Raw genomic sequence first — 144,179 nt, 5'->3', positions numbered from 1 at the left:
AAAACGCCATTGCTCCATTGGCTTTTCCTGGAGCAAACACCCACAAAGCACAATGGAGCAGCACAAGGGCAAGGCTGCTCCAAGATTCAATGATGCCTCACTCCAGGTGCTACTGGATGGGGTGAGGAGGAGGAGGGATCTGTTTTACCCGGCAGACAGGAGGAAGTGGCCTGCCTCTGCCACCAAGAAGGCCTGGCTTGAGGTGGCAGAGGAGGAGGTGGCAGTGCAGGAAGTGCTTCAATGACCTAACTAGGTCAGCCAAAGTGAGTACACTTATTGATTCTCCTACATTCCGTCTTCCACATCACCGCACCACCCCCCCAACTCATTCTGCACTGCCAACACTACTCTATCACATCACTCCTCATACTCACTTAAGGCTCATCTTCAACTTACCTGCACTTCCTCAGCACTTCCTCACCTCCCTATTAGTCACCCCACCACTACCACTCAATCCAATCCTTATTCAAAGTCATGGCTCTGTCGCATACTCACCTTCTGATGCACCTCTTTCACGGTCAGCCTCACCCAAACCGATGCATTCATCGGTTGGCCACTTCATCATCACTCACTCACAAGTCTGTTCTTTCTCTCCTTCTATGAGAGAGCGCAAAATGCACGGGAGAGGGTGAGGACCAGAAGGGGGGCTGCAACAAATCATCGTCCTTACAGAGGCGCAGCAGGAGGCGCTGGAGCTCAGCTGAACCCTCGAGTGCCTGACCATTGGGGACACTGAGACTGGCACTCGACAAACGTCTGGTGACACAACTTTAACATTCATCACACACAATATAAATTGATGTTAACATACCTTGCCATCTTTGGCACTTCAGTATGCTCATCGCAATATGACACATCTGTGATGATGCTTAATATCGCCTTCTGTTCTCTTACAGGGCCTTCAGCGACCGCTGTGACGGCAGAGGGCGATTCCTCAGAGAACCTGCCGGCCTCTGAGGGTGCACCGTCACATCTTAGCGAGTCATCCACCAGCACAGATACTCACACCTTGGTGTGTCCTACTACTCAGTTAGTTGGGTTGGCACCAGGTGAGTCACCACACACGTGAGCCCAAGCAGACACTGGTGGCAGGGGCAGCTGCAGAGAGTCCGCGTCGGTGGGAGCACTCCTCTCTTAGCTGGATGCAGATGCGGAATCCTGGAGGCCATCCTTTAAAAGGAGAATGATTTAGGGACAGCAGCACATTTGCGAGATACTGGAACAGATGCTATGCGCACTCTCCACAATAGCGCAGAGGATGGAGAAGTCCAACTCCTGCATGAGTGGAATGGTGGCACAGGTATGGGAGGGAATCTCTGAGATAGTATCACAGGGACTTGAGCAACTCTCTGAGATAGTGTCACAGGTATGTGCAGGAATGTCTGCAATGGAGAGAAGGCTAGCCTCCGTTGAGCTTCAAGCAGGCTCACAAATGAGTCTATTCAGAGCCTGACAAAGGCCGTACGGACTCAGGGTGAGCAACATTCTGCCGCCTTAAACAGGCAGACAGAAACTTTACAACTGGCCTTCCAAGGCATCATACATGTACTCTAAACTGTTCTCCAGCAGAGTGGTAGGAGTGATGTGGGCCTGGTCCAGGAGAGGGATGATGGTGAAAGGGACACGAAAGTGGAGACACCACTCAAAGCACTCCCACGTCTCACCCATTGCCCCCTCTCAACCAATACCCGCAATGCTGCCTCCTCTCCAGGTGGCCGAGTCTGCCCCTGCAGAGGTGTAGGTGGAACAGTCTTTGGAGGGGTCCTCACGGGCTCCAAAACCCAGAGGGCGTAGGCCCAAAGCATCTCAGCAGTCATGGCATGAACATGAGCAACCTGCCATTACCTCTGCTGCAGCCACAGGGGATGCACCACTTAGATGTAGTTGGAAGAGAAAGGCAAATGTTTTGTGAGCACAAAGGGTATGCTCAAGGGTGTTTGACAGACTGTCACGGTTTTCATTTATATTTAGTTTTTGTTAAAATGACATTACATTTTATGATTGTCACCACTGCTGCTACATCTTGCCCATTCTTGACTGGCTTTTGTGATAGGGCCCTTCCATGAGGTTCATCATGAACAGCAACACTTGATGCCACTCATTGGGTCACTTTACAATGGGTGTACGTGTAGTTGCAGGACTGTTTTGTGCAGGGAGGGGTGGGCGGCCTGGTGTGGGCGCTGCTCTTTCCAGGTGGTGTGACAACAGGGCTGTTCACATTTTCTGATGTTAGGAGAACCGTTCACATATCCGTGACTCCCTGGCCTCACGAGCAGCTGGGTGAGCCACTGCTCTGCCCATGGATTCCTCCTCCTTCTCATCCATGTGGGTGGCAGATGTGGATGGGGCCTCCTCAAGCGGCACCCCTCTCTGTTGTTGCCCTCTGAGCTCTTGTGTAGGTGCCTGTGGTGCAGCACTGTGTTGTGGAACTGCAAGTGGTGGAAGCGCATGCTGTGCCTGGCGAAACTGGTGATGTTGCTCGTCCTCGGATGTAGTGGTGAATGCAGCCATGGCGCCCCCATCCTGATGATATGAGTTTGAGGGGGTCCGAAAAGTTGTTAAATATGTGTGAACAGAAGAATTGTGAGTGGAATGTAAGAATTTTCAGTGAAAACACAAAGATCTTGCAGCCAAACGTTTGTGTGAAAGAACTGAGTGCCCTGCAGCAAGAACTCACCTTTTCTCCGCATCTGTCAAACAAGCATTTGAATGTCCCACTGGCTGCTGGCTGAAACACATCTGGCAGAACACGGAGTGTTTCCCACAGCAGGGGAAACACGCTGGGGATGTTTCAAAATTGGACACCTGCCTTAATGTGGAGAAAATTAAATACTTTAAGTACTTTTAAGTATCTAAATAAGTGTCTTAACTATCGTTCCGCTGGCTTTAATTGCCGGTGGGACTTCCGCATTCGGGAGGCGCGCGCGCACCCAGACGCATCAATGGGGAATCCGTAAGTCTGCAAGTTGGAGCCAGGTTCCAAACCCACTTGGGATTTCCGTGATTTTTGGAGCCCAACGCACCCGCTACTTTACTCAAAAATCAAGCTCAAAGATTTGATGCTGAAAATAGCTGTTGCTACAATGAGCTAAATCAGGAAGAAAAAAATGCAAAAATAATGGCAACACTCCATTACACCGAAAGCATATCACTGTGGCAAAAGTTTTAGACAACAGGGAGCATCAGTGTATTAAAGGAAAGAAAACTCACACAATTCAATGCATATAACAATAACTGCAGAAAAACCAGGGATACAATGAATGTCGTTCCATCTGAGAGAATTATATTTAGCACACACCATCCTGACTTGAATATCTATCACTGTTCCTTCATTGTCGCTGGGTCAAAATCCTGGGGATTTCTTACCTAACAGCACTGTGGAAGTAACTTCACCATATGGACTGCAGTAGTTCAAGAAGAAGGCCCACTACCACCTTTTCAAGGGCGACTAGGCATGGACAATAAAATGTCGGCCTTGCCAACAACACCCACATCCCGAAGAATGATTTTAAAAAAACACTACATCAAACTAAGATAAATATCAAACTTTCAGCATTGTAAGAAGAAAAGCTGCCCTAGTGAAAGGCAGAGAGGGCAGAAACAGACAAAGTAAAAATAACTTAGTGCCAATGATTGATGAATCAAAAAAGCAGAGAAAAAATAGTTTATACAGATGTACAGTCATTATAAAGATGTCACTCAAGTAATGGTAGTGCTTGCCGTCACATCAGAGATGACATCAAAATAATTCAAAACTTCAGGTCAGATATTGTTTCAACAAAGCAGAGGTGAGGATAATATACAAAATATGATGAATATTAATTCAGGCCACACTTCCACACTTGGAACAACTTAATTTCAGAGAATTCCTCCCCTTATGCTCCAAAGTTCAGTCGATATGTGGAACAGACTCCTGACAGAAGCAATTAATGTTGTGTTAAGTCATTCAAGAAAAAGAACTGGATAAGTATCTGGCCTGGAAGAGGACTGAAGGTTTTAAGGGTGAGGGTCAATGACCTCCATGGAATGTGATGGTTCCTAAACTAGTGGCATTATGTAAACGTAAATTGGATAATGTAAGTTGTAAAGTTCGATAAACGTTAGAGTTTCATTTGATCACCTTCGGAAGGCTTGAAGAAAATTTGAAGAACCTTTCCTCAGGAGATTAAATAGGTTGAGTAAAATTCAAGAAAAGGAAAATTGTACATGGTTTGTGAAAGCAACTGGTTTGTTGGACCAAGTGGCTTTTTTCTTGCTCCGTGCTTTATGTTCTTATATCAACAGTGCTTAATCACCATGACCAAGTGAAAATTCTTTTGCTTGCCCTGACTATCCAAGCTATGTCTGTTACCTCAGGCATCTACAGATACTCAAATCAGCTTTGATTTATTGCACTAGACTCATGCAGTGTACAATCTACACACATCAAACTGCAGAAGGCTGATGAGGCACTAAACAAATGAGATGTAGCTGTAGTCAATGGCTTAGAAGACAATATCTTTTGTATTAACAAATGCAAGCATCTCCAAACATACTGTAACACTGAGCAATCTTTTTATTTGCCTTGTGCAAAGTTGTTTTTATCACAACCTGCAAACTGGTTAGTATAATGGACGCAGGTGATGACAGTCCTTTCGCCTCAATGACTGCAGTTATTTGTGAATTTAATTTTCGAGGACACGATATCTGTTGAATTTACAATGGTTATAATGTCTTTCTATTGCTGCATCCAACTCAGATCAGGCAATCTGCCAGCAAAATGTGTCCTCAATAACCTGATGGTGCAGAAAATGCCTAAGGAAATTGCTGGACTGAACATGCAAGAGAAAGTAATTATTCTGTCAAGCAAGGAATTTACAATGGTTGATTGGCTAAACGCAATCCAAGATGAAAGAGCGGTAGGGCTGAGTGAAGTATGCTGCACTAGGACACTGATGAAGTATGTCGCTGAGGCATAATTTGCAGCTTTACTCCTGTGATTCTCCACAGGACAAACTGGGGGAATGAGATGGGCTAGATTTTGATCAAAGGCATAGGAAGATGTTACAGTTTGGGCTTTTTCCCAATGCTTGCTATTTTGTTCACTGCTGGGCAGCAGTCTCCATAAACACACCAAATCCTTCATGAACTGGAAGCTGTGTCTTTCTACTGTGAATTGATTGGCCCACCAATATAATTAGAATCAGCCTACAAGTGTTTTTGGAAGGGTGTTTCTTACGGGATCTGATACACAACTGGTCTTTTCACAGAAACACTCAGGTCCATCTCTTTTGTAGGCCGTCATGGTAAGATGTTCTAGCTGGACAATATGAGTTGCAGTTCGCTCACGGACTTCATTGGTCTTCTGCCAAAACTGAAAGCTAGCAGTCAGAGCTCCTCTTTTGTGCCATGAAAGTTCTTTCATATAAAATACATTGGCCCTGAACTTCTGCGGAGCCAGAGGAACACTCCTGGTGTATGTTAGACAGAAGTGCAGCACAGCCTCAAGAGAAATCAGGCAGGACCCAGATAATGCAAGTTTCCAATGGGCCTGGTTGGGTGGAATCTCTGACCATCCCAAAGATGCCATAGGGGGAGGGGATGGCAAATCCTACATCAGGAATTTCCTGTGTCCTGGTCTCTCTAACAACCAGTGATCTGGATGCTGTGATATACCAAGTGTCCAGTTCCTTTGAGCAACAGAAGTAGGAACCACCTGCAGGTCCTGGCCTTGACACATTGTTCTTTTTGGTCCCCTTATAAAGAGGGCCAATAGGGCAGCTGGAAAGAAAATCTTACTGGCTGGTATCACCAGCTGTAGCACTAGCATCATGTGAGTCCCACTTTTCCCACCTGCACTTCCCTGGCGGGCACCCAATATGTGCCCATAGTGGCACGGGCATCTGTTGCTGGAATGTTGTATAGGATTACATGGAAGTGAATGGAACAACTTGCACTTGTATTGCATATTTCATGTCGTCTTTGAAGTGTAGTCACAGCTGTAATGCTGTAATGTGGGCAAACGGAGCAGCCATTTTGTATACAGCAAGGTCCCACAAACAGTGATAAGATAAATGACCAGATAATCTGTTTTAGTGGTGTTGGCTGAGGGTTAAATTTGGCTAGGACACCGGGAGAATTCCTCTGCTCTTCTTTGAATAATGCCATGGGATCTTTTCTGTCCACCATGCAGTTTAATGCATCATCCGAAAGACAAATAATTACAAAACAGAAACAGACCATTCGGCCCATCAGGTCTCTTGTAATTTATCAATCAAACTCATTGATAACAGCGGCTGCAAAGAGGGGTAGATTTCCATCAGTGGAATGAAAATCGGGCAGGTTCTACAACAGGTGGCCAATCCACTCCACCAGATTACTGCCCAGGTGGTGAAGCCGAAAATCTACTGCATAGTGTCATTGCTTTCGGTCCCCTTTACCACCATCCATTGTTGTGGTAAAGTTTAGGCAGCACAATGTTACCAACAGTTGATCTCAAGTTGGTTTTCTGGCTCCACTGTTGACTTCAGAATTTCTACTTTGTCTTCATTTCCCCCAAAGGGCTATTTAATACCTCATTCCCTGGCATTTATCAGTAATTGGGTTATTGGAAACAAACTAGTCCACTGGGAAAGCTACTTGTCTGCTTTTGCCAGATGTTGATTTGAACAATTTTCTGTCATTGTAAGATGCTCTGTTTCTTACAACCTTAATGTTAGCTAACATTTTCGGGGACGTTGAGCATGGGACCATAGGGTTTCATACCTACATGGACAAGTTACTTGCTTGAGTGGAAACTGCAGCCTAAATATTGGAGAGATGTGTTGTGCACTGACTGAATGCTGGTAATACTGTAAATGATGTGACACCATGCTGTAACAAATGTGATACCTTCAGGAGCTGTAATTTCCAAATAATGTCCATTTTATTTGTGGGTCGGTTAGACTGGCATATGTTGCTTGCATCGTGCAGTGCACCGACCAGTGCGCTTTGCCCATTCACTCAGTACTGAGTGTGGTTGGTCTGTTTATAATTTGCTCTGAATTTTAAAACTACTCAGTCTCTGCATAGCTATGATGAATACTGTATCGGTTTTCTTTCCTAGTGTTGCAGACGAATGTCTTACGTAGACATCTGGGTTCCCAGGAAAAGAGCCCTTAAAATTCTGATTTCTACAGAAATACAGAAGACGAAAAGTCCATCAATCTGTCCCTCAGTTTGAATAAATTTTTGCTTCAATTCTCACTTATTCTGCAACATTTATGATTTCTCAATTATCTCTCTTTTAGTGTGGTTTCTATCCACTTACATTTGTTTTAGAAGCATATTTAAATAAGCAATACATTTGCTTTGAAAATAACATTTGTTTTTTGTGTTTGCTAAACCATTATATTATAGCCTGGGACGGGGAGCGTGAGAGAGAGTGAGTGATACCTGCTACTGTAGGGAGAGAAAAGAATGTCCAAAATTGATAATGAAATTTTAGCCATATATTGCTATTAAAAATCAATAACAAGACTTTATAACTTCTTAAAATGGGAAGCAAAATGAAGATTGCTGACCATAAACCTTTACTCTTGTAACTTTGACAGGCTGATAATCTGCTCAGTTTGTTTGCGATGATTTGAGTATTATTGTGCATGATCGATGAGCATGAGAAAACAGGCATGCGGAAAATATGAAGGCACATTTCATCAATCAAACATCTTAAAATCTGACTGTGGTCACTGAGACAGAAAACTCTCACACACAGAAAGTGAAGTCCACGAGGTGTTATGGATTCTGTTCAAATGGATTGAGATGCAAGATAGCTCCAGAACATAACTTTATTAACAGGTTTTCCAGAAGCTTTTTATCTTCCAACTGGGCCTTGAAAACTCTGCATATACACACCACAACACAATTGGATTAGATCTGCTTTTTCTATCTTTAGAGTGACTCAATTCTCTCTCTGCTGGCCCTAATTTGCATTACACATAGACAATGTAATACTTAACTGTACATAAGATTGCTAATAGAGTTCTATGAGCCCATCCTAAGAAATCAGATGGATTAAGGTACTTGAATAACAAATTTAAAGATAACCAGACTTTATTGCTTAATTTTCAGTGTAAACCATAAAAATTGACCTAAAACCCACCCATGGTTGGAGAGAGATTTAATAAGTTGGAAACTTCCTGAAAAGGGATAGTGAGAAAAGAGATAAAGAAAGACTTTATTTATATAGCACCTTAACATATCTGTTAAAAATGTCTCAAAGCACATCATATACAATGAATTACTTTAAAGTGCAGTGTTTGGTGTTAGTTATAAACACATGGCAGTGATTTTGCATATAGTAAGACCCCACAAATAGCCATGAGATGAGTGACATGGGTGGGAATTACCTCCGCCGTCGTAACTTCACCGGAAGTGCGGTGGAAACATTGGCAGAGCGGGAGCAGCTCCAGGGAAATTCCCAGCCATGGTTTTCTTAGTTAACAAAGGAATGTTGGGAAAGACGCTTGTAAAACTGCTCACTTTTCTCGAATAGTGCTATGGCATCTTTAACATTCACCTGGATCACAGAACAGGACAGAGTATCAGTTTAAGCTCTCAGCCAAAGGATGGTGTATTTGACAATATAACACACCCTCAGTACTGCATAGGAATATCAGTCTCTATTATATATTCAAATCCTGGTGTGGGGCTTTAATTCACAAACATTTAATCCAGAGGCGAGAATGGTACAACAAAGCCAAGCTGACATTGGTATAAGTTTGCTTTCTTAAAAAAATTCTCTGCTCTTCTCTTGCTGGGGTGTAGCTCTATAGGGATTGGTTGCCCTCTGGCACCTGATCCATTATTATGCGCTACTCTAGGCAATGAATGTTGCAGGTTATTCAACTTCATAGCCAAGTGTTATCATGTGCATGCATGTGCATTTTTCAGCAAAAGTCACTAGATAGCAACCAGAAATTAAAAATCCTGGCAGTTTCACCTCCCTCTCTTCCCTAGAAACTTAAAAATATAGAAAATCTCCAGGCTGGAAAAGACCACATAATCTGCTTTCCTACTGCCCTAGCAATTGTAACCACTGATGCGTTTCTCCAAGATATGTGTCCAATTTTACCTTCAAGAGATCTAAACTATTTGTCTTTAAAATCTGTCTCAATAAGCTGTTCCAAAAACCAATCACCCTCTTAGTAAAGTGAAGTTTCATTACAATCCATCTGTAACTACCTCTTCTCAGTTTATACTCATATCCTCTCATTCTGCTGTCTTGTACCAATATAAATAACTGCGACTGATCCTCTTACATCCTCAAGCCTTATTGGTTGGAAAACCTCAATTATCTGCCCCTCAGTCTTCTCTTCTCCAAAAAGAGCCCCAGATCCTTAAGTCTATCCTCATATATTTTATTCCCTAGCTCCTTATCTTCTCTGCACTTATCTCAGCTCAACAACATCCTTTCTGCATTGTGGATTTCAGAACAGCATACATTACTCTAGGTGGGACTTGACCAATATAATGGCAGGATAACTTCCTTTGTTCTACATTCCCATTCATCACACCCCTCCACCCAAGTTATTTCTCATTCACACAAAGCCTCTGTGTCCTATCTCCCAGTCAAACTTCAATCCATCTCAGCACTCTGCTGGTAATACCATGTCTGTTAATTTTCTCAACTAATTTTCTGTGCCCTGCCTTAACAAAAGCGTTACTAAAATCCAAGTACTTTTAATCTACTTTTTACCTACATGTTTGTTACTCTATCAAAAATTTTATTAAACTGCTGGACTATCCTTTTGTAAACCCATGCTGCATTACTCTATGTGCTCCACTACCTTGCCTTTAATAGTTGACTGTGGAAGTTTCTCCAGTATGATGTGAGGCGAATTGGGCTATAGTGCCCTTTTTAAATAAGGGCACATTTGCTGTCCTTCTACTATGTACTACCCTCTTTTCTAAACAAACCAATAAATATTTCTGCCAGTTGTTCTGCTAGCAGATCCTTAAGCTCCTTAAGAAGTCTTTGGTGAATCCCGGCCAGGCAGGGTGCTTTATTTACTTGGATCTTATTCAAGTATGCGGCTCTTAACTCAGTGGTAATATTAATTTTATTACATCCATCAAGCTGATTCTCTTCGAACATCCTCTTTTCTTTTCCTTTTATATTGTTCTTTTCTCTTGTAAATGTAGAACTCATTTAATTTTTTTGGCAATGGTCATATGTTCACTCATTCTGACACTTGTTTCTGCAGCACATGGCCTTACACTCTCATGCTTTTTTCCTTTTCCCGCTTCAAATTTTTTTGCCATTTGTCTTAACTTCTTCAGCAATTCTAAATTCATATTGCTTAACTTTTTAATAGTCCTTTTATACAGAGGTTTTTTTCCCTTTACATTGATCCCTATTATCTTCTGTCATAAATAGCTTATAGTATCAGAATGCCTTTGTCCCTAATAGCTTTCATTACCTTCTCTGTCACCCAAGATGGCCTTCTTTGCCCATTATTCTTCCTCCAGCTCTGAGGGAAAGGAAATCAAATATATAATTCTCACCAGGAGGGCTAAAATTAGCCAACTCAACACAGAACAGGTCTGATTTCTTTAATGTCAGCATTTATCCGACTGAGTCATTGTACTATATATAATTTTACTTCAGTAACAGTCAGTAATGGTGATCATGAACCTACCGGATTGTCGTAAAAACCCACCTGGTTCACTAATGTCCTTTAGGGAAGGAAACCTGCCTTCCTTACCCAGTCTGGCCTATATGTGACTCCAGACCCCCAGCAATGTGGTTGATTCTTAACTGCCCTCTGAAATGGCCTAGCAAGCCACTCAGTTGTACAGTCCCGCTACAAAAAGAAATAATAAGAGTAAAACCTGACTGACTACCTGGCATCGGACCATGAGGCACTGGACACGACAAAAGCAAACCAAGCCCAGTCGAACCTGCAAAGTCCTCCTCATGCCAAAACTTGTGGGGACTTGTGCCAAAATTGGGAGAGCTGTCCCATGGACTAGTCAAGCAACAGCCTGACATTGCAATTCTCACAGAATCATACCTTCCAGCCAATGTCCCAGACTCCTCCATCACCATCCATGGGTATGTCCTATCCCACTGGCAGGACAGACCCACCAGAGGTGGCAGCACAGTGGTATACAGTCAGGAGGCAGTGGCCCTGGGTGTCCTCAACATTGACTCCGGACAGACCCCATGATGTCTCATGGCATCAGGTCAAACATGGGCAGGGAAACCTCCTGCTGATTCCCACCTATGCCCTCCCTCAGTACTCCTCCATGTTGAGCACCACTTGGAGGAAGCAAAGGCACAGAATGTACTCTGGGTGAGGGACTTCAATGTTGATCACCAAGAGTGGCTCGGTAGTACCACTACTGACCGAATGGGCCGAGTCCTGAAGGACATAGCTGCCAGACTGGGTCTGCGGCAGGCGGTGATAGAACCAATATGAGAGAAAAACCTACTTGACCTCATTCTCACCAATCTACCTGTCGCAGATGCATCTGTCCATGACAGTATTGGTAGGAGTGACCACCGCACAGTCCTTGTGGAGACGAAGTCCCGTCTTCACACTGAGGACACTGTCCACCGTGTTGTGTGGCATTACCACTGTGTTAAATGGGATAGATTCAGAACAGATCTAGCAGCTCAAAACTGAGCATCAGTGAGGCGCTGTGGGCCATCAGCAGCGGCAGAATTGTATTTCAGCACAATCTGTAACCTCATGGCCCGGCATATCCCTCACTCTACCATTACCAAAAACCAGGGGATCAACCCTGGTTCAACAAGGTGTGTAGAACAGCATGAAAGGAGCAGCACCAGGCGTACCTAAAAATGAGGTGCCAACCTGGTGAAGCTACAACACAGGACTACATGCATGCTAAACAGTGGAAGCAGCATGCTATAGACAGAGCTAAGCGATCCCACAACCAACGGATCAGATCAAAGCTCTGCAGTCCTGCCACATCCAGTCGTGAATGGTGGTGGACAATTAAACAACTAAAGGGAGGAGGAGGCTCTGTGAACATCTCCATTCTCAATGATGGCTGAGCCCAGCACGTGAGTGCAAAAGGCAAGGCTGAAGCGTTTGCAACCATCCTCAGCCAGAAGGGCCAAGTGGATGATCCATCTCGGCCTCCTCCCGAGGTGCCCACCATCACAGAGGCCAGTCTTCAGCCAATTTGATTCACTCCACGTGACATCAAGAAATGGCTGAGTGCACTGGATACAGCAAACAATATGGGCCCTGACAACATCCAGCCTGTAGTGCTGAAAGATTGTGCTCTAGAACTAGCCGCGCCTGTAGCCAAGTTGTTTCAGTACAGATACAACACTGGCATCTACCTGACAATGTGGAAAATTGCCCAGGTATGTCCTGTCCACAAAAAGCAGGACTAATCCAATCCGGCCAATTAACTCCCCATCATTCTACTCTCAATCATCAGCAAAGTGATGGAAGGTGTCGTCGACAGTGCTATCAAGAGGCACTTACTCACCAATAACCTGCTCACCGATGTTCAGTTTGGGTTCCGCCAGGACCACTCAGCTCCAAACCTCATTACAATCTTGGTCCAAACATGGACAAAAGAGCTGAATTCCATAGGTTAGGTGAGAGTGACTGCTCTTGACCTCAAGGCAGCATTTGACCGAGTGTGGCATTAAGGAGCCCTAGTAAAAACTGAAGTCAATGGGAATCAAGGGGAAGACTCTCCAGTGGCTGGAGTCATACCTAGCACAAAGGAAGATGGTAGTGACTGTTGGAGGCTAGTCATCTCAGCCCCAGGGCATCGCTGCAGGAGTTCCTCAGGGCAGTGTCCTAGGCCCAACCATCTTCAGCTGCTTCATCAATGCCTTCCCTCCATCATAAGGTCAGAAGTGGGGATGTTCGCTGATGTTTGCACAGTGTTCCATTCCATTCTCAACCCCTCAGATAATAAAGCAGTCTGTGCCCGCATGCAGCAAGACCTGGACAACATCCAGGCTTGGGCTGATAAGTGGCAAGTAACATTCGCGCCAGACAGGTGCCAGGCAATGACCATCTCCAACAAGAGAGAGTCTAACCATCTCCCCATGACATACAACGGCATTAGCATCGCCGAATCCCCCACCATCAACATCCTGAGTGTCATCATTGACCAGAAACTTAACTGGACCAGCCACATAAATACTGTGGCTACAAGGGCAGGTCAGAGGCTGGGTATTCTGCGGTGAGTGACTCACCTCCTGACTCCCCAAAACCTTTCCACCACCTACAAGGCACAAGTCAGGAGTGTGATGGAATACTCTCCACTTGCCTGGATGAGTGCAGCTCCAACAACACTCAAGAAGCTCGACACCATCCAAGACAAAGCAGCCCGCTTGATTGGCACCCCATCCATCACCCTAAACATTCACTCCCTTCACCACCAGTGCACCGTGGCTGCAGTGTGTACCATCTACAAGATGCACTGCAGTAACTCGCCAAGGCTTCTTCGTCAGCAACTCCCAAACCCGTGACCTCTACCACTTAGAAGGATAAGGGCAGCTGGCACATGGGAACAATACTCCCTGCCCGTTCCCCTCCAAGTCACACACCATCCTGATGTGAAAATATATTGCTGTTGCTTCATCGTCGCTGAGTCAAAATCCTGGAACTCCCTTCCTAACACCACTGTAGGAGAACCTTCACCACACGGACTGCAGAGGTTCAAGAAGTTAGCTCACCACCACCTTCTCAAGGGCAATTAGGGATGGGCAATAAATGCTAGCTTTGCCAATGATGCCCACATCTTATGAATGAATAAAAAAAATTTGCTAATGTGATTCTATAATAAATAAATAAACATGATCATACTCTTTTGTGTGTATTCTTTTTACTCAGATCTCAGATTTGTTTTGAAATCTCGCAAACCATGACTTCTAATCAGCATATAGTTCAATCCCAACAGATCCTTTAGCCATGGGCCTGCAGTGCTTCTCAAGACACCCAGGTGGATGTGTACCTTCCTTGTGGAAAGATACAAACCAATGTCACACTCAAATAATGAGAGCCTGAGCAAGTTTGTACAAATTGAGAAAAGACAATGCAGGGCCAAAATTAAGACATTTTAAACATAACAGATATAAATTATATCTGTTGGATAAGTTATGCACCAGCAAAAATAAAGGCAGTCATAATTGACATCAAATCAGCTATCAATTGTTCACAGAGGGCATATAAAACAATGTCATTTTCTCGAGTGATGGGATATGTGTTTTAGAGTATCAAATTGTTATTTTGAATTGGGGTAATTAATTGTGGGATTTGGCAAAGTGATATATCAAGTTCCCACCCTGCTACAGGGAGATCTTTACTAATATTTTTTTCTAAAACTATTACCTTGCCTTTAATAAGGAGGACACCACAACCATGTTGGGTAGGAGATGGTCCATCTAAGTTACTATTTATACAACTTAAATTATAATGGTAGCAAGTGCCAGGCAATGACCATCTCCAACAAGAGAGAGTCTAACCACCTCCCCTTGATATTCAATGGCATTACCATCACCAAATCCACCACAATCAACATCCTGGGGGTCACCATTGACCAGAAACTTAACTGGACCAGCCACATAAATACTGTGGCTACAAGAGCAGGTCAGAGGCTGGGTATTCTGCAGCGAGTGATTCACCTCCTGACTCCCCAAAGCCTTTCCACCATCTACAAGGCACAAGTCAGGAGTGTGATGGAATACTCTCCACTTGCCTGGATGAGAGCAGCTCCAACAACACTCAAGAAGCTCGACACCATCCAGGACAAAGCAGCCCGCTTGATTGGCACCCCATCCACCACCCTAAACATTCATTCCCTTCACCACCGGCGCACTGTGGCTGCGGTGTGTACCAGCCACAGAATGCACTGAAGCAACTCGTCAAGGCTTCTTCGACAGCACCTCCCAAACCCGCGACCTCTATCACCTAGAAGGCAAGGGCAGCAGGCACATGGGAACAACACCACCTGCACGTTCCCCTCCAAGTCACACACCATCCCGACTTGGAAATATATCGCTGTTCCTTCATCGTTGCTGGGTCAAAATCCTGGAACTCCCTCCCTAACAGCACTGAGGGAGAACTTTCATCACACGGACTGCAGTGGTTCAAGAAGGTGGCTCACCACCACCTTCTCAAGGGCAATTAGGGATGGGCAATAAATGCTGGCCTCGCCAGCGACGCCCACATCCCATGAACGAATAAAAAAAATGTCAATTTACCTTTGTCGGCAAAGAGAGTAAACCTTGATGTCAAGTCTGTACTGTGGTTGCTGGAGATGAACGGGCAATAGGGTTGATTTTCCTCTGACCTGCTCCCAAATAACACTTGGAAAATAGATGCAATGCAGAGAAAACAAAATGCTAACCCTTAGTTCCCATTTTTCTCCCAAAGAATTGCTTTTTCTCTTATGAGGCTTCCACTGTCCTCAGAATATCTGTTTCAAATTTTAATCATTTGCTGAATAATGCCCAATATTGGCATTATATTTTAAAGCGGCATCATGCTCTGCATAGAGGAAGAGGTATCCAGGAGAACTGTTGATCTTTCTGCACTGTAGGAAAATGATACAATAGTTTGTCATTGCATTTTTACAAAATATTAACAAACAATGCCCCTTTATTTCATGTTTACTTTATGAAGGAGACAGTGAGTGTCCTAATGCCAATAACAATTTCTGAAGCATGCATATTGCTGGTATACTTTTAAAACTACACTGGAAACAGTTTTTGCATTCTGCTTTAACTTGCAGCAGATACATATAAACCTTGCATTTTATTTAATAAGGATAAGTTTGAAGTCTGACAATAGAGTGTGGTTGTCATACCAGGACTGGAGAAAGAGGATGAACTAAAGATGTGTGAGCTAATCTTAGCTAGGATGTCAATAGGTACACTATGTGTAACAGTTATCCCAACATAAGTTATCCCTCAACCACCATCACTAAAACAGATTTTCTGGCCTTTATCACATCGCTGTTTGTGGGAGCTTGCTGTTTGCAAATTGGCTGCCGCATTTCCTACGTTACAACAGTGACTACGCTTCCAAATAAGTACTTTGGCTGTAAAGCGCTTCTTCTATAATTGGGCTCAGTGTCCCGAGGTTAGATAGGGGAAAGACAATTCAATCTCACTGTTATCCAGTGGTTCTTGCTGAAAAGTGAGTATGTTGGATTTTAAATGAAGATAAGATTGGGCTCTGCTGTTAAGATACCTGAAGTCAAAAAGCCTGAGTACCATTAGTGTCCAGGCTCACAATTCAGAAATGGCCACTTGAATGAAGTATCAGAGGGTCGTCAGTGCCTGTGAAAGGGGAAAATATTGGTGAGGGGCAAGAGTGCGGCTAGCGAAGAGATCAATGATGTGAAAATCAGGTTGAAAATGCACATGAATGCATGGGAAATGCTGCAGAGAAATCTTGCAGCAAAAGTCACTCTGGTAAGCAGATGGATTTAGAAATCTGACAGCATATTCAACTCAAAGAACACAAGCTGGAGTAATTCAAAAGGAGTTTGACGGTGTCCGTCTGTCAGAAGATGCTCGTGGACTTCATGTTAAATTTTATACGATTCAAAGACATTATATAAATCCCAAAGTCTATTTCCTACCTTCTTTCTGAATGCAGCACAGAGACATAAATCACATGGAATAATTATTTCATAGGTACAGCGGAAGATCAGTGTTAAAAGAATAGTATGAGTTATATAAATGTCTGTTAATGGACTGAAATTCATTTGTTTAATCCGGTAAAGGTAACTTATAGGTGCAGGCCACAGAAACCATGCGGGGCTTTAGAGAGGTAGGAATGTACATATTAAATACCAAACAAAAGAGACCTGAGTGCGTACGTTGCATACAGGATGATGGATATAAGAAGTGTATATTACATGCAGGACAACAGAGCTGGGACAGTTACATGTAGGATGACAGACAGTTAGGAATGTGTGTGTTACACTCAGAACAAGAGAGAACTGTGAGAGTGAGTCATATGCAGGTCGACAGTGAGAAAGCTACAGAGATACCACGTAAAATAAGCATTCATCTATATTTGAAGTAGAAATAATTCTCTGGATATTATTTTTGGCAGCCATTGACCCACAGAATCAGAAATGTAGCATCTAACATAAAAATGGAATATGCATACAATAAACAAGCAAGCAATGTAAAGGTTCTAAGTACATCAGCTGGGGAACAATGTAGAAGAGAGAAAGAAAGGACCTCCGTGCATAATTGTATGATGAAGGAGTGTGTGTTTATACTGAGCTTGTCATTTTAAATCCCATTAACAGCCTGGCCTATGGGCTCTACACAGTGTGGGTAATGAAAGGCAGCATGCAATGATGAAAATGCTGAACTCCAGCAGAGATTTATTGAACCTTTTTGAATGGCTTGCGTCTCGTGGTGTGCAAAAAGAACATGGATTCTCTCTACTTTTCCTCTCTCCAGGTTATAACAGCTAATGACTGTTATAATCAATTCATGCAACAACAAGGTATGAGGCCTTCTGCTCCTGTGTTCCTAGCAGACAGGCTAATAAATAGCTCCGAGATCCTATCTTCAGACACTTATGACCTGTCAGTTGTGGTAACTGTAACATGACAAATATATAGAATACAGAATAGCATCTGTACAAACTGTGAGTACATTCTGTACTTAATATTTTGATATGCATTGAAGGATTCCTCCATGCTAGAGCCTCCAATCAAAGTAAACGGGACTTCCCAAGCATACTTCTCTCTTCCCCTCGTCCTGTTATGTTACTTTCCTCCTTACTGCAATTCTCCACCTCTCCATGGGCAACTGTGCTTGTTGGGGCAGGGACAGCACCTTAAGTAAAGTCAATACTGAGTTTAACAAGGTCTGTCATGGTCATGCTGGAAATGGAACATTTCTCATAAACATTGTTAGCATCAAGCATTGATAACTCAAATATTACATAGGTCACATTCAAAGCAAACCTCCTGCTCCACTGCCAGTCAAGCAGCTCCCACATGTTCGAAACATGGGTTAGATACAGATTACATCGACTTCTACTTTGCCCAACAATGCACTATTGTAGCAGTATATTGGTTACAATATCAGTTTGGCTCAATAGGTTGTGTTCTTGCCTCTGCGTCAGAAGGTTACAGGTTCAACCCCTACACCAGGACTTGAGCACATAATCTAGGCTGACAGTTCAGTGCCATGCTGAAAGCATGCTGCATTGTTGGAGGTGCCATTCTTTGGATGAGACACTAAACTGAGGTTCATCTGTCTTCAGGTGGACGTAAAAGATCCATGACTCAATTAAAGTAAGATCAGGGAGGTCAACATTCCACCCCCGAACAAAACCATCAAAAGCAGATTAACTGGTCATTGATCTTATTTGCGGTTTCAGAGACCATACTGTGAGTAAAATTGGCTGCTACATTTATCTACAAAACAATAATGATTGCACTGAGGACGAGCCTGAGGATATAATCAGGCATTAAATAAATGCAAGTTCTTTGCTTCTTTTGCATGCCAGCCATCCAGCCATCAATCAGAATGAGACAAAACATTTAACTTTTCCCTCCAAGAAACAGAGCCCAATTTGCAATTACTTGGTGTAACGCTGCTGTTGCCTCTCCATCCAAAGAAAGAGGGCAAGAAAAATGTGAAATATGATATAAGCTTAATAAATCTATTTATATAATCATTATGGTACATTTCTTACAAAGTTTAGAATAGATAGGGCTCAAAAACAATACAATTCTTCATTTTCAGTTGCTGCATCTGTGTCAGATGAGGTATCAGCTAATAGATATGAAAAACTTTGCTTGTGAGCAAAATGCAGTCTTTTATCATCACAGGAAAACTATTGAAAGAATAGTCGTGCCAGGTCATCATGGTGGTGCAGTGCCAAAATATGGTGTCATAGAAGGAGGAGACATGGGTTCACAAAACTATGTTGTTAAGTCCTGATCTATACTGGAGAATCATCCCTGAGCTTCTCGTGTGATTCCTCATGGTGGAAGCTGGGAAACAGATTACCTGCCAAGTTTCTTGGGTGGGTTTGGCAGTCAGTACAGCAGACCTAACTGTGGCGGGAAGAAGAGAAAAATGCAATTTTACTCACACACACAAAAAATTAAGTTGGCAAAGAATAAATTGGATATTGGATATAACTATGACTATGATATAGTGGCAATAACAGAGACTTGACTCAAAGAAGGGGAGGATTGGGTACTTAATATTCCTGGCCACAAGGTATTCAGGAAAGATCGGGAAGGAAGGAAAGGAAGCGGCGGGGAGCTGGTGGCAGTATTGATCAAAGAAACTATTATAGCACTGGAAAGGGCTGATGTAGCTGAGGGGTCAAAGACAGAATCTAATTGGTTAGAATTAAGGAACAATAGAGGAGCTGTTATGCTACTGGGTGTAGACTATAGGCCACCAAATAGTGGGAAGGAGATGGAGGAGCACATTTGCAGGCAAATTACAGCAAGATGAAAAAAATATAGAGTAGTGATAATGGGGGACTTCAAATATCCCAATATAGACTGAGACAGTGACAGTGTAAAAGGCAAAGAGGGGGAGGAATTTCTGAAATATGTACAAGAGAACTTTCTGGAACAGTGTGTTTCCAGCCCAACCAGGAAGGAAACAATGCTGGATCTAGTTCTAGGGAATGAAGTGGGACAGGTGGAGCATGTTTGAGTGGGGGAGCATTTGGGGAACGGTATCATAATATCATTAGGTTTGGGTATAGTTATGGAAAAGGACAAGAAACAATCAAACGTGAAAATACTTAACTGGAGGAGGGCTAATTTCAGTGAGTTAAAAAGGGATCTTTCCCAAGTGGATTGGAATCAAAAAGTGGTAGGGAAAACAGTAATTGAACAATGGGAGACCTTCAGGGAGGAATTGGTTCAAGCACAGTGCAGACACATCTCTACGAGGGGGAAAGGAAGGGCATCCAAAAATAGAGCTCCCTGGATGACTAAAGATATAGAGATTAAAATGAAACAGATAAAGGAGGCTTATGACGAATGTAAGGTTCATAATACAGTAGAGAAACAGACTGAATATGGAAAGTACAAAGGAGATCTAAAAAAGGGAATTAGAGGGGCAAAGAGAGAGTATGAGAATAGATTAGTGGCTAACATAAAAGGGAACCCAAAAGTCTTTTATAAACATATAAATAGTAAAAGGGTAGTCAAAGGAAGGGTGGGACTTATTAGGGACAAAAAAGGAGATTATCTTGTGGAGGCAGAGGGCATGGCTGAGATACTAAATGAATACTTTGCATCTGTCTTCACTGGAGAAGAGGATGCTGCAATTGGAGCAGTAAAGGAGGAGGTAGTAGCGATATTGGATAGGATAAAAATAGATAAAGAGGAGGTACTTAAAAGATTGGCAGTACTCAAACACCACGTGGTCCAGATGGGATGCATCTTAGGTTACTGAGGGAAGTAAGGGTGGAAATTGCTGAGGCTCTGGCCATTTTCTTCCAATCCACCTTAGATATGGGGTTGGTGCCAGAGGGCTGGAGGATTGCAAATGTTACACCCGTGTTCAAAAAAGGGGAGAGGGATAAACCTGACGATTATAGGCCAGCCAGCCTAACATCGGTGGTAGGGAAATTTTTAAGAGACAATAATACGGGACAAAATTAATTGGCACTTGGAAAAGAATGGCCTAATAAATAAAAGTCAGCATGGATTTGTTAAAGGAAAATCGTGTTTGACTGACTTGATTGAGTTCTTTGATGAAGTAACAGAGAGGGTTGATGAGGATAGTGCGATTAATGTTGTGTATATGGACTTTCAAAAGGCATTTGATAAAGTAGCAGATAATAGACTTGTTTGCAAAATTAAAGTCCATGGGATTAAAGGGACAGTGGCAGCGTGGATACAAAATTGGCTAAGGGACAGAAAGCAGAGAGTAGTGGTGAACGGTTATTTTTCAGACTGGAGGGAAGTATACAGTGGTGTTCCCCAGGGGTCAGTATTAGGACCACTGCTCTTTTTGATATATATTAATGACCTGGACTTTGAAATTATACCCTATAGAGGGTATAATTTCAAAGTTTGCAGATGACATGAAACTCGGAAATTTGGTAAATAATGTGAAGGATAGTAACAGACTTCAGGAGGACATTGATAGACTGGTGAAATGGGCAGACACATGGCCGATGAAATTTAATGCAGAGAAGTGTGAAGTGATACATTTTGGTAGGAAGAATGAGGAGAGGCAATATAAACCAAATGGTACAATTTTAAAGGGGATGCAGAAACAGAGAGACCTGGGGAAGTACATGTAAAATCTTTGAAGGTGGCAAGATAAGTTGGGAAGGCTGTTAAAAAAGCATATGGGATACTGGGCTTTATTAATAAAGGTATAGAGTACAAAAGCAAGGAAGTTATGCTAAACCTTTATAAAACACTCGTTAGGCTGGAGTATTATATTCAATTCTGGGCACCACACTTTAGGAAAGATGACAAGGCCTTGGAAAGGGTGCAGAAAAGATTTACTAGAATGGTACCAGGGATGAGGGACTTTAGTTATGCAGAGAGACTGGAGAAGCTGGGGTTGTTCTCCTGAGAGCAGAGAAGGTTAAGGGGAGATTTGATAGAGGTGTTCAAAATCTTGAACGGTTTTGATAGAGTAAATAAGGAGAAACTGTTTCCAGTGGCAGAAGGGTCGGTAACCAAAGGACACAGATTTAAGGTGATCGACAAAAGAGCCAGAGGCGACATGAGGAAACTTTTTTTTACTCAGCGAGTTGTAATGATCTGGAATGCACTGCCTGACAGGTTGGTGGAAACAGATTCAATAGTAACTTTCAAAAGGGAATTGGATAAATACTTGAAGGTAAAATAATTTACAGGGCTATGGGGAAAGAGCAGGGGAATAGGACTAATTGGATAGCTCTTTCAAAGAGCCGCCACAGGCATGATGGGCCGAATGACCTCTTCCTGTGCTATACCTACTATGAACCATGATAACAGGGGGAGCCCAAGGGAAACCCCATTGTTTCCTGAGGCCCAGTTTGCAAGATTAATTGTAAAGGCCTTCAACACTACTGCCCCTGTGGTCCACCATAAACAGGCTTCAAATCCTCTTACAATGAAGCATTCTTCTCAGGAGACAGGTCAGTGATGGTAGGTAGGAGAAGGAAATAAGTCTTTGGGCTAAACCCCGCCTTTCCTCTGTTATTTGCATGAGGTGGGCCAGGTAAGCAGCACATGATGCAGAGCATCCCCAGTAAGCGGTGCGGAGGGGGAGCAAAGGAAAACTTTCAGACTGTTTTTTGGGGTGGGGAATCAGCAGTAGGTCTCCCCTTTCTGGTTTCCTCCATTTTTTGCCCTGCAAGTGCCCGAAAATGGGCAAAATTCCAGAGGAAAATCTAGTCCTCCTTGTTTATCATTTTGGTTATATATCCTAGTGTTCTAGTTGCCTTTTTAATTGCTTCACCATATTGTTTATACATTGCAAGTGTTGAATCTACTGTTGCTCTTAGGTCCCTTTCTATGCTTCCCTTTGCCAATTCAATCCCACTCTTTGTAGATGTTTTTCAACCAACGTACAATATGTCACATTTATCATATTAAACTTAATTTGCCATCTGTCAGCCCAATTGCAGAACTGATCCAAATCTTTCTGGTAAATCTCTTGCTACATCCCCTGTTGCTACAGCTCTCCCTGTTTTATGTATAAATTCAAAGCAGAACATGTAGAGGAAGATGAGTGTCTTGCTGACAGATGGTTCCAGATGCGGTTGAGCAGAAAGGCTGTGTTTATTGATAGCTGGGGACTGTCATTGAGTCATGTAATGATATCATCTAAAAACAAATTATTTTCAAGCCATTCAAGCAGGGTTCTTTTAGAGTTCAAATAAAACATTTTCCAGTCTTACTGTTGTCGGGAAAATGCTGGAATCCATTTTTAAGGAAGTGGTTACAGGGCACTTAGAAAATCATAATATGATTAGGCAAAGTCAACATGGTTTTATGAAAGGGAAATCGTGTTTGACAAATTTATTAGATTTTTTTGAGGATGTAACCAGCAGGGTAGATAATGGGGAACCAGTGGAAGTAGTATATTTGGATTTTCAAAAGGCATTTGATAAGGTGCCACATAAAAAGTTGTTATGCAAGATAAGAGCTCATTGTTTTGGGGGTACTATATTAGCATGGATAGAGGATTGGTTAACGGACAGAAAATAGAGAGTAGGAATAACTGGGTCATTTTCAGATTGGCAGGCTGTAACTAGTGGGGTGCCACAAGGATCAGTGCTTGGGCCTCAGCTATTTACAATCTATAATTAATGACTTAGATGAAGGGACCGAGTGTAATGTATCCAAGTTTTCTGACGATACAAAGCTTGGTTTGAAAGTAAGCTGTGAGGAGGACACAAAGAGTCTGCAAAGGGATATAGACAGGTTAAGTGAATGAGCAAGAAGGTGGCAGATGGAGTATAATGTGGGAAAATGTGTGAGTATTCACTTTGGTAGGAAGAATAGAAAAACAGATTATATTTTTTAAATGGTGAGAAACTATTAAATGTTGGCGTTCAGAGAGATTCGGGTGTCCTCGTACAAGAAACACCAGAAAGTTAGCATGCAGGTATAGCAAACAATTAGGAAGGCAAATGGCATGTTGGCCTTTATTGCAAGGGGGTTGGAATATGAGATTAAGGAAGTCTTGCTACAATTGTGCAGGGCTTTGGTGAGATCTCACCAGGAGTACTGTGCACAGTTTTGGTCTCCTTATCTAAGGAAGGATATACTTGCCTTAGAGGCGGTGCAATGAACGTTTACTAGATTGATTCCTGGGATGAGAGAGTTGTCCTATGAGGAGAGATTGAGTAGAATGAGCCTATACTCTCTGGAGTTTAGAAGAATGAGAGGTGATCGCATTGAAACATAAGATTTTGGGGGGGCTGGTAGGGTAGAGGCTGAGAGGTTGTTTCCCCTGGCTGGAGAGTCTAGAACTAGGGGGCATAGTCTCAGGATAAGGGGTCGACCATTTAAGACTGAGATGAGGAGGAATTTCTTCACTCAGAGGGTTGTGAATCTTTGGAATTCTCTACCCCAGACGGCTGTGGATGCTGAGTTGTTGAATATATTCAAGGTTGAGACCGATAGATTCTTGGACTCTAAGGGAATCAAGGGATATGGGGATCGGGCAGGAAAGTGGAATTGAGGTAGAAGATCAGCCATGATCTGATTGAATGGCGGAGCATGCTCAAGCAGTCGTAAAGCCTACTCCTGCTCCTATTTCTTATGTTCTTATGTGTAAAAGTTAGGAAATTAGTTCCAGGGTCACCAATTAAACAGAGGCTTCTAACTCCTTTGGAGACTGTAGTTGCACTTTCCCCCAGTAAAGTAAAACATTAAAACAAGGCCAGATATCATAGCATCATAGTAGGTACAGCATAGGAGGAGGTCATTCGGCCCATCGTGCCTGTGCCAGCTCTTTGAATGAGCTATCCAATTAGTCCCATTCCCCTGCTCTTTCCCCATTGCCCTGTAAATTTTTTCCCTTCAAGTATTTATTCGATTCACTTTTGAAAGTTACTATTGAATCTGCTTCCACCACCCTTTCAGGCAATGTTTTCCAGATTTTTGTTTATTTGTTCATGGGATGTTGGCGTCGCTGGCGAGGCCGGCATTTATTGCCCATCCCTAATTGCCCTTAAGAAGGTGGTGGTGAGCCGCCTTCTTGAACCGCTGCAGTCCGTGTGGTGAAGGTTCTCCCACAGTGCTGTTTGGAAGGGAGTTCCAGGATTTTGACCCAGCGAAGGAACGGCGATATATTTCCAAGTCGGGATGGTGTGTGACTTGGAGGGGAATGTGCAGGTGGTGTTGTTCCCATGTACCTGCTGCTGTTGTACTTCTAGGTGGTAGAGGTCGTGGGTTTGGGAGGTGCTGTCGAAGAAGCCTTGGCGAGTTGCTGCAGTGCATCCTGTGGATGGTACACACTGCAGCCACAGTGCGCCAGTGGCGAAGGGAGTGAATGTTTAGGGTGGTGGATGGGGTGCCAATCAAGCGGGCTGCTTTGTCCTGGATGGTGTCGAGCTTCTTGAGTGTTGATGGAGCTGCACTCATCCAGGCAAGTGGAGAGTATTCCATCACACTCCTGACTTGTGCCTTGTAGATGATGGAAAGGCTTTGGGGAATCAGGAGGTGAGTCACTCGCCGCAGAATACCCAGCCTCTGACCTGCTGTTGTAGCCACAGTATATATATGGCTGGTCCAGTTAAGTTTCTTGTCAATGGTGACCCCCAGGATGTTGATGGTGGGGGATACAGCGATGGTAATGCCGTTGAATGTCAAGGGGAGGTGGTTAGACTCTCTCTTGTTGGAGATGGTCATTGCCTGGCACTTGTCTGGCGCGAATGTTACTTGCCACTTATGAGCCCAAGCCTGGATGTTGTCCAGGTCTTGCTGTATGCGGGCTCGGACTGCTTCATTATTTGAGGGGTTGCGAATGGAACTGAACACTGTGCAATCATCAGCGAACATCCCCATTTCTGACCTTATGATGGAGGGAAGGTCATTGATGAAGCAGCTGAAGATGGTTGGGTCTAGGACACTGCCCTGAGGAACTCCTGCAGCAATGTCCTGGGGCTGAGATGATTGGCCTCCAACAAACACTACCATCTTCCTTTGTGCTAGTTATGACTCCAGCCACTGGAGAATTTTCCCCCTGATTGCCATTGACTTCAATTTTATTAGGGCTCCTTGGTGCCACACTCTGTCAAATGCTGCCTTGATGTCAAGGGCAGTCACTCTCACCTCACCTCTGGAATTCAGCTCTTTTGTCCATGTTTGGACCAAGGCTGTAATGAGGTCTGGAGCCGAGTGGTCCTGGCGGAACCCAAACTGAGCATCGTGAGCAGGTTATTGGTGAGTAACTGCCGCTTGATAGCACTGTCGACGACACCTTCCATTACTTTGCTGATGATTGAGAGTAGACTGATGGGGCAGTAATTGGCCAGATTGGATTCGTCCTACTTTTTGTGGACAGGACATACCTGGGCAATTTTCCACATTACATCTACAAGGCACAAGTCAGGAGTGTGATGGAATACTCTCCACTTGCCTGGATGAGTACAGCTCCAACAACACTCAAGAAGCTTGACACCATCCAGGACAAAGCAGCCCACTTGATTGGCACCCCATCCACTACCCTAAACATTCACTCCCTTCACCACCGGCGCATTGTGGCTGCAGTGTGTACCATCCACAGGATGCACTACAGCAACTCGCCAAGGCTTCTTCGACAGCACCTCCCAAACCCACAATCTCTACCACCTAGAAGGACAAGGGCAACACCACCTGCACGTTCCCCTCCAAGTCACACACCATCCTGACTTGGAAATATATCGCCGTTCCTTCATTGTCGCTGGGTCAAAATCCTGGAACTCCCTTCCTAACAGCAGTGTGGGAGAACCTTCACCACACGGACTTCAGCGGTTCATGGCGGTGGCTCACCACCACCTTCTCAAGGGCAATTAGAGATGGGCAATAAATGCTGGCCTCGCCCACATCCCATGAACGAAAAAAAAATCGGTATAACTTGCTGCGTAAAAAAATGTTTCCTCGTGTCGCCTCTGGCTCTTTCATTGATCATCTTAAATCTATGCCCTCTGGTTACCGACCCTTCTGCTGTTGTTGCTCTTACAACAATATATGTTGTGCCAGCGCATACTAGAACGTGGCCTTAAATCCAAGTTGGCTACATAGTATGCAAAGGAATAGAAACTCATCATCAGTGGGAGGTGCAGAACAGAAGCCAAGCTCTTCTCAACAGGTGGGGACAAAATTGCAAGGGCAATTTACCTCAGGGCTATTCTGGCACAGCAGAAATCAAATGGATCAAAAACACCCTCAAAATAAGCCTTCTTGCACTGTTAGACTCGAGCTGTTTGATGTTCTTTTCTTTTTGTTCTCTCTTCGCATGCAAAAGTAACAGTTCAGCTCATTTGCAGCAGCCTGTTACCAACGTTGAGAAATCATTTTACTGTTTGTGAGCGTTCTTCACTTAAGGCCTAATACAACAGGAGGCATTTACTTTGAATGGACTAATTGCTGATAGGATCGAATCAATCACGAAGACAATAAGCAAGGGCCCCTACATTTGTAGCAAGGACGATTCAACACTTGGTGGGAGGATAAGAGAGGGAAGAGGGAGGTCTGTGGACTGAAAATTAACATAAAATGATGACAACTTATAGTTGAGAGAAGTGCGATTCTGAGTTGTGGAAAGCTTCCAGTGATCCAATGGACATGTATACCGATTATGTAACGTCCCCTGAACATGCACATCCAGAAGTAATAGGAGGAAGTGAGAGTCTGTTTACAACAGCAGTGAAGTCAGGAAATAATAATGAATCATCACATATTTTTATTACAAACATCTAGCATTTCTCCTTTAACTCACAGCAATATCTCAGAATAATGTCCCCCAACTATCATGTTGTCGTATGTTGCTGTGGCTTGTTACATGTAGATTTCAAAAATCGGAGCAATATTCAGTACTTTGAGAGAGTTGAGATCAAAGCAATCAACCCATTCACAGATTACCTAATGCTGTTACTTGTTGATTTAAAGGGGCAGAATATTTTTTACCATCATATTATTGTTCATTTCAGGTCTGTTTCAGACTCATTCAGCTAAGCAGTGCTTTCTGATGGAGCTTGGTCATTTACAGTAGCCCCATCAGTGAATCTACTACTAGGAAGAATAATAAAAGAAGAGAATTTTTAACCAATCCTTGCCCACTTGCACCACTCTTCTACCTTCAGGCTGAATGGCAGATTTATTAAGGCAAGGGGTAAAGATTGTCTTTGGAGCAGATATGAGATGGCTAGGATTGAGTAGAGAAGAATATTAGACTTGAAAGTGGTGGCATTACCATCTCTATTGCAATTCTTCTGAAGTGGAAGGCAGTACATCCCAAGCATCTGAAATGAGAAGCTTGGTAGAATACCGTGGAGTCTCATCACACCCATGTTGGGTGCATCAAGGTATCAGCCAATTCTGGGACTCCAAGACATTGTCATCTAATCATAAAACCAAACCTTATCACACAAGGTTACCAGACAACCTTAAAGTATTTTTATCTGAACTGATCACAAGGAAATAATTCTAAGTTCTATAATTATCTTATCTTCTATCTTATAATTCAAACTTTTTTGCCTTAAATTCTTACTTCCCTATGTTACTTACAACATTGCTTAATATAAATTATGGCATGATTCAATTTTGTAACACAAATTTTTTTTTGAATTATCAGGAGTATTCATATCTGTACCATTATGATACTCAAAAATGTCTATATAATTTAATCACTCAATGAGAGAGGTAGTTAGAGCATTGTACTTGTTGTTGATTTGTTCAATTTGGTACACAGCAGCCGGCTGTGGGAAATGAAGACCACCCTCTGTAGTATGTGGAGTAGTTGCTGCACTGGCTGTGCCAACAGTGCACCGCCTGCCAGCACCGGTCCATGGGTGTGCATTGATCTCCTTTAAGCTATGCATGACATTTGTGTAAAGAGCAATTTGCCCGCACAGTAGCAGTGTGGTGGCTCATCAGAAAAGTGAATTACCCACTGGGCTGTGTTCCTGTAGTAAGAAACTGCTTCGGTTATTGCAACTGTCTTCTGGAGTCCTTTCAAACCTGAGGGAAGGGTCAGTAGAATGTAAGTGTTACATATCTGATGCAAACTTACCTAAAACCTCAGTACAGATGATCAAATTAAAGCAAAAGTTTAAGTCTCTTGACTTAAACGTAAAACAGTTAACTGAATCGAATGCTGGCTTTGCAATAAATAGCAGGATACATGAAAAAAATTGTCGTGGTGGGAGGAGTAGAGGAAAGCTGCAGGGATCTGTCTCTGTAATATTATAAAGTTTGTTAATGACAACAAACAATGGGGGTGAAATTGGGCAGTGTAATGCCCGTTTTGTAGGAACTTTACGGGGACACCTAAGTCCCAAAAATGGGGGCCAACGTGAAGTGCGCAGGACGCCACCTTGATAAAAGGATTTGCACGAGCGCACACACCTAACAAATGCCGGCAGCATGTAGAGTAGGGAAATTATGACGCGATTCAGAGGGCAACACTGATTTGAAGCAGCCGGTGACATTTCGGAACTCCACTCTCCAGCCAACGCACGACTTAACCTCGCACAGCTGAACAGGACTTAAACGGCATGAAAGACCACCCCCCACCAGCACTATTTAAAGGAATCATGGAGTACTTACACGTTAGTTGCTGGATTATTTATTCTGGTTGCTGGTGCAATTGTAAATGTTTTTGGAAGTTTCCTCTACTTGGCTACAGAGTGGTCTGGCTGGTCTTGCAGTAATGTTAGTGGCATTTAAAATAATGTGCTGAGAAAAGTTGTTTTCAGACATGAGTGGCCTGCTAGGGCTTCCTCTGGGAATTGAACATGACTGGGAAAATGAAGAGAGGCCACGCAGAGCAGGACGAGCTGCTAGAAGAGGGAGGAGGAGGAAGAGGAACAGGGCACTCAGCAGGGGGCCGTATCCAAGGAGGGTCTTCACGGACCAATTCACTTACCTCAACTTCAGCGACGATCAGTGCATCCGACATCAGTGGTTCACTAAAGAGGTCGTGACTGAAATTTGTCAACTGCTGCAGCCACAGCTGCAACCTCAAAGAAGGGCAAGGACAGCATTGCCTGAGGCAGTCAAGGTAACTGTGGTGCTTAATTTTTATGGCTCCAGCTCTTTTCAGGCTGCTGCTGGCGATATAAGCAACATCTCACAGTTTGCACTGTCGAATAAGGGAGGTCACTGAGGCATGGTACGCACTCAGAACAGAATCATCTCATTCCCTCTTGCCAGAGACAAGCAGCAGGGGTGAGCATGAGAGTTTCCTCACATTGCAGGCTTCCCCATGGCACAGGGTGCCATTGACTGCACACATATTGCCATGTGTGCTCCACATCTGAACTCGGCCATATTCATGAAAAGAGATTGCACTCCCTCAATGTGCAGCTGGTGTGCGATCACTCACAGAGCACCATGCAGGTCAATGCCTGCTATCCTGGCAGCAGTAATGATTCCTTCACCCTGTGGCAGTCCTCTGTGCCACCTATATTTCAACCAGCATGGCAAGGCAAAGGCTGGCTACTGGGTGACAAGGATTATCCTTGACTATAAAATGGCTCATGGCTCTAGTCAGCATTGCACGCACAGCAGGCCTACAACGAAAGCCATGCTGCCTCACGGAACATCATAGAGCACACCATAGGAGTCCTCAAGCAACGCTGCCTGGACCGCTCTGGAGGAGCCCTGCGGTATTCAGCTAAGCGAATATCAAGATTTGTCGTTGTATGCTGCATGCTGCACAACCTCGCCATTATGACGGAACAGCCCTTGCCACCCATGCCTAACAGGCGAGAACCGGAGGAAGAGGAGAAGGAAGTAGAAGAGGAGGAGGAGGAAGACGCATAAGAGAAGAGACAAAGGAGGAATTGGAGGAGGAATTGCAGCAGGAAGTGGAGGAAGAGGCAGGGAGGCTACAAGATAGACAGTTCCTATCTGCCAGGGCTCTGCGTGGTCAGGTTATTAATGAACGATACCAGTGACCTCAACGACACCTCCCCATTCACCAACAGTCCCACACTTCTTACCTTTCTTCTGTCACATGACCATCAAATCGTCCTCTTCTTCCCTCAGCTGATCGCGGAAATAAAATCCACCACCAAATGCAAATTCAAATCCACATTTATAAATTAACTCATGAAATGATGCAGACAAACTGATACTATTCACTCTTGTGCTTTCCCTCACTGCCTGCCGTTTCTTTGCCTTTACCTTTCCTAGTGCTCCTATGAGGTGCATCCCTGGTGACTGGAGCATATGTGGTGGAAGGCTGCTGACTGTCAATTAAGGAGAGTGCAGATGGCCTTGGAAGATGACATCAAGCAGCTCTGCGCTGAGAGGGCCCGGCTTCTGACTGCACCATCTCGGCCTGGGCTGCAGCAGTATGGGCCGGCTGTCTGACAGACAACAGCAAGGGCACTGGCGAAGTGGCGGGGTGGGAGCAGGAATGCTGTCATCCTGAGACGACAGCAGGTTCATCTTCCATGGCGCCACAGCCTCTCTCCCGGGGCAGCACTTCAGCAAACCCAGTGATCTGCTGGAGAACAGATTGCTGGATTGCTGTGATGCTCTGGAAGCCCCTTTCAAAAGTGGAACCTAGAGCCAGAATAGCAGCAGTCTGAGCTTCCAAGGCAGTAGTCAGACCTTTGAGAGCAGAGGTTTGTGCTGCAATGAAAGCTGTGATATTGGCCATCAGATACGGTATCATTCCACAGGTGTGCTGTTGGAGGTGACCACCCGTTCCATGTTGGAAAGGATGGGCTCCAAGCTCTGGGCAAAGCCCTGTGCCAAGTTGGAGCTGGACTCCTTCATGCTCCTTGACATTGTGCGCAGGCTTTCTGGCAGGCTTTTGAGTGCACCGAGCATTTGGTTGTGTATGCCCATCAGACTTCTTCTGTAGCCTGGCCCATCGAAATCATCATCTGACTCCTCCATAGCAGAACTAGTGTGTGACCTCGCCTTCTGGCAAGCTGGCATCTGCGGCATCAGTTTCTCCTGCCCTGGCTCCTGCGCACTTGTGCCCGGTATCACACCACGTGCAGACCCCTCCTCTATGCTAGCCTCTAAACTACGCACAGTGTCAGTCTCTGAGCTGGTGGCTGCCAGTGTAAGATTGAATGACGGTGTGTCTGCATCATCACTGTCATCTTCCTCTGCCTCCTTTGACTGAGCAGGTTCCAGTTCTTGGGTATCTGAAATGACAAAGGGACACGGGTTGAGTTGTGGTGAAGGGAGAGGAGAAAGTAAGACGTGTGTGCTCACACCATCTGCAGCACGTGAGTCAGCAAAGATTGTGGGATGAGGGAGAAGTGGGATGCGAGAAGGAGGATTAGGTATGCAGAGACCCTCATCATCGATACCTTCAGCGCCGCCAGTGGCCATGGCCTCAGCGATGGCCCTTCCAACGATGGCCATGTCTCCTGTATGGGGGTGAGGACTTGTAGGCACGCCTGTCCTCCTCCCGTTCTTTCTTGCTGCCTACTGTTTTGCGCCACCATCTCCTGCAAGAAAGAGGGAAGTGTGTCTGTGAGTGCCCTGCAAGATGTTTGGGTGATGTGGCTGTCATGGTTGAATAGCTTCCATTGTGTGTGAGACCTGTGAGTTGTGGGTGTGCGGCTTGCAACAGTGGTAAGGTGTGAGGGTGAGATGAAGCATCTGATTTGAAGGGTTGAGTACTGATTGAAAGAGTTTGTTGGTAGGTTGGTGATGGGGGGTGTAATGTGTGGAGCAGTGGATGAGGCTAATGGTGCAGTTGGTAGGATATGCCACTTGAAAGTTGAACTCACTCACCTTGACCATTTGTGTCAAATCATTGAACTTCTTTCTGCAATGCAACCATGTTCTTGGTGCTATGTTCCTGGCATTGACCTCATCCGCTACTTCCTCCCACTGCTTCTTTAGCATATCTCTGGAGGGCCTCTTGCCCCACTGTGGATATAGGATGCCCCTCCTTTTGTCCACCTCTTCCACCAAGGCCTGTAGTGCATCATCCGAGAACCTTGGTGCACGCTCTTTCACAGGCACAGCCATTCTTCCAACTATCACAGTCCAGGAATCACTTCTCACACCACTTGCTGCAGCCACAGTGCACCTCCCCTTTAAGAGGTGCAGGCTGCCTTTAAGTAGTGCTAGCCACTCCTAATATCGGGGCCCCCTGCTGATGCGCGCAGCCAATGAACAGCACAGGTAGGGCTGGCTGCATGCAGCAATCATTGAAATCATCAGGCAGCACGAATGTTACGAGCTGCCTGCACCTCAACCAACGGGTACGGGTTAATTGCACACCGCGATCCCAGCGCCCGTTTTTGGGGGTTGTCCAATATAATCTCCAACAAGTCCAGTTGACAATTATGAGAGATTGATAGTATTCAAACCAAAGCAGACTAATCAAACAGAAATACAGTGTGTGCTCTGATCTATTCATCATGCATACGCATGGCAAAAGACTGAGAATCTAAAAAAAAATTTGCTTTTTGCACCCTCCCACGTCCCTGATAACAAAGATGCACGAAGGTGATCCCACTTCCAGACCTCTGCCCGTAATAATTTTCTGCTGGAAACTTCTTCTAATGTATATAATGGTTAGAAAAGCTAAAAATATAACAAGTGTAAGATTAGATGATGCTGCATGAAGTAATTGTTAAGTCTAAGAAACAACACACTTGTGAAATATCCGAGAGGTATTTCATAATTAACCTTTGGAGACAGCTGTTGATTATTAACCTCTGTAAATTCATTCATTCATTCATTCATTAACCCAGGCACTTATGTTGGAATGCATGGGAAAGAAATGTTGAAGAGATTTCTAACATAAGAACATAAGAAATAGGAGCAGGAGTAGGCCATATGGCCAGCGAGTCTGCTCCGCCATTCAATAAGATCATCGCTGATCTTCGACCTCAACTGCACTTTCCCGCCCAATCCCCATATCCCTTGATTCCCCTAGACTCCAAAAATCTATCTATCTCAGCCTTGAATACTGAGACTGTACATACAACGACTGAGCATCCACAGCCCTCCGGGGTAGAGAATTCCAAAAATTCACAACCCTCAGAGTGAAGAAATTCCTCCTCATCTCAATCTTAATCCTGAGACTATGCCCTCTCGTTCTAGACTCTCCAACTAGGGGAAATAACCTCTTAGTATCTACCCTGTCAGCCCTCTCAGAATTGGATATGTTTCTATGAGATCACTTCTCATTCTTCTAAACACCAGAGAGTATAGGCTCATTCTACTCAATCTCACCCCATAGGACAACCCTCTCATCCCAGGAATCAATCTAATGAACCTTCTTGCACCGCCTCCAAGGCAAGTATATCCTTCCTTAGATAAGGAGACCAAAACTGTACACAGTACTCCAGGTGAGGTCTCACCAAAGCCCTGTACAATTGTAGTAATGGCTTCCTTACCCTTGTACTCCAACCCCCTTGCAATAAAGGCCAACATGCCATTTGCCTTACTAATTGCTTTCTGTACCTGCATGCTAACTTTTTGTGTTTCTTGTACGAGGACACCCAAATCTCTCTGAACACCAACATTTAATAGTTTCTCACCATTTAAAAAATATGATCTGTTTTTCTATTCTTCCTACCAAAGTGAATAACCTCAAATTTCCTCACATTATACTCCATCTGCCTCCTTCTTGCCCACTCACTTAACCTGTCTATATCTCTTTGCAGTCTCTTTGGGTCCTCCTCACAGGTTAATTTCCCACCTAGCTTTGTGTCATCAGCAAACCTGGATACATTACATTCGGTCCCTTCATCTAAGCCATTAATATAGATTGTAAATAGCTGAGACCCAAGCACTGATCCATGAGGCACTTCACTAGTTACAGTCTGCCAACCTGAAAATGACCCATTTATCCCTCCTCTCTGTTTTCTGTGCATTAACCAATCCTCTATCTGTGCTGATATGATACCCACAACCCAATGAGCCTTCATCTTGCATAACAACCTTTTATGTGGCACCTTACCAAATGCCTTTTGAAAATCCTAATATACTACGTCCACTGGTTCCCCTTTATCTACCCTGCTAGTTACATTCTCAAAAAACTCTAATAAATTTGTTAAACATGATTTCCCTTTCATAAAATCATGTTGACTCTGCCTAATCATATTATGATTTTCTAAGTGCCCTGTTACCACTTCCTTAATAATGGATTCCAGCATTTTCTTGATGACTGATATTAGACTAACTGGCCTGTAGTTCCCTGTTTTCTCTCTCTACTTTCTTGAATACCAGGGTTATATTTGCTACCTTCCAATCTGCTTGGACTGTTCTGGAATCTAGGGAATTTAGGAAGATCACAACCAAGGCATCTACTATCTCTGCAGCCACCTCTTTTAGAACCCTAGGATGTAGACCATCAGGTCCAGGGGATTTATTGGCTTTTAAGTCCCATTAGTTTCTCCAGTACTTTTTCTCTACTGATATTAATTACTTTAAGTTCCTCATTCTCATTAGCCTCTTGGTTCTCCAATATTTCTGGTATGTTTTTTGTGTCTTCTACTGTGAAGACAGATACAAAATATTTGTTTAACACCTCTGCCATTTCCTTACTCCCCATTATAATTTCTCCTGTCTCTGCTCCTGAGGGACTCACATTTATTTTTGCTAATCTCTTCCTTTTATCTACTTGTAGAAGCTCTTACAATCTGTTCTTATATTTCTTGCTAGTTAACTTTCATATTCTATTTTCTCCCTTTTTATCAATTTTTTGATCATTCTTTGCTGGTTTCTAAAACTCTCCCAATCCCTACTCTTCTTGGCAACATTATAAGCTTCTTTTAATCTAATACTATCCTTAACTTCTTTGGTTAGCCACAGATAAATCACTGTTCCCATGGAGTTTTTATTTCTCAATGTTGAGAATATCGTTGGGAATACTGAAATATTAATTTAAATGCTTGCCATTGCTTATCTACTGTCATACCATTTAATCTAATTTCCAAATCTACCTTAGCCAACTTGCCCCTCATACCAATGTAATTGGTTTTATTTAAGTTTAAGACTCTAGTTTCTGACTTAAGTAGTCACTCTCAAACTCAATGTGAAATTCTATCATATTATGATCACTCTTCCCCAGAGGATCCTTTACTATGCAATTAGTAATTAACCCTGTCACATTACACAATACCAAATCCAAAACGGGCTATTCCCTGGTTGGTTCCATGATGTATTGTTCTAGGAAACTGTCTCGAATGTTTCAGGCCAATGATCTTTTGTTCTGATGAAAGGTCATCGGCCTGAAACGTTAGCCCTATCTTCCTTTCTCCACAGATGCCACCTGACTAAAAAAATACAGAACTTCTTTTATACCAGTAAATGAAAGTTTTTAAAAATTCGTTCATGGGATGTGGGCGTCGTTGGCGAGGCCAGCATTTATTGCCCATCCCTAATTGCCCTTGAGAAGGTGGTGGTGAGCCGCCTTCTTGAACCGCTGCGGTCCGTGTGGAAAAAAGTGTTCCGATATGTGAAAATATTTGTTTGATTTCAGTATAATTTGATTTAAATGTTGCTCTGCTGTTGTATGCAGAGTGCATCCTTTACATCATGTTGCTGAACTGTTGCTGTGTCTTAAGCTGCCTTTGTGATGTTCTAGTACGTCCAGCCCAGGTTCAGCTGTGCCCCATGAGAATCAGGTGGTGAGACCATGAGGCCAAATTACAGCTGCAATTCAGGCAAAACCTTTTAAACACACCACTCATTGCAATATGGTGCTTCCACTTTCCACATCAACCCATTCCTGTGGCCTTTATGAGTGAGGTTGACAATTTGTGGCCAATTTGTGCTGAATTACGGGAACTTTTATGTTGTCAACTGCTTTGAGGCTGCTCAGATTTCTTTTAGGCCCCTTCAGTCTGGGCTGGATTTAAACCCAGAGATGAAGTAACAGTCTGTTAATTCAATGTGCAAACCAGTGCCCCTAAAATCTTTCAAATTGTGTAGAATGTACACCAGAGTCCAAATCACTCAACAGGAACAGCTGTCACATGCTCCTAAACAACTCAAAGGCCTCATTTCATCAGCACGGTGGAGACATGTTGACCCTAAAACTCTGATGCACTTCATTTAAAACCATATCAAACATCTTCTCACCAAACAGCATCTTTTGCTACATTCTTTCTACTCTTGTCACAACAGGAATGATTCACTGCATGACCCCTGACAGCCCCTTGTATCAACAGCCTATCTCACAGCTGAATGTATTTCTGAAGAACATGTGCTACTCATTTCTCCTGCACTTGGGGCTTCCAATAAGATCCACGCTGCCAGTAGGGAGCGTCAGTAATACATCACATTTGATGGAACATCTGCTTCACCAATGGCTGTAAATGTGACTTGTTTATACAGTAGCCTGGTTAATTCTTATGACTTTGTCTTTGACAAATGCAAGAAGATTATCAAGACATAAAGAATTTGAACTGTTCTATCAGTACTCACAGCCCATGAAATCATCCGGTTACTTTTGTTAGACAATGTTCAGTTTTCATAATGTGTTCATTTAATAGCACATATATAGAGATATTACACTAATTTAAGAGGCTACCTGCACCATACTTTTTTTAGGTAAAAATATCTTCCAGTTTATGAGAGCTTATTTTCTGAGTGTCAGGGTTTCAAACCTTGACTGGCTCACAGACAAGACATACCGAGCCCACCTCTCCTGAAAACAATAATAACAACGTGCATTTATGTCATGCTTTTAACATCGAAAAATGTCCCAAGACACCTCACAGAGGTGTAAAGAAAAACAGATGCCAAGCCAAAGAAGCAGACATTAGGAGAAGTGACCAAAAGCTTGATCAAAGAAGTGATTTGTTGGGTGTTAGCAGCCCTCTGGTGCCTCATCCATGTGGTCATTTTTCAAAGAGAGTACTTGTGGATTATCTGACTGTGGTCAGCATTATAGCCGAGTCTGATCAGGTCCTCACTCAAAGTCCACACATTTACAGTTTTATTGGGTGGGGGGAGTGGGGGAGTCACTGCATAGTAATCAGGAGCGAGAATTCAAAATGATTTCTCCCCATCAGACAGGAGCGACACGGAAACCAATTCCAGCAGCCGCTTTATTACACTCGAGATCAATTAACTATTCAGAAGTTGAACCAGGGATCCTTGGATCCTCCAGGTCTGTCTGGCTCATTTTGAACTACATCATGCATTTACAGGTTACAGTGCTTAACACTGACACACAGCACAGCACTCAAGATACACAATGTAGGATTTAAACAGTTGGCACTGTAGCATAGGAGATTATCACATCAGTAGGATGTAAGTTGATAGAAACTATTTTCCCTATTCTGTCTCTCTTTCTCTCTCTGCTCCCCGCCCCCCCCCCACCCCACACCACACACAGTGTTTTCCTGATACCGAGCACGTAGGGTACAAGTGGCTCACCTCTGCCATTTGGATTCAAAGCTAGCTTAGACTAAAGGGTTGAACGTCTCCTCTGTCTGCTGAATGTAACAGTCTTACAAGAAATCGGTTTGGGCAATTTCAGTATATTTCTTTAGACATGGGCCTAAAGCACAAAACGACCCCATTTTTGCAATGATTGGCATTAGGTTGACAATATCACTCAGAGAGACAAGTTGGCTGATGTGTCAAGATGAAAACAGTGCTGCAGGGGTGCTCTCTGAGGTTGGGGCTGAGGGACATTAGGGCATGGTAGAGGTTGCCTTACTCTGCATCCATGCCTAACCTGGGAGTGTATGATAGGACCACAATGTTAGTGCTGCAGAATAGAAATCTTTCCATTTTTAGACACCTTGTGTTAGCATCAAGTGCTCCCAAGGCAGTAATAGCACATCCAGATGCTAAGTCTGAAATAGAAAGTGTTCCATTCCCTAGCACTTAAATCTATCGCCTCATAAAATTCACAAGAAATAGTTGAAAGGAATTCAATGAGCTCCTAATTCTGCTCATAATTATCCTGATAAATCTTGGTTTCAAACCCTGGCTGGCTCACAGAAAGGACATACTGAATCCCTCCTCTTATTATTACACATCAAAGATGGAACAACAGTCATGGTCAGATTGATCTCAGCTCCACTGTTACTGTCATTAACAAGGTTTTCTTAATATGATTCTTAAGATATTTTTCTTTCTCCTATAAAGTCTGAATCCATACCTATCCTGGAGTGCTTGATAGTAAAACTGTAAGGGATGTTAATGCTCGGGAACTCTTCACATTTTCAGATACCTGGGGGCAATTTTAACCTAACCCATTGGAAAACTGACGAGATCGGGTGCAACGCTGGTTTTACATTCTGCCCGATTTTACTGTCCCTAGACCTGTGTGACAATGGAAGGAACCCGCACAACTAAGGGTGCATCTGGGCACCTGCCATTCTGGGAAGGTCACAAAGTCTGGTGCAGAAAGCCCGACTGAGGTTGGGGGTGCCGGATCCCTCTCCACTGGAAACACCTTTATAATTCTCCTGCGGCCTCTTTGACAAGAAGACCACATTGAAAAACCATTTTAAAGAAATTTGGATCCTCTTCACGGATCGCATTGTTAACTGCACTAAGAAATATAAAAGTACCGATGACAGCAGGGATCCATAATTTTTCTTGTAAATTGCTGCTGGACTCACTAGCTCCACTTCTGTTGGTGAATGGTGATGGTAAGAATGTAAATGGGGGAGAGCAGTGCCAGAAGCCAGTATAGCACCATTCTCTTTAGAGATTAAAACAGTAAAGTAAAAACTCCTATTGATCTTACACCCTGGTGCCCCAGCACCATCATGTTCTGTGATCTTATTACTATGGCTGAGCAGTGTTTCAGGTGGAGTGTCCCTTTATAGGAACAGGGCAACCCTACCTCAATTATTAACGATTCATGAAATAAAAACGCATCTTGATTTTACAGAAATGTCTAAAGAAGAAATTTGAGGGTTGTGCGCAAATTAGCTGCCGCATTTCCCTATATTACAACAGTAACAACACTTCAAAAGTATTTAATTGGTTGTGAAGTGCTTTGGGATGTCCTGAGGCAGTGAAAGGTGCTATATAAATGCAAGTTCTTTCTTTGCATACATCATACCAGGTAAGACAGAAAAATAATTTTAAATTACATCTCCTAATGAGATCAGCGCTTTTTTGATTTTATTTTGTTTAGCCTTTCCCTACTGCCAAGGAGGATCGTACTCAGACCTTGCATTCAGCAGGGAGTCACTCAGCTGACATTGGCTGTGAGATGTAGCAGAAACTGAATCCATAGGAAGCAACACTGAGCAGAAATTATTTCCTGAATGCTGAATACTGATGGGAAACACATGAGCCAGAAAAATCATTACCAAAAAACTAAAAACTCATACCTCTCTTAACAAGGCAAGTCACCTCATACCCTTCAGTACATTTGATAGCAAAATTGTGTTACTAGATATGATGGTACTGCATGTATAATATAACACCCTCTGGGTTACCGGTGAATAGCACTCATGCATAATATATAACAAAGTGGCACACCCCGCTAATAAACAGTATGTGGTATTGCTACAGATAAAAAAAATTAAAGACAATTTTTAAACAAATAATCAATATAAAAAATAATTTACTATTTTATTCCCCAAATATGTGTATTTTGTTTACTCTCCAAATCAATATGATTCTTCTTTTGTGATTAATTCTATTACTTTAAAACTGTGCAAAATTATATTTAAAAATATAGATAATATTTGCCAACATAACAACAGTGACTGTACTTTGAATGTGATTGGATGTGAAACACCTTGGGATGTTCCAGGACATGTTAGAGCGCTTTACGAATCCAATTTCTTTCTTTGTTTTCAAACTGCATAAACTACGTTTAAATCACACAAGTCCTTTTTTATTAAACTGATCAAGATGTCCACTTAAAGAAACAAGTGGCAAAATCTGGGGCGTGCTTGAGGCAAGAGGAAGGGAAGGAAGCCTAATGCCTGAGGCCGACATAGGAAGTGGTGCAGAGGCAGTGATAGAAAGCTTTCAGAAGTTCAGGGCAGGAGAGAGTCTGGAGGGAAAGTAGTGAGATGTGGTGGGGGGAGGGGGGTGCTGTACTGAAAGGGAGAACACTGGGTACAAGGTTACATGGGGAGCAAGTGCAGTTTGATTTTGGTGTGTTAATCAGGAGAATGGGCACGGGAGCAGAAGGCAGCCAGGTCAGGGTTAAGATTGGGAGGAAACAGCAAAGTGTGGGGTTGGGCTTTGGCAGGGTGGAGCAGAAGTAGGGTGGAGTGGGAAATTCCAAGACTTGAAGCAATGCAATGACTTCTAAAAGTGTGTTCTGATGGAGACCTGACCATGTAACAGGTTTTGGGAGTTGTAGTGTGATTGCTTGGCTAAGAATGTCAGGTTTCACCTAGGTGCTCTAGGTCATGACGTATCAGAGAAGGACGTACTTGACCTCAGGGTTGTTCACAAGGCATGGCATAGTGTGTGGGTGAAGAACATGTTGAAGCGATTGGAAGATGGATTATTTAACATATTTATTAGGGTCGTCAGGCATGGAACGTGCGGTCACCTCAATGGACGCTGCAGCTGTGTCCTTGTTGCAGAAGTCTGTGCTACTAGTAGTAGCGCAGCACAAGGGAAGGTCTGCCCAATGCTGAGTCTCCCAGTAGTTAGGATCTTAGTATGGCTGAGTGGCTGTGTCTGAGTTTAGAAGCCTCATCAACTCCTTTCAGCCCTGTCCTGGATGTGAGCTTTCCTCAGTGAAACAGAAAACTCATACCAAACACTTTTAGCACAGAATTTTTACTTAACAGCTTAAACTGTATAAAATGTTGAAAAAATGAAATCATTTTCTAATTAGCATTTTTGCCATTGCTCATGCTTCACCATTGTTATTTGTACATTTTCTGCCTTGTCATGTGATATGGATTGTAACTATGCATTATTGGTACTGTAGTTCCAATAGAGCAGGTTGACAGCAACTACCATGATGCAGCACTCTTATACACACAGCATTTGTCAACAGGAGCTTGAAATTCCCAGAATCAAGGCCAAAGTAACATGACCAATTGAAACTTTAGGCCTCAGGCAAAGGCAAGACCAATGTGGGGAGAAACTTCTTGCAGGTATTTTTAACATTAAATGATCAATTTTATGGATATCTTTAGTAATGGGGGGTGGGGTCAGAGTTATGAAATAATGTAATTTTTATACATTGGTTATGTTACAAATGTTATTTCCAGCTTATACACTGACCTGACTGAAGGAGGAAAATAGTGGCTGAAAATAGAAGAAATTATTTGATTGATCAGCTTTATGGCACTTTTGTGGCTTGTGAACACCAGCTTTAACAAAATATTGAGGGATTTGACTGCTCAGTTTTCTGCTGGTTACTCATCCCTCATTAGTACTTTTGATTTGTTTACTGTTAGCCAATTAGATATTTGAATATTAACAACAGATGGTTATTTTTGTCTTGCAGACATGTGATTCTTTGAGGTATAATATCTCTGAGCTCACAGTTTCAGGTGTAAAATCTTTGAAAGGTGGGATGCTATAAACATGTGCTTGTAGCAAAACATTTAATTATATAAATAGATAGATAGAAATAGAGTCACAGACGCATTTCGTTTAAGACTTGTTGCAGTTGTAATGGTGGGGAATCTGATAATTGGGATTGGGAATTGCCAGCAGGCTGAATGCAATTATTGTGTGACACTAATAATTATTTTTTAAAAATGGGGTCTGCAGTGATCTTTGGTCTGAAGTATGAACCAAACTTGAATCAGGTCTACACAAAAAAAATTTAAAATACAGTTTAATGGGATTTGTGTTAATACTCAGCTGCTATTCATGCTAAATGCTTGTATATGATACTTTGAAATAAAATGTTACTCCTGGTGAACCCAACCTGATGACTTAAATGACTCAACAGAAAAAAAAGAATTAATTGTAATTATTTGCCTAATTAATTAAATCAACCCACACAATTCAGTAAAGCTCACTCACTACCACAATATACATCGTACTACATGCACTAGCAATATAATGTATGTACAACATGCTGTAATTAAGAAGCAATAATACATAGTAATAATTAAAAAGAAAAATAAATAATAAAAATGCTGACTCTGGCTGGTGGTGAGGTTTCATGCAGGAGTGACATGGGTTTATAGTACTGAATTTTTATTTGCCTCTGAGGGTGAAGCTAAACCTGCATTTAAACCTTAAAAACTTCTACCTTGCATATACTTGTCAACACACATTGATCATGGGACCCACATTAACAGAGAAACCAACAAAAGCATTCCCTTTAAACAAGCTCCTCACTGATAATCAGTTCATTGTATGACTCCCAAAGACAGACAATCCACCACTTAAACAATTGTTTCAAACATTTCCAATTGAGCTTCCACAGTGGCTCAGTAGGTAACTGTATATTCTGGACTAGTGCTGAGCTATGCAGACAAGGAGTAGCTGATCTAAGCTGGGGCCATGGTAGGGGCACTAAATTGACCTAAGCATCTCTGGAAAAATAAAGTCAGTCAGGGTTTTGACACCTGATCACCATCTAGTGATTCTTGCTGAAAATTGAATGGACGTTGGGTGAGGACAGGATCAGGGTCAGCTATTAGTCACCATAGTCGAATAGCCTGCCAACATTTCCCATCTAGGCTCACACACTAAGAGAGCTGTTGGTGCTGGTTGAATTGTATCTACTGCATGAGTTGGCATGTTCAGGAAAAGGGGGGAAAAAAACCCACATTTCTAATTGCAGCACCTATATCACCACTGTTGATCCAATTTCCTTATTTGTGGTCCAGCTGGCTGGGAGGAAACATGCAGCCAGTTTGAACTACATTTGTACTGGAACCATGCAGCAACTGCATTCAATTTGGATTAAGATCACACAAAGTGAAGGCAATGTCCTGGAGTGTAGCTTCAGCCTGTGCAGCCAGCAGGATTAAACTAGGAGGCTGATGTATATGCTGAGTTTCTCTTCCATGGAAAGAAGGTCGGGAAAGTGACATTAAACAGTTATACCAGCTCCTCCTGCATAAGGTCAGCTGTGATATTATCACTCTGAACTCTGAATGGAATGATTAACTCTGGGTCCATTTGTGCTCGGTCACCATCTCTGCATGCACTGCCAAATTGTGCCTGACTCTAGCACGAAGAGGGCTACACGTTGCTCAACACGGACATCCTTTGCCTTAGTAAACAGAAACTTTATCATTAAATATTTAGGTGCTACATGAAATTGTTAATTTAATAACATAACTGAATTGTTTCACCTGCCTAAATGAGTGATGCTAAAGTGACAAAGTTATTGGAAATTTTCTTAGTTGAACTTAACTTCAACTTGTTATGAAAATTAGGAACAAAGTTGACCCTGGTCAGACTCTCCACATGCAACTGGTGTTTGTTCCATTTAGTGCTGCATTTTTCTCACATGTTGCTGGAGGAGGTGCGACAGCTTACTTGCAGTGCTCAGAATGGTCAAGATCATCTTGAAAAACATTACATAGAATTACGTAGTCTATAGCATAGAAACAGACCATTTGGCCGAACTGGTTTATGCCAGCTTTATGTTCTACATGAGCTTCCTCCCATCCTTAATTTAACCCTATCAGCATATCCTTCTATTCCTTTCTCCCTCGTGTGCTTACCTAGCTTCCCCTTAAATGAATCGATGCTATTTGCCTTAACTACTGTTGTGGTAGTGAGTTCCACATTCTTACCACTCTTTGGGTAAAGAAGTTCCTCCTGAATTTCCTATTGGATTTATTGGTGACTGTCTTATATTTATGACCCCTAATTTTGGTCTCCTCCATAAGTGGAAACATTTTCTCTATGTCTACCCTATCAAACCCTTTCATTATCTTAAAGACATCTATCGGGTCACCCCCTCAGCCTTCTCTTTTCTAGAGAAAAGAGCCCCAGCCTGTTCAACCTTTCCTGATAAGTATATCCTCTCAGTTTTAGTATTATTCTTGTGAATCTTTTTTGCATCTTCTCCAGTGTCTCTATCCTTTTTATAATATGGAGATTAGAACTGTTCACAGTACTCAAAAGTGTGGTCTAACCAAGGTTCTGTACAAGTTTAACATAACTTCTCTGCTTTTCAATTTTATCCCTCTAGAAATGAACCCTAGTGCTTGGCTTGCTTTTTTTTATGACCTTATTAACCTGTGTCGCTACTTTTATTGATTTATGTATCTGTACCCCAGACCCCTCTGCTCCTCTACTTCATTTAGACTCTTACTATCCAAGGAGTATGTGGCTTCCTTATTCTTCCTACCAAAATGTAGCCCCTTACACTTGTTTATATTGAAATTCATTTGCCAATTACACATCCATTTTGCAAGTTTATTAATGTCTTCTTGTACGTTGTCACAGTCTTCCTCAGTATTTACCATACCCCCCCAATTTGGTGCAAATTTTGAAATTGTACTTCTGATTCCCGAGTTCACGTCATTTATGTAAATTGTGAACAATAGTGGTCCCAGCGTCGATCCTTGTGGAACACCACTTCCCACCTTTTGCCAGTCTGAGTAGCTACCCTTAACCCCTTTTTTCTGTTTTCTGTTCTGTAGCCAACTTGCTATCCATTCTGCTACTTGTCCCCTGACTCTACATGCTGTGACCTTAGTCATGAGTGTACTCTGCAGTACCTTATCAAAGGCCTTTTGAAAATCAAAATATATTACATCTACTACATTACCCTTGTCTACTCTTTCTGTTACTTCTTCAAAGAATTCAAAAAGTTTGGTCAAGCATAACCTTCCCTTTTGAATTCCATGCTGACTACTCTTTATAATATATTTGGTTTTTAGATATTTTTCTATTACATCTTTGAGTAATGATTCCATTATCTTTCCTACCACTGACGTTAAGCTAACTGGTCTATAGTTCACTGTTCTATCTCCCTTTTAAATATAGGAATAACATTTGTTGTCCGCCAGTCCTCTGGCACTATTCCCTTTTCTAATTAATTTCAATGTATATGTAGTAGTGTCTCTGCTCTCTCTTCCCTAACTTCTTTTAACATGTGCGGATGCAATCCATCCGGACCAGGGGTTTTATCCACTCTAAGTTTGATTAGTTTATCAATTATCTCCCCCCCCCCCCCCCCCCCCGCACCACCTCCATCCCTTTCTATCTTAAATGTCTTTATAATTCATTTGATCTCTTCTTCCAATGTCATGTCCACATGATTAGCCTCTCTAGTAAATACTGAGGCAAAGTAACTATTTAATATTTCTGCCATTTTGCTGTCATTACCCGTGAGATTATCTTGTGCATCCTTTAATGGCCTTCTCCCTATCCTGATTTTTCTTTTGTTATTTATGTGTATGTTGAATACTTTACTGTTTCTTTTTGTATTCCTTGATAATTTAATTTTGTAGTTCCACTTTGCTTTCCTAATTATTTTTTTGACTTCTTTCCAAACCTCTTTGTATTCCCTTTTAACATCCTCCTTTATTGTCTATGTATATATAACGGAAAAGTTGACACGGAAAATGCTCATGATTGATAGATAATTTTCACCTTCACCACTTGAGCAGTAAGCTGGCAGAGCAGATTGCCCACCCATTATAGTACCCATGGGATTTTCATTTCCATAGCTATTCTAACGGGTGGGCAATCCATTCTGCCAGTTTACCACCCAAGCAGCAAAGTTTAAAATTACCTCCATGGTGTCTTCCTCTCCCCCATTCCATGCACCACCATCAGATCAGGTGTGACACAAGTTAATAAACATTATTTTCAGAGCACACAGGAAGCTTTATTCTGCTCCTTGCCCAAGAAATATTTAACTTGGGAGAATTTGATGCTGACTCTGAGTACAAGGTGGAAAATTGCTGCATTCCTCAGTTTTGACATTCTTTATCTTGATGAGCAAAGAAAAAGTTAATAATCCAGAATAATTATCATTGTACTGGTATTGATTTTACTGACATGAATTTTAATGCCTCAGTGCTACTGCAATATTTCAGAGTTGAAAGATGACTGTGATGGGTTTATAACAACTGTAAACCTTTGAAGTACTCTTCGGCCGAAGTGACTAAAGGCAAATTTATATATTTCAAACAAGTAATGATTGCACCACATTTGGTGTTTTTTGCTTCCACTGCAAAGAATTTTTGGATGCAATGCTGAGGCAGACAAAAGATGAACTCATGTTCTGGTAGTGAAAGTGTTTTAGCCCAGCAACAATGCAGTGGAGCTAGTTATAATATGTGCGATGGTAGGGAGTTGTGGGGGCAGCAGCAAGGAAAACCCAAACGCAATACCATTGATCTAATGTTGCAATTATGTTTCTTCTTTGAAAATGGCACAATTATGATGGCTAAGTTAGGAAAGAGATAGCAGAGGCACTACTACATATATATAAAAAAACAATTAGAAAAGGGAATGGTGCCAGAGGATTGGCAGACAGCTAATGTTATTCCTATATTTAAAAAGGGAGATAGAACAAGACCAGTGAACTACAGGCCAGTTAGCTTAACGTCGGTGGCAGGAAAGATAATGGAATCTTTACTCAAAGATGTAATAGAAAAATATCTAAAAACCAGAAAATACAATAAAGAATAGTCAGCACAGAATTCAAAAGGGAAGGTCATGCTTGACCAACCTGATTGAATTCTTTGAAGAAGTAAAAGAAAGAGTAGATAAGGATAATGTAGTAGATGTAGTATGTTTGGATTTTCAAAAGGCCTTCATAAGGTACCGCTTAGTAGACTCATGACTAAGGTCAGAGCATGTGGAGTCAGGGGACAAGTAGCAGAACAGAAAACAGAGAGTAGGGGTTAAGGGTAGCTTCTCAGACTGGCAAAAGATAGGAAGTGGTGTTCCACAAAGATTGGCGCTGGGACCACAAAGAATAGTTGAGGCAAATAGCATAGATGCATTTAAAGGGAAGCTTGATAAGCATACGAGGGAGAATGGAATAGAAAGGTATGTTGAGAGGGTTAGATGAAGTAGGGAAGGAGGAGGATCATGTAGAACATAAATGCTGGCATAGACCAGTTGGGCCGAATTGCCTGTTTCTTTGCTGTAGACTCAATGTAAATTTCTATAACAGAAATTGCCATTGTAAATTTGTCATAAAAACAGAAAATGCTGGAAATACTCAGCAAGTCAGGCAGCAACTGTGGAGAAAGAAACAGAGTTAACGTTTCAGGTTGATGACCTTTCGTTAGAATTGGAAGAAGTGAAAGATTTAACAGTTTTTAAGCAAGTACAGAGCCAGGCAAAGGTGGGGGGTGGGGGGAGGAGAGGAAAGAACAAAAGGGAAGGTCTCTGATAGGATGGAGGGCAGTGGTAATTAAATGAGAAAAGGGATGATGGTGGAAGGCAAAGGGGGTGGTACTGGGACAAGTGAAGAAATAAAAGACGGGTCTAGAGGAGCTGGAAATGGCAACAGCAGAACCATTGCCAGCACATGCTGTTTGGAAGAAGGGGAGCAGTGTTTATGATCTGAAGTTATTGAAATCAATGTTGAGTCTGGAAGGTTGTAAAGTGCCTAATCGAAAGATGAGGTGCTGTTCCTCGAACTTCCCTTGAGCTTCATCGGAACAGTGTAAGAGGCCGAAGACAGGGAGGTCAGAGTGGGAGTGGGACGGAGAATTAAAATGGTGAGCGACCGGAAGTCAGGGTCACACTTGCAGACTGAACCGAGGTGTTCAGCAAAGCGATCACCCAATCTGCCTATGGTCTCCCCAGTGTAGAGGAGACCGCATCCTGAGCAGCAAATACAGGATACTAAATTGAAAGAAGTACAAGTAAATCGCTGTTTCATCTTTGCCTTGCATCATCATCCTTTTTGTAGGGTGGGACCTGAAACGTTAACTCTGTTTCTTTCTCCACTGATGCAGCCTGACCCGCTGAGTATTTCCAGTATTTTTTGTTTTTATTTCAGTTTTCCAGCATCTGCAGTATTTTGCTTTCGATTGTAAACTTGTCACACTGTATTTACACCCTTCTGCCTGTGGCAGCGCTGTAGCACCTCACCTTCTGCATCTCCCATCTCCAGCTCCTCAGCTGGTGCTGCAGAGAAACTCCTAGGCTCCAACCAACTCTACTTCTCTCTCTCCCCAATTGCTCAAAGTTTAGCTATGAACAATGCAAAATCATATCAAAATAAGGACAGAATGGGGCAGAATTTACTGTCAAAATAATAGTGAGGCTAACAGCGCTCACCGTTATTTATGCGCAAATCAGACATCAACTTCAAGTGAGGGCAGATGGACAGTTAAATGCGAAAATCCGGAAGTTGCTGTCCGAACTGCGCCATTCCGCCTTCAGCTTCGCGAGAACGGCATCTCACCGTCTGACTCACCATTCAAACGCATTGAACGGTGTGAAGTTCCTGTACTTATGCGGTAGATACGAACTAAACTTGCCACAGAAAGTTAAGGCTTGTCCTTTTCAGTCAAAGTACCTTTCTAATGGTGCGATAAGTCTTAATTACTGCCAAACAACCTCCCTAGCAGTGTGGATTGTGTGGAGTCTCATTCCTTCAGCTTTTAATTATTGTTGGAGATTCTAAAAAAAATTTTAATACTTTTTTTGTTTTACTTTTTCTTTGTCTCTTTTTTCTCTCTTAAACCAATCTTTCTTTCACTCTCTTTATTTCATTTTCTGTACCTGATTTGACATTGATTTCACTATTCTAACTTACACTTCCTGGTTCAGACGCTGCGCTGTTCATTAACGATTGTTCAATCTGTTTGGTTAAGGAGATACACAGTTGCTTGCCCTGTTCACACAGGTCCCAGATGCCCTGTAGAGGGCACTGTGCAGTTTCCATCTCCCATTTGCAGCTACTTGCTGTGCAAAAGTTCATGGAAAGTATATGGGCAAGGACAAGTCTAACTAACGGCGGGCGCCTTCGATCGCCGGCTACGGTAAATTCTGGTCCACGGTATGACGTTAAAATGAAGACTGAATTACATGTGTGTTCTCCAGTTCAGCAATCCCCTGCTCTCTAACCTTTCTTGACCTGAAGATTACACTTGGGCTTGCTTCCCTGTAAGTAGTGCCACAGAATATTGAGTAATATTGTATTAAAAGTCTTGCTTAGGACATGTATTCCATTGAAACTTACTATTTAAACATTTGCAATGGGAATTACAATTATAAAATGCTAACACTTACTTGTGGTTAATACCTGTAACTAATACCTGTAAAACCACTGGGTGGTGCTCTAATGGGAATTTCAGTGTTAAATGACAGCACTGCCCGGTCACTATTACTTGTTAGGTGATGCTGATTTATCTTTTCCCTATCAATCATTAAAAATGCTTTATGAAAAAAGTTTCTTTGCCACTTTATTCCAGCCCCCAATTTTAACCCCAAGACAGTTTTGGGTGGGCGGGCAGCAGTATGAGTTAGAAACTCACCTGCTGCTCAGGAAATGAGGCCCCCGGGTATTTTAACTCCCGGGCCTCATCAATTCCCACCAGCTGACTTCCCACCCATTCCGGGCGGGAAGATGACAGGAAGTGGCAGAAAATGGCACACCCGAGAGGCCGCCCACCGAGACCAGGTAAGTGGCAGGATCAGCTGCTGAAGTCGTCCCATTGGGATCTCACAATCGGGATGGGGGATGCGAGTCGGGGGAGGTCTATGCTTTTCTTGTGGGGCCCAGAGAAGTATTCCTGCTCCTCCTAGCCCCTCAAGGAAAGTAAAACATTAAAAAAAAAACTAACCTTTTTTGGATCTCTTCTGGCTCCATTCTGATTTGCTGCTGGGTTAGCCTGGCGGGAATCTCACTGTGGCTTTCTGCTCAGACCGCTGAGTTAAAATTGCAGCGGGTCCCGATAACATAATTGAGACCCGACATGTATAAGTCAAAAAGAACTCTGCTGACTTTGGGTGGGTGTCCTTGCTGCCTGCTTAGTTGAGCAGGTTAAAATTGTGATTGGTAAGCCCCCAGCAGCTCCAGGGCGAGTAAGTAACCTGGCGATTTTAACTACCCATTCGCTCGGTTTCTGCTGGGTGAGTAGGATTAAAAGCACCCTTTCAGTAACTGAAATTGTTAAAGTCCAAAACAAGGTTTTAAAGAAATTTTTTAAATGACATACTTTAGAATAATATGATTAAATTTATCCAGTGAATTGTTTCTTGCATTTTTAAATACCTTCATTAAAGTTTTTATGTCATCGCCTCAGCCTGTCCTCAAAAGCCAGGGTGTCAACTGGATATTTTTACATCAACAGTTGGAGTTTTTAAAGATGTCTGTACATTTGCAATTTTCAGGGATTTCTCAGTATGCAATCTGTGCATCAACAGGAGTAGAAGGGTGTGTCCCTTCATTCTATGAGGATTGCTTCGTTTTCTCCAAAAGATCTTGAAAGAAAATGGAGATTGGATTGTCAAAGCTTTCATTTCAAACAAATGATATAATTTACAGTATATAAATGAATTACCAATTGTGCTTTTTTATTATGAATCCTCACAATCAAAACATGAGAGGCAGCACGGGCGTAAAGCAATACATGCTATTGTGATTTCTTTGCTGCTGTTTAGAAAAGTAAACAATGAAATTGTTTTTCAAGAATGGATTTTTAAAAATCCAATCATTTCCTTATTTTGCTTATATATTCAACTAAAAAAATTCTCTCCTGAACCACTTTTGAGCCCTAAAGAATTTTTAAATGTAAAAACTTGAAAATTGTTAACTAAGGAACTTCTAAGCCTTTTATAAGGTAGTTTATGTTTGTTTCCAGCAATTTATGTTTATTAAAAACCATATAAGTAAGCAAGCTCACTAATAATGAACTAAATTTTCTGCTTCTGCACACCTGATGCATATTGAGAATCAGTGGATAATGGGGAAAGTGATAGCGAGGTATCTGAGAGTGCAAAAGGGGTTGTGAACAGGTTGGCGGAAGAGGCTGATGTGCGGCAACGTGGTGAGAGTTGCGGTCTGATGGTTCTAAAGGCGCCAAAAGCAGTTGTATCCCATTCACCTTGGCCTCCTCCCTCACCTGTTCCCCCGATACTGTCAGATCCCATAACCCCCAATACTGCTAGACTTTGCCCCACCCCTGCTCCTCCCCCGCCCAATGTTGCAAAGCCTTCTCAGTCCTGCGGGACCCCTTGCCAAGACCTCACCCCCCACTCCATTACCAGATTCCAGGATCCTCTTTGTGCTCAAAAACCTGTAGACTGTATTCCCAGTGCTTCCAGATCCCAGAAACATGCAAGACTCCCAGACCCGAGACCTTCCTCCCCAAGCCCTGGATCCCAGGATCTGTCTCCCATGGTTCTCAGATTGCAGGACCTTCCCCAGTGTTCTTAGAACCTCCCTCTCCAGAGTTCCTGGGACCAGGGGACTCCATCCTCTCCTGTGCTCCCAGTCTCTGGCATCCTCTGAAGATACTGCTTGACCCTGAGATCCCATCCCATCCTAGTACTGCTAGATACCTTGGGTATTGGTCAGTGATTAGTCAGCGTTCTTGGTAATACTACACAGCATAACACCCCTGTTCTGCCACAGGAAATTTTGCTGTTAGGAAATAAAACAATTTTTTAGGTATGTTATAACTAAGATTTACTCATGTAACTTGGCTGATGCTCAGTATATTTCGCAACTGAGGACAAAGTAGCTTTAAGAGAGTGTTTTTATTATGCAATAGATAGACATGACCAAATTACATATAGATAGAACGCGGCTGTGATTTCTTATCTTTCCTTCAGTTAATAGAAATAATCACTGAACAGGAAAATTGGTGATATTTGACCAGAGGGGGAGCGCTTCATGCTGCTCTGGTCAAAACATTGAAAACAACTATCATTCAACATCTGTACTACTTGCAGACACGCTGAATGAGAATTAATATGCAGTTATGAGTTCATTTTCTGTATTGCAGCCAGTCACTCTGAAAGCACCCACAGCAATCGCGTGGGCAGCTAAACACACTCCAAGCAGATGATGAAAGACCAGCCCGACTGTAAAACAGCCACATCAACTCTGAATAATTTGGCAAAATGGATGCGCGACAGTCACAATATGTCACTTTTCCAAAAAGAAAAGCTGCAGTAACTTAGCTGATTGCACAACGCAAAAATCAACAATATTAATCCTCCAACCCCGCAGGGCCCTTACCAGTGGCCAAACGACTGCCTGAACAAGTCAATTCATCTGCCAGACGATTTGGTTTTTCATTTCTGTTGAATAGAATTGAAGAGCAAGCAATGACTACAGAAAGACTTTCAATCCAAACTGTACAATTGAAATGGCAATAGTCCTTGTCACATAAACACTCTCAGTATTTTTCACTAAAAATGTGTGTGAAGACGAGGCACTGAAAACTGCATTTTGATGAAAATCATTTGAGGGCTGGATAAATGTGCAAAAGTATATCTTGTAAAGCGATGTTCATGATGTTAATCCAATATCTTTACACTGCTAAGATGATGTGAATGAATCAAGCCATTGCTAGTTTGACGTCATCATGCAGTCTTAACCCCTCCCCCCCAACCCCCCCAACTTTGCAGCAGCATGAAACTACAGACTGAAAAATAAACACAATAAATTGAGAAGTTAAACGGCATTAACCTTTCCATCTCTGTCAGTCTGTGCTGCAAAGATTAGGACTCTATACTGAAAGAAGAGTTGGAATCATTCTGTTGATTCAAGGCTGGAAAGTGTACCTCACAAACCAACCAATGCAGATGCTTTCCATTATCGGTGAACTCACCGAACAAAGCAGCTCACAAGCTTATGATTGACATCCTCGTGCTTATCCCCACTCCACCGTCCAGGCCTACAATGTTTTTGTATCTTTCTTTATAGCCTGGTCTAGCTTTTCTTCACGACAAGCTCCTTAACACCACTATAAGATGGTTTTTGAGAACACAAGGATGTTTAGGTACAGGAAATGGTCATTAGGCCCAACAAGCATTACGTCAAACTTACATTTGTGTGACCTAAAAGCTCTTGGTGCTGATATTAGGTGCAAAAATAAATGGAAATATATGCTGTTCTTCAGCTGACATCCTGTAACTTGATGAGCACAACACACACACACACACACACGCACACCACAAGATTGTCATATTGCAGATTTGATTGGGTAGCTCCACAGTGAAAGAACCAGATCTATCTCAAGGCTGATAAAGAGAATAACTTTATTGTATAATTATTAGGTTTGATCCACGTTGCATTTGCTCATCAGGCTCCCAACAGCTACTCTCGCTAATCGTGCTGTCTATATGTCTCTCCTGGATGACAACCCTAGATTTTATATAATTTGGAATTAATGCACTAACATTAATTTTACCAAACACTTGCTAATTTTCTCCCAATTGCAGTTCTGCACCATGGAATACAAATTGTTGATGGTGTGGTGGCACATTTGGTTGGTCTTTTTATGCACGGTGTCACCTACTGGTAAGATACTGGCCCACATCCTCAAATTTCATAACCAGAATGCATTGTTATGATGATGTTTCAAGTATAGGCTGAGAATTTCTGTGTAGGGAAGGAGTTGCTTCTGGGCCACTAATGAGTCTCTCCAAGTGGCTGATTTTAGATCATTTTTGGTAAACGGCTACAAGCAGGCTGCCTAAATGGCACTTGATGTGAGGAAATCCAATTAGGGATGGGAGAAAGAGAATAAAATGACATGAAGGAGAAAGAACTCATCCACACAAAATATATGTTACAATGTGAACAAAAACTATTGCAATTCTTGTAGGAATAATTCATAGAATCATACAGCGCAGAAGGAGACGATTTGGCCCATCGCGCTTGTGCTGGCTCTTTGAAAGAGCTATCCAATTAGTCTCACTCCACTCTAGCCCTGCAATTCTTTCCTTTTCAAGTATTTATCCAATTCCCTTTTCAAAATTACTATTGAATCTGCTTCCACCAACCTTTCAGGCAGTGCATTCCAGATCATCATAACTCACTGTGTTAAAAAAAAACACAATTTCCTCATCTCCCTCCTGGTTCTTTTGCCAATTATCTTAAATTTGTGTCCTCTGGCTACCGACCATCCTGCCAGTGGAAACGGTTTCTCCTTATCTACTCCATCAAAACCCTTCATAATTTTGAACACCTCTATTAAATCTCCCATTAACCTTCTCTGCTCTTGGAGAAACAATCCCAGCTTCTCCAGTCTCTCCACATAACTGAAGTTCCTCATTTCTGGTACCATTCTAGTAAATCTTTAAGGCCTTGAAATCCTTCCTAAATTGTGGTGCCCAGAATTTGCAGCTGAGACCTAACCAGTGATTTATAATTGTTTGAGATTTACCTTTTGTATCCATGGTTTTATATGCTCTGCCTAATTTGGCTTATGACTTGTCCTACATAAACTGACTTAATTATGAGGACTCATTTAACTCTTGGCTTATACCAAAGATAACGAGGACTGAATGGGAAACAGTTTTATGAACAACTAACTACAATTTTATTACACTACTTCTACATGGTTAAGGACAAAACAAATGCCAACTTAATTATCGCAAACAGAGCTATAATTTGGTCTGGGAATTACAATATATTAACTGTGTTTAATTGAATATAGCATTACTCGGGTCAGTAATGGTCAAAATTACTATATCACAGCCTTATCTGGGTTCAACGTAATATCGCATATTAGACCATTAGACCATAAGACCATAAGAGATAGGAGCAGGAGTAGGCCATTTGGCCCTTCAAGCCTGCTCCATCATTTAATGAGATCATGGCTGATCTGATTTTTACCTCAACTCCACTTTCCCGCCTTTTCCCCATATCCATTGACTCCCTTGCTGATCAAAAATATCCAGTTTCAATGATTATACTACATGTTCGGCAAGATTAGCTCTTTCCAGTTTATATAGCAAAGTAGCAGATAATGCTTGTACTCTTACTGTTCAAGTCTATATCTTGGATGACACAAAAAACACAATTACTTTACTTGGGTAGCAAGGAAATCTTGATATGAAATGTCTTTCTGTACGATGCATTATTCCAGGCTCTTGGGTACACTTCAGTGAGTCATCCATATTCTGCGTCCCTCTTGCTTTGTCGTCTTCTCAAACTTCAGCTAACACCCTGTATGCACTTGCACTGTTAAAGTATAATTTGGGCTTCTCCCAAAACCTTTATTTGTGCTATTCATGGCAAGGCAGTTTCCGTAAGCAGGCCCGCACTTCCTTTGATCTGAAACGTATACACCTGATCCATACAGTTAGCATATGGCAGAATTAGCAATTACTCTTTTCTTAAGCTGCATATTGGAAGAATGTTTTGGGTGCTCATCATATTCTCCTGGTTGCTCCTAAAGGTGGAAAACACCATGCTAACAGACCCAGGCTGCTTGCCTGATCTAGTCCACTTATCCCACCCCCCAATGGGTTCCACTTCTGCCCACACAGAGGCAGTGTCCAGCCTCATCTTACTCGCAATACCAGTCTCCAGTACCATGTTGGATCCCAAGTGAACCAACGAAGCAGGACTCCCGAGGTAGGTTCCCCTCTACTGACAACATTTGCCTTGTAAGGGGTGGGCAGAGATGCTGCCCTTACTAGGCACGCTGGAAAAAAAGGAGAAATGGCAGAGACTGGAAGCAACCGAGTCACAGCAGTATCCCGCTGGAATTATAGTGGAAGACCAGTGGAATTCCCATAGATTTTTGGGGTCTATATTTTTTATAAGACTTATATTTTTGAAGAAGCAAAATAAATTAGCAGTTAAAAATAACGTAGTACTTGACTTTAACTGATACTTTAAATAGTTTTCCTTTAATTCAGAATCAATTTGGTAGATTTTGACTGTGTGTGATAATATAAAACGGGTGATAGCGAATCGCAGCCCGTTTTACATCTTTCCCGAAGTTAATGGAAATAAAAATCGGGAGAGATGTAAAATGGGCTGCGATTCACGATAACCCGCTTTATACTGTTGCACAAAATCAAAATTTACCCCAATGACTGCAACCGGGGTGGTTAGCTCCATGAAGTTTCACCTCACTGCTGCAACATGGAGCTCAATGATTGAAACAACTGAACTAGAGATATGGCCAAAATTCTGCTGTATGTATCCCTGGATACTGAACTGAGCCAGATCAATATGCACCCAAGCAACGATTGGAAAACAAATCTTATTTTCAATGACTCATCAATTAGAGATAACAACTATATTTGTGGACTCATAGGACTCGATTTTCAAATGGTGGCGGGATGGCAGCCGGGGGTGGGGGTGGGGGTCAATGGGTGCGTGGCAAACCCGGATAACAAAACCTTACCATTCCCCACGCGATCGCGAATTAATTGGTGGCCCTTAACGTAGCTTCCGGGTTTGCCGTCTGAAAGCTGCACAGCGGGCGGACTGTGCACCCTCATGACAGGCTGTCAGCTGGAGCGTCTCTATTTAAAGGGCCATTGCTCCAAAGGATTTTGCTGGAGCAAAGACCAAAACAACACAATGGAGCAGCACAGGGGCCAGGCTGCTCCAAGATTTAAAATGCCTCACTTCAGGTGCTACTGGCTGGGGCGAGGAGGAGGAGAGAACTATTTTACCCGGCCGATAGAAGGAAGTGCCCTGTTTCTGCCACCAAGAAGGCCTGGCTCGAGGTGGCAGAGGAGGTCACCAGCAGCAGCAACATCTGCCACACTTAGCTCCAGTGCAGGAAGCGTTTCAATGACCTAACTGGGTCAGCAAAAGTGAGTACACTTACTGATTCTCCTACATCCTGCAACCATCTTCAGCCAGAAGTGCCGAGTGGATAATCCATCTCAGCCTCCTCCCGATATCCCCACCATCACGGAAGCCAGTCTTCGGCCAATTCGATTCACTCCACGTGATATCAAGAAACGGCTGAGTGCACTGGATACAGCAAAGGCTATGGGCCCTGACAACATCCCAGCTGTAGTGCTGAAGGCTTGTGCTCCAGAACTAGCTGCGCCTCTAGCCAAGCTGTTCCAGTACAGCTACAACACTGGCATCCACCCGACAATGTGGAAAATTGCCCAGGTATGTCCTGTCCACAAAAAGCAGGACAAATCCAATCCGGCCAATTACCGCCCCATCAGTCTACTCTCAATCATCAGCAAAGTGATGGAAGGTGTCGTCGACAGTGCTATCAAGCGGCACTTACTCACCAATAACCTGCTCACCGATGCTCAGTTTGGGTTCCGCCAGGACCACTCGGCTCCAGACCTCATTACAGCCTTGGTCCAAACATGGACAAAAGAGCTGAATTCCAGAGGTGAGGTGAGAGTGACTGCCCTTGACATCAAGGCAGCATTTGACCGAGTATGGCACCAAGGAGCCCTAGTAAAATTGAAGTCAATGGGAATCAGGGGGAAAACTCTCCAGTGGCTGGAGTCATACCTAGCACAAAGGAAGATGGTAGTGGTTGTTGGAGGCCAATCATCTCAGCCCCAGGGCATTGCTGCAGGAGTTCCTCAGGGCAGTGTTCTAGGCCCAACCATCTTCAGCTGCTTCATCAATGACCTTCCCTCCATCATAAGGTCAGAAATGGGGATGTTCGCTGATGGCTGCACAGTGTTCAGTTCCATTCGCAACCCCTCAGATAATGAAGCAGTCCGAGCCTGCATGCAGCAAGACCTGGACAACATCCAGGCTTGGGCTGATAAGTGGCAAGTAACATTCGCGCCAGATAAGTGCCAGGCAATGACCATCTCCAACAAGAGAGAGTCTAACCACCTCCCCTTGACATTCAACGGCATTACCATCGCCGAATCCCCCACCATCAACATCCTGGGGGTCACCATTGACCAGAAACTTAACTGGACCAGCCATATAAATACTGTGGCTACGAGAGCAGGTCAGAGGCTGGGTATTCTGTGGCGAGTGACTCACCTCCTGACTCCCCAAAGCCTTTCCACCATCTACAAGGCACAAGTCAGGAGTGTGATGGAATACTCTCCACTTGCCTGGATGAGTGCAGCTCCAACAACACTCAAGAAGCTCGACACCATCCAAGATAAAGCAGCCCGCTTGATTGGCACCCCATCCACCACCCTAAACATTCACTCTCTTCACCACCGGCGCACTGTGGCTGCAGTGTGCACCATCCACAGGATGCACTGCAGCAACTCGCCAAGGCTTCTTCGACAGCACCTCCCAAACCCGCGACCTCTACCACCTAGAAGGACAAGGGCAGCAGGCGCATGGGAACAACACCACCTGCACGTTCCCCTCCAAGTCACACACCATCCCGACTTGGAAATATATCGCCGTTCCTTCATTGTCGCTGGGTCAAAATCCTGGAACTCCCTTCCTAACAGTACTGTGGGAGAATCGTCACCACACGGACTGCAGCGGTTCAAGAAGGCGGCTCACCACCACCTTCTCAAGGGCAATTAGGGATGGGCAATAAATGCTGGCCTTGCCAGCGACGCCCACATCCCGTGAACGAATAAAAAAAAAACATTCCATGGTGCACATCACCCCCACCCCCCCATCCCCCACACCCCCAACTCATTCTGCACTGCCAAGACTACTCCATCACATCACTCCTCACACCCACTTAAGGCTCATCCTCAACTTACCTTCACTTCCTGAGCACTTCCTCACCTCCCCATTTGTGACCCCACCACTACCACTCACCCCAATCCTGATCCAATGTGATGTCGCATACTCACACTCTGATGCACTTCTTTCACAATCAGCTTCACCCAAAGCAATGCATTCATTGTTTGGCCACTTCACCATTACTCACTCATTCACACGTCTGTACTTTCTCTCCTCCTAGGAGAAGAGAGCGCAAAATGCATGCGACCGGGTGAGGACTGGAGGGGGACCACAACAAATCGTGGTCCTCACAGACATGGAGGAGGAAGCCCTGCAGATCAGCCTCGATCCTGCAGGAGAATGATCGAGGGACAGCAGCACATTTGCGAAGTACTGGAACAGGTGCCACGCGCACTCTCCACAATAGCGCAGAGGATGGAGGAATCCAACTCCTGCATGAGTGGAATGGTGGCACAGGTACAGGAGGGAATCTCTGAAATACTGTCACAGGGACGTGCGCAACTGTCTGAGACAGTGTCGCAGGTAAGTGCAGGAATGTCTGCGATGGAGGGAAGGCAAGCCTCTGTTGAGTTTCAAGCATGGCTCACAAATGGGTCCGTTCAGTCCCTAACAACGGCCGTTTGGACTCACGGTGAACAACATTCTGCCGCCTTAAACAGGCTGACAGATACTTAAGAAGTGGCCTTCCAAGGCATCACACATGTCCTCCAAATTGTTGTCCAGCAGGGTGGTAGGAGTATATGGGCCCGGCCCAGGAGAGGGATGATGGCAAAAGGGGACATGGAAGTGGGGACGCCACTCAAAGTGCTCCCATATCTCACCTGTTGCCCCCCTCTCAACCAGCACCCGCAATGCTGCCTCCTCTCCAGGTGGCCGAATCAGCCCCTGCACAGGTGCAGGTGGAGCAGTCTTTGGAGGGGCTCTCTTCGGCTCCAAAACCCAGAGGGCGTGGGCCGAAAGCATCTAAGCAGTCAGGGCATAAATGAGGGCAAACTGCCACTATCTCTGCTGCAGCCACAGGGGATGCACCACGTGGAAGTAGTAGGAAGAGAAAGGCAATGGTTTTGTGATCAAGAAGAGTATACACATGTTTTTCATTTATATTTGATTTTTGTTAAATGTTATCATTCTCACCACTACTGCCATGTCTTGCACATTCTTGACTGGCTTTTGTGATAGCGCCCTTTCGTATGCTTCACCATGAATGGCGACACTTGATGCCACCCATTGGGTCACTTTACAATGGGGGTATGTGTAGTTGCAGGACTGTTTTGTGCAGGGAGGGGGCTGCTGGTGTTGGCGCCAGTCTTTCCAGGTGATGTGAGGACTGGACTCTTCTCAGTTTCTGATCTTACGAGAACCATTCAAAAATGAGTGAGTCCCTGGCCTCATGAGTAGCCAGGTGAGCCGCTGCTCTGCCCATGGTTTCATCCTCCTCCTCCTCCTCCTGCTCCTACTCCTCCTCAATGGGGATTGCAGATGTGGATGGTGGATGAGGGGATGGGACCTCCTCAACCGGTACCCCTCTCTGTAGCGCCATGTTGTGCAGGACACAACACTACTGTAATGCGACCCACTCTCGCAGGTGCATATTGAAGCGCTTCCCCAGAACGATTAAGGCACCGATATCTCATCTTGAGCAACTCTAGCGCATGTACAATTATAGACCTGGTGGCGATGTGGCTGTTGTCATATCGATGCTGTTGCTCACTGATGGGGTTCCTCAGAGGTGTCATGAGCCACGTGTGCAGGGGTATCCCTTCTCCCCAAGGAGCCAGACCTTAAGGGTGTTTGGTGCTTGGAAGAGGTCCGGGATGTTGGATTCCCTCAGAATCTTTTGCGGTGGTCACAAACGAGCTGAGTGTTGATGGAGTGATACTCCTTTCTGTTGATGAACAGTCCTGGCTCGTGTGGAGGTGCTCGGATTGCTGTATGGGTGCAATCGATTACACCCTGTACCCGTGGGAAGCCAGCCACAGAGTGGAATCCCACTGCTCTCTCCGTCTGGCTGAGATCGTCCATGGGGAAGTTAATGTATTGCGAGGCCCTGCGAAACAAGCCATCGGTGACCTGCCTTATGCACTTGTGTGCAGATGACTGGGAGACGCTGGCGATGTCACCGGTGGCATCCTGGAATGATCCGGAGGCGAAGAAGTTGAGGGCAGTGGTGACTTTAACAGTAATGGGTAATGAGACGCCGCTCAACCCAGCCAGGAGCAGCTCGGTATGAAGGATGCTGCAGATGTCTGCGACCGTTTGGCGATTCACTCTCAGCCTCCATGTGCACTGCTCCTCAGAGAAGTCCAGGAAGCTGAGCCTCGGTCTGTAGACCCTCTGATGAGGGTAGTACCTCCTGCGACGTCACTCCCTCTGTTCTCTTGTGCGGGTGCTTGTGGCACAGCACTGTATTGTGGAGCTCCAAGTGGCGGAAATGCACGCTGTGCCTGGCGAGGATGGTGATGTTGCTTGACCTCAGATGTAGTGGTGAATGCAGCCATCGCGCCCCCATCCTGATGGTGTCAGTTTGAGGGGGTCCGAAAAGTTGGTAAATATGCGTAAACAGAAGAATTCTGAGTGGAAGCCAAGAATTTTCACAAAGAACTCCCAGCCAAAAGTTTGTCTGAGAGAACTGAGTGCCCTGCTGCAATAACTTACCTTTTATCCCCATCTGTCAAACAGGCTTTAAATGTCCAAATGGCTGCTGGCTGAAAAACATCTTCTACAACATGGAGTGTTTCCCACAGCACGGGAAACGTGCTGAGGCTGAATGAAAATCCCCTGCCTCAATCACCATGAAATTATCAACTTCAAGTTCGACAATGTTAATAAGTGCTTTAAATATCAGCCCACCGGTTTTCCGCATTCCAGAAGCGTGCATACACGCAGATGCGTCTGTGTGAGACGCGGAAGTCGGCAGGTTGGAGCCGGCTTCCTTAACCGCTCGGGATTTTCCTGATTTTCCCAGCCCCCCACCCCCCCGCCCCCCCCCGCCGCCAACACACCCGCACTTTGATTTGAAAATCGAGCCCATATTCTATGATACTTGCCTGACTGGAAGCAACAAATTAAATAAGTGTCCTTCAAAAAACTTAGTTAGCTGTAGTTCAAAATCCACTGGGCCATCCAAAGGTTCACAACCAGGAGAGAATTTCTGTTGCAATTTAGCAAGTAGTGAGCACACACACACACATACATACACACTCTTAATGCACAAACACAACACACATGAAATTTTGTCCAGAATGCAAGCAACAGAACCCGGTTTAAAGTTTCTCATACTAGGCCTGGTTAAAAATTCATAAGAGATTTCTAAATTATATATCTTTTCAAAACATGACACAGGATGGAACCCATTTCTGTCATAATCTAGTTCTCTTAACTGTCACGTACACCTTTGGACTCCTCTCTGAACTGAGTTCAAACACAATTTCCTACTTAGAGAGTTTATTTCAATCTTCTCTTTATTTCCAAATTAAAACTTCTGAAAATGGATATTTAAAATCTAGCTAAGAACCTCTGCTTTTTAGCTTATTGAGATTAAAACATTACTTCAGACATAGATGCAGCTTTTACTAAAACAACATAGTACAATTTTAAAGGGGGTGCAGGAACAGAGAGACCTGGGAGTGCACATACACAAATCTTTGAAGGTAGCAGGACAAGTTGAGAAGGCTGTTAAAAAAGCATGAGATCCTGGGCTTTATTAATAGAGGAATAGAGTACAAAAGCAAGGAAGTCATGCTGAACCTTTATAAAACACTGGTTAGGCCTAAGCTGAAGTATTGTGTTCAATCCTGGGCACCACACTTTAGAAAGGATATCAAGGCCTTAGAGAGGGTGCAGAAGAGATTTACTAGAATGGTGCCTTCAGTCGGGATGAGGGACTTCAGTTATATGGAGAGACTGGAGAAGCTGGGCTTGTTCTCCTTTGAACAGAGAAGGTTAAGGGGAGATTTGATAGCGGTGTTCAAAATCATGAACGGTTTTGATAGAGTAACTAAGGAGAAACTGTTACCAGTGGCAGAAGGGTCAGTAACCAGAGGACACAGATCTAAGATAATCGGCAAAAGAGCCAGAGGCAACATGAGGAAACATTTTTTTATATAGCGAGTTGTAAAGATCTGGAATGCACTGCCTGACAGGATGGTGGAAGCAGAGTCAATAATAACTTTCAAAAGGGAATTGGATAAATATTGAAGAGAAAAAAATAACAGAGCATCTGGGGAAAGAGCAGGGGAATGGGACTAAATGGATAGCTCATTCAAAGAGCCAGCACAGGCACAATGGGGCGAATGGCCTCCTCCTGTGCTGTACCTGCTATGATACTATGAAATCAAACCCAAGGGTGGATTGGGTGAAAAATGTTCTCTATGTAGAAATTAAGGATTGGCAAATGATTGGCAAGTTTACATACGAATGCTTAATGAGGTCATACTATATGTGTGTGCTATTTTTACACATGCTTAAATTCATTTAAATGGTCAGGAATTCACTAATCAGGATTTCTACCCTCATAAGTGAAATGATTTTTGGGGATTTGGTTATAAGTGAACTTGAGACCACACCGCAAAGCTGCTCCCAATTCAACACAAATTATTTCTAAGTTGGAAGTCTCACTCAAAAACCATAAAGATTACTCTTCTTTGAAATCACAATATCTGCTTGATTCAGTAAGGGATATCCAACTGACTGTTTTTCCAGAATTATTGTAAACTTAATTCTTCATGGATTATTTCATTCAAAAAACTAGATAAACATGTTTAAGAACAGGATTGAAGGCTAAGAGATTAAGAATAACATGGGTGGTCAGATACTCCAACAAGCCTTGTTGCTAGGACCATGGGTGAGTAAGCTATGGGGAGCAATTCATTGTAAGTGTGGCCTGTGAGTTTGGATTAACATCCTGGAGTTTTGTTTGATTACCGTTGGAAGTTGAGGAGAAATTCCGCACAGGGCTTTAGATTCCTGCAGATTTACCTCTGCTGGGGTCCCTCCCTCGGGAAGTAGAATAAATTTAGTTGAGTCCATCTTAAGGAATCTTTTATTGGTCTATGGGGGGAACAGGCCTCATGGGGCAGATGATCATTTCTAATTTTATACTTCCTTAAGTCCTTATCCTGTATTGATCCAGTTTTATGTCTGACTGCAGGTAGTGTTGGTACAGACACATTGGTTCCAATTGAAAATAGTTTGTGGTTTGCTGCTGATTCAAGCCATCCTTAATTAAAAGTCTTCCATTTGTGTGTGCAAATATGCATTTGCAGAGAAAATGTTTGTCCTGCAAGCAGGAGAAGTAATGTCCCTGATATGAATTTTATATTTTTTTCATAAATTTTTGTATTCATCAGATTAAAGGATGTCACTCCTGGGGAAGGGAGCATCGTCTATTTCTTGCTCAGCATCTGTATTGGCACTCCAAGGTCAGGTATGGCATGGGTAGATGCAGATTAACAGGCTCTTACACTGCTCCATTAAACACTTCTAACACAGCACAGGTTAAATGAAGGGCAAAACACTCAACATTGTCCCAACAACGTGCCTTAACTGCAACTTCAGAAAATCTCTTCCTCTTGCACAGGTGTGACATTTCCATTTCTCAAATAGCCACTCTTGTAACATTGCCAATTTAGACCTGAAATATGAGCAGTTCTGTCTGGAGAGCTCCTGCTCACTATGAGTTAGTGAAATGAGATTTTCAACACTGGAAAATGCGAATGCCCCCAACAAAAAGGTGTGCTCCTGAGGGATTTCTAATGGAGTTGCTCAGGTTTCATTACTTGAGCGAAGATCCTAAGGATTCTGAGGTCTGAAGGGTTGGTTACAGGCTTGCTACATTATGATTATTGTGTGTGATTATTATCAGGAGCAGAACCTACACTCTGACAATTACTACAAGGTGAGCAGAGTGCTTAGAGGTAGCATTGAAGGTGAAAAGAAAAAAATACGAATATTGGAAATCTGGAATAAAAACAGAGAATGCTGGAAATATACAGCAGCTCAGACAGCATTTGAAAGGGAAAGGTTTTCGAGTGACATCCTTCATCAGAAAAGTCCCACCCAAAACATTAACCTGTCTTTTTTCTTTAGGTGATTCTCCACAGATTCCAGCTCTTCATGCCTTTGAATGTTGATGAAAAATACATTTCAGGAAAATTGAATACAACTTTTCAAACAAACAAAACATGCAGCTTAGTACAGCAATGGTTGTCAAACTCAGAAACAGAGCTATTTTTGCTGTCCACTATACAGTATTTAAACTATGTTGCAAAAAGTTTCTAAAAAGTTTAATTTGGCATTTAGCAAGGAGCATCTCTGAAACATTAGTAATCCACAGACCTCATGGCCAATGTCACAATCACCACAGCAACCCTATTGATTACATAAATCACATGGGATAGGAAAGAGCTAAAAGCTTTTTTAAAAAATTTGATATGATCAAGCTAAGTGCGCAAGAGTGGTAATCCCAGGGTGTCCACTGTGTCTAAAAGTAAGATTCCTGATGCAATGATTTGACAAGATTTTTTTTAATGACTTTTGATTGGTGTGATTTGAAGATTGGTTCAGTTTTGTGTGTTGAAACCAGAGTTAAGATGGAAATTGACTTCCTGGGATATAAATCTGTCTTGGGCGGTATTGCAAAACGGGCGATAGCGAATCGACAGCCCCTTTTACACTCCGTTCAATTTTCTTTACCATCTATCGCTCGTTTTGCAATACCACCCAAGACAGATTTATACCCATCCCCCTTGCACAACTTCAGGATACCGAGAGACAAATTGGCCATGGGATCGGGTCAGGTTGTAAATTAGCTAGGAACAGAAACTTGGTCCCAGTTGCTAATCGAGTTGATAAAATTAGATTTAGAAAAGTGGAATGTCCGAATCTGAATCCCTATCATCCTGCACCCCCACCAACTCCTCACACACATTGGCACAGATTGGTCTGTCCCTGAGGGTGCTACTAATGAAGTGATTCAATGCATGGCATACTCCATAGTGTCTTTGAACTTGATTGATCATTGACAGCTCTTTATTGAGAGGTGTTTGAACTGGGATCAATACTGAAGATTTCCCTCATGTCTTCAGTTCAGGTCAATGTACTGGACAGCTGGGCTCCGTGGGATGGCGAGGAAATTTGCATCACCTAAGTACAACACTGTATAGATCTATGACTGTTTTATCCAAAAATGTTGTCACATAACACAACTATGCAAGTAATATGATCCAGAAATGGTATTTTGATCCATTTTGGATTGATTTTACTTGGTTTTCTAAATATTTGTACCATCAGTAACTTACTGCAGCCGATAATGTGACCCGGGTGCCTGATGTGAAGAAGCACATCGGACACCCACTCCCTGTATTATTGGATGTGGAGACCTGAAGCTCTCAGTGCCAGGAACCTGCAAGTACCTGGTACCAGTCTAAGGCTTAAATAAAACAATCAATATTAGACAAATATTAAATTTCAAACGAGGTAATTTAGTAGTCATGCAAGTGTTGTGGTCCTCATAAAATAGCCTTTTCAGGCCACGCAATACAACAAAAACTTTGACTTGTACAGTAATCGTAAAATGGAGAATAATGTCTCAGAGCACTTTGCAGAAAAAAGTGGACATCGAGCAGGAGAGAGGGAAAACAGGGGTCTAGGAGGGTAGGCGAAACCATAAAGAGAGGAGTTTTAAGGAGGCTTTTAAAAGCAGCATGAAAGGTGAGCAGGGGACGGTGAGGGATATTGAGAGGAAGTTCCAGAGGACAAAGCCACAGTAACTGAAGGAACACCCACCAGCGGTGGAGCTGAGGGAGTTAGGAAGCTAAGTGCAGGAACATACAGCTGGAGGAGATCGCAGAGATAGGGCAGGAAAAGGGATTTCTATAAGAGGATGAGGATTTTGTAATAGATCTGTTGGGGTACAGGAAGCCAGTAAAACTTGAGAAGGACAGGTCTCTGGGGCTTTGTCTGGGAGACGGCAGAGGCTGTGGCATTCTGGACAAGTTATAGTTTACAGATGATGGAGGCAGTGTGGCCACAAAGAGAAAACTCAAGCTTTGAAGTGTGGGCTCGGGTTTCAGCAGTGGTGAAGGAGAGGCTGAGACTTAGGCTAGCAATATTTTAGAGGTGGAAGAAAGTAACTCAGCAGATATGGGAGCAGAAGCTCAGCTTGGGATCAAGCAGCATGCTGAGGCTTGAGGTAGCACCTGGGAATGTTGATGAGTCCAGGAGTGTGGCATGGAGGTGCTGCTGCGATGCCTTTGATTTTACAGATATTAAACTGGAGAAAATTAAGACTTATTCAGAATTAATAAGTCAGACAAATAGGTGGATGGCAACAGGAGTGGAATTGAAGGTGGAGCCAGAAAGTTGAAGCAGGGTAACAGTGGCGTACACGTGGAAGATAACTCCATGCATTTGCATGATGGCACCGTGGGGCAACAGACAAATGACGCTGAAAGTCGCTCTACAACATTAATGGTAAGTTTGTTAAAAATGTTTATGGGACCAGGAGGGGGAGAATCGTCTCGTTGTTGCCACTCCCCCCGATCGCCTTCCTCCCAAAGGTGTCCCTGAGGCTTGGCTCAGTGGAGTCGCTGCCGGATTTGTTGCCATTTGGCAGCTCGCCAAATTGTTCAGGCCTCCCACTGGCAACATTGGCAGGTGGTTTGATTGTCCCACTCAATGTCCACCCAAATCCAAAATCGCCCCCCATTAACTCTAAGTATTGCTCTCTCTGGTGCCTCCATTCTAGTCATGCTCCGTTGAAAGGCAGAGACCCACAACTGTCACTGGCAAAAAAGGGACCCATGTGAGGTTTTTCATTTAGGTGAAAACCTGACAGCAGCTCAAGAAACCCAAAAAAAATGCGGGTCTCCAATCCCATCAAATCTCTAGAGTACCACCACTTTATATTAGAGTACTCCATGTATGCAATTGATGGCAATTGGCTAACATAAAAGTGCTTCAAAGCTCTTTTGGCAATGGTAAAAGTAGCGTGCTTTTAAGCTGTTATTAATATTACATACTACTTGTCCCTGGTGACTCTTACAATCCAGAATCTGGGTACTGTAAATAATTCCTCACAGTCGTATTATCTTACCTGCTCCACCTGTAACAATGTTGAGTGTAACAAAAATATCAGTATGCTTTTGCATGATGATATATAAATATCTGTGAGATCTAAAACCAGGGTTCAGCTGTCAGTGCGTTGGATAAACTTTCTTGAAAAGCTGCTCCGCTGTGCTGTACTGCCTAGTAGAAACAGGAATAGCTTTAAGTCCTGTGTTTGGAGAATACACCAACTTCTTAATGTAGCCTGAGTTGAGTGAGCAGTAAGTCGAGCTTCGGTCAGGCTGCTTGTTTTCTGTGCTGTATGATAGAGACATAATGGTGAGAAAGTGCAAAGCTTCTCCACAACAAAGAGATATAGGTTTCTGTTTAAAATTTCGAGACTGCCTTAGATATTTTCTTAAATTCAGTGGCATTGGTCATTCCTGTAAATGGACATCATGCCTCTTACGCCAAGAGTTTGTCTGTTCTGCCCAGTCTCTAATTATACAATAGTGTAACTCAGGGGTGTTCAGTTGTAAGCTCTACTGACCAACCCCTGGTTAGAGGAGGATTTTATGGAACAACAACTTACATTTAGATAGCGCCTTTAACAGAGCAAAATATCCGAAGGCGCTTCACAGCAATGTTTTCAAACAAAATTTGACACCGAGCCTCATAGGGAGATATTAGGGCAGGTTGGTCAAAGGGGTAACTTTTAAGGAGTGACTTAAAGGAGGAGAGAGAGGAAGAGAGGTGGAGAGGTTTAGGGAGGGAATTCCAGAGCTTAGGGCCTAGGAAGCTGAAGGCATGGTTGAGTGATGAAAATCGAGGCTGCACAAGAGGCCAGAAATGGAGGAGGCGAGAGGTCTCGGATGGTTGTAGGGCTGGAAGAGGTTACAGAGATAGGGATGCGCGAGGCCATGGAGGGATTTGAAAACAAGGATGTGAATTTTAAAATCGAGGCGTTACTGGACTGGGAGCCAATGTAGGCCAGCGAGCACAGGGTTGATGTGTGAACGGGACTTGGTGTGAGTTAGGATATAGGTAGTAGAGTTTTGAATGAGCTCAAGTTTATGGAGGTTGCAAGGTGGGAGGCCGGCCAGGAGAGCATTGCAATAGCCGGGTCTAGAAGTAACAAAGGCATGGATGAGGATTTCAGCAGCAGGTGAGCTGAGGCAAGGGTGGAGACAGGTGATGTTACGGGAGGTGGAAGTAGGCAGTCTTGGTGATGGAGAGGATATTGGGTCGGTCGCTCCATTCAGGATCAGATAGGTTGCCAAGGTTACGAATGATCTGGTTCAGCCTCAGACAGTGGCCAGGGAGAGGGATGGAGTCGGTGGCTAGGGAATGGAGTTTTTGGTGGGGATTGAAGACAATGGGTTCGGTCTTCTCAATATTTAATTGGAGGAAATTTCTGCTCTTCCAATACTGGATGCCCGACATGCAGCGTGGCAAATCAGAGGCAGTTGAAAGGTCGAGAGAGGTGGTGGTTATTTAGAGCTGGGTGTCATCAGTGTACATGTGGAACCTGATGTGTTTTCGGATGATGTCGCCGAATGGCAGCATGTCGACAAGAAATAGGAGGGGGCCAAGAATAAATCCTTTGGGGACTCCAAAGTAACGGTGTGGGTGGGAAGAGAAGCCAATGCAGGCGATTCTCTGGCTACAACTGAACAGGCTCCATAGAGGGACGATGGAAGCAGATTGTGTCGATTCATTCATTCATTCAAATGGAAATTAGATCGATTTCTTTCAGAAAATAATATTTTGGGATACATCATATAAGTAATTTGAGACATGACATATGGTAAGTGTAGCATGCTTGGGAGGAACAGGTGACTTTGGACCTATGGTTCTTAAAGCTTTCCGCTACTGGTGGTTTTATCTTACCTCTTGTCTGTGTTGTTTGTAGACTAATGGATAAAGATTTATTGCCAAAATTAGTCAACAACTCCATTATTTTTATATCATGCATCTACCAGGATGGTAGAAGGCGAACTAGGACCTCGACATTTTATCATCTAGCAATTCCTATTTCCCTGTGTGCATAAAACTTGACAGAGAGACAGTAAACCATTGAAATATAAAGCATAACAAATACTGAAAGCATGGGGAGTCTCCTTTAAAGAAGCATTGCCATTTAATGTGGGAGAGTAGAGAAAGCAATTATAGAAGCTTAAGTTGTACAGTGATGGCCAACCATTAGTTTGCAATGGTCTTTGGAAGGAAACTAATGTAATTCATAGGAAAGTTCATAATTCATAACGACAGGCGATATCTCTACAATGCCCTGTGTGTCTCAGTTATTTTACTGTGTTTAACTTTGCTGGTTAGATGTAGCCCAAGTAGACATTTTGTGCATAAATCTCCCTGATGAGAAATCATGAAGTTCCATTTCAATGACTTCATGGATAGGGAACACGACTCTCAGCTCAGTATCGTATCTGTTATAGAACTAAATGATATCACGTAAACGGAGTTCCACATAAATGTCTACTTCCAGGATATCTCTAAAACAGAAAACAGATGCTGGATATCGCTAACTCCCTCTGAAAGGTATAACTTTCCAGCACAACAACGGCGTAACTGACATTGAGGAAATTCAAGGCCTTAGTATTTTTCTTCTGGTGATGTTAGCAAGAAGGTAGTATCGACTGGTATTTCAATGGGTGATAACTTTTCATATTAATGTTGTAATTCATAGAAAGACTAGGTTTCAATAGAATGATTGTCCAGGTTTCCTCTATGTTTCAATCTGGTTTCTTTACAACAGAACACTACATGTGTTGTGCATTCACAGCTCATGAAGAACATTAGTGACTCAGCAATACTTCTGTAACAGTCATGACAGTACAACTCACCAGTGGTGCAAATGGTTGCAAAGCTGGCTGCAACTATACAGAGTGCTGGAAACTAATGTAATTAAAGACAAGTTCTATCAGAGCAGTGATTCAATGGCAATGACACTTCTTTTTTAAAACTTGCTGCACACTGATGGGAATGTTCAAGATTTTCTAATCTCATTATGGACAGAAAATGGTTATGATACATACACAAAGACTAAGATTTTACCCCAAGCAAGCAAGAGGCTTGATCAAGTTTTGTCAATCAGATTTGGTTGGTAGGCCATGGTTTCAGTTTTCTGTCCAAAGGATCATTTAGGTACTGTGCAGGCAGCACCTCAAATACTGAACTGAAAGGACTGAAACAAATGTATCAAGGGCAAGTTCAGAGAGCTTCATGAGTGTGTGCCGTTTCCCCACAAATACTTGTACCCAGTATAACTGGGTTTTTATTTCTTGTTGTTTGAATCTTTTACTGAAAATAAAAAGCCAACACCCAAACAGTACACACCACCCTTGTGCTTCTCAGTTTCTCATATTTTAATGTGTTCTCCGTGAAATTGAGTTCTGTCTGCACAATGGTCTCAAATGTGTGTCTGATGGTATGTCTGTCTGTCGGTGGGCCTCCAAGTCTTTGCTGATACATTAACAATGTGGCCGATTAGTTGACCACAGCGTTTCCTACATTCTGTAAGAATTTTTGTAAAGTTAAATTTGCTGGAGAAAAATATTCAGAAACAACTGAACTGAAATTTATTGCCACATGGACAGTAACTGGATAATTATGAAGAGCCAGTGACAAGTTAAAAATAGGTTTCAGAGCATGCAGCAGTAGGGTGGAGATTCATGCTCATTAGTGAGCTTGCTGACTCTTTCCAAAGCTCAAATGCCTCTGGAGCAATAAACACCTGTAGTCTGTAGGTGAGTGTGAAGTGAGGAAGATTCAAACTGCTGCCGATTCACCATCGGCACAGGGCTTTTAAATCTATTTCTAACCCATTCATTTAACCTCCATCTGGGCATCATGTCATCATTTGGGAAATAATGAATCTCCTCTTACATGATGCTATGTGGTATTGTGGCCTGTGATTGGCAACTACAAGTTTAAAATATTATTCTTCTCAAACTACAATCCATTCCTGCTCCCTGTTTGGTTTTTTACTTCACAAAAGGTGGCAGCCCCTGATTAGACAAACTATAGATAAAACATGAGGGGCGCTAAATTGGGCCGTGTAGCTCCCGTTGTTTCAGCGCTACATGGCCTCTCTGACATCCAAGATGGCGTCTTGGATGCGCACGCACATTTCCAGCGTGACGTGCGCCGGGTGCCAACTTGGTATAAGAGTTAGCGCATGCGCAAATACCAAACACTGCAAGCATGTAAAGTAGGGAGAAAATGCGTGGAATCAGTGTGCAATGCTGATATAAAACGATAGACACCATTTTTGATCTTAACGCTCAACTCAGTGCACAGTCTTAACCCCGACCATCTGAACGTGTCTTACAGTGCCTGAAGGACACCCCCACCAGCGCTATTTAAAGGGGCCATGCAGGTGTTGCAGGTTAGTTGCTGGATTATTGCATATGGCTGCTGGAGGAGTATGAAGTGTTTTTTGATGCTCCCTATTCTTATTGAGAGTTCCTAGACTACTTTTGAGAGTGCTTTGGCAGGTACTGCCTGACGGTTCAGAAAGTTATAACCATGGTTGAACAACATTCCTGCCAACCATGGGCGGTCTGCTAGGGCTCCTGCTGGGCATTGAGCATAACTGGGAACATGCAGAGAGGCCATGCATAGCAGGTTGAGGAGGCGCTGGGGCACTGAGCAGGAGGCCCTACCCAATGAGGGCCTTGCGGGACCAATTCTCTTACTTCAACATGACCGAGGAGGATTGTATCCGACGCCTGAGGTTCACCAAGGAAGCCGTGACTGAGATCTGAAAACTGGTGCGGCCACAACTGCAGCCTCAGAGCAGGGCAAGGACAGCATTGCCTGTGGCTGTGAAGGTCACCGTGTCGCTGAATTTCTACGGCTCAGGAGCATTTCAGGCCTCTGCTGGCGACATGTGCAACATCTCGCAGTATGCAGTGCGCTGCTGCATAAGGGAGGTCACAGATGCACTGTACCAGATGAGGAACAGGTTCATTACCTTCCCTCTTCACAAAGACAAGCAGAACGAGCGAGCATGGGGGTTCACTCACATTGCTGGCTTCCCCATGGTGCAGGATGCCATTGACTGCACGCATATTGCCACGAATCATGGAGGTCGATGCCAGCTACCCTGGGAGCAATCACGACGCCGTCGTCATGCGGCAGTCCAACGTGCCAGCTATCTTTCACCCGACTCGGCAAGTCAAAGGCTGGCTACTGGGCGACAATGGCTATCCCCTCACACCATGGCTCATGACACCGGTCAGAAACGCATGCACACGTGCACAGCAGGCCTATAATGAGAGTAATGCTGCCACACGCAACATCGTGAAGCACACCATAGGCCTCCTCAAACAACGCTTCCGCTGCGTGGACTGGTCAGGAGGAGCCCTGCAATACTCCCCTGAGTGGGTGGGCAGATTTGTGGTGGTCTGCTGCATGCTGCACAACCTCGCCATCATGAGGGACCAGCCTTTGCCACCAATGACTGGAGAAGACCCTGAGCCAGAGGTGGAGGAGGAGGAGGGGGTGGAGCCGGAAGAGGAAGTGGAGGAAGATGCAAGGTTGCAACAGGAACCACACGCCTTGTCTGCAAGGGCTCTGCATGCTCGCCTGATCCGTGCCCGTTATCAATAATTTGAACTACATCCCCCAAATCACCAACAGTCCAACACTCCCAACCTTTCCACTCCCACAAGACAATCAAATCGCCCTCCATCTGATTACACATTGGTGTCCTTCTGAGCTCACTGCATTAAAAAAAGCCACCAAATGCAAAATCAAAGTCTCATTTATCAATGAATAAATGAAATTATGCAAACGTAACAGAACTATTCACCCTTGTGCATTCCCTTAGTGCCTGTCGTTCATGTACCTTTACCTATCTTAGTGCTCCTACGAGGTGCTTCCCCAGTGGCTGGAGCATGGGTGGTGGGAGGCTACTGACCTTCAATGGAGGAGAATGCAGATGGCCATGGAGGACGACCTCGAGCAGCTCTGAGCCAGAACGGCCCGGCTTCAGACTGCACCATCGCAGAATGGGCTGCAGCAGTCTGGCTTGGCTGGCCAATAGGCAACAACAGGGGCACTGGCGGAGTGGCAGGGGTGGGAGCAGGAAGGCTGTTGTCCTGCGAGAGGACAGCAGGTCCGACTGCCATGGCGCCACTGCCACTCTCCCGGGGCGGCGCCTCAGCAATCCTGGTGATCAGCTGGAGAACGGATTGCTGGACTGTTGTGACGCCCTGGAAGCCCCGTTCCACAGTGGTCCCCAGACCCATAATAGCAGCAGTCTGAGCTTCCGATGAGCAGTCTGAGCTGCAAATGAAGCAGTCAGACCTTTGATAGCAGATGTTTGTGCTGCAATGGAAGCTGTGACATCAGTCATCAGACGCTGCATCATGGTGGGTTCCACAGGTGACCTGATGGAGGTGACCACCATGTTGGAAAAGATGGGCTCCAAGCTCTGTGGAGCTGGACTCCTCCATGCCCCTTCTCATTATGTTCAGGCTTTCTGGCAGGTTTTCCAGTGCCCAAGCATTTGGTGGTGTACACCTATCAGCCGTTTTCTGTAGCTTGGCCCATCGAAGTCCTCATCTAACTCCTCTGCAGCAGAACTAGTGAGCGACCTCGCCTTCCGGCGAGCTGGCGCCTGAGGTATCCGTTCCCCCTCCCACCTCCTGCGCACTTGTGCTTGGTGTCTCACCATGTGCAGATCCCTCCTCCTAACCTAGCCTCTAAAGTACAGGCAGTGTCAGTCTCTGAGCTGGTGGAAGCAAGTGTCAGATCGAGTGATGGTGTGGCTTCAGTGTCCTCCTCCTCCCCCTCCTCCTCCTCCTCGGACGGTGCCGCCACATGTCCTTGGGTATCTGCAATGACAAAGGGAAACAGGTTGAGTTGTGGACTGGGGAGAGGAGCAAGTAAGGCATGCATGCTGACAGCATCTGCAGCACGTGAGTCAGAAAAGATTATTGGAGGAGGGAGATGTGGAAAAGGAGAAGAAGTATTAGATATGCAGAGACCCCCTTCATCTGGACATGCATGGCATATTATGACGTCTGCAACGACGGCCCGCCCAATAATCCTAAGGACTGTCTCCTCTAGGGAGGTGAGGACATGTAAACGCGCCCGTCCACCCTCAGGAGTTCCTCAAGGCAGTGTCCTAGGCCCAGCCATCTTCAGCTGCTTCATCAATGACCTTCCCTCCATCATGAGGTCAGAAATGGGGATGTTCGCTGATGATTGCACAGTGTTCAGTTCCATTCGCAACCCCTCAGATGATGAAGCAGTCCGAGCCCGCAAGCAGCAAGACCTGGACAACATCCAGGATTGAGTTCATAAGTGGCAAGTAACATTCGCGCCAGACAAGTGCCAGGCAATGACCATCTCCAACAAGAGAGAGTCTAAGCACCTCCCCTTGACATTCAACGGCATTACCATCGCCGAATCCCCCACCATCAACATCCTGGAGGTCACCATTGACCAGAAACTTAACTGGACCAGCCACATAAATACAGTGGCTACAAGAGCAGGTCAGAGGCTGGGTATTCTGCGGCGAGTGACTCACTTCCTGACTCCCCAAAGCATTTCCACCATCTACAAGGCACAAGTCAGGAGTGTGATGGAATACTCTCCACTTGCCTGGATGAGTGCAGCTCCAACAACACTCAAGAAGCTCGACACCATCCAGGATAAAGCAGCTCGCTTGATTGGCACCCCATCCACCACCCTAAACATTCACTCCCTTCACCACCGGCGCACAGTGGCTGCAGTGTGTACCATCCACAGGATGCACTGCAGCAACTCGCCAAGGCTTCTTCGACAGCACCTCCCAAACCCGCAACCTCTACCACCTAGAAGGACAAGAGCAGCATGATACATGGGAACAACACCACCTGCACGTTCCCCTTCAAGTCACACACCATCCTGACTTGGAAATATATCGCCGTTCCTTCATTGTCGCTGGGTCAAAATCCTGGAACTCCCTTCCTAACAGCACTGTGGGAGAACCTTCACCACACGGACTGCAGCAGTTCAAGAAGGCGGCTCACCACCAACTTCTCAAGGGCAATTAAGGATGGGCAATAAATGCTGGCCTCGCCAGCGAAGCCCACATCCCATGAATGAATAAAAACAAAAGGTCCCTCCTGCTGCCGGCTGTTATGCGCCACCTTCTCCTGCAAGACAGAGGACAGTGTGTCAGTGAGTATCCTGCAAGGTGTGTGAGTGATGTGCCTGTCATGGTTGAATAGCTGCCAGTTTGTGTGACTTGTGAGTGGTGGTTGTGTGGCCTGCAAGTGTGATACTATGTGCGGGTGAGATACAGCATGCCGAGTGCAGTATTGCTTATGGATGGGATGTTGATGGTGGGGGATTCGGCGATGGTAATGCCGTTGAATGTCAAGGGGAGGTGGTTAGACTCTCTCTTGTCGGAGATGGTCATTTGTTGGTGGGTGGGTGACAGGGAGTGTGATGCGTGGAGTAGTGCTGCAGTTGTTAGGATGTGCCACTTGACACTTGCATTCACTCACCTTGACCACTTGTGTCAAATCATTGAACTTCTTTTGGTACTGCACCCACATGTGTGGTGCAGTGCTCATGGTGTTTACTTCCTGAGCCACAGCCTGCCAATGCCAGCGGAGCTGCAGTCTGGAGGGTCTTCAGCCGCACTGTGGGTACATGTTGGCCCTCCTTTCGTCCATGCCTTCCACCAGGGCCTCCAGAGCATCATCGGAGAAGTGTGGAGCCCTCTCTCGTGCTGGTCCTGCTATCCTCATGGCCACCTTTCCATTTTCCAAGTAAGCTGTGTACCTGCCATTTGAAATTTGCACCTGCACCTTTAAGAGGTGCAGGCTGCTGATGACGTGCGCTGTGCATGCCCCCATTTCCAACTTCCTCATTTCCGTGCAGCCTCTCAGTAGTGCGGGTAGCGCTGGCTGCACGGAGATATTATGATAATTAGCAGGCAGCACGACGTTCACGTGCTGCCTGCATAGGGGCCATCGGGCGCGGGGTACTAGCGCATCACACTACCCCCGCGCGATAACGACCCTTTACAAATTTTTCTCCCGAAGTATCAAGTTTATCACCACGTGACTCAACCAAAGCCTGCAGCAATTCCTCAGGCAACACCCTACTCTCTCTGCATTGTACTATCCAATTATATAGTATCCTGCTTCCTGCTGATAACATACTAATCATGCCACAATGGCTAAACTTTGGCAGCAAGGGCAGATCATGCCCATATCTTCAAAATCTTTCGGAATCTACTTAAGATACTAAAACATTTCCTTCAACAAGAACTCATCTTGTTTTTAAAAAAAAAAGATTTTTAGCTCCAGGTTTTGTGTCTTGCTGTGCAAAGTCATTTCATCCCCAACATTCGTGCGCCAACAGAAATTAACCAAATATTTCCTTTTGTGCTGTAATTTCAAAGAGTGGGCCCGGAGTTGATAAAAATGAGTTGTTGACATTTATTCAGTAGTGTGCTTAAAGCCATTCAAAAAATATGCATATAAATGCCTCAGGGTACTGTCAGCATATGTACAGGGGCACTTAAAATGAGAGACAGACAGGCACACATTTGAGACCAATGTGCAGACAGAACTCAATTATCATAGAGAACTCATTAAAATATGAGAAACTGAGAAGCACGAGGGTGGTGTGTACTGTTTGAGTGTTGGCTCTTTATTTTCAGTAAAAGATTTAAACAACAAGAAATAAAAACCCAGTTATACTGGATACAAGTATCTGTGGGGGGGAACAGTTGGCGCACACTCATGGAGCTCTCTGAACTTGCCCTTGATACATTTGTTTCAGTCCTTTCAGTTCAGGATTCGAGGTGCTGCCTGCACAGTACCTAAATGATACTTTGGACAGAAAACTGGCCTCCTCCTATTTCTCATCTACATGCTGTCTTTTGGCGACATCATCTGAAAACACAACATCAGGTTCCACATGTCTGCTGACTATACCCAGCTCTACCTCACCACCACCTGTATCGACCCTCCCATTGCCTCTGATTTGTCACGCTGCATGTCCAACATCAAGTATTGGATGAGCAGAAATTTCCTCCAATTAAATATTGAGAAGATCGAAGCCATTCCCTGCACAAACTCCTTTCCCTAGCCACTGACTTTATCCCTCTCCCTGGCTACTGTCTAAGGCTGAACCAGACCGTTCGCAACCTTGGTGACCTATTTGACCCTGAGCTGAGCTTCTGACCCCATATCCTTTCTATCACCAAGATCGCCTACTTCCAACTCCCGTAACATCGCCCGTCACCACCCTTGCCTCAGCTCAAATGCTGCTGAAGCCCTCATCCATGCCTTTGTTATCTCTCGACTCAACAATTGCGATACTCCCCCGGCCGGCCTCCCACCTTGTACCCTCTGTAAACTTGAGCTCGTCCAAAACTCTGCTGACCATATCCTAACTCGCACCAAGTCCTGTCCACCCATCAACCCTGGGCTTGCTGACCTACATTGGCTCCCAGTCCAGCAATGCCTCAATTTTAAAATTCACATCCTTGTTTTCAAATTCCTCCATGGCCTCGCGCATCCCTATCTCTGTAACCTCTTCCAGCCCTACAACCCTCCAAGATCTCTGCGCTCCTCCAATTCTGGCCTCTTGCGCATCCCTGATTTTAATCGCTCAACCACTGGCCTTCAGTTTCCTAGGCCCTAATCTCTGGAATTCCCTCCCAAAACCTCTCCCCCTCTCTTCCTCTCTCTCCTCCTTTAAATCACTCCTTAAAACATATCTCTTTGACCAACCTGTCCTAATATCTCCCGATGAGGCTCGGTGTCAAATTTTGTTTGTTAACGTTACTGTGGGACATTTTACTACGTTAAAGGTGCTGTATAAATGCAAGTTGTTGTTGTTCCATCAATTCCTCCTCTAACCAGGAGTTGGTCAGTAGAGTTAACAACTGAATTACACTATTGTATAATTAGAGACTGGGCAGAACAGACAAACTCTTGGCATAAGAGGCATGGGCTTCCTTTACAGGAGTGACCAGTGCCACTGAACCTCAAGAATATCTAAGGCAGTCCCGAAATTTTATTGTGGAGAAGCTTTGCACTTTCTCACCATTATATCTCTATCATACAGCACAGAAAGCAAGTGGCCTGACCGAAACTCGACTTACTGCTCACTCAACTCAGGCTACATTAAGAAGTTGGTGTATTCTCCAAACACAGGACTTAGAACGATTTGTATTTCTACTAGGCAGCACAGCACAGCAGAGCAGCTTTTCAAGAAAGTTTATCCAATGCACTGACAGCTGAACCCTGGTTTTAGATCTCACAGATATTTATTTATATATCATGATGCAAAAGCATATTGTTAGTTTTGTTTCACTCAACATTTTTACAGGTGGAGCAGGTAAGATAATATGACTGTGAGGAATTATTTACAGTACCCAGATTCTGGATTGTAAGAGTCACCAGGGACAAGTAGTATGTAATATTAATAACAGCTTAAAAGCACGCTACTTTTACCATTGCCAACAGAGCTTTGGAGCACTTTTATGTTAGCCAATTGCCATCAATTGCATACATGGAGTACTCTAATATAAAGTGGTGGTACTCTAGAGATTTGATGGGATTGGAGACCCGCATATTTTTGGGTTTCCTGAGCTGCTGTCGGGTTTTCACTTAATGAAAAACCACACATGGATCCCTTTTTTGCCAATGACACTTATGGGTCTCTGCCTTTCAACGGAGCATGACTAGAATGGAGGCACCAGAGAACAAACAGGGGAGAGCAATGCATAGAGTTAATAGGGGGCGATTTTGGATTTGGGCGGACATTGAGTGGGACGATCAAACCACCTGCCGATGTCGCCAGCGGGAGGTCTGAACAATTTTGGTGAGCTGCCAAACGGCAGGAAATCCGGCGGCGACTCCACAGAGCCAAGCCTCAGGTACACCTTTGGGGGCAGGTGATAGCAGGGAGTGGCAACATCGAGACGATTCTCCCCCTCCTGGTCCCACAACATCTTTAACACTTACCGTTAATGTTGTAGAGCGACTTTTAGCAGTCCATCTCGTCATTTGTCTGTTGCCCCTTGGTGACATCATGCAAATACATGGAATTAGCTTCCACATGTACACCGGTGTCACCCTGCTTCAACTTTCTGGCTCCACCTTCAATTCCACTCCTGTTGCCATCCATCTACTTGTCTGACTCATAAATTCTGGATAAGTCTTAATTTTCTCCAGCCTAATATCTGTAAAATCAAAGGCATCATATTTAACTCGGAGCAGCACCTCCATGCCACTCTCCTGGACTCATCAACATTCCCAGCTGCTACCTCAAGCCTCTGCATGCTGCTTGATCCCAAGCTGAGCTTTTTCTCCCATATCTGATGAGTTACTTTCTTCCACCTCCAAAATATTGCTAGCCTAAGTCCCAGCCTCTCCTTCACCACTGCTGAAACCCTAGCCCACACTTCAAAGCTTGAGTTTTCTGCTGGCTGGCTGGCCACCCTGCCTCCATCATCTGTAAACTGCAACTTGTTCAGAATGCTACAGCCTATGCTGTCTCCCAGACAAAGCCCCAGAGCCCTATCCTTGTCAAGTTTCACTAGCTTCCTGTACCCCAACAGATCTATTACAAAATCCTTGTCCTCTTATGGAAATCCCTTTTCCCGCCCTATCTCTGCGATCTCCTCCAGCTGTATGTTCCTGCACTTAGCTTCCTAACTCCATCAGCTCCACCACTGGTGGACGTTCCTTCAGTCACTATGGCATTATTCTCCATCTGAGGATTACTATAAAAGTCAAAGTTTTTATGTATTGCTTGGCCTGAAGAGGCTATTTTATGAGGACACATAACATTTGCTTGATTACTAATAGTTGAAAAAATTACCTCGTTTGAAATTTAATATTTATGTGATATTGGTTGTTTTATTTAAGCTTTAGACTGCCAGTAGGTACCAGGTACTTGCAGGTTCCTGGCACTGAGGACTTCAGGTCTCCACATCCAATAATACGGGGAGCGGGTGTCTGATGTGCTTCTTCATATCAGGCACCCGGGTCACATTATCGGCTGCAGTAAGTTACTGATGGTACAAATATTTAGAAAACCAAGTAAAATCAATCCAAAATGGATCAAAATACCATTTCTAGAGCATATTACTTGCATAGTTGTGTTACGTGACAACATTTTTGGATAAAACAGTCATAGGTCTATACAGTGTTGTACTTAGGTGATGCAAATTTCCTCGCCATCCCACGGAGCCCAGCTGTCCAGTACATTGACCTGAACTGAAGACATGAGGGAAATCTTCAGTATTTATCCCAGTTCAAACACCTCTCAAAAAAGAGCTGTCAATGATCAATCAAGTTCAAAGACACTATGGAGTATGCCATGCATTGAATCACTTCATTAGTAGCACCCTCAGGGACAGACCAATCTGTGCCAATGTGTGTGAGGAGTTGGTGGGGGTGCAGAATGATAGGGATTCAGATTCGGACATTCCAATTTTCTAAACTTAATTTTATCAACTCGATTAGCAACTGGGACCAAGCTTCTGATCCTAGCTAATTTACAACCTGACCCAGTCCCATGGCCAATTTGTCACTCGGTATCCTGAAATTGGACAATGGGGATGGGTATATATCTGTCTTGGGTGGTATTGCAAAACGAGCGATAGCAAATCGCCCACTTATTTTACACTCCACCCGAATATATTTTCCATTGATGTCAATGGAAAAGAAAATTGAACAGAGTGTAAAAGGGGCTGTCGATTCGCTATCGCCCGTTTTGCAATACGGCCCAAGACAGATTTATATCCCAGGAAGTCAGTTTCCATCTTAACTCTGGTTTCAACATAAAAAACTGAACCAACCTTCAAATCACATTGATCAAAAGTCATTAAAAAAAAATCTTGCCAAATCATTGCATCAGGAATCTTACTTTTAGACACAGTGGACACCCTGGGATTACCACTCTTGTGCACTTAGCTTGATCATATCAAATTTTTAAAAAAGTTTTTAGCTTTTTCCTATCCCATGTGATTTATGTAATTAATAGGGTTGCTGTGATGATTGTAACATTGGCCATGAGGTCTGTGGATTACTAATGTTTCACAGATGATCTGAAAACCAAAGTAAATATTTTTAAAACTGTTTGTAGTATAGTTTAAATACTGTATAGTGGACAGCAAAAATAGCCCTGTTTCTGAGTATGACAACCATTGCTGTACTAAGCTGCATGTTTTGTTTGTTTGAAAAATTGCATTCATTTTTCTTCAAATGCATTTTTCATCAACATTCAAAGGCATGAAGAGCTGGAATCTGTGGAGAATCACCTAAAGAAAAAAGACAGGTTAATGTTTTGGGTGGGACTTTTCTGATGAAGGATGTCACTCGAAAACCTTTCCCTTTCAAATGCTGTCTGAGCTGCTGTATATTTCCAGCATTCTCTGTTTTTATTCCAGATTTCCAATATTCGTATTTTTTTCTTTTCACCTTCAATGCTACCTCTAAGCACTCTGCTCACCTTGTAGTAATTGTCAGAGTGTAGGTTCTGCTCCTGATAATAATCACACACAATAATCGTAATGTAGCAAGCCTGTAACCAACCCTTCAGACCTCAGAATCCTTAGGATCTTTGCTCAAGTAATGAAACCTGAGCAACTCCATTAGAAATCCCTCAGGAGCACACCTTTCTGTTGGGGGCATTCACATTTTCCAGTGTTCAAAATCTCATTTCACTAACTCATAGTGAGCACGAGCTCTCCAGACAGAACTGCTCATATTTCAAGTCAAAATTAGCAATGTTACAAGAGTGGCTATTTGAGAAATGGAAATGTCACACCTGTGCAAGAGGAAGAGATTTTCTGAAGTTACAGTTAAGGCACGTTGTTGGGACAATGTTGAATGTTTTGCCCTTTATCTAACATGTGGTGTACCTAAGAAGTGTTTAATGGAGCAGTGTAAGAGTCTGTTAATCTGCATCTTCCCGTGCCATACCTGACCTTGGAGTGCCAATACAGATGATGAGCAAGAAATAGATGATGCTCCCTTCCCCAGGAGTGACATCCTTTAATCCGATGAATACAAAAATTTATGAAAAAAATACAAAATTCATATCAGGGACATTACTTCTCCTGCTGGCAGTATCCAAAATTTTCTCTGCAAATGCACATTTGCACACACAAATGGAAGATTTTTAACTAAGGATGGCTTGAATCAGGAGCAAACATGTTGGTACAACCAACATGTCTGTACCGACACTACCTGCAGTCAGACATAAAACTGGACCAGTACAGGATAAGAACTTAAGGAAGTATAAAATTAGAAATAATCAACTGCCCCATGAGGCCAGTTCCTTCCATAGACCACTAAAAGTTTCCTTAAGATGGACTCAACTAAATTTATCCTACCTCCCGAGGGAGGGACCCCAGCAGAGGTAAATCTGCAGGAGGCTAAAGCCCTGTGTGGAATTTCTCCTCAACTTCCAACGGTAATCAAACAAAACTCCAGGATGTTAATCCAAACTCACAGCCCACACTTTCAACTCTTGACGAATTGCTCCCCATAGCTTACTCACCCATGGTCCTAGCAATAAGGCTTGTATTCCACGGAGTATCTGACCACCCATGTTATTCTTAATCTCTTAGCCTTCAATCCTGTTCTTAAACAGGTTTATCTAGTTTTTTGAATGAGGTAATCCATGAAGAATTAAGTTTACAATAATTCTGGAAAAACAGAGTCAGTTGGATATCCCTTACTGAATCAAGGAGATATTGCGATTTCAAAGAAGAGTCATCTTTTTGGCTTTTGAGTGAGATTTCCAACTTGGAAATAATTTGTGTCAAATTGGAAGCAGCGTTGCGGTGTGGTTTCAAGTTCACTTATATCCAAATCCCCAAAAATCATTTCACTTATGAGGGTAGAAATCCTGATTAGTGAATTCCTGACCATTTAAATGAGTTTAAGCGTGTGTAAAAATAGCACACACACAAGTATAGTATGATCTCATTAAGCATTTGTATGTAAACTTGCCAATCACTTGCCACTCCTTGATTTCTATATAAAGAACATTTTTCACCTAATCCAGTCCTGGGTTCAATTTCATACTATCATAGTAGGTACAGCACAGGAGGAGGCCATTCAGCCCATCGTGCCTGTGCCGGCTCTTTGGTAGAGCTATCCATTTAATCCCGTTCCCTAGCTCTTTCCCCGTAGCTCTGTAATTTTTTTCCCTTCAAGTATTTATCCAATTCTCTTTTGAAAGTTACTATTGAATCTGCTTCCACCACTCTTTCAGGCAGCGCATTCCAGATCATTACAACTCGCTGCATAAAAAAATATTTTTCCTCATGTTGCCTCTGGCTATTTTGCTGATTACCTTAAATCTGTGTACTCTGGTTACCGACCCTTCTGCCACTGGAAACAGTTTCTCCTTATTTACTCTGTCAAAACTGTTCATGATTTTGAACACCTCTATCAAATCTCCCCTTAACCTTCTCCGTTCTAAGGAGGACAACCCCAGCTTCTCCAGTCTCTCCACATAACTGAGGTCCCTCATCCCTGGCACCATTCTAGTAAATCTCTTGAGCACCCTTTTTATGGCCTTGACATCCTTTCTAAAGTGTGGTGCCCGGATTTGAATACAGTACTCCTGCTGAGGCCTAACCAGTGTTTTATAAAGGTTTAGCATAACTTCCTTGCTTTTGTACTCTATGCTTCTATTAATAAAGCCCAGGATCCCATATGCTTTTTTTAACAGCTTTCTCAACTTGTCCTGCCACCTTCAAAGATTTGTGTATGTGCACCCCCAGGTCTCTCTGTTCCTGCACCCACTTTAAAATTGTACCATTTAGTTTATATTGCCTCTCCTCATTCTCCCTACCAAAATGTATCACTTCACACTTCCCTGCGTTAAATTTCATCTTCCATGCATCTGCCCTTTTGATCAGATTGTCCTCCTGAAATCTGTTGCTATCCTTCACATTGTTTACTACATTTATGAGTTTCGGTGTCAACTGCAAACTTTGAAATTATACCCTCTGTACACAAGTCATTAATATATATCAATATATCAGTCCTAATACTGACCTCTGGGGTACACAGCTTTTCACTTCCTTCCAGTCTGAAAAACAAACATTCACCATTCACGCATGGTATCAGGTTAAAAGAAAAAGCATACAAAATGGCAAAGATTACTGGTAAGTCCAAAGATTGGGAAAACTTTAAAAACCAGCAAAGGATGTAACCAGTAAAACCAATGAAAGAATAATAAAGAGGGAGAAAATAAATTATGAGAGTAAACTAGCAAGAAATATAAAAACTGACAGTAAAAGCTTCTACAAGTATATAAAAAGGAAGAGGGTAGCTAAAGTAAACATTGGTCCCTTAGAGGATGAGACTGGAGAAATAATAATGGAAAACAAAGAAATGGCAGAGGGATTGAACAGGTATTTTGTATCTGTCTTCACAGCAGAAGACACTAATAACATACCAATAATAGTAGAAAATCAAGGGGCAAAGGGGAGGGAGGAACTAAAAACAATCACTATCACTAGAGAAAAAGTACTAGGTAAACTAATGGGTCTAAAGGCTGACAAGTCCCCTGGAGCTGATGGCTTGCATCCGAGGGTCTTAAAGGAAGTGGCTACAGAGATAGTGGATGCATTGGTTGTAATCTTCCAGAATTCACTAGATTCTGGAAAGGTCCCAGCGGATTGGAAAACCGCAAACGTAACACCCCTATTCAAGAAGGGAGTGAGACAGAAAGCAGGTAACCATAGACCAGTTAGCCTAACATCTGTCATTGGGAAAATGCTAGAATCCATTATTAAGGAAGTAGTAGCAGGACATTTGGAGAATCGTAATACAATCAAAGAGAGTCAACATGGTTTTATGAAGGGGAAATCATATCTGACAAATTTACTAGAGTTCTTTGAGGAAGTAACGGGCAGGGTGGATAAAGGGGAACCAACGGATGCAGTGTATTTGGATTTCCAAAAGGCATTCGATAAGGTGCCACATAAAAGATTACTGCACAAGGTAAGATGATGTGGAGATGCCGGTGATGGACTGGGGTAAACAATCTTACAACACCAAGTTATAGTCCAACAATTTTATTTGAAACACATTCACCTGACGAAGGAGGAAGCCTCCGAAAGCTTGTGATTTTCAAATAAAATTGTTGGACTATAACTTGGTGTTGTAAGATTGTTTACACAAGGTAAGAGCTCATGGTGTTGGAGGTAATATACTGGCATGGATAGAGGATTGGCTAACTAACAGAAAACAAAGAGTCGGGATAAAAGGGTCATTTTCAAAGTGGCAATCTGTAACTAGTGGGGTGCCGCAGGGCTCAGTGCTGGGGCCTCAACTATTTACAATATATATCAATGACTTGGATGAAGGAACAGAGTGTCTTGTGGCCAAATTTGCTGATGATACAAAGATAGGTGGAAAAGCAAGTTGCAATGAGGACACAAAGTGTCTGCAAAGGGATATTGACAGGTTAAGAAAATGGGCAAAAATTTGGCAGATGGAATATAATGTGGGAAAATGTGAAGTCATCCACTTTGGGAGGAAAAATAAAAAAGCAAAATATTATTTGAATGGAGAAATACTACAAAATGCTGCTGTACAGAGGGATCTGGGTTTCCTCGAACACGAAACACAAAAAGTCAACATACAGGTGCAGCAGGTAATCCAGAAGGCAAACGGAATATTGGCCTTGATTTCTCGGGGGATGGAGTATAAAAGCAGGGAAGTCATGCTACAACTGTACAGGGTGCTGGTGAGACCACACCTGGAGTACTGCGTACAGTTCTGGTGCCCTTATTTAAGGAAGGACATACTTGCATTGGAGGCAGTTCAGAGAAGGTTCACTAGGTTGATTCCGGGTATGGAAGCATTGTCTTATGAGGAAAGATTGAACAGGTTGGGTCTATACTCATTGGAGTTTAGAAGAATGAGAGGAGATCTTATTGAAACATACAAGATTCTGAGAGGACTCGATAGGGTAGATGCTGAGAGGATGTTACCCCTCATGGGGGAATCTAAAACTAGGGGGCATAGTCTCAGAATAAAGGGTTGCCCATTTAAGATGGAAATGAGGAGGAATTTCTTCTCCCAGAGGGTCGTGAATCTTTGGAATTCTTTACCCCAAAAAGCTGTGGAGGCTGAGTCATTGAATACATTCAAGGCTGAGTTAGACAAATTTTTGATCAGCAAGGGAGTCAAAGGATATGGGGAAAGGGTGGGAAAGTGGAGTTGTGGTAAAAATCAGATCAGCCATGATCTCATTAAATGGCGGAGCAGGCTCGAGGGGCTGAATGGCCTACTCCTGCTCCTATCTCTTACGGTCTTATGGTCTTACTACTCTCTGCTTTCTGTCCCCTAGCCAATTTTGTATCCATACTGCCACTGTCCCTTTAATCCCATCGGCTTTAATTTTGCTAATAAGTCTATTATGTGGTACTTTATCAACCGCCTTTTGAAAGTCCATTTACACATTAACCGCACTACCCTCATCAACCCTCTCCGTTATTTCATCAAACAACTCAATCAAGTTAGTCAAACACAATTTGCCTTTAAGAAACCCATGCTGACTTTCATTTATTAACCCATACTTTTCCAAGTGCCAATTAATTTGTCCCGGATTATTGTCTCAAAGTTTCCCCACCACCGATGTTGGGCTGACACGGCCTGTAGTTGCCAGGTTTATCCCTCTTCTCTTTGAACAGGAGTGTTACATTTCCAATCCTCCAGTCCTCTGGCATCACTTCCATATCTAAGGAGGATTGGAAGATTTTGGCCAGAGACCCCACAATTTTCACCCTTACTTCCCTCAGCAACCTAGGTTGCATCCCATCCGGACTGGGTGACTTTTCTACTTTGAGAGCTGCCAACCTTTTAAGTGCTTCCCATTTAACTATTTTTATCTTATCCAATTTAGGTTAGGCCCCAGCTGGAGTTTTTTAGGCACCACATTTTAGGAAGGATGTCAAGGCCTTGGAGAGGGTGCAGAGGAGATTTACTAGAATGGTACCAGAGATGAAATACTTTAGTTACACGGAGAGATTAGAGAAACTGGGGGTGTTCTCCTTGGAGCAGAGAAGGTTAAGGGGAGATTTGATAGAGGTGTTCAAAATCATGAATAGTTTTGACAGAGTAAGGAGAAACTGTTTCCAGTGGCAGAAGGGTTAGTAACCAGAGCTCACAGATTTAAGATGATTGGCAAAAGAACCAGAGGCGATATGAGGAAAACATTTTTTACACAGTGAGTTGTTATGATCTGGAATGCTTTGCCTGAAAGGGTGGAGGAAGCAGATTCAATAATAACTTTCAAAAGGGAATTGGATAAATACTTGAAGGGGAAAAATTTGCATGGCTATGGGGAAAGAGCAGGGGAATGGGACTAATTGGATAGCTCTTTCAAAGAGCCAGCACAGGCAAGATAGGCTGAATGGCCGCCTTCTGTGCTGCATCTTTCTATGATTCTATGAATATTTTGAAATATACCAGGATAGAAATACAAGATGGAACTGGTTCTGAAAGGTAGATTTTGGACAGATGTCAGGAAGTATTCCTTTAAGCAGAAAGTGATGAACAGCTGGAACAGGTTACAAAGAAGCTGGTTGAAGCCAGGGCACAGCTCTTACTTAAGAATCAGTTAGAAGCTATAATGGGAATGCTGTAGAATTGGTATTCTGAAAAGATAAGATTAAATTGGCTGAAAGGTCCAAATCATATGAATTGATCTTGTGATCTCATAATTTCTTTGGATTTCCACAAGCTGAGATCTGTTTCCAAAAAGGTTGATTCTAATCCAGAACACTAGCTCTTTTCTCAGATGCACCAATTGAAGGTAAGTAAAAATATATAGGAATCGTTACAGAAAGTAATGACCCAGTCTATCTCTATTGCCGTGAGTGTGTCAAGTGATTCCTAATGGTTCCTGTCGGCATAGTTTAAAAAAAATTAGAAAATCTTATTCACTCGAGTTTAGAAGAATGAGAGCGGGTCTCATTGAAACATATAAAATTCTGACAGGGCTAGACAGACTGGATGCAGGGAGGATGTTTCACCTGGCTGGGGGCTCCAGAACGAGGGGTCACAGTCTCAGGATACGGGATAGGACATTTAGGACTGAGATGAGAAGAAATTTCTTCACTCAGAGGGTGGTGAACCTGTGGAATTCTCTACCACAGAAGCCGTGGAGGCCAATTCACTGAATATATTTAAGAAGGAGCTAGATAGATTTCTAGACACAAAAGGCATAAAGGGGTATGGGGAGAGAGCGGGAATATGGTATTGAGATAGAGGATCAGCCATGATTATGTTGAATGACGGAGCAGGCTCGAAGGGCTGAATGGCCTACTCCTGCTCCTATTTTCTATGTTTCTATCTAGTGATGCAGCAATGCAATCAATCTGAATGACTTATCAGAGATTTCCAGAGGAGACAAACTGTGATGTACTCCATCTTCATTTCTAGCCTATTGGGAGAAAAATCATGGTGCAATTGCGAGTGTATTTCAAACATCTCTCACTTTCTAATTTGATACCTTCAACCTTTCCTCTCCCAGCTATTTGAGGCCTTCTGTCAAGAGTCTAGATATCTGGCTTGAGAAGATGAATGACTAACAATTAGGGTATCTGTAAACATGTAAAAATATAATGTTGAGATTATGTGTAATTGGAAAGAAGGGATGGCGAGGAAGGAATGAATGGAGTCCCACCAAGCAGTCCTGAAAACATGCATTAAATGATGGCCAGCCTGGTAAATCTGAATGCATGGCAGCACCAATTGTGCCCAGATCTCTGCGCCAAAGTGAAAGAAGTTTCAGCAAACTGCTTTAGTTGTATCAGAACTGTCTTGCAATCCATTTCAAGCAGGAAAGAGGCAAATTGTGGTTTGGGACCAGATAGAATCTCTGAGTTACTGGAGACAGGGTAACATTTACTGATCAGTAGTTGATTACAGACTAAACTGTTTTCTTCAAGGCACAGGAGTATTGACAGTTTCGTGCAAACCTAGATATTCCATAGTACTCTGCCAGGGGAATAGAGATTTAAACCAGATTATTTTCCCATTGGATAGAGATATGTCAAACATTTAATTTCCTTTGATATGGTACTGTTTATACAGACTGAACACTTTTATAAAATGTAGTATGTAGAAACATTAAGAACAGGAGTAGGCCGTTCAGCCCCTTAAGCCTGCTCCGCCATTCAATTAGATAATGGCTGATCTGTACCTCAACTCCATTTACCTGACTTTGCTCCATATCACTTTGTACCCTTGCCTAACAAAAATCTATCGATCTCAGTCTTTAACATTCCAATTAATCCAACATCCACAGCCTTTTGGGGCAGTGAATTCCAGATTTCTACTACCCTTTGTGTGGAAACAATGCTTCCTGATGTCACTGCTAAATGGCCGAGCTCTAATTTTAAGTTTATGTCTGTTGTTCTTGATTCCCCCACCAGAGGAAACAGTTTTTCTGCATCAACTCTTTTAACATTTTATACTCCTCAATCAAATCACCCCTCAATCTTCTATATTCAAGGGAATACAAGCCAAGTTTATGCAACAAAGTAGCATTGCTAAAGTTAGGTTGATGGTAGCCTTGTCTGTATCTTTTAAGTTTCATAAAGATTGTACTGACAGGCTTTAAGTAATAAGAGGAATCTTTAGTTAGCCACTTTTAAATATTAAAATTAGTCCTGCTTTGCGTATATCATTAATATTTCATCCCAAATTAATAGCATAGCATTTGTACCCTGTACATTTCATATTGACAGGACTTTAATGTCTAGTTTCTATTAACCTAATTTGCACATTGAACTAGGTCTGATTAGAATGATTCATTAAGAATTTATCCTAATAATACATACCTTCCAAGTTTTGGAAAGATAGGATCTGAGATGTAAGTTATCTAGCATTTGCATTTCATTTCTCCTTCCTAGATTTTATCTGATAACAAAAAGCAAATAAAAAGTACAGCAGGCCTTACAAATCACCTAGGACAGTCAATTAATAACAGTTAACTTCTGCGATTAATCGCGGAAGTTACGCAGAGAGGAGGGAGCAGGGTGAGAACGGGATACGGGAAGGGGAAAGCTTGAGAGAGGAGTGGGCTGGACAAGGGGCGGGTCTGGGATATGGGGAGGGAAAGCCTGAGAGAGATTCAGATCTGTATTTTGAACTTTCTTCCCTTCAATTTTGCCTAACACTTCTTAGCTCTTTCTCTGTTCAGCCTTGGCAAAGGCTGCCATTGGGTTCAGATACTCATTGAACCTTTCCAAAGACTGTAAATGTCTTTGTGTCCCTAATCCGTCACTAGCCTTTAAGTTGTTGTAATGCTATAATTGGGCCATCGCATAGACTATTGCATGAGTCTCCCAACTAGTTGGGTTCCAGTGGCAGGGCTGACTGTGTAAGTTTCTTTTGGGGAATTTGCCCCACCTATTCAGAATATGTTACTGCAGTACTGAAAGCAAACTGTATTCCTATTTCAATTATTAACTTGAGCAACTCGCAGAATAGCTGTTCCTGTACTAAAGTGGTGATAGATAGGCTTGTGAAAGTGGTGATAGATAAGGGTTGTGAAAATTATGTGAATCTGGCGGCAAATGACAAAGCAGCTCAGCACCCAATCTCCTGTTTGATGGCTGCTGAAGTGAAGGTAGTGCTACATGAGGTGATTGTGGAGGCCGATTGCACCATCCCCATGGGTCAGCATTGCAGCATGTATGGGGAGGAGGTGGAGGCCGGTTGGAGGACCTGACCTTCACAGTCACTGGCTGTGCCAGCCTTATACAGCATATTAGCTGCAGGATTCTTTGCAGTAGATGGCACAGCTCTGCACCTGCCTCTTTCACTGACGCCGAGTCTGTGAAAAGCATTTCCCATGGCGGATGCCAAGTAGCTATGGTTTGTGGCATCTTGGCAGATACAGTTGAGCAGGCTATGTTGGCTCTTGAATCATCCAAGTATAGTACCACTGAAGGCATGACATACTGTGACTGGGGTCCTTCCAAAGACCTATCTGGCATTACAGTTATTGATTCCTTCACATATACCTCTGTGCCATTTGCTTGCTGTTACAGTGTGCCTCTGGGATTTGGAGCCTCTGCATGCCTCTGCCTCTTAATATGGGTATCAGAGTACCAGCAGATGGGCACAGAACACTTCTGATGCAGCCTGCCCCACCTGGCTTCCCTCCTTTGGTCCTCCTCTTCCTGCAAAAAGCTTAGACATGTGCGGATTCCCCCAGGAAATTCATTGGTGCTACGAATGGAGTTGTGGGGTAGCAATGCAACAATTGCCACAAAGGCTTATGAGAACCGAAGTGGTAACAGAAAAAAAGACAAAAAGGTGCAGAAATGGCCTTACACCCGCTCACTGAGTCTTCTGAGTTTGCCCTTTAAATTAGCTTCTGCACACAGCTGATCACCTAGCAACTCTTGATCCCCGTTATAGGGGGGTGTGTGATTTGCATTTGGCCATGTGCATGCTGCAAAACTGGAAACCAGCGAGCAAGGCAAAATGACATTGTCCTGCTCTTGTTTTTAATGCAGGCACAAGCAAGCACGATGTGCAAACAGGGGCATAACAGGCCTCCATCACTTTTTCTGATCTGTTATGCCCAGAGAGGTGGTGCACGTGGAGCATGACAGATGCAAAAATTGGCCCCATTTAATTTTAATATTAAATAACTTAAATGTTTTCTAAAATAATAGTTACTGTATTAGTGCAGTTGAATCTAACTAAACATGCCAAACATAGACTCCAATGGACCAGTTCCCTTCCTATTTACTTCCATTGCAAGTAACTCCAATGGATCAGGCCACTTCCAAATCCCTCCCATTATACAGAACCCAACCGACAACACCAGCTCCTCCTAGCTCCACATTAAAACCACGGGACGATGCCAGCCACTGCCTGCTGTCCCCCCCTCACCTCCTAGTCGCCCCCTCCCATCCGGGTCACCGCACCCCAACTCCCAGTCATCCCCCCTAATTACCACACTCTCCCTGTCACACCCCTGCCAATCGCCTCCTGGTCCCGGTTGTCCCCCCCCAACTCCTGATCAACCTCCCCACTCCCGATTGCTCCATTCTTCCTGGTCGTTCCCTCCCTCCTGATCACCACACTCTCTTGGTCGCACCCCTCCCTTTAAAGGTAAGTCCTTTACCTGAAGGCTGCTGCTGGTGACACAGTGGCCTGATATTTCAGGTCTCTTCGCCAGCGAGCTGCCTGGGGTTGCCCAATAGGTGTCCACAGCTTGGCAGTGTCATTTAAATAAGGCCCAAGGCTCACCTGATATTGGGCCTCGGAGCCTCGAACCTAATCGTTCAGGCACAGAGATCGGTCCCCATGAATTTCTACCCCACAATTTCTTGGAAAGGTCACAAGATTATCACAATCCTGCTGCACGTCTTTGAGTGACTGTATGTACTGCAATTCCTTATTTTTTATACATTAACTTAATTTCTTTGAGGCTCAAATTGAGTAAAGGCAATATCACTGGGAGAATAAAAACACAGTTGCCATAGAGATGGATGCTAATTAAATGTACGATGGAACCATTTCATACGAGGCCTATTTTTAGGATTTGACAGTAATTTCATTTCAGTAACCGTCCCCATAGCAACTCTTTCAAAGTACCTTAGATTGGCACAATGAACCATTGTGAAGCAATTACTGGGTTAATTACTTAAAAGTATTTAAATTAGCTGATTAAAATTTGCCAGGATAACTAAACTGTTGTAATTTTGAAGCGAAAAATCAGTTGTAGCAATACCAGAATCTGCATTTTTGATTAAATATTTGGTGCATTCTTATACCCAAATGTATCTTGCCTTCTGCAAAAGGAATGTGGCAGACGTAATGAGCTGGGTTAACCTGAACTTTGATCTAAGTCGTGCAGAGTCCAGAGGATGAAATGCACTACCTCTTACAGACCAAGAAGTCTCTTGGTTCAATTCCTTATATGTGCTGAGTTAGCCAGTCTCAACAGAGGCAGAGGCAGGGATGCAACAACTGACCCCAGCAGCCCTGAAGTAGGGAATAGAGAGAAGAAAATCAGCCGGGGGTTCCTATTTCTGATTGCTACCCAGTAACTTGTGCATATGTGAATGCTGGGAGAGAACAAAATTTGGCTCAGCTGTGATTACCCTACAGTCTATAATAGCCCACAATCAAGAGTCTGCATAAATGGTAAGTATCCTGAGTGGGGGTGTGATGAATGGAGTCCTACAGGGCTTGATGTTGGGACCAGTACTTTTTGACATTTTTGTAAATGATCTGAAAGAGGAAGTCAGTCGCTTCATCTCAAAGTTTGCAGATAATGCCAAAATAGTAGGGGTGGTTAATACAGTGGATCAGGGGAAAAGTTACAGGAGAACTAAGACACTTTGGGGAGTTGGGCCTACAATTAGAAAATGCAATTTAATGTTGATTAGAAGTGTAAAGTTATGCCATTAGGGATGAAATAAACACTAAGGGGTTATAGGATTCATGGGAAAATGCTGACAAAAACGAACCAGGAAAAGTGTCTGTGAGTCATTGTCCATAAATATCTCAAGACATCAATCCAATGTCTGGCTACTGTCAAGAAAACACATGTTAGCTTGTATAAAAAGAGGAAGAAAGAAGTTTATCCTGCTGCTGTACAGAGCATTTGTCAGGCCGCAGCTGGAGTATCAGGTGCAGTTCTGGAAACTTTGATACAGGAATAATGTAGCTGAGCTGGGAAATGTGCAGAGAAGAGCTATTAGGAGACCAGAGAATAAAATATACAAGAATAGACTTACAGAACTAGAATTTGGAGAGAAGGCTGAAGGAGGATGTGATGGAAGTATTCAAATTAATAAGGCTCAGGGATGTAATGGATCAGTCAGGGATATTTGATTTGATGGAGGATAGCAGTACAAGGGCACATAAGTAGAAGCTGAAAAGAGGGATATTCAGGTGGGATGTAAGAAAGCATTACTGCACTGAAAGGGTTGTCAGTATTTGGAATAACGTACCATTGGAGGTTGTCACAATTTTGGGCATTTACGCTAGATAATCGCTCAGTTCAGTATCATCAGCCATCCCATAAGCAGACCTTGTGTCCCCTTTAATCCAGAGTGCTTCCTGTTCTGTCCAATATCTAGATAGTTGATAACATGACCCAAGAATCATAATAACGACCCTTATTCTATGCACTGGCTACTAAAATATGATATGTGGCGACATGCAAATTCTCCTCTGTTTACTGAAAAGCATTCTTATTAAGACCGTCAGACCAATTGTTGGTTTATTTACATAGAATACATGAATTAACAGTATACAGTTTTCACAGTGAGAACAATCAATTGCCCCATGCTCCTCAGTGAAGGAAGAAAAAAGAAACAACTTACTAACTCTCTAAACATGAGCTCAATATCTCCAGATAAGCTTTCAAAGCTAAGCTCTTTCAGACTTTTAGAACACCAACATGTTCTTGCTGCCTCAGCAAAAACAATCTTCCTTATCTGTATTGATCTTAATTTAGCTCCATCACATTGCTGGGCTCCATAAATCCAACCAGCCACCTCCTGCGTCAATGAGGATCAATAAAGATACAGAGAGACTCCTGATGCTAATTCTGCTCCATTCTAGGTCCCCTCCTCCCAAACACCCCTGTTTTTGAAAGTAAGCTTCTGCTCCCAAGTGTTTCCCTATCAACATTTTAGTTCATCCAGGATCTACTCAAGTTCTTACATTCACAGATCTGAGAGGTGAAGCAAGGTGCTAGTGGAACCAATGCTAAATGATTGTCATCAAATGCAGTATAGATGGACATGTAAAACTTTTTGAGTCTTATTATTTATTTTCTTGTAGATAGAGGCCAATGTCAGCCTTATTTTGGAAAGACCACTGGATATATTTTTGTGTGTGTGATAGAGAGGTAGTGAACGGAGACAGGGACAGATTATGACAAACGAGAATAATCCATCACAATATCAATGAAAGAAGATACTGTTGTGAAATAGATTCTTGAGATGGAAAACTAGTGTTGGTAATTTCTTAAAGAAATATTTATAACAGTTGTGTGAATTTTTTTAAGTTACATTTACACAGGAATGCCAATACAATGGCAAAATGATATCACAAAATTAGCTTCAACTGATTTTTTTGAGTTAAGCCGACTGCAGAAAACCTTTAAGTACGTTGTTTCCAACTGAAACTGTTCTGCAGGAGTTAAAAACAAAATAGGTTACAGTGGTCGTCTGACAAGAAAAATCTTCCCACTCAGGAGCCAACCATAGATCGCTCCTGAGTAGCAAATTATCTCATCAGCCTCACTTGTAGAGATCTTCACAAATCTCCTAGCTGGCTAGGACATGTTGCACATTTGTTACAGAGAGGAGGTATGTAGGATGTCCAGGCATTCATGTTAAAAATGGTTAATTCTGACAGATCTCAAAATTTACAAAAACACTAGAAAGTGTATAAAGTTTGAGAAAATATTGGTTAAATCTGTGAAAATAGATGATAAGTTGCTCTTGATCAAAAAAATTATTTTCCAAATGCCACAGTAAGAAACTAGCAAGATTTGCAAATAATTCATAGGAAAAGAAACAACCTCTCATTCAACACATTTTTTGGTGGTTGATAACATTCACAAATAATTCAAATTCAATCATGATTGTATTAGGACTCTCCATATGGAACAACTGACAACATATTTTTCTACAATTTTGGAAGTTAAAAAAATTCTGATGAAAACCTTTAGTGCTCCAACCTGTAGTAATTCCCATTTTTAACATTGAGATGTGGGGGTACGTTTGATCCAAAACTGCAACAGCAAGTCTGCCAAGTCTGAAATTTGAATGTTTAAGTATGGTTTGGGTGGGTGGACTGCCTAGTTAAATGTCTCTGAGACCATCCAGTAGCTTATAGTCAATTCTAAAGTCAACACCAGATAATCAGCTACCTTCTCCAAGCATAGAATGGTCAACCGCCTTCCCATTCAAGCTCACTGGATAGAATCTCAAGCCCATTTCCATTCACTACCATTAGATAGAATTGCATTGGAGGAATACGCTAGTGTAATGGTTATGTTACTGGACCAGTAATCCAGAGGCCTGGACTAATAATCCAGAGAACATGAGTTCAAATCCCACCATAGCAGTTTGAGAATTTGAATTCAGTTTAAAAAAAGGTCTGGAATGAAGTGACCATGAAGCTAGCAGATTGTTATAAAACCCCAACTGGTTTACGAATGTCCTTTAGGGAAGGAAACTTGCTGTCCTTATTCAGTCTGGTCTATATGTGACTCCAGGCTCACACCAATGTAGTTGACTCTTAACTGCTGTCTGAAGTGGTCTAGCAAGCCCCTCAGTTTTATCATTAAAAACCGCTGAACTCTCGACCAAACAGCAATGTGGGAGTATAATCACCACACGGATTCCAGCAGTTTAAGAAGACAATCCACCACCTTCTCAAGGCAATAAATCGCCGACGTTCCGAGAATGATTAAAAACACTTCCCATTCTATTGAGTTCCATGGATTGAACCATTTCCTATTCAGTCCCATAGAATTCTGCATCCATAGTACCTCATACAAATTATTCAAGCACAAAAATGTTCAACATTTGTTGTCCTAGACTCAAAATACATCCTTCCGTCAACAATTCCATCTGCTCTTTTATAAAAAAGGAATATAATCAAAAACACTACAATATTTTGCAAAGTGGTGCTACAGTAAGTCCATCCTCTATATTCTAATACATCCTTTCATTTTCCAAAGGGATATTTTTAGGGCCTTTCCACTCCAAAGTGTACCAAGTGCACGCAGGTCCTCTTTGGAATTCAGGATTTGCAGCCATTCAAAGCATTAAGTGAATCATTTCTCTTATGGCCTATTCCAGCATAGAATCTTTACCATCTTATAGTGTAGTCCTACAAGTGATGAAGAAAATGCAGGGACACCATTACAAATTGCCAGTCATGCAGTGAGTGTGGATTCATTCCAAGCATTCAAAAGGGAGCTGGATAACTTCTGACATTACAATGTAAAAAAAGCAGGTGGGTTATTGGACGCTATGTCTTCTGGTCACTGTGGTCCCCTGAAGCTTCTTCAGTCACCTTTAGGGGTTGGAGAGAAATTTCCCAGATCTTTTCACCTGAATTGGCCTACGGTTTTTTCTCTGCTTTTCGTCTCTCCCAGGCAATGGTGTTAACTTGCACCATGTCAGAATGCGACAGGCTCAATGGACCTGCTGATCTTTTCCTGTCCGTTATTTTTGAATGTTTGTGACATAATGGGCTCGAATTTAGCAGGCCTGCGGGTTCCCAGCGGGTGGTCCTCCGGGAGCGTCGAAAACGCGGACGGGTAATTGTGCGCGTCCCCCACGCGATCGCGGGATAATTGGACCCATTAAGGCCTGCTTCCGGGTTCTGTGCTCCCCAGCTGCGTGCCGGCCGGCTGCGCATGCGCAGTACCGTCGACGCGATGTAGGAGCTCCAGTTAAAGGGGCAGTCTCCCAAAGCCCCTCCTGCTGCAAGCAAGAGGTCTGGGAGAATGGCTCAACCAAGGGGAAAGGCTGCGCCCCGTTTTTCAGATCTGGCACTGCAGCTGATGCTGGAGGGCGTGAGGAGGAGGAGGGAAACACTCTTCCCTGAGGATGGGCGCAAGTTCCCTGCCGCCGCAACCAGGAACGCATGGGCAGAGGTGGCGGCGGAGGTGAGCAGCAGGGGCAACACCCCAAGGACTTGGGAGCAGTGCCGCAAGCGCTTCAATGACCTGACTAGGTCTGGCAAGGTGAGTACACCAACGCACCCTCCCACATCCCGTCCCCACCATCACGCCAAGCAGATCACAACCCCCTCCTGCACAGCCACCACTGCGCTCCATCAGCAGTCCTCACAGCCACTCATTCACCATCCTCGCCGTGCACGCAAGTACCCACCGTCCCTGACCCCACCCGAACACTACCACACACCCCAATCCCCATGCAATGGGATGGGCACGTGGCCCACACTTCCTCCCATCCGTTCCGCGCCACGCTCAACCCAACCACACCGATGCTCGATGCGTCTCACGATGCAAGATGCACCCACTCACACATCTGTGTTTTGCCTTCACAGGAGAAGAGGAGCAAGAACAACCGCGAAAGGGCACGCACCGGAGGTGGGCCGCCGCAAGTGGTGGAGCTCACCGACGCAGAGGTGGAGGCGCTCGACCTCGCCCGCACGCGACATTGCCTGTCGGTGGCCGATGGCGAGTGTGTCGCTGCCGAAACGGCCGGTAAGGGAAAGCTGACACTCAACACCCATGATCGCGAGTGACCGTATCATCACCTGCCATCAGGCGCACTGTCAAGTTGGTCCACATGCCTCAAAGTGCCCTCTGTTCTCTTGCAGGTGCGTCTTTGGATCAAGCGAGCATGGAGGGCGATTCCTCAGAGGACATGGCGGTCTCTGAGGGTGCATCGTCACATCAGAGCCAACCATCCACCAGCGCAGAGACACGCACCTCGGTGGGTCCCCCTCGCCAACTAGTTGGGGTAGCACTTGGTGAGTCACTGCGCACGAGTGAGCATGAGCAGACCCTGGTGGCAGGGGCAGCCGCGGAGGGTCCGCGACGGAGGGAGCACTCATCTCCAGGCTCTGCTCAGCCGGACCCAGATGCTGAACCCAGGGGGCCACCAGAGAAAAGGAGAGTCGTCGAGGGCCACCAGCTAATTGCTGAGGTGCTGGCAGAGGTGCCGCGCGCATTGTCCACAATAGCGCAGGCGATGGAGGAGTCCACCTCCTGCATGTGGGCATTGGTGGCGCAGGCACAGGAGGGTACCGGCGACACAGTGTCGCGGGTAGGTGCGGGACTGTCTGCGGTGGAGGACAGGCTGGCCTCCCTCGAGCGTCACGCACAGCTCCACTTCGAGTCCTTGCAGGCCCTCACAACGTCTGTACGGATTCAGGGTGAGCAACATTCCGACGCCACCAACAGGCTGAGGGATACACTAGGGGTGGCCTTGCAAGGCCTCACACATGCCATCCAAACTGCCGTCCAGCAGGGTGGAAGGGGTGATGTGGGCCGAGGCCAAGAGAGGGATGATGGTGACCGGGGACCTGGAAGCGGGGACGCCTCTCAAGGCGTCCCCACGTCCCACCCGTCGCCCACCTCTCAACCAGCACCCGCAATGTTGCCTCCTCTCCAGGTGGCCGAGTCTGCCCCTGCCCCGGTGCAGGAGGAGCAGTCTGTGGAGGTGCCCTCACGGGCACCGAAACCCAGGGGCCGTCCGCCAAAAGCATCTACCCGGTCAAGGCAAGAAGACGAGCAACCTGCCACTACCTCTGCTGGAGCCACAGGGGTAGCACCACGTAGGGGTTCCCGGAGAAGAATTCCAAAGGCCTTATAATCACAAAGGGAATACACCAGGGTGTTTATTATTTTGTACTTTGTTTCTTAAATGATGTCACATTCCACATATTAAATAGTCTATTCTCACCACTCCTGCCACCTCTCGTCCATTCTTCCGCGGCTTGTGCAGTAGTTGCGTTCCGTGGAGGCCATCATGACGGCGAACACCTGCTGCCACCCATTGGGCACACTGCTGTGGGTGCAGGATTACTGGCAGCACTCTTCAGTGGAGGGGGCTGGTATGGCCGCTCGCATGTGCAGGTGAGGAGATGCGAGCGCCTCGCAGTGTCTGACTCTAGGAGAACCGTTGACGTATGAGTGCGTCCCTGGCCCGGCGACCATCCCGGTGAGTCGCGGCTCGGCGCATGGGTCGTCCAACATCCTCGGGCGCGTCCTCCTCCTCCTCCTCCGCCTCCGCCTCCTCCTCCTCCTCCTCCTCCTCCTCCTCCTCCGCGCCTTCCTCAATGTGGGTGGCGGGTGTGGATGGGGCCTCCTCCAGCGGCACCCCTCTCTGTTGGGCCATGTTGTGCAGGGCACAGCAGACAACTATGATTCGTCCCACTCTGAATGGTGTGTATTGGAGCGCTCCCCCAGAACGATCAAGGCACCTGAAGCGCATCTTGAGAAGCCCTATGGTCTGCTCAATTGTAGACCTGGTAGCAGTGTGGCTGTCATTGTACCGACGCTCCGGCTCGGTGATGGGGTTCCTCAGAGGTGTCATGAGCCACGTGTGGAGGGGATACCCCTTGTCGTCGAGGAGCCAGCCGTTGCCGGCGTTGGGTGCCTGCAGGATGGGCGGGACGGCGGACTCCCTGAGGACGAAGGCATCGTGGCAGCTGCCGGGGTATCTGGCGCACACGTGTAGGAATCTCTGGCGGTGGTCACAGATGAGCTGGGCGTTCATGGAGTGATACCCCTTCCTGTTGATGAACAGCCCTGGCTCATGCGGAGGTGCCCGTATTGCGATGTGGGTGCAGTCGATTACACCCTGCACCCGTGGGAAGCCGGCCATGGCATGGAATCCAACCGCCCTCTCCATCTGGCTGCGCTCGTCCATGGCGAAGTTGATGTAGTGGGAGGCCCTGCGGAACAACCCATCGGTGACCTGCCTTATGCACTTGTGTGCAGAGGACTGACAGACCCCGGTGATGTCCCCGGTGGCACCCTGGAAGGAACCGGATGCGAAGAAGTTGAGGGCAGTGGTGACTTTGACGGCGACAGGTAAGAAGATGCTGCTTGGTCCATCAGGGAGCAGCTCGTCGTTAAGGAGGCTGCAGATGTCGGCGACTACCTGGCGATTGACTCTGAGCCTCCGTATGCACTGCTCCTCGGAGAGGTCCATGAAGCTGAGCCTCGCTCTGTACACCCTGTGCGGAGGGTAGTGCCTCCTGCGACGCATCTCTCTCTGCGGTTGCCCTCCCTCCTGCTGTGCAGGTGGGTGTGCCGCAGCACCGTGTTGGGGGGCCCCACCTCTCCGAGGCGGACGGCGTGGACTGTGAGGCTGCTGGGGCTGGTCATCCTGTTCGTCCTCCGACGATGTCAACGCACCACCCATCTGGCAGGTGTTGGTGTGAGGGGTTGTGCAGGGTAGGTGGGTGGGTCCTCGGACTGGGGCTGCGGTTTCGTGTCGGTCTGTCCTCTGGCTTGGCGGGGGTTGGTGGAGGGCAGGGGTTGCCCTATGTGACGCGGTGGCCTCCTGCGTGGGTGAGGGCGCTCCCCCGTGGAGCGCACCTTGGCACCTGGCACAGGCTGCTGGCTGCAACACGCCTGGTTTGAAGGGTCCTGTTTCCCCCAGTGTGGGAAACTGACTGCTTTGACCGTAAAATCCCACACTTCCTCTTTTGACAGCTGCTTCAGCTCATTAACTGACCACAACAAGCAAGTTAAGTACTCTCAAGTGGAACCCCGCTGGCTTTAATTGCCTGCGGGATTCCCACCAGCGGGGCTTGCGCGCGCAGCCCCGCACGTCAGCGCGGTACCCGGAAGTGGCCGGGATTTCGTCCGAATCCGGTCACGTGATCGGAGATCGGGATTTTCGGGGCCCCCCCGCTGGAAACCCGCAGGTAACCCGACCCTAAAATCGAGCCCAATATGTTAGGAACACCAATATGTAGTGCCATGAAATGTTGGGATGTAGGTTCATTACTATGATCTCTCACACTGCTGATTTCCCAATTTAGTTATGAGGAGTCATTTGGCTGAGGCCAAGTAGTTCTCCATAAAACAGTATGAAAGTCAGAGGACGATCCATTACTGGAGTTGCTCTCCTGTACCTCAAAGTGGCTGGTTGAGAATTACACTGGTGGAAGAATTACACTGTGGCTTGAGAGGAAGCCACATACCCTACATCTCAGTCACAGCTGAGGTGTGATGTGGAGAAAGTAGAGGGAAACAAAACCAACATGTTTAGAATTGTTTACAATTGTCAACCCCAGTCCATCACCGGCATCTCCACATCAAAACCAACATAGTTATTCTTATAATTTTAAGCAGCACCATCATCATGAAAAATTGCCAGTAGGCAAATAAAGAAATTCTTACCGTTTTAGAGCAGTAAACTGTTTGTCTGCTGTCACTATTTTCCAATTCTATTTGAAGATCAAAGTAGGGCCATATGATAAAGGACGAAGAGCAATTTGGATTTTCCGATGTGGGATCTCAATGCCTATTGCATTATCTAACAGGACCTATATATTAAACAGATCACAGAAATGTCCACAATTATATATTTTACAATAGTAACAAAATAACATGCATGGTAAAGGATCCTAGCAAGTAAATGAGAAAATCACACATCTTGGGGTATCTTTTCCTCCATTTGCTTCTTTCACCTGAAAAAGTAGACATGGGTATATAGCTACGTTCCCTGCTTTGAATTCATGTCTACTTTTCCGACTAACATTAGCAAACAAAAGAAAACTTGTTCCTACAATAAACAGAGTAAACCCGGGACAAAAAATATACAGCGACTCAGCATGTGAATAGGGCAGAGACAAGAACAATAATGAAAAAAGATAGGTGGCAGTTTGTTCCACAAGTTGATAAATTGAAATGTGAACAAGCTGCTTTTGTATGACAAATTTCCATTCTTTTTCTGAAGGAACTGATCCTTGCTAGATTACAATTTTACAGTTCTACGTGCAGCCTTCTATTCCCCTCTCCTTCAACCACCTGTCTAATCTATGCTTAAATGTTGACATGAGCCGCTATTTTAACTGGGGCGTAAGTGCAACGTGTGGGAGTCAAAACGAGTGACAGGCCTATACAGCTGCGCCAGCTTGAGACCGTGGCCATTTAAATCCTGGGCCTCACTTAAATATTGGAACGCTGATTTCTGCCCAAACCCGGCAAGAAGGACTTGGAGGCCAGCGGGAGGGCAGGAGCGAGATTGCCAGGTCCCTGGCTGCTGCCGGGGATCTGGCAATAAAGTAAGTAGTCAAAGGTGGTCCAATGGGAATTGTGACAGGGGAAGGGGGGATGCCCAGGGCAGAGGAGGCCCAAGGTTTCCTTGTGCGGCTGGGAGGAGCATTCCTACTCCTTCTGGCTCACAAGGAAACCTTTAAAGAAAAATTAAAAGTCTCTTGCCTGGGCCTCTTCTGTCCACGGTCCTGCCTGCCGCCAGGTTTCACGGATAACTCCGGCACTGGACGTTGCAGCTGCGATCCACGGTACAGATCACATCGGGGTCCGAATGACATCATCAGATCCCGAAATTTCAATATCGAAGAGGCCATTACCTTTCTGTGGCGGGCGCCTTTCCCGCGACCGGAAGCGGCAAGGTTAAAATGATGGCGGGCATGAACGCGTAAGGAATGCTCATGGAAGCGCCTGATCACCATTTTAACTACCCGCCCGCCCTGTTCCTGCTGGTGGGCAGGGTTAAAATCAGGCCCATGATGGTGTCTGCTTCAATCGCTAACTCCAGCAGAGCATTCCACAGCCTCACAACCTTCTGTGTAAAAACATTTCACCTGTTCTCTGTCCAACTCTCTTACATTGACCCCTTGGTCTTTACTCCTCAATTACTGGACACAGTCTGTTTCTATCTACTCTACGCCATCCTTTCATAATTTTAAACATCTCTATCAAATCATCCCTTAATCTCATTGTCGGACATGGTGGAGAGTAGAGAGTTAATAATGAATTATAATAACCATAATGTCCTATAGCGACCGTAACGACTTACTCGAAGCGTGTTGCTGAGAAACATAAGGAAGTTGACTAACACTCATCTGTTCAAACAAATCTGTCTACAACTTTTCAAGTCTTTCTTCGTATTTGCAGTTTCTTAAACCAGGCATCAACCTAATCATAATTCATAATCAATTCTGCTCCACAAAATATAGAGAAAACCTAAAAAAACAATTATTTCTCCATTATTTTGTTAATGCCAATAGATTTTTTCCTGCCTTTTTAGCCATCCAAACAATAGACTGAAAATCCTGTCTGGAACAATGACATCCTTGGAGTTACATGCAAGGACTGATGGTACAGTGGCAGTGATAATTTCTCTGAGTAGAGAATCTCAGCACATCATTCAATCGAACATCAAACTATTTCAAGTCATGAAGCTGAGGGTTTGATTTCTTTTTTCTCTCATTAAATGAGATGTTTATGGGAATTGGAAGCACTTTTCTTTGCAAGATAAAAGCATGGTCCTTTGGGCTGGCTTAAGAGCAAAAGCAGCTCACTTAGTCACCTCTTCAGCAATGAAATGTGCCTTTTTTCTCCTCTAGTCCTTCAGATGACATTGTTATAATGAGGAAGAAAGAATTCTTAGTATTTAAAATGTCTAAGTAGCAGCAACACTAAGCACAGGAGGACAGACACAGTATGGATTCGACTATTGAATGGTTGTGATGTTCTGATTTTGATTTCCCTCCTGCTTTCTGTATTCCTGGAGGGGGTAAATAGAGAAAGGCATTTTGGTTTAGCATACAGATGCAGTGGAATCATTAAATCTTCAGATGTTTGGCAATGAAGTCTATTTATTTCCCCATTTTGGTTCACCATGTAGACACAGCACCTCTTCATTAAAGTCTTAAAGGTTAGGGTCCAGTAGATAATTCAAAATTTAGCGTTATAATTGATAAACAAAAGGTTCCATGGTGGACTCCATTTAGATAACAAGGTGCTGTACAGATATACTGCCCTATATCTGTATTTCGCTCTCCACTCTGTAAATTGCTGCAGTATTTGTTCTCAATGTTGCCTACAGAGTTCTTGTTTAACTTGAACTGGACAGTGTGAGAATTTCTCAAATACAAAATGGACACTGTCAGTTTGATTTTTAAAGTGGAAGTTTATGTTTTCCTTTCCATGTCTAGCGATGGGGTGGTCTCACTTGTTAATGTTAAGATTTTCAAATAAACGTTCAGCAGCAGCAAAGCAAACATGTGAATTTGAGCCTTGATCCCACACCTCACTCAGGCTGTCCAGTTTTATACTTGGGAAAGGTGCCAATCCTACCCATTTCATCACACCGAAAAAACTCTTTGATCATGCCCTTTGATGATAAAAAGGTATGCGCAAATTTCTGACGTTACATTCAACTACGTTTCTCAGATAATACCAAGGTCTCATTTGCCACACACTCTCCCATCATTCTCTCAGGCACAGAACAGCCAGCAGTAAGAAAGGATGTTCTTTTTGCTAAATAAAATTTAAACCAGAAGCATTATGATTGTAATCAGAAAACTATTTCCACTGATCCCTGTCTCTAATTCATCCAAGAATTAATTTCTTCTGGGTTATCAGCCAAGCTCACTCAAGGAGCTATTTTCACTTTACATTTCCTGCTCCTTTAATACACACAGCTTTACCTTCAGAATTAATCCTTTAATCCTGTCCAGCTTGTGTGGTGCTATTTTTACAGTTTTCTCAGACTCACCTGTTTCTGGTCTTCCACTAAACCTACATGAAAGAGTGCAAGAGCTGACTCAGGAACAACCCTTCCTCTCTGTGGAAGCTCTATGTGGAGCCTCCCACAGTTGAGGTAGCTGACAATGAGTACTCCGTTATGTGTACATGACCAATTGCTGTATGGACCTTCCCAGCCCTCACAGGAGGTCTAAGAGTCAGAAATTAAATTGTGACTGTTGACTTTCAAATAACTGCATATCTACAAGTTTGACCTGTTGTCTATCTGTTACTCCAACATAATTCTTGGCAAATTCCACAGCGTCAGAACCCTAAGGTATTACAGAAATGCTTCTTCTTGAAATTTCTTTGAATAGATATCTAAAATTGTTTTGAACTGAATCTACGATCAGCTTTACCCCTATCAATGAGAAAGAGGACACAATAGGGGGAGCTTTGCGTACAGACATCTGGGCAGTATGCATACATTGACAAGATCATTCAATTAACACACACACACACCATAACAACTTGCATTTATATAACATCTTGAACATAGTATAACATCCCAAAGCGCTTCACAAGAGCATTATCAGACAAAATTTGACACTGAGACACATAAAGAGATATTAGGACAGGTGACCAAAGGCTTGATCAAAGAGGTAAGTTTTAAGGAGGAGAGAGCAGTGGAGAGGTTTACGGAGGGAATTCCAGAGCTTAGAGGCTAGACAGCTGAAGGTATAGCCGCCAATGGTGGAGTGGGGGAAATCGGGGATGCACAAGAGGCCAGAATTGGAGGAGCACAGACATCTTGAAGGGCTGTAGGGCTGGAGGAGATTGCAGAGATAGGGAGTGTTGAGACATGGACGAGGGGAAGGCAAATAGTGTGAGACCGATAGGGTTGAATAGCTACCCAACTAAAGGGAAATGAGACAGATGGTTGATACTGGCATAAATTATAGGGAGTTCCTCAGAGCAAACAAGTCGAAACCTGTCAATTGACTGGTAATGTGTAGATGCAAATTGGGTATCACTCAAGCCCGGGAAAAATATACACCCGGGGAAAAAAAAAGAAGATAGTCCCGTTGACTGTTAAATTAGCCCTGACATTGTTACTTGCAAAGAGAATCAGAGCAATCAAGTAAAGGGGAAGTAAACAAGGACACAGTAATCTGTGTAAGATCAAGTTTGATGGGAGGAATATCACACATAATTTAAGTAAACAAAGATACTGCAATCTTTGTAAGGAAATAGCTGTTTCAAAGCCAGTTGTTTTTAAATAGTGTTTGAGTGGCGAACAGACACACTCAGTCTATGTATATTAAATAGGTTTCAGTAGGCATGTCATAAGAACATAAGAAATAGGAGCAGGAGTAGGCCATATGGCCCCTCGAGCCTGCTCCACCATTCAATAAGATCATGGCTGATCTTTGACCTCAACTCCACTTTCATGCCCGATCCCCATATCCCTTGATTCCACTGGAGTCCAAAAATCTATCTATCTCAGCCTTGAATATACTCAATGACTGAGCATCCACAGCCCTCTGGGGGAGAGAATTCCAAAGATTCACAATTCTCCGAGGAAAGAAATTCCTCCTTATCTCAGTCTTAAATGGCTGACCCCTTATCCGGAGACTATTACCCCCAGTTCTAGATTCTCCAGCCAGGGGAAACAACCTCTCAGCATCTACCCTGTCAAGCCCCCTCAGAATCTTGTATTTTTCAATTAGATCACCTCTCATTCTTCTAAACTCCAGAGAGTATAGGCCCATTCTGCTCAATCTCTCCTCATAGGACAACCCTCTCATAGAAACATAGAAAATAGGAGTAAGAGCAGGCCATTCGGCCCCTTCGGGCCTGCTCTGCCATTCAAAATGATCATGGCTGATCGCCTAACTCAGTACCCTGTTCCCGCTTTTTCCCCATATCCCTTGATCCCTTTAGCATTAAGAAATGTATCTATCTCCTTCTTGAATACATCTAATGACTTGGCCTCCACTGCCTTCTGTGATAGAGAATTCCACAGGTTCACCACCCTCTGAGTGAAGAAATTTCTCCTCATCTTGGTTCTAAATGGCACACCCCATATCCTGAGACTGTGACCCCTGGTACTGGACTCCCCAGCCACCGGGAACGTCCTCCCTGCATCTAGTCTGTCTAGTCCTGTTAGAATTTTATATGTTTCGATGAGATCACCTCTCATTCTTCTGAACTCTAGTGAATATAGGCCTAGTCGACCCAATCTCTCCTCATATGTCAGTCCTGCCATCCCAGGAATCAGTCTGGTAAACCTTCGTTGCACTCTCTCCATGACAAGGACATCCTTCCTCAGATAAGGAGACCAAAACTGCACACAATACTCCAGATGTGGTCTCACCAAGGCCCCGTATATCTGCAGTAAGACATCCCTGCTCCTGTACTCAAATACTCTTGCAATGAACGCCAACATACCATTCGCCTTCCTAATTGCTTGCTGCACCTGAATGCTCGCTTTCAGCGACTGGTGTACAAGGACACCCAGATCTCGTTGCACCTCCCCTTTTCCCAATCTATCACCATTCAGATAATCTGCCTTTCTATTTTTACAACCAAAGTGGATGACCTCACATTTATCCACGTTATACAGCATCTGCCATGTTCTTGCCCATTCACCCAACTTGTCCAAATCACATTGGAGCCTCTTTGCATCCTCTTCACAGCTCACATTCCACCCCAGCTTTGTGTCGTCTGCAAACTTGGAAATGTTACATTTAGTTCCCTCATCCAAATCATTAATGTATATTGTGAATAGCTGGGGCCCAAGCACTGATCCCTGCGGTACCCCACTAGTCACTGCCTGTCACCCAGAAAAAGACCCGTTTATTCCTACCCTCTGTTTCCTGTCTGTCAACCAATTCTCAATCCATGCCAGTATATTCCCCCCAATCCCATGTGCTTTAATTTTGCACACTAACCTCTTGTGTGGGACCTTATCAGAAGCCTTCTGAAAATCCAAATACATCACATCCACTGGTTCTCCCCTATCTATTCTACTAGTTACATCCTCAAAAAACCCCAGTAGATTTGTTAAGCATGATTTCCCTTTCATAAACCCATGCTGACTTTGTCCAATCCCGTTAATGCCTTCCAAATGTTCTGTTATCACATCTTTTATAATAGACTCGAGCATTTTCCCCAATACTGATGTTAGGCTAACTGGTCTGTAATTCCCTGTTTTTTCTCTCCCTCCTTTTTTAAATAGTGGGGTTACATTTGCCACCCTCCAATCTGTAGGAACTGTTCCAGAGTCTATAGAATTTTGGAAGATGACCACCAATGCATCCACTATTTCCAGGGCCGCTTCCTTTAGTACTCTGGGATGTCGATTATCAGGCCCTGGGGATTTGTCAGCCTTTAGCCCCATTAATTTCCCTAGCACTATTTTTTTACTAATACTGGTTTCCTTCAGTTCCTCCCTCTCACTAGACCCTTGGTTCCCTAACATTTCTGGCAGGTTATTTGTGTCCTCTTTTGTGTAGACAGAATCAAAGTATGTGTTTAATTGTTCTGCCATTTCTTTGTTCCCCATTATAATTTCCCCCATTTCTGACTGTAAGGGACCTACATTTGTCTTCACTAATCTTTTTCTCTTGACATATTTATAGAAGCTTTTACAGTCAATTTTTAAGCTCCCTGATAGTGCACTCTCATACTCTATTTTTCCCCTCTTAATCAATCTCTTTGTCCTCCTTTGCTGAATTCTGAACTGCTCCCAATCCTCAGGCTTGCCGCTTTTTCTGGCAATTTTATATGTCTCCTCTTTGGATCTAATACTATCCCTAATTTCTTTTGTAAGCCATGGTTGAGCCACCTTTCCTGTTTTATTTTTGCGTCAGACAGGAATGAATAATTGTTGTAATTCTTGCACACGTTCTTTAAATATTAGCCATTGCCTGTCCACCATCATCCCTTTTAGTAAAGTTCCCCAATCTATCCTAGCCAACTCGCACCTCATACTTTCATAATTTCCTTTATTTAGATTCGGGACCCCAGTTTCGGATTCAACTACTTCATTCTCCATCCCAGGAATCAATCTAGTGAACCTTTATTGCACAGCCTCTAAGGCAAGTATATACTTCCTTACATAAGGAGACTAAATCTGTACACAGTACTCCAGGTGGGATCTCTCCAAAGCCCTGTACAATTGCAGTAAGACTTCCTTACTCCTATACTCCAATCCCCTTGCAATAAAGGCCAACATGCCATTTGCCTTCCTAATTGCCTGCTGTACCTGCATGCTAACTTTTTCTGTTTCTTGTAGGAGGACACCGAAATCCCTCTGAACCCCAACATTAAATAGTTTCTCACCATTTAAAAAATATTCTGCTTTTCTATTCTTCCTACCAAATTGAATAATCTCACATTTCTCCACATTATACTCCATCTGCCACCTTCTTGCCCACTCACCTAATTTGTCTATATCCCCTTGCAGACTCTGTGTCCAGAGGTGGGAAAGTAAGCTGTGTCTCACAGCTTACATTCCCACCTAGCTTTATATTGTCAGCAAACTTAGATACATTACACTCGGTCCCTTCATCTAAATCATTAATGTAGATTGTAATTGCTGAGGGCCAAGCACTAATCCTTGCGGCATCCCACTAGTTACAGCCTGCCAACCTGAAAATGACAAGTTTATCCCTACACTGTTTTCTGTCCGATAAACAATCCTCCATCCATGCTAATATATTATCCCCAATGCCATGAACCCTTATCTTGCATAACAACCTTTTGTGTGGCACCTTATTGAATGCCTTTTGAAAATCCAAATATACTACATCCACTGGTTCCCCTTTATCTATCCTGCTAGTTACATCCTCAAAAAACTCTAATAGATTTGTCAAACACGATTTCCCTTTCATAAAACCATATTGACTTTGCCTAATCATATTATAATTTTCTAAGTGCCCTGTTACCACTTCCTTAATAATGGATTCCAGCATTTTCCTGATGGCTGATGTCAGGCTAACTGGCCTGTAGTTCCTTGTTTTCTCTCTCCCTCCTTTCTTGAATAGCGAGGTTACATTTGCTATCTTCCAATTCACTGGGACCGTTCTAGAATCTAGGGAATTTTGGAAGATCATAATCAATGCATCCACTATCTCTGCAGCCACCTCTTTTAGAACTCTAGGATGTAGGCCATCAGGTCCAGGGGATTTATCAGCTTTTATACCCATTAGTTTCTCAAGTACTTTTTCTCTGCTAATATTAATTACTTTAAGTTCTTCACTCTCATTAGTCCTTGGTTCCCCACTATTTCTGGTGTGCTTTTTGTATCTTCTACTATGAAGACAGATACAAAATATTTGTTTAACATCTCTGCCATTTCCATATTCCCCAATATAATTTCTCCTGTCTCAGCCTCTAAGGGACCAACGTTTACTTTTGCTAATCTCTTCCTTTTTATATACTTGAAGAAGCTCTTACAATCTGTTTTTATATTTCTTGCTAGTTTACTTTCATATTCTACTTTCTCCCTTTTAATCAATTTTTTGGTCATCCTTTGTTGGTTTCTAAAACTCTCCCAATCCTTAGGCTTACTACTCTTCTTGGCAACATTATAGGCCTTTTCTTTTAATCTAATACTATCCTTAACTTCTTTAGTTAGCCACGGATGTATCACTTTTCCTGTGCAGTTTTTATTTCTCAATGGAATGTATATTCGTTGAGAATTTTGAAACATCTCTTTAAATGTTTGCAATTGCTTATCTACCATCATATCTTTTAATCTAATTTTCCAATCTACCATAGACAACTCGCCCCTCATACCTATGTAATTCGCTTTATTTAAGTTTAAGACTCTAGTTTCGGACTTAAGTACGTCAGTCTCAAACTCAATGTGAAATTCTATCATATTATGATCACTCTTCCCCAGAGGATCCTTTACTGTGGGATTATTAATTAACCCTGTCTCTTTACACAATACAAGATCTAAAATAGCCTGTTCCCTGATTGGGTCCATGACATATTGTTCTTGGAAAGTGTCTCGAATACATTCCATGAACTTGTCCTCCAGAATGCCTTTGCCAATTTGATTTGCCCAGTCTATATGAACATTAAAGTCCCCCACGATTATTGCATTACTTTTGTTACAAGTTCCTATTATTTCTTGATTAATATTATGTCCAATGGTATAGCTACAGTTAGGGGGCCTATGAATTGCTCCCACCAGTGTTTTCTGCCCCTTTTTCTCATTTCCATCCACACCGATTCTACTTCCTTATCCTCCAAGCCAAGATCTTTTCTCACCACAGTTCTCTTGTCATCCTAGTCTAAGTAAAGGTGACATTAAAAAGACACGCTTTGCAGTTAGTTTGTAGTACAATACTGAAGGTGATGTCTCCACTCTAACCAGAGACAGACTGGAATTAAAGATCGCATATCTACATTTGATTGTACTCTGTTTGTTCAACTGCTCTCCACGCCGAACTTAATAAAGGAGTGCAAGCCAAAAGACAAACTCACTCTTTCTTTGTCAAAGAATTATTTTTGGCACTTAAGAAGACTCTCGTACACGTATTCTTTAACAGGAAGGCATGAGGCTATGGAGGGATTTGAACACAAGGATGAGAATTTTAAAATCGAAGTATTGCCAAATTGGTTGCCAATGTAGGTCATCAAGCACAGGGATGATAGGTGAGGGGGACGGTGCGATTTAGGACACTGAACAATAGATAACCTTTAAAATCACTCACTGTTGCATTCTATGCTTCATCGCCCTTTATGATTTGTGATGTCACCTCCCCAAGGCTGATTTACTCAGTTTTTCTATGAAGTAGTGTTTAATTTGGACAGCGGTTTAGAAAAAAGTTTACAGAACATCTCAAAGCTGAAATCATCTTGAACTGCAAACTTTAGACTTGGTTTCATTAAAGCTGTTCAGATCATCAAAATAAATAGTTGCAAAGCAAGATCTCAATTATCTCATTTATAATCCAGAAAGATGCATGGGCTGAAGGCTGCCTCCATCTCCAGCCACTGAGGGTCCGCCCTCTATTGGAGTGATGCTTGATTTGAAAAGGAAGCCGGAAACATGTTCAAGTTAAACCCTGGCACATTAGTGAACAATTTGTCTATGAGACCCTTTCATTTAAACATTTAAAATTTAGTGTCAGTGGAAATTGAGCATTTTATATTTTACATTGTACTTCTTGCAGGCAGCAGCCAAAGTCCCCAGTTTTTGAGAAATCACAGGGCTTGAGTCCCACTCTGCCGAGGCTAGAATTCCAGCTGTTTGCTTTTTCAAAAAAAAGAAATTTTTAAGATGTACTAGCAATATACTAATGAGGCCAGTGGGCCAATTTGCCGTGGTCCTGCCACCGGCCTCATTAGTCGTGTGCAGCAGCACGTATTCAATGTACCATACATACTGTAGTGCTACAATTCTTTGTACTCACCTTCAATATATATAATTAATAGAAAAGTGCAGCACAGTGTTCTGTTAATATACACAATGTAACTTGTCCACAAGTGCTCTAGCCTAAATTGTGAACTCTAGTTTTCTCATTGCTGGAGATGTGCTAGATGGAGCTCTGATTTATGTATCTTCAATTTCTTCAGTATCAAACTCATTGATGTATAATTGGCTGTTGTTTCAGTGATCTGAGCCATCAGCAAAACACTTCTCAGCTCAACTATGGGATTGCAGGCATATCAACTCATTACCCCTGTCAGATAGTGACAGTTCAAGGAGAATCAAGGATTTGCTGGTTGTCTAGCAGCTGATACCTGGATAATTCCTGTCAATGTTCAATCACTCGTCGCATTCCATTGTGCAAATCTTCAAAACTTCTTATTCAGCAGCAAAGTCAACATGATATTCTGGCACTCTGGTGCTGTCAACTGCAGAATCAGTACACAGCAGCTCACACATGCTACAGGGATATTCATCCCAGGCTTTGGCACACATGTAGATGGCATCTTTAATGTTCAGCTACATGCAAAATTTTCCTAAACAATATGCTTTAACGAACGAACTCAGGAGCAGCCTTGTTAACAGCTTACATTGGAACCACTGGTTCCAAATCTCTGGCACAACTTGGTCCATAAATGGACAATGCCCGTGTTGTCAGGTACAAGAAGGTAACAACAGATGTTGTGGCCCGATGGCTCAGGTTGTAAATGCTCTACCTACTGTGGAACTGAGCCACACAGACAGTGACAGTCCTAGGTTAGATCACTGAGCTGTACTGAGTTAGCTGATTTCAGCCACCGTGGCAGTTATGCAATTTTCCATAATGCCACTTTACTAGAGAGGATTAAAAAAAGAATCACCCATGGTTCCTGCTCCTGACTGCCATCCAGTAACACCTGCTGGAAAGTAGTTTATACTTAAAATAGTCACTAAACATATCCCTGGATTCCACAGATATTGTTAGCTGACAAGTGAATCAGGAAAGCCATGATGGGTAAGGTTTTGGGCAGTGAGACTTCACATTTTTACCAGTGGAAGCCAGACATCTCCACTTGTCTTAGCGATGGTCACAACTTTATCCTTGCAAGACTTGAAATTCTTCATTTGCATTTTTTGACTATCTGCCAACATCTCAATTGGTTGTGTACACCAGTGCAAAACAGCTTCTTCACAACTGGAGACTTGGTCATGAGTAAACTATGCCCATCAGTTATTTCTAGGAACAATTTCTTTACACCTCAGAAGTACTCATCAACAGACACGGACTAATGCATGCAAGGGAAGTCTAATTCATGAATCTCATAGGGCTTGTTAAAATCAGTGAAACTGCCTAAAATAACCTAAAGTAAAATGTGAGTCTTGGGCTTTTCTATTACAATTGGTAACAGAACACTTTTGCCTGTCCTCTGATAAGGACACCTTAATGATTCAATTGACAACTTTTCTTGGCTTGGATGCTTCCAGATCAGGCTGTAACCTATGTCATCTGAGCTGCTCAGGGGACGATGGATCCACAACCGGGGGGAGGTAAGTCATTAAAATTGAAGCTGTGATTTTTTTCAATATAAAGAGAGACGGTAGAACACTGAAAATAATTACATTCAATTGACTGGTCAATTTGTAACTTGCAGAGCTTTCTACATAATCAGAAAGGTCACGTCAAAACACAGATTCTCTTTTTTTCCTTCTGTAAGTATACTGGAGCCATCTGTACCGATCAGAATGGCCCTACCAACTTTCTCTTCACCACCCCTGGATTTTGCATTTCCAATTCTACTCTAATTAGCAAAACGTGAATGGCAAAAGAACCAAAGGCGTCATGAGGAAAACATTTTTTACACAGCGAGTACTTATGATCTGGAATGCGCTGCTTGAAAGGATGATGGAAGCAGATTCAATTGTGGCTTTCAAAAAGGAATTGGATAGACACTTGAAGGGAAAAAATTTACAGGGCTACGGGGAAAGAGTGGGGGAATGGGACTAACTGGATTGCTCTTACAAAGAGCCGGCATAGGCTTGATGGGCCGAGTGGCCTCCTTCTGTGCTGTAACCATGATTCTATGATTACATTAACTGATCCATCTTTTTTGGGTGGGATGGAGTGGGGGGGGGGCGGGGTTGGGTGGCGGGGATGGTTGGAATAACCAAAGTCATTATCAAGTATTCCTAGATCAGATATAGCGCAGGGTAGATGCAGAACAAAGATCCCTTGTGTAATGTCCCTTTATTCTCTTTGGGCTGCATATAACTGCTGTTGAGCGAGTGTCAGGGGACCAAAATGATCTGTTCTCTAGATGATGGAGGATGGTTGAGAATGGTTCTCCCTCTCACTTTCTGTGCTTTGTAACAACATTGTAATTGAGATCAAGAACTGAAGGGCATGAGGGGGGGCAGAATTGCACTACCACCGTGGTACCATTCATTGGCATTCTAATTCACAATACCACTTACCCCTTCCATTAAAAGAATCAAAAGACACCCAATAAATTCCTTTTACATTTGTGGCAATAACCTTTTGAGGAAACCGCCTTAAAGTGCAGAGTTCTTTGGATTCATTCCATTTACAGCTTCTCTCAATGTGATCAACTGTGCCATTATTAAACCATTATGACTCTTAAAGAATACATCAATGATTAATCACTGTCAGTGCAGTGACTTTAATGACTCTCATAAATTGATAAAGGTGGCATAGAAGGTACAAGGAAATCAAAAAGTAATGAGATTGGAAATCCCAGAATAGTCATTTGAGCATAAACTAAACTCAGAGTTAGATACAGTAAGATGAAAATAAGAAGCTGGATTGTTGGCAGTAGCAAAAAGAATATGGGGTTGTTTTTAACCCTACCTAGCCCGAAGTAAACAGGTTCAGCAGTTAAAAACGTACAGGCTACTTACTCGCTCAAAACTCAACACCATCTCCGCTTTTAACCTGCAGGGTTCTGCAGGTAGTTGAGATACCTGATTAAAGCAGGCGGGAGCCTCATGAATTTATGCAAATTGGGGTCCAACAGGACCCTGATGGCATTTTAACCGAGGCCTGAGTGGGGAATCCGTCTGTGGCTTTTCCGCCAAGCTGATGCAGGTCGGCAGCTGTTGGGAAGGGTGAAGAGGCCCGCCAGGTAAGCTAAAAAATTTCCTTTGTGGGGCCAGGAGGAGCGGGAATGCTTCGCCAGGCCCCAGAAGGAAAGTCACGGACCTCCCTCCCTCAAGACCCTCCTGAAACCCCCACCCCGCCACTTACCTGCCAAGGGATGCCTGATCTTTGCCTGTCGGTAGCCGCTGTGTTCCTTCTTCCTGCCTGGAATGGATGGGAAGTGGACTGGCGGTATTTAAGTGAGGCACATGAGTTAAAATACTCTGGGCATTTCGCACTGCCCTCCCCCCCCCACCGAAATCTGCTCCACGTTAAAGTCGACCCGTATTTTACAGTTCTCTATAAAGACCAAGAAAGCAGGGAGGACAGGAATAAGAAAAATGTGGATGCATTAAATTAATTCTCCATGTAAAGGAAGTGGACAAATTCCAAATTAATTAAATCTTCTAATAGAAGGGTTATAGCCATACATAGCCCAATTTTAGGAAGCAACAAATTATCCAACATTCTGCAACTGAAGTCGATTTTCAGAATCAGTGTTCCAGATACATCATTCAGACTCCACGGTGCCCAAGCTGAGACTGCACTATAAGAAACTTGCCCAATTCCTTCTTAAAATAGTTCACTGAATCTGCATCCCACTTATGGTGGTATTTTGTTTTGTACATTTACAATTCTAAGTTTGTTGCTAGACTTATGTTAATCATTCATTGAGCTCTACCAGTAGCTTGATTGGTAAATGCACTGCCCAGTATAGAATTAAATCGTGCAATACGATTCTATAATCAGTCTATAGGGTCGCAGAGCTTGGGAGGGGTAAAATTCAGCTAAGGTTCCTGCTTCTAATCGATATCAGCAACTCGTGCTGAGAATTGTGCATGCTGGGTCAGTGCTGGATCAGGGTCTGTGCAACGATCCCAACCAGTGAAGAACCTGAATATTTATGTTCACAGATGAAAAGTGGCCACTTGATCGAGGGACAACAGCCCGACACAATCAGTGCCTTCAAGATAGGAAGGGAGAAAAATTGGAAGTGCATTAAAAAAAATCATAACTCCTTGTTTTTTGCTCTTGGTTTCACACAACAATGCTTCCAAAATCCACACGAACACTTGGCCATTTGTACCCATGTGGTAATAGTTGGTAGTGATGTATTGATAGTTGCTATTAATCAAGTTGAAGAGATCCTATCTTGAACCAGCAGAATATATTATTCCAGATGCTGGAAGTACACTTAGATTCTTTTAGAGCAAATGTATTCATTAGCTCTCACAAAGAAGAGCTTTTCCACATTGTGACTGAGCGCAGAGATGTTTGGTGAAAGCACAAGGTGCAGGAGATTAGGTTTTGGGATTTGATGGGAGCTAGATGCAGAGATTCTTAAGGAGGTTGGGAGAAGAGGCTAGTGTTATGATGTGGAAGGTTGAGAATGCAGTGGAAAGTGCATCGAATTGTTTGCTAACGATCACATGAGAAAGGGAGCTGGTGGGGATGGCAGCTGACAGTCCTGCTAAGTGGTGCGGCTGGCTGAGCTGTCGTGTTGTAGAGGCCAAAATCATTATGATGCGGGCAACACCTGATGACCTGCATGGTGGGAGAAGCAACAGCTTTGCTGTCTGCCTGATGTATCTGGTTAATTGTGTGAGGGAAAATATATGAAATTGCCAAACAAGAAACCTCCCTTTCTTAGTTTTAGTTTCCCAGCAGCAAATGGTGTGAGCTGAGTGATATTATCATCTGGTGATGAAATACTGTTAATGATCTAATCGAATACTTTGTTGAACATGATGCTTCAGGAGCTGTTGGGATCATGGCAAGATCATGCCAGGGACAGCAACTGGTACCAGATGCATTGTTAGATGTGCCTTTACTACTCCAAGATCATCCTGGAAAGCAGAATCAACTCCAAACTCCACCTCTCTACCACATTCATCCTTCTCAGACTCCATCCTCCACACCTCCCATTCTACCTAGGAATCAAATGCGAGAAAATCATGACCTCTTTGTGTAAAAAGTTGAGTCTATTTGCAGAACTGCTGCTCCTCCTTTGCCTGTCCCTCAACTTTCAACTCAATTTCTTGCCTTCCACTCAAACGAGCCTTCATACATTATATTCTCTCCCACCTTCCCTTCAGTGCACTCATCTCACCCGTTAATTCTATCACCTAGTCCCCCAGTTGATTCCTATCCCAGCAACTCTATGGGAAGTGACAATGTTTTCATACGCGGGTGGAGGAGGGGGGTGGTGGGGAGGTGGGGGCCAGTGCTGGGAAAATATAAACGATCAGGCTCAGCTAATAGAGAAGAAAAAAAGAAATAAAGATAATCATGCAGAAAACAATTTGGCAAGAGGGTTATGGAGTAGAAGAATAAATCAAATTGATCACATGTAAACAGATAAAAGAGTGAAGTGAAGGTAAGGGATAGCTTAGACAATAAGAATCATGGGAAAAGTGGTAGTGTTAAAACGCATGTATTACAATGCACAAAGAATCATAGAAAGGTTACAACATGGAAGGAGGCCATTCAGCCCATCAAGTCTGTACCAGTTCTATGCAAGAGCAATCCAGCTAGTCCCACTCCCCCGTCCTATCCCTGTAGCCCTGCAAATTTTTTACTCTCATGTACTTATCCAGTTCCCTTTTGAAAGCCACGATTGAATCTGCCTCCACCACCCACTCTGGCAGTGCATTCCAGATCATAACCACTCGCTGCGTAAAAAAAGTTTTTCCTCATGTCACCTTTGGTTCTTTTGCCAATCACCTTAAATCTATGTCCTCTGGTTCTTGACCCTTCCGCCAAAGGGAACAACTTCTCTCTATCTACTCTGTCCAGAACCTTCATGATTTGAAATACCTCTATCAAATCTCCTCTCAATCTTCTCTGTCCCAAGGAGGACAACCCCAGCTTCTCCAGTCTATCCATGTAACTAAAGTCCCTCATCCCTGGAATCATTCTAGTAAATCTTTTCTCTAAGGCCTTCACATCTTTCCTAAAGTGCAGTGCCCAGAACTGGACACAATACTCCAATTGTGGCCAAACCAGTGTTTTATAAAGGTTCATCATGACTTTCTTGCTTTTGTACTCAATGCCTCTATTTATAAAGGCCAGCATCCCGTATGCTTTTTTAACCGCTTTCTCAACCTGTCCTGCCACCTTCAACGATTTGTGCATATATACCCCCAGATCGCTCTGTTCCTGTACCCCTTTTAGAGTTATGCCCTCTAGTTTATATTGCCTCTCCTCGTTCTTCCTACCAAAATGTATCACTTCACATTTTTCTGCATTAAATTTCGTCTGTCATGTGTCCGCCCATTCCACCAGCCTGTCTATATCCTCTTGAAATCTATCACTATCCTCCTCACTGTTCACTACATTTCCAAGTTTTGTGTCATCTGCAAATTTTGAAATTGTGCCCTGTATAACCAAGTCCAAGTCATTAATATATATCAAAAAAGCAGTGGTCCTAGTACCGGCCCCTGGGGAACACCACTGCACACCTCCCTCCAGTCTGAGAAACAACCGTTCACCACTACTCTCTGCTTCCTCTTACTTAGCCAATTTTGTATCCATGCTGCTACTGCCCCCCTTATTCCATGGGCTTCAATCTTGATGACAAGCCTATTATGCGGCACTTTATCAAACGCCTTTTGAAAGTCCATATACACCACATCAACTGCATTGCCCTCATCTAAACTCTCTGATAACTCATCAAAAAACTTGAACAAGTTAGTTAAACATGATTTGCCTTTAACAAATCTGTGCTGGCTTTCCCTAATCAAGCCACACTTGTCCAAGTGACTGCTAATTCTGTCCCGAATTATTATTTCGAAAAGTTTCCCCACCACCGACATTAAAGTGACTGGCCTGTAGTTGCTGGGTTTATCTTTACACCCTTTTTTGAACAAGGGTGTAACATTTGAAATTCTCCAGTCCCTTGGTACCAGCCCTGTATCTAAGGATGATTGGAAGATTATGGCTAGTACCTCCGCAATTTACACCCTTACTCCCCCCCAGCAACATGGGATGCATCCCATCTGGACTTATCTACTTTAAGTACAGCCAGCCTTTCTAGTACTTCCTCTTTATCAATTTTTAGCCCATCCAGTATCTCACATCTTCCTTCACTGAGACTCTGGCAGCATCTTCTTCCTTGTAAAGACAGATGCAAAGTACTCATTTAGTACCTCGACCATACCCTCTGCCTCCATGAGTTGATCTCCTTTTTGGTCCCTGATCGGCCCCACCCCTCCTCTTACTACCTGTTTCCTATTTACATGCCCATAGAAGCCTTTTGGATTCCCTTTTATGCTTGCCACCAGTCATACTCTCTCTTTGCTCCTCTTATTTCCTTTTTCACATCCCCTCTGAGCTTTCTATATTCAGCCTGGTTCTCACTTGTGTTATCAACCTGACATCTGTCATACACCCCTTTTTTCTGCTTCATCTTACTCTCTATTTCTTTTGTCATCCAGGGAGCTCTGGCTTTAGTTACCCTACCTTTCTCCCGCGTGGGAATGTACCTAGACTGTACCTGAACCATCTCCTCCTTAAAGGCCGCCATTGTTCAATTACAGTTTTGCCTGCCAATCTTTGATTCCAATTTATTCAGAGGAGATCTTTTCTCATACCACTGAAATTGGCCCTCCTCCAATTTTTACTTTAGAGTGGTCCATGTCCTTTTCCATAGCTATTCTAAACCTTATGATACTATGTTGTCATTTATTGCAAGGGGAATGGAATGTAAAAGTAGAGATGTTTTGCTACAGTTGTACAGGGCATTGGTGAGACCACATCTAGAATACTGTGTGCAGTTTTGGTCTCCTTATTTAAGAAAAGACATAATTGCTTTGGAGGCGGTTCAGAGAAGGTTCACTCGACTGATTCCTGGGATGAGGGGGTTATCTTATGAGGAAAGGTTGGACAAGTAGGGCCTGTATACACTGGAGTTTAGAAGAATGAAAGGTGATCTTATTGAAACATATTAGATCACCTTTCATTCTTTAGATTTGAGGTTAGGATCAGATCAGCCATGATCTTATTGAATGGCGGAGCAGGCTCGAGGGGCCGATTCGCCTACTCCTGCTCCTATTTCTTATGTTCTTATGTTCTTTATCCTGAGGGGACTAGAAGGGGTAGATGCTGAGAGGATGTTTCCTCTTTGGGAGAGACTAGAACTAGGGATCACAGTTTAAAAATAAAGTGTCTCCCATTTAAGTTGGAGGTGAGGAGAATTTTTTTCTCTCAGAGGGTCGTGAGTCTGTGGAACTCCCTTCCCCAGAGAGCGGTGGGGGCAGGGTCATTGAATATTTTTAAGGCTGAGTTAAATAGATTACTGATTAACAAGGGAGTCAAAGGTTATAGTTGGTAGACGGGAAAGTAGGGTTGAGGTCGCAATCAGATCAGCCATGACCTTATCAAATGACAGATCATTTGAGGGGCCGAATGGCCTACTCCTGCTCTTAATTCGTATGGTCGTATATATGTTCATGTGATCGCTGTTCCCTAAATGCTCCCCCATTGACTCTTGCTCCACTTGGCCTATCTCATTTCCCAGAACCAAGCCCATCAATACCTCCTTCCTCATTGGACCGGAAAAATACTGGTCAAGAAAGTTCTCCTGAACACACTTCAGAAATTCCTCCCTCTCTTTGCCCTTTACACTATTACTATCCCAGTCTACATTAGGGTAGTTGAAGTCCCCCATTATCACAACTCTATGTCTTTTGCACCTCTCTGTAATTTCCCTGAAAATTTGCTCCTCTATCTCCTTCCCACGAGTTTGTGGCCTATAAAATGGACCCAGTAGTGTAATGCAACCTCTATTGTTTCTTAACTTTAACTAAATAGATTCTGTCCTTGACTCCTCCAGGACATCCTTTCTCTTCAGCACTGCAATATTCTCCTTAATCAATACTGCCACCCCCCCCTCCTTTCTTCCCTTCCCTATCTTTCCTGAACACCTTGTATCCAGGAATATTTAGTATCCAATCCTGCCCTTTTTTGAGCCAGGTCTCCGTTGTCACCACATCATACTCCCATGAGGCCAATTGCGCCTGCAGCTCTCAAACCTTGTTTACCATGCTTCGTGAACATGCGCTGTAAACCTATCTTAGACTTTATTGTACTCTCTCATCCACTACCATAATATTTCTTGCTCTAGTGCTATCTTTCTCTCCCAATCCTTTGTGCACCTTGCTTCTCCTTTCTAATGCTACATCCTGGTGCCCACCCCCCTGCCAAATTAGTTCAAACCCCCCTCCCCCCCCACCACAGCACTAGCGAACCTCCCCGCGAGGACATTGGTCCCAACTCCATTGAGGTGCAACCCGTCCGGCCTGTACAGGTCCCACCTCCCCCAGAACTGGTCCCAATTCCTCAGGAATCTAAAGCCCTCCTTCCTGCACCATCTCTCCAGCCACGCATTCATCTGCTCTATTCTCCTATTTCTATACTCGCTGGCACGTGGCACGGGAGTAATCCGGAGATTACTACCTTTGAGGTCCTACTTCTTAATCTTTTTCCTATCTCCTTAAAATCTACCGGCAGGACCTCATCCCTCTTTCTACCTATGTTGTTGATATGGACCACGACCTCTGGCTGTTCACACTCCCCCTCCAGAATGTTCTGCAGCTGTTCAATGACATCTTTGACCCTGGTACCAGGGAGGCAACATACCATCCTGGAATCACGTCTGAGGCTGTAGAAATGCCTGTCTGTTCCTCTAACTATAGAATCCCCTCTCACTATTGCTCTCCTGACCTTTCTCCTCCCCCCCTCCCCCCACCCTGTACAACTGAGCCACTCATGGTGCTATGGTCTTGGTTCTGGCTGCACTCCCCAGAGAAACCCTTTCCCTCACCACTATTTAGAACTGAATACTGGTTAGAGAGTGAGATGCCCTCAGGGGACTCCTGCACTACCATCAGTGGACTCCTGCACTACCTTCAGGGGACTCCTGCACTACCACCAAAGTGTAGGAAATAAACTGGGGGAACTGGAAGCAATTATTTTACAGGAAAATCTAGATTTAATAGCATTGACAGAAACCTGACTGCAAACTAGACAAGAATGGAAAATAAACATGTCAGGACATAATATATTTCAGAGAGATATAAAAGATAAGAAAGGAGATGGAGTGGCAATATTAGTTAAAGAGGGAATACATGTTCTAGAGAGGGTTGATGTAGACAAGAAAAGGGTACAAACAGAGTCAATATGATTGGAGCTCACAGATTTTTTTAAAAAGGGGCTTATTAGGGGTGCGTTACAGACCTCTTTATTGTAGAAAGGAAATCAAGGAGGGAATCTGCAGTCAGGTCAGATTAGAGAGATGAATAGGAATAATAAAATTATTGTTCTGGGGAGATTTTAATTGTCCATTTATCGATTGAGAGAAAGAGAGCGGGTAAATGGAGAAAAGGGACTCCTTCCTCAGGCTGTAGGTCATTCGGCCTACATGGGTGGAGGGGTTGCTAGATCTGGTTATGAGTAATGAAATAGACCAGGTAGATGAGCTGAAAGTGGGTGTGCACTTCGGGAGTTATGACGACAACATGACAAAGTTTAAGATCCAACTAGAAAAACTAGGACACCTGATTGGATTTGTGCAGATTTAAGAAACATGCAGAGTGAGCTGGCTGAGGTGAGGTGGGAGGAGAAATTGGCACACAGAACAATGGTGGGATGTTTTGAAAAAGAAGATTGCAAAGGTACAGAATAAGTACATTTCATTTTTTAAAAAAAGGAAAATATTAGTAGTATCAGGATGTTATGGATAAATGATGAGGTTCGAAACCATTTAAAATTAAAGAGGAACTATGAGGACTAATAATAATCATGAAAAAAGCCAAAGGAGAATATCAGAGAAATGGAAAAGAGATTAGGAGAGGGGTAAGGAAAGCTCAGAGGGAGTCTAAGGAAAAAAATTCACAAAACATCAAAAGGAACAGTAAGATATTTTACAAATATATCAGTAAAAAGAGAATTGTTAAAAGGGAAGTAGGATCACTGAGAGGAGAGGATTGTCTGTTTGGAGAGGATGATCAAAAATGACAGAGGTATTTAATAAGTACTTCACGTCAATCTTTACTAAAGAGAAGGAAATCAGAGAGAAGGTGAATACTGAAGTGGTTGAAAGTGAGATGACATATGATGGATAAAAGGAAAATCTTAGGTAACTTGTTTAAGATAAGGGGAAACAAAGCATTAGGGCCTGATAGCTTACATCCTAGAATCCTGAAAGTTCAGGGAGAGAACTGCGGAGGCCCTAGGAATTATATTTCAGGGCTCTATTGAGTGTGGGTGCGTGCCAGAGAACTGGAGACTGGCCAATGTCGTACCCATTTTTAAAAGGGGAGACAGAGCTAATCTGGATAAATACAGGCCAGTTATCTTAACAGCTCTGGTAGGCAAAATGTTAGTCTTTAATTAAGGATGAAATGACCACATATCTAGAAAAAGAAAATATTTAGAAGTAGCCAGCACCAATTTCAAAAGGGACAATCATGTTTGACAAACATAGAATTCTTTGAGGAGGTAAGACATGATAGACGTGGGAAATTCAGTGGATGTAGTGCACATGGACCTTAGGAAAGCCGTTGACAAGTTTCCACATGGGAGATAAATAGAGAAGGTTCAGGGGTATGGAATTAGGGGGAGGAAGCAAACTTGATTAAAATTGGTTAAAAAGGAAAATAAAGTAGAAATTAAAGGCAGTTTTTCAGAGTGGTTGGACATGGGTAGGGGTGTCTCTCAGGGTTAAGTTCTGGGGCCACTTCTGTTCACTGTGTATATCAGTGATTTGGATATAGCCCTGGGAAGAGTGGTGTTGACATTTTCAGACAATACTAAAATAGGAGGTTTGGTTAATTCTTTAGAAGATCAAAGGAAACTGCAAATTGATATGGCAAGACCAGTGCCATCTATTTTGGCTCCTGCCAGCACCTTCACACCTCTGGCCTTAATTTTATTATTCTTCAGCTGCCACCTCAGATGGAATCAGGAGGTGCAGAATCCTGGCACATTGCTTAACCTCAAGCTCAGCTTCCTCCCCTACATCTGCACTGTTACCAAACCTGCTTTCTCCCACCTCCACAATATGGCCTTAACCCCTCCCCCCCCCTACCCCCGGCACTGCCAAAATGCTAATTCATGCTTTCACCACTTGAGGTTCCATTTCATTAATGCTCTCCTAATCTGTCTTTCTGTTTCAGCCATCCATAAATTTCAATTGAAGCAAAACAATGCAGCCCGTATTCGCGTCTGCATAAAGTTCCACAGCCCCCATCACCATTGTCCTCTACAAGCTCCTCAGGCTGCCAGAGAGTCAACATTAAAATTATCATCCTCATTTTCAAATCTCTCCAAGACCTCAGCCCACCTTATCTTCATGACCTACTCCTGCTTTATAACCCCAGATACACTCTCCACTTTTCCAACACTGAGCTTCTCCTGTCCCCATTCCATCCACTCCAGCACTGATGGCACTTGTTCAGCCCCTATGCTCTTGCCCAGCTTCTTCCATCTTACCAACTTCCTTCCTACTTTCAAAAACCTCCTCCAAACCTTCTGTTCAACCATGCCTTTAGTCTCCCATTCTAAACTCCTTTTTTTACCCTTTTCCTTCTTTCTCAGCTTCCACAGTTTCTTTTTCCTCCTTTAATGTATGTGAGAAGTGCTATAGAAATGTAAGTTGTTATAGTTATTGATGTAGAATATAGGTACAAAGTTAGATAAATATTCTGGATTTCTGCTTATTTCTTTTGGAATTGGGGAAGAATGGGGTAAAAGGCCTTTTCTAATTCCACGCTTCCCCACTTTCTTATGTTGAAGCAGTTAAAGGGAACAATACTGGAAGAGCACTTTCAAAGTATCCTCCTAGAAGCCCTTCAAAATAAGTCATTCAGAACTTCTCCTGCCTGAGAAGGAAAACATTCCCCATTTTGCAATTAAGAAAGTAGACTGTTGGAGACTTATATCATTTGCCAGACATTTTGTTGGAGATATTTCCTCCAGAGTACTATTCACCTTTAAAAGATTATTGTTGGTGTTGCGGTGCTGAGTGTTGGAGGACAAATGCACAGAACCACACAGAGTAGTGAGATGAAAAACATGGTGCTCAGCAGGAAGTGTTGAGTAGAGCCAGGTGCATCTCCTCGGAGAGAGCAAAATCATAGGTGAGAACCATATCTGGTCAATTCTCACTGCTTCCCAAGAATTGGCAGGTGTCTGGCGAGCAGGCTATTCATCTGGCTTTTCAGCATCTGAGGCAGCAAGGGAGACCGAAGATGGAGGATAATTTAACAGAAAAGAAAAATGACATTTTAAAAATGGTTATTGTTATCCTTAGATAAAGTTTTGCCATCTTTTTCTCTATTGTGCAACGAATTATGTCATCAGGGTGCAATGAGTTCATTGACTTAATTGATTATAGCAACAGGGGTATAATTATAAAAATTTAGATGCTCTCACAAAAGCCGCTTTTCAAGAGTTCGTGCTGTATCAGACATTACATCAGAGTGGACATGTTGTATTGATTGTAACACAAACTTTTCTGGCAGTCAATAAAGTGACTCCAAACTGCAGCTTTCAGGGCAGAGTATTTTGGGTATTTAGCTTGCCTAGAAGCTCTTGGAAATGTTGGTGATGCCCTTTATAATGGGTAACAGTAAATACTCTCAGGAAAGTTATTTTCACCACACAGACAAAAGGATTTACAAAAGTAAGCCAGCGCTGGGAGCAAGATGTTGGAACAAGATGGTGCAAGTTACTTAAGATTGGGCTGTCCTTCATCACTTTATGCAATGAACTTAACTTTGGGATAATTGCAACATTTATATCCCATAACATTCATAATGGAATACTTAAAATGTTGCAAACGTGTAGTGATATTACACTGTTCGGAAACAAATTGTGGTCACATTTTCAATCCTCACTTGCTGTGCAGTGAAATCAAGCAAATACAATTTCAACTTAATTTCCCCTTAGTGAATCACTATGCGTTTCACATCATGTATTATTCATGATTGGGTTTTCATGAAAAGCAGCAAAAAGATTATGAGTGCTCCAAGTTAAGAAGATGTTTGCTTCTCTCTATGTTAATTAAATATTTAGATATTTATTTGAGTGCTGGTTCTGTTTAAGGCTTGCATGCTAGACTTCAAGAGCTCCAATTAAACCTGCATGCGCTGATACCATTTACATTGTCAATGATAATTTGCTTTGTCAGAAGTAGCACAGTATGATGGAGTCCTGGGGCAGATCATCATGAACCAGTATGTAGCTGATTTGCATCCACATTCTTCCTTGTTTTGAGTTCCTGATATAAGCCACCTGATCTGTGCAAAGTCCTCTGTGAAGATCAGGCACTTCCTCCCAGGGAAGTGCAGGAAGACAAGAGGGAGATGTAATGGCCGGATTCAGAGTGGAAATGTTATTAGATATGTCATTACACTCCTTGATGAGACACATTTTGTGTTGCTCAAGCGATTTAAAACCATAACAGTACACCAAGCCTCAGACTGTAGCACGTCCCTGCTGCTTATTTATCTATAATGTGCTAAAAATCTTGCATATGATACACACTTATAAGAACATATACACTTCTGGCTGAAGGGTTTGCAACCATCTTCAGCCAGAAGTGCCAAGTGGATGATCCATCTTGGCCTCCTCCCGATATCCCCACCATTACAGAAGCCAGTCTTCAGCCAATTCGATTCACTCCATGTGATATCAAAAAACGGCTGAACGCACTGGATACAACAAAGGCTATGGGCCCCGACAACATCTCGGCTGCAGTGCTGAAGTCTTGTGCTCCAGAACTAGCCGTGCCTCTAGCCAAACTATTCCAGTACAGCTACAACACTAGCATCTACCCGACAATGTGGAAAATTGCCCAGGTATGTCCTGTCCACAAAAAGCAGGACAAATCCAATCTGGCCAATTACCACCCCATCAGCCTTCTCTCAATCATCAGCAAAGTCATGGAAGATGTGGTCGATGGTGCTATCAAGCGGCACTTACTCACCAATAACCTGCTCACCGATGCTCAGTTTGGGTTCCGCCAGGACCACTCAGCTCCAGACCTCATTACAGTCTTGGTCCAAACGTGGACAAAAGAGCTGAATTCCAGAGGTGAGGTGAAAGTGACTGCCCTTGACATCAAGGCAGCATTTGACCGAGTATGGCACCGAGGAGCCCTACTAAAATTGAAGTCAATGGGAATCAGGGGGAAAACTCTGGCTGGAGTCATACCTAGCACAAAGGAAGATGGTAGTGGTTGTTGGAGGCCAATCATCTCAGCCTCAGGACATTGCTGCAGGAGTTCCTCAGGGCAGTGTCCTAGGCCAAACTATCTTCAGCTGCTTCATCAATGACCTTCCCTCCATCATAAGGTCAGAAATGGGGATGTTCGCTGATGATTGCACGGTGTTCAGTTCCATTCGTAACCGCTCAGATAATGAAGCAGTCCGTGCCCGTATGCAGCAAGACCTGGACAACATCCAGGCTTGGGCTGAGAAGTGGCAAGTAACATTCGCGCAGACAAGTGCCAGGCAATGACCATCTCCAACAAGAGAGAGTCTAACCACCTCCCCTTGACATTCAACGGCATTACTATCGCCTAATCCCCCACCATCAACATCCTGGGGGTCACCATTGACCAGAATCTTAACTGGACCAGCCATATAAATACTGTGGCTACAAGGGCAGGTCAGAGGCTGGTTATTCTGCGGCAAGTGACTCACCTCCTGACTCCGCAAAGCCTTTCCACCATCTACAAGGCACAAGTCAGGAGTGTGATGGAATTCTCTCAACTTGCCTGGATGAGTACAGCTCCAACAACACTCAAGAAGCAGGACAAAGCAGCCCGCTTGATTGGTAGCCCACCCACCACCCTAAAGATTCACTCCCTTCACCACCGGCGCACCGTGGCTACAGTGTTTACCATCTATAGAATGCACTGCAGCAACTCACCAAGGATTCTTCAACAGCACCTCCCAAACCCGCGACCTCTACCACCTGGAAGGACAAGGGCAGCAGGCACATGGGAACAACACCACCTGCACGTTCCCCTCCAAGTCACGCACATCCCGACTTGGAAATATATTGCCGTTCCTTCATCATCGCTGGGTCAAAATCCTAGAACTCCCTACCTAACAGCACTGTGGGAGAACCTTCACCATCTGGACTGCAGCGGTTCAAGAAGGCGGCTCACCACCACCTTCTCAAGGGCAATTAGGGATGGGCAATAAATGCTGGCCTTGCCAGCGACGCCCACATCCCATGAACGAATTTTAAAAAGTTAAGAAAAAGGAGCAGGAGTAGGCCATACGGCCCCGCGAGCCTGCTCCGCCATTCAATAAGATCGTGGCTGATCTTCGACCTCAGCTCCACTTTCCCGCCCCATTCCCATATCCCTTGATTCCCTTAGAGTCCAAAAATCTATCGATCTAGTCTTGAATATATTCAACGACTGAGTGTCCACAGTCCTCTGGGGTAGTGAATTCCAAATATGCACAATCCTCTGAGTGAAGAAATTCCTCCTCACTTCAGTCCTATATGTCCGACCCCTTATACTGAGACTGTGCCCCCTAGTTCTAGACTTTCCAGCCAGGAGAAAGATCCTCTTAGCATTTACCTCATCAAGCCCTCTTAGTATCTTATATGTTTCAATGAGATCACCTCTCATTCTTCTAAACTCCAGAGAATATAGGCCCATTCTACTCAATCTTTCCTCAGAGGACAACCCTCTCATCCTAGGAATCAATCTAGTGAACCTTCGTTGCACCGCCTCTAAGGCAATTATATCCTTCCTTGGTAAGGAGACCAAAACTGTACATAGTACTCCAGATGAAGTCTCACCAAAGCCCTGTACAATTGCAGCAAGACTTCCTTACTCTTGTACTCCAACCCCCTTGCAATAAAGGCCAACATATCATTTGCCTTCCTAATTGCTTGCTGTACCTGCATGTTAACTTTTTGTGTTTCGTGTACAAGGACACCCAAATCTCTCTGAACATCAACATTTAATAGTTTCTCACCATTTAAAAAAGATTCAGTTTTTCTATTTTTCCTACCAAAGTGAATAACCTCACATTTCCCCACATTATACTCCATCTGCCACCTTCTTGCCCATTATTTAACCTGTCTATATCCCTTTGCAGACTCTTTGCGTCCTCCTCACTGCTTACTTTCTCACCTAGCTTTGTATCGTCAGCAAACTTGGATACATAACACTCGTTTCCTTCATCTAAGTCATTTATATAGATTGTAAATAGCTGAGGCCCAAGCACTGATCCAAATTTATTGTATTCTAGGTTAATTTATTCTTACTGCCAGCCTTGACTTTCACTTTTTCAACAACTGCAGGAGACCACGAACAAGTAAGTTTAAAACAAACTAAAAACAATTTAAAAGCTCCAGGCTAGATGAAAAGTTTTAACTTTTTAAACAATGATTCTTTCAATTAGGAAAATTTACACTTTCTATTTGAGATCTTCTGATCGGTATGCTTCAGTGCAGCAGCAGGTGGTGCCTTTACCCACTAGGCCACTGGGGATGCTATTAAACTAAAAATGAACATCTTTTACATGGTAGTGCATACTGTGCCTTGATATTCCAGTTACATCAGCAATCTTTTGTAACAGAATTGAATGCACATACTCTTTTACTTCCCTGAGGTGCAAGCTTGGCTTTCTGTCAAGATTATTAACTGATAATATTTTCTGCTAGTTAACAGCATTAATTAAGTGGCCCAATAGTTGCACTTCACTGAACTCCTAACTTGGCGACCTTCAGTCTGAATGCCAGCCTTTGACAATGTTAAAAGCCATCAGTCCTCATGCACTGAGTTTGGGTGTTTATTCAGTTGAGCTTGTACAAGGATCATTATGCAGCCACAAAGCACCCTAGCTCAGGAGAAGTGTTGTGAACTAACTGTCAGGATTAATCCCAGTCTGAAGGAGTTACGTGATCATGGATGCATCTATGTAGAAAGCTACCAGCTAAAGAAGGAATGGTGACAGTAGGAAACAACAGTATGGTTGCATAATTATAAAGTTCTAACCCCTGAATTATGTTCAATGAATCAGCACTGACCTGCAATTTTGATAACCAAGCTATTGTACATAATTGATTCAATTATTCTAAAGAGGAGAGCTGAGAGAGAGTGCAATATATTCAATGTTTAATTTCCATCTTCCTACAACACATACTATAAAATGAATAAATTATTCTGAAGGGTTGACTAATAGCTTCCTGCATTTGAATGAATACTGACAAATTATAGGATATATTTTGAAATGTAGGACAGTTCACAAAATTAGTCACAAGACTAAACCTATTAGCAAATACAAGTCTAACTGATTTGGGGAATATTGTGAAAGCTGTAGCCATTAACAATATGAGCTTTCCTCTGACACATTATAATAACATCTGTAAATTTCCAAAGATGGAAACATATGCAGATTGTTAACATAAGCAAGACAAATAACTGTAGAAGAATCTTCACTACAAGAAATGGGTTGTGTAATTCAAGGATATTCACAGACACTATCATCATCAGCTTTTTGTTGGTCGTTACTGTGGAGTGTCAGCGTTGAAGGCTTGTGAAGAGACACAACTGAAGACTGCAGAGAATCCATGTCAAAACAGATGCAATAATTAATGCAGGTTGTATCCACCCTTCTGTGATCCATTGAAATCTAGAGTTTCATCAAACCAACAACATCTTTAATTGAGGATGTATGAGAAAATTACTTTAAATCTGAAGAAAAGATCTCCAACCATGTTAAGAGCAGCTAATCAACCATCTAATAACTCTTGACAATGAAGACACTTCCATAGTTTGGGAATATGTTTTTAAAAAATTGCGACACTGAGAAACAGAAAAAAGAGAGGATAGACAATGAACTCAGGAAAAACGAGCTCAGGCAATAGGTGGGAAAAGACTTTGGCCTAGAAATTGGATTGTGCCCAAAAATGGGTGCGCTGGCTGCACACACCTGTTCATGTGATCGTAGGCAACATATTAAATTTGTGCTGGTGCCTCATTAAAATGATTCAGCCATGCAGCCAGAGCTACCTGCGTTATTCATCGGCTGCATGCCTGTTTGTAGGGGGGTGGGGGAGATGCCAATTAAAGGCCTCCTTAAAGGGGAGGTGCACTCTGGCTGCAGACAGGGGTAAATGTTGTCAAAGGGCTAAACTGGCCACAAGAAGCCCAGACAGGGCACCCAGGTTTCATGTAACAACAATGAAGGAACAACCCAGTCCAAAAACAGAAAAGCCTGATGAATACTTGATGATGCTATCTAGAACATCCACATGTTCACAGGTTGGATGGTTGGATGGATAGATAGATAGGTGAAAAGACAGCAAATTGGTGCTACTGAAGGGTGATTTGGACCAGAGTGCAGTGAACTTAATACTCACTGACCTCCCATCAGGGTTTTCTTATGTGATTCCCCACAGCCTTGGCAAGCTCCCGGGGTAAGAGTGGAAAACAGAGTGAGGAATCAGGCTGCAGGAAACATTTAAAGGAGCGTGACCAGTTAAAGGTGAGCAGCCAAGTCTGGGGACAAAATTAGTTTCAGCCTTTCCATAAGCTTAAGATATTTCTAATGTATTTTTCAGACTTTTCATAGGCTATGTGATAGGACAAGAAGTGGCTGGCAAAAACTAAGGGAAGGGAAAACACCTGTAGCAGGAAACAGAGTCTTTGGACAGATGATAAAGTAGAACGCATCCATTTCTTCTCTTTAATAACTGACAAAGTGACAATGAAACTGCATGAGGTGGGCACAAGGAAGGTTGCTCTGTTTGGTACTCCAGAGCAACCTCCCCAAGGAATAGTCGTGCAGAACGTATGTTAGAAGATGGCTGTCAGACTCAGTGTTGCGTACACTACCTGCGTAACCTGGGAAAAGACGCAGAAGATAACCTTAAGGAAGCTGACAAGTTAAAACTAACCCAACAGCACTGTTGACCAAGTAGATGCTTAAGTATGCCCATCACAAAGTATTGCCTGCCCATGCCAAGTCCTCACATAGCTTTACAGCTCTTTCATTGCTTCCCATGTATGCTACACCATAGTCCAACAGGAACACATTCGAGCTGCAACTTACAATTAAAAGCTTTGGCACACTTGCATCTTCAAAAAGCTTCACACATAAAATTATTGTAACACAACCTGGCTGCATGATGCATGGTTACTCACTGGCATAGGATGAGTGGCAGGATGGGTACTGTGCATGTGCTCCGTCAACTTACAACATCTGAAGACTATTACTCCATTTGCATGACAAGATGACTCATAATACAAGAGAACAGACTCAAACTAGATTCCCTTGGAGGAAGCTACCATGGACATTCTCGCATACAAGACATGGTGGGGGAAAGAGAGGGGAAGTACAGGAAAATTAAGCCACAGATCTCCCCAAGCTCAGGGCTGGTACCATCCAACTCTTGTGTCAGTTCCCCTTCTCATTCAGTTCCACACAGGTGCATATACAATGACTACACAATTAATATCTTGCAATACAAACTCTGTTTGAAGGCATGTTTTGGAGCCATCATTCCACTACTTCTTCCTTTTTGTAGGCCTGAAGGAAGAGCCTGATGGCAGTCCCAGTGGCCCAGAACAGAACAGCACTTTGCATCCTTCTAACTAATGTTTTCAAAGCATTAGCATAGCTACACACATCCTAGAGGATGCAGTTAGTGAACTTGAGGAGATGGCACTAAAGGACTCATAGTGCACAGGTGAGGAGGAGCAAGTATTTGTGTTGAAGGAGGAGCAAGAACCTGATAGCCACATGGTTGCCATCAATGACCCTTCTACTTTGCAAAATACAGCAGGAAGATGACATTAGGCAGCCATGTCATATTATTGTTATTATTTAGTGGGAAAGGAGATGAAAGTACTGGCCAGGCTGATCTGTTTAATGAATATGTGAGCAGCACATTGGTTGATACTGTAGTTCATTCCAATGCTTTCTTAGAACAAGGTGTTAGCATAAAAGTTGAATGAGGAGGTGACCTTGACTGCCACTGGTGGTGCCATCCCTATGAAAAAGGTTGGCTGCAGGTGTTCTTGCTACTGGCTTCCTGTGGACCTGGAAACTGCAGAGCCAGTTCCCCTCAGTCATCATTAAGTAGGTATGCCAGTGCCTGCAGATATGGTTGGTAGCATAATGGCAAGTGCTGTCTGCTGAGTGGTGCCTGTTGATCTCCCTGACATGTCTTCACTCATCTTATCATTTCAAACATGAAATACTGTATTGTTAAAAAACTTCAAAACCAATTTATTATTAATTTAACTTGACTTACCGACTACCACGAGACTCTGTAGCTTGCTTAGATGGTTTGTTACACCCTGAGCTCCTGTGAAAGTTTGTATTATAAGAGTTTGAGAGGTTGATTTTCCTCTATGCTTTGTTTCAGTCCGCACTATCCACTGCCTCTCTAAAGTTCTTGGATTTTCAGACCTGTTTCTTACTGACTGTTTTATCTCTAACCTGTGCACTCTGTCATTTTCTAAACCTATCCACTGTTATCTTATACATTTTCTATACTTGTCTCCTGCTATTTCTAACTCTGTCTCATTTTCTAGATCTGTTCTCCACTGACTATGGGTTTGAATTTCTGAGGTGGTTCTCTCGATCATCCACCATAACCTCAATGACGTAAGATTGGAAAACCACTGCAGAAATTCAATCCCTATACCTCTCATTAGCAGAATCGCCGCCCTAAGCTTTTCTCAGAAACTGAGCTGAACCCTGTGGCCAAACTGTAACTTTGTTGACGCTTTCTCCCTTATTTAGTCTCCAAATAGCTTTAACTTTTAAAAATTATTTCTTGCCTGCTGCTCCTGCTAGAATTCCACTGTTGCTGCAATTTTATACAATACAAATTCCTCTTTAAACAAACAAGATACCAGACCTCTAATGTATATAGAGAATCTGTTTGACTAATGCTTGTGAGGTAAGCACTGGTATCTAACTTCCTATGGATAGCAAACAATATCACTAATGCAGGCAATTAAAGAGTTATATAGGAACAGGATTAGGCCATTCAGCCCCTCAAGCCTGTTCCGCCAGTCAATTAGATCATTGCCTATCTGTATCTTAACTCCGTCTACCCACCTTGGTTCCGTAACTCTTAATAGCCTTGCCTAACAAAAATCTATTTAAAATGATCATTCAGGAATTAAGTGCTCAATTGGGAAGAAATGAAGCATAGATGTAGAGCACAAAACTCCAACCTTCTGATCCCATTAAATTATCAGAGCCTCAAGACTAATAGAAAAAGTATTTATCAGCAAATGGCTTCAGTACACGACACCAATTAGAATAAGAGATCAGCTCCAGAACTAGTTGATAGGTAACTAGTCTAGAGGATGGAGTAAGAGCAAAAATATATATTAAAAAAGGCTGTAACAATGATGAAGTATGGGGGGGGAGGGGGGATTTTAACCCCCCAGAACAAGTGGGTTGGGTAGTTAAAATATTTGATTTTCGGAGCATGACCGCAAGCCGGCTCCAACGTGCCCACTTCCAGGTTTAACAGAGGCACATTTGGATGCGTTCGAATAACCTACTCACCGCAGTCGGGACCATAATTAGTTAAGGCAGGCGGGTATTTATAGCATCAATTAACGTCCATGTGAGACGTTAAGTAGGTCTTTTTAAATTGAATTTGACTTAACGTTAAATTTAACGCCTCCAGCACGGGTTTGCCGGGGCTCATGAATCTCGCCAGAGAAAAGGAGGCAAGAAGGGCCGGATTAAGAGGTGAGTGCCTTTATTGCACTGCTTATGGGCCAGGAGAAGCAGGAGTGTTTCCTCCAAGCGTACTTGCCACAATTGGACCCCTGTGATTGGCTGACCCCCCCGCCGATGTCTGAGACCCCCCCTGAAGTCCAAGATACCCCCCCGCCGATGTCCGAAACACCCCCTAATGTCCGAGACGTACCCCAATGTCCGAGACACCCCGCCCCCAATGTCCAAGACCCCCCACTGATGTCCGACTCTTCTCCCGACCTGCGATGTCCAATTGTCCGTGCGGCCCGCGATCTTCTCCCCAGCCCCTAAAAGGTACACAGTCTCTCCTTCCCTCTCTCCCTCCTCTCCAATCCCTGGCTGTGGCCTGCTAACGCAGGCCTTCCTGACCATCAGCCAGCCAGTGTCTCAATCTGGCTGGCTGCCAGGCGCGAAACCCAGAAGTAAAATTTTTATCCTTGAATTAAATTGTGCTCACAGATTGCCAATCTGCCAACTTCACTTCCGGGTTTTGTGTCCAATAAACCTCCCCCCTCGCTCTCTTCCCGAGTCCAAGTTAAAATCCAGGCCCAGGAGTCCAGAAGGGGAAGGTTGAGACATTGAAAACATTTAAGCACTGGTAACAAGTTTTAACATTGAAGTGTTCATCAGGTTAAACAGACTCCTAATAGCCCACAGCTTATAGGATATGAGGTGGAATAGGGCAAAAGCCAAAGCTAGAGCCAGGGTTGGAAGTGAAACCGAGAAAGCTGAAATGAAATGACGAACCAGGATGGAAAGGGAACCAAGGAGGGACAAATAACATAGATGTGGAATTGTGATAATAGGACAGGTCTGATTACACAGATCAGACCAGAGCAAAATAAAATACAAATGAGATGAAAGTGGAGTCGGGTAAGTGGAGTTGAGATTGAAGATCAGCCATGATCTGATCGAATGGCGGAGCAGGCTCGAGGGGCTGTATGGCCTACTCCTGCTCCTATTTCTTATGTTCTTATGAAGGCACAGGTTAGACTAGAGATGGACTAGTAGAAGAACAGGCTGAAAGTAAAGTTGATTCAGAATTCCATGAGAGCTGTGCAGTATGCAGTGAACCTGGTATCAACGTCCATGAGACCAATGCTCTTACTTGTGCAGTACGAGGTAACTGAGCTGACATTTAGTCAATTATTGTGTTCAGAGACAGGAACTAAAAATAGTAGCACTGAGCAACAGGTGCAGTCTAATAGCTGATGTTCTATGTGTACCTGAGTACTGATGTGAGATCACTTGTATCCAAGATAAGCCATCTGTGCTCTTACAGTGATAACCTGAAATAATTACACAGGAGATATGATTTATCTTGCATTGAGTCTTGTAAGATCTACCAAGAGTCATTTCAATTTTTGAGATTATAAAGCAATTTGATTTACAAGGCTTCATTTACCTACTCATAGTGTGGAATAAATGAACAAGCAAGGAAACTGCGAAAAATTACTAGGTTAGAAGTACAGGTGCGCGTGGGTGGAGGTATAGTCATGGTTGTCAGCTAACCATTGGAACAATTCACTTTAATAAGCATCTAAGGCACTACAGCTCAATGCAGACCTCTACTGAGCTATCAGTCTCTACTAGAGCACCAACACTTGTTGGTCATTAGACATGCCTTCATACCTTTACAGGCATCCAGTATGTTCAAAGTGAGATTTTAAATAAATATAGTCTACTGCATTGCTTCATAATCCTATATATGTGCCAACCTAGAAAACTAGCAAACGCTGACCAACAGCTTCAAAAAAGTTGACACAACTCAAAAAAGCTGATAACTCCAGAACGGCTCTGAATATCGACCTATGATGTGTAAAGGTGATCTATGCTGTGAATTGTAAACAATTTTACAACACCAAGTTATAGTCCAACAAATTTATTTTAAATTCCACAAGCTTTCAGAGGCTTCCTCCTTCCTCACCTGAGGAAGGAGGAAGCCTCCGAAAGCTTGTGGAATTTAAAATAAATTTGTTGGACTATAACTTGGTGTTGTAAAATTGTTTACAATTGTCAACCCCAGTCCATCACCGGCATCTCCACATCTATGCTATGAAGACAGTGAGTTAGACTGGGAGTGCAGTGGGGAATGGGCTTGTCATGACCGAAGATATAGGTATATCCAGCCCTCCATCAATTTTAGTACAGTACACAAAAACACAGTTAGCAGCACTGGTGATTTAGAAATTACTGCAGAGGGATGTCCCAAGCATGGCCCAAGAATTTGACTGCTTTCACCTGTTTTGGTGAACTTATTGGTATTTTGAAGCCTACTATAATTCTAAGTGTGAATTTCAGCATAATTGTTTTAATTAAGTGAAAAGCATAATCACCCCCACTCCCTATTTTATTTCTAAACTTCAGCAATTCTGCAAGTACAGTGACAGGAATTGTCAATAAAAAATGTTTGAAAAGGTTAATGGTATTCAGGCCAGAAAGTATTCACCATCTCTCAAAAAACCAGCTGCAGCCAATATGGAAGAAAATAAATCTTACATATGACAATAGCTGGGCATGCCCTAGAAAATTCCATTTGAGGAAAATAAAGTTTTTAGAAGCTGTATTTTAGCTATTTATTATATATAATTTTTTTGGGGGGACAAACATTAAATAAACACATCCATAAGACATCCAGTTATGGATCTATTTATTCAGTGTCTGTCCCCCAAAAAGTCAGATATAATGAATAAGCTGCTAAACGTTTGTCCCCAAAGAACTTGTATATAACACAAATGCTGCCAAATTTGCTGCCTCAAGTTTGTGTGCAACAAACAATGGGAGAAAGTAACATCTGAATAGTTCCAGTCCTACCCATCAATATATCTAGTTCTGACAGGCTCTAGTCTGACCTTCCAAATGATATGGTTGGTTGATAATGACAACCTTCAAAGACTGATTTTTCTTGTAAAATGCTGACACCTGGGTTGAAAATCTGACAGCTTAAAAAGCTAACAGTTGGCATGTGTAATCCTAAATGTTATAAAAGGAGATCCGTGTTTCTCAGTGTTGCTACTGCATATTTCTCCCCTTTTCTCTCTGTTTTATGGTTTAGAATTACTGCTTTGAGAAAATCTTTGTATGGAACAAACTATTTTGGGGGGTCGAACTTGCCTATCCAGGGATACCCCAATTCCTCTGCATTGCTGAACCATACAAACTGGAAAGAAAGAACTTGCATTTATATAGCGCCTTTCACAATTTTAGGACAACCACAGCACCTCACAGCCAATGAAGTACTTTTGAAGTGCCGTCACTATTATAATGTAGGGAAACACAACAGTCAATTTGCACAGAGCAACAGAGCAAGATCCCACAAACAGCATTGAGATAAATGACCAGATAACTTGTTATTTTTTAGTGATGTTGGTTGAGGAATAAATTTTGGCTAGCACACTTGGGAGAATTCCACTGCTTATCAAATAGATGAGATTTGTTTTACAACTCCTGAGATGACAGACATCTCAACCAAAAGACAACACCTCCAAGACTTGACTTATATGCTCAAGTCTCCTTTTTAACTTTAGGAGATCCATGGTCTTGGGGGGAGCTGGAAGGGCTGAAAATGGGGGAAGTTGGTGCTTGACAGTTCAAGAAATCAAATATTTAACCATGTGGTTCGACAGCTGAGGCTGTAGTGAATTGTTCAACTTCACTTTGTATTCATACTCGTCTTGTGGGGTTTCAATGACCATAATCCAGTCTTTCCTGATCTGTAATCACAATTTTGACCTGCAGATTGATTGTTTCCTGTTAATCTTCACAAAAGAAATGACAGTGCACTGAGTCTACACTGATAAATCATCTTACTGACATTTGTGCATCAGTGCTCTAATCCTTTATAATGTTACATCTATGTCTTAAAATGCTTCTACATCATGGGGATGTCTCCCCATGATTGTGCTGAAATTGTAAGACTTTTTGGTTAGGTCAAATAACGATCAATGCTAAGGAACAATTGTAAGTGGCTGCATATTTCAACAGGTTACACAATTGGATCGAATGGCCATAGAAAGAAATTCATTATTCCTTCTGGTACTTCAGTTCTAACAGATTTGACCCTAGCCAAACTTCTGTTAGTTTGATTGCCTCAAGTTCTCCCGAAAAGCTAAAGTACTGATGACCCAAAAGCAAAAATACATCCACATTCAAAAAATGATCTACCATAATATTTTTCATACAACATGTGCCTGGGTATTTACATCCATTCTTCAATGTAAAATGGTGCATACTGCATGCAAAAAATTACTATGAACAGTGTATTCACTCCTTTGTATCATCTCATGTAAAAGAATTAATATACAACCAGGCAAACATTACAAACAAATTTATATCAAATCAATCACCATTTATGCTGTGCATTTACAGCACGTTTGTGTTATTTCAGATTTCTATCAGTCATGGTTTTCTTTATATCTGGTGTCTACGTTAAGTATTATGACAAAATCTTCAGGGAAAAATATTTTTCTCAACCCAGGTCTTGGTGATTGTAATGTAAAAGAGTTTGTCATCTCACAGAAACTTTTGTATTACTAAAATTCATTACATAAGGGCTAATGCTTAGAATATAAGAGAAAATTCAGCGCAGTTGTGCTCCTGAAATGGCAGAACAGAGTGCACGTTGGAGAATTGGAGCTATAGTGTTTTATCCTGATCTGGTGAGGCTCCAGGAACTCAGATTTGCTCAATTTTCCCTAAAAAAAAAGACAAAGGAATTCTTTAAAATGATGTTCAGCAAGCCTATCCCTTTTTGATTGATCTCAACTCTTGCTAAATCCTTTAATTCTTATTCTCTGCCAAATACATTTTGTTGCGTGCATACTTTCATGGCTTCCTTTTTGATGCCAAATGGAAGTACTAACGTGTTGTGCCATGGAGTGGTGGGATACTTATTCACAATTATGGCCCTCCATATCAGTGAGTAACCTAATATCAGCCATATTCCTGTGGGGAAGCCCTAACTGGGGTCCAGGTGCACCCTCCCACCCACCCCAGCCCCAGGAGAGAAAATTATATGGAATGCAATAGGTTTTAGAAGGCATTCCTTAATGAGGGTGAACTGGCACTTAATGCCAAGACCACCTCCTTCCACAGACCAAAAGGTTGGGTCCTCATTTGCTCGATTACACAGTAACAGTTTAACTGGAGTCTTTAAATCAGTAGGCTCACTACTTTGAAGAAGCACTGGCCTTGGGCAGTGCAGTGAGCCACATTGTTACATACACAAGATAGCTGCCATGGGCCCTTTCAGCTACTACAGCAAATAGTATTTTCCTCTCCCATCTCCTCCCCCCTCCCCCCCCCACCCCCACAAGGCACAATTCTTATGAAGGGTGCTAATAGCACAAGAAATCCAGCCTGATTGTGTGTAATAAAGATGCACTGAGGAAAATTGGGCTTATTCTGGGAGGAGTTGCACTGAAGGGCAGAAGTGCAGTTTTGGTGCTATTTTGGCACACTATAGGAGAAAATCTAGAGAGGTAAATTTCCACGAGGGCACAGTTTTCCCAGGGTTTCCACGGCTATTCCACTGAAGATAAGGCGGACAAGCGGGAAAGCACCACGGAAAATCACTCCTAGGTCTTTAACTCTATGATCTGGGTTCAAATCCAGCCCAGACTGATAGGAAAGAATCTCTTTTTTCACCTACCATAAGGATTCTACTTAGAAATAGTTTTTGGTTAGTCTCAATCGAGTTCCTGGTGGGCTCATGTGTACAGTACAAAATTATGTAAAGTTCAGCACACATTTATTCTTATTCAGAGAGGATGGATGGGGTGTGAAATGGAGATGTCACTCTACTGTGATAAAGTATACTCTTCTGAGGTTGGGATTTAATACATTAGTGGGGCAGAGTATAGATAAAGCATTCCCTGGCATCTAATGCATGGTGTAATGTACCTGGGAATGCTTGATTGAATAATGTAGAAGGAGCTTTATTCTGCATCTAATCTATGCCATAATGGTTCTGGCAGTGCTTCATCCTGACACTAACTGCCAAAAAATGAAGAGGAAAATAAAATCTATTTGCAGCACTAGTATTGAGTATCGAATGCAAAATTCACCAAAAATATACATAGCTCACTAATAACAAAAGACTGGACAACACGTTCAAGCAAACCCTCACAACACAATACACGGAGAAATCCGTGTACCTCCAGGCTGCAAACACCCAAACTGATCATTTCTTAGCCATGGTGGAAGCCAGCCTGAGGGAGATAGCAACCCCATGGAAATCTGAACCCAAAGTGACCTACATACAAGCAGAAACCACATGTGAGTTTAAAAATAGATGACCTCAACATCGCAACAACATCTGCATCTCCGGCATTGTTGAAGGCGCAAAGAAAAATAGGTCTATTCCCTTCACCTAGGACATATTCTGATCCGTACTGGATCTCAAAAACTGACCCGAGTCCATATGATGTTCAGTCTATACCATTAAATCCAAAACATCCCAGCAACATTTGTGATACAAGTTCACAACTTCCAAACAAAAGAAATCATCATGGCACAAGAGCCAAAGGGCAACTGTGATTTCATGGCTGCAGGATTGCAATTTTTTGTTGACCTCTTCTCTAACTTACAATGGAGGCACAAGGCACTTGATGGCATCAAATCAACCGTCTAAAGCAAGAACAGTGAAAATAGGAAGCTATATCCTGTCAAGCTTAACATCCTGATTCCCCACTCCATTTGACTCCTCTGATGCTCTCATCTCCTTCCTGAGTCCTTGTCCTACAGGAACTGTACTTCCCATAGGTCATCCTCCCACCCTTCCTCAAATAGGTTACAACCCCAAAGACGGGAGCCCAGGTGCCTTTGTTTAGGCCAAAGGAGCCAGCCACCATAAGTCATCCAGATTCACTGCAACACTCCCATTGTAGCAACTCCACCATTATAACCCACAACAGCTCACTAGGACTACAGGGATAATACTGGTAGAGATCGCCTCCCCATCTGGACAACTGTCATAGTACCCCAGACTCAGACTACAACTCCAAGGACCCTTGCCAGAATCCTAACCACGTGCCGCACAGTAACAGGACCTCAGCTTTTAAGTGTCACGTATTTACTACCTGCTGAACAAGCTTACCACTGTTTTCAAACTCAAATGACTGGGTCACTGCCACAGTTAGTGTCCCAAGCTCAGATACAACTGTATCATTTCTCTAAACAAATTGTGTATGTTAGCTGAAAATAACAAAATAAGTCAGCAACTGGAGGTACACATTCTCCATTACCCACCTGGAAGACCTTGAGTATGCGTTGGTCCACCAGTGAACCAGATTAGGCTAGAGGCAAGATGGATGAATAATCTTTGACATCTTCCCATTGAGCAACCCTTAGGATGGGATTCCATATCCAGCTGGTGGCCTTGTACCACTGACAGCTGTGGCTAAGGGGCAGGGGGACTCAATAATACACATGTTACTTTGGGATCTTCTGCCGAAGTTACAATGGACAATCGGGGAAATCTCTGTCACAACATGGAGGCAAATG

Source organism: Heptranchias perlo, chromosome 15 (assembly GCF_035084215.1).
Source record: "Heptranchias perlo isolate sHepPer1 chromosome 15, sHepPer1.hap1, whole genome shotgun sequence".
In the NCBI taxonomy this organism is placed as follows: Eukaryota; Metazoa; Chordata; class Chondrichthyes; order Hexanchiformes; family Hexanchidae; genus Heptranchias; species Heptranchias perlo.
This window is presented reverse-complemented; position numbering follows the sequence as displayed.